Source organism: Perca fluviatilis, chromosome 16 (genome assembly GCF_010015445.1).
Source record: "Perca fluviatilis chromosome 16, GENO_Pfluv_1.0, whole genome shotgun sequence".
In the NCBI taxonomy this organism is placed as follows: Eukaryota; Metazoa; Chordata; class Actinopteri; order Perciformes; family Percidae; genus Perca; species Perca fluviatilis.
The window spans coordinates 27,603,718-27,746,268 of NC_053127.1; the positions used below are offsets into that span (position 1 = coordinate 27,603,718).

Below are 142,551 nucleotides of genomic sequence, written 5' to 3' on the forward strand. Positions count from 1 at the left end.
TCAGACCAAAACAAGCCTCAAGCCTTGTGTTTATTCACAGAAAATAAAGACAATGGTGTGACTAGGATAACTTTGTAACAGTCCGTGGCAAAATAAAACTAAAACATTTAAAAAGGTGCTGTAGGTAGGATTGGGAAGATCCAGGACTTAGCCCAAAAAAATCTGAACATCAACAACTTCTCAGTCCCTCCCCCCTTTCTGCTAAAGCCCCAAACGGTCTCCTAAGCCCCTCCCCCCACAAGGGAGAATGAATGCATGTACATGAGCAGTGATTGACACATAGTTAGACACTGCCCGCCTGATTGGTGCATCTGAACAGGGAGCGGTGGATTTTTGCAAATCGCACTACAGGCTGGAGGTGGTGCCAGAGGAGCCGGATTTTTTTCTAAATGACCTGCTTCATGTAGTTCTACTGGAACATAGGGTCAGCTTCAGCAAATATGACAGAAAGTTAGTTTTATTTAAGTCTTACCTACTGCACCTTTAAGTTCACATATTCTGTAAGTGGTTAATGATAATTCATGATGTGACATGATGGTTGGATGATGTGGCTCATTCACTAACTCAACATGGGTTGGATCTATGTGCTGATACTGCCATCTGGAGGTTGAAACTTGTTTCAACACTGGGTCTTGCTCACTACACTCACTTCTTGCCACAAGTGATGATGCAACATAAACCATCACTATGGACATTTGTCATCTGGCTTTCAACGCTTAAATGATTGTAACAGTCAACGTGTATAAATTAGAGTAACCTAAATCAACAAGAGCAACAAATAACAAAAAAAGAAGAGAGTATCCTTCTCTTTGATTTACATGCTGCAGCAGAAAAAGTCATTGGTCCAACAGCTCGACATTAAATCTACCAAACTTAGGAGCCCTCACACAAACACCACGCTCAGTGTTTACAACATGATCACACTCTTATCTTCCAACTTAACGAAGTACGGGCCGACTGATTGGAACACTAAACTTGCTTTGTCATCACAGATTGAGTGTGGTCAGATAAGCAACACAGTGGCAACTTTCAACCCGCAGAGGTGAGGGGTGACTCTTTAAATTTACAAAATGTGTATACAGTCTGCAAAAGTGAACATTACAAAACGATATCCCAGAAACACGTTACCACATCTGCATATGAGGAGGAATATAACAGTTCATCTCAGGAGGAGGAACCAAAATGAATCAAAGCTCAGACCCTGACCGTCTACCACGTGCTACTCGAGTAATAAAGAAATATTCAGGGTATCTTTTAAGGCTAATCTCCTCCGAGTATGGCTTTGGGTTATGCGTTTGCTTAGCGTTTTATATCTGCCTGTGCACGCGACAAAAGTGAAGCGTAAACACCGTTGTTAGTATAAGCAGAGGTTATGAGAACAGGGAACAATACTAAAAAAAATCATCCATCTATAAACACAGTGATATACTGACATAAATCCAACTAAAGCCAAAACGACCGTCCTAAGGTTTGGGCACTTGAGTGGTAAACAGGCACTGCACATCAGAACGAGAAGATAGGCAACATGACAGTATACCGCGAGGTAAGAATTATCATACAAGTGATTCAAATGTTACTGATATTGTAATATAGTGGAACTTTTACAATCACAGTGGGTTAAGATCTGGTCAGCCTTAAGTTTGGTAATCCATAAAATGTTCTCTGAGTTAGAGTTAATTCATCTATAAAAAAAAAAATGTATAAAGAGTTTTAAAAGCAATGAGGAAATAAAAGCTGCCCATTTCACACCGGGCTCAGTCTACTGCAAGTTACTTCACTAACTGGGCTCTGTTTGAGGGTGAAGAGGCAGAGGCTGGACACTCTGCCCCCAAGGTGAATAAAGGCCAGAACACCTGACAGGGAAGTGGTGCACCCCAAATTTGAGGCAGACCCTTTAACAGCTCTGGAGCAGAGAACAATATTCAGAATTGGCCTTAATTTTTTGTACTCTTTCCAGCTCCAACTATTGAAGACTGAGGTGTTTTTCCTTCTAAAATAAATTTTAACACCACCAGATTCAAAGTGGACCAACTCTGATTGGACAGGATGGCAGCATATAATCCTGGCTAACTAGTGCAGTGTGATGAGGATTCAATGTGTCTAAAACTAAATCCATCAGAAGATACATATAGTCTGGTCCTTTAGAAATAAGGCCCCAGCTTGTTTTTCCCTTAGAAAATTAAAAACCTCTTAAAAATATAAAAAAAAAAAAAACTCTTGTTTGGTGTCAAGTGTTTCTGGTCAAAGGCAGTCGCATAAGGGGCCAGAGGCTGAAAAAACTATTTTCATGCTTGAGGCAGATAAATGTTGAAGGATTTAGAGTCTCTGGCCTGGTTCATCAGACGGTTGCTTGGCACTGTGTGCCGACCATCCTCTGGAGCAGAGGGATCTGTGGGATCAGAGGGCAGGAGCATTAGCTGGTTTTAACAGAGAGTAATACATGTAAGGGCCTAGCTTACACTACGGTCACACATTCAGAAACTACAGCTGTAGATCATATTTCTCCATCACAGCAATATTCCACTTTGGAATGAAATATGCAAATATGAAATATTAAGCCAATTTGACATAGCAGCCAAACCGTTGAATTACACCTTCAATGCCCATCATGACAAGACAAGACGTTTTGGGAGAATATATAAATCAAATTATGGCCACTTATGTGTGAGTGTGATGAAAAAAAAAAAAATGGTTTTACAAAAGAAAATTAGAAAACTAGCCAATTACAATGCATTGTTCCCGCTTCCTCTTAAAGCTCCTAAAGCATTCATTGAGATGTTTAGGCACTTGAGGGCAGCTGAACAAACTACATAGAAATACATGGATATTGTTATAGGTGACCGTGTTGGCAAACAGTTTTCTATTTACACAATAAGACTTTCAGTTTTTAGTCAGAAATATTAAACCTTGTTCATGTGTGGGTGGCAAAATTCTCCATGTGGCTTCCCAGGCTGCTCCCAAACTGCTATGCATTGCTATTTTGTTAGAAAAATCCCCAAAGACGTGAATGATTAACAAACTAACAGCATGGAACTACAGCCTGGCAAGATGGAGAATCTTGGAGCGTCGGTGGGTGTTTGTGCCTAAATTAAATGCCCTCTGGTCATCTCACGTAAATGTTTTATTCCACTGAAAATCTCATTTCTAGCAGATACATGGATCAACAACAGTATTATGAGCTGCTTTGTGTTCTATTTTTTTTTTTTGGTCCATGAAGTTCAAACACAATCATGAGCCAAGCATGCAAGCTTACAGTGCGTGTGATGAAAAATATGAACTCCTGTGGAGAACGGTGCCACTCTCACCTTAGTCAGATCCACCCCGGTGAGGGCGTTGACGGACACGGGAGTTCAGCTAATAGACGGTTCACCTCTCCAGACACGCGGCTGCCGTCTCCACTCAGCATGACGATCTCGCCGGTCCGGGACAGGGGTGCAGCCACCTTACTGGCAATCTGATCAAACACAAGGCAGCATTGGTTTGTTAGTTCGCTGACAAAAACACTCCCCGTACCGTCTTTACCGGACAGGTTTATTGACATGAACATATTCCATATGAAGCTCAGCGTCAATTCTTTCAGGAAGACTTCTATACTTCATCCACCTCTCTCTTCCTAAAACTGATCGAGGCGTTCACTTTTCAGTTAAACCAACCAGAATTGGCCATGAATTTCACGAGCCAATCACAGCATTGCATCCCTGCTTTGAAATCTGTTTCTCTCCCTGCTGCGGTCAGCTGTCATTTCAGGCAAAGCGTGCAACCCTCCTCCTCCCCTTCCTCCTCCAGTCTTCGCCACCCACGGCACCCTGGGGTCCTCCTCCGGCAGACCGCTCCTGTCGGCTCCTTCGGTGCGGTCTTCGGGGCTCCTTCACCACCACCGCACCAGTCTAGACTCCATCGGGGATATGCCTTGGCTTCTCTACCCCTTTAAAATTATTTTTTATAACGATAGAGTCTAATCTCCAAAGACTCTGTCCATTTCATATTATGCATATGCACACATAAACCTTTGCATATTTGCAACAGTCAGTTGCAAGTCTGTCCTAATTGAAATATTCTGTTGGCCACTTCTTGGGGGTTTTGTCCCTTTGTTCTCCTTACCAAGATGTGACTAAAATATTGGCACCAAAATCATCTGTCCCTGACTAGTGTATGGATGCTTTAAAAAGGTCCCATGGCATGACAATTTCACTTCATGAGGTTTTTTAACATAATATGCGTTCCCCCAGCCTGCCTATGGTCCCCCAGTGGCTAGAAATGGTGTCAGGTGTAAAGCGAGCCCTGGGTATCCTGCTCTGCCTTTGAGAAAATGAAAGCTCAGATGGGCCGATCTGGAATCTTCTCCTTATGAGGTCATAAGGAGCAAGGTTACCTCCCCTTTCTCTGCTTTGCCCCCCAGAGAATTTGGCCCACCCATGAGAGAGAGAGACACCATGGCTTTCAAACATACATATAAAAACAAAAAAAAAAAAAAAAAAAAAATAGGGGACCACTAAGGCCTATATAAAAGAGACTTCAGATACAGTATTAGGGGACCACTAAGGCCTATATAAAAGAGACTTCAGATACAGTATTAGGGGACCACTAAGGTCTATATAAAAGAGACTTCAGATACAGTATTAGGGGACCACTAAGGCCTATATAAAAGAGACTTCAGATACAGTATTAGGGGACCACTAAGGCCTATATAAAAGAGACTTCAGATACAGTATTAGGGGACCACTAAGGCCTATATAAAAGAGACTTCAGATACAGTAGTGGGGGGCCACTAAGGTCTATGTAAAAGAGACTTCAGATACAGTATTAGGGGACCACTAAGGTCTATATAAAAGCCTCCAAAGAGCACCATGTCATGAGACCTTTAACAAACACCACGTTGAGGAGGATTGGTTCATTTTTAAAGAGCCACATGTAAACCTGCCGGGCGTGTTAAAGAAACATAAGAAAAGGCCCTCTTTGGAGGTATTGACAATGGCAGATTGTTTCTCTTCGACACATGCGCTATGTTTTAACGCGGTTGATTTATAATAGACTTATGTGATGGTGAAGACTAGTTTGCGGATAATAAAATAGAAATGCCAACTAGTGATGGCCAAATGAAGCTCCGTGAACCATTTTCTTTATTTTCTGAGCTCACTAGATGGCGCTCTCTGTTCAAAGAAAAAGGTTAAAGGAATGGCAATTCAGTGTGTTTTCAACCCTTTGTTGAACAGAGAGCGCCATCTAGTGGGCTCAGAAAAAAAGCTAGCGCCAACCCTCTAGCGGTGAAGACATTGGGGTAATCAGACCAATAAACCAAACTTCCCAAATGTCGGTGAATGCTTTTAAAACCAGTGGTGTATAAATGAATAGCACAGACCAAGGGCAGAGCCTCCAGGACCAGAGCTGTCTTGGCAGCCTCGCCGTACTGCTGGTAGGCCTCAGCTTTCAGCCTCATCTTCTCAGCCTCGGCCTTCCCCACCGCTTTAATGGACGAGGCCTCCGCCTCACCGATCAGGCGGATTTTGTCGGCCGCCGCCTGCGCCGTCAGCACCGTCTTTATCCTGGGGTTGGGGTAGAGAAGCATCAAAAGGACTGTTTAGTGTTTACTGTCATTAGCAATCAGTCATGTACTGTTCTACAAATCATTTTTGATTATTTAAGCTTGATTTCCAGGTAAAAAAAAAAAAAGCAGGTTGTAAATTGAAAATAGAGTTTAGCCCGCTTTACTGTGTTTATTGTGCTGATGTAAATAAACTTTAACAGCATAATACAACATTATTAACTTAAACAAGACTAGGTCAAAACCTAGTATATGGCTGGACGTGTATTGTCAATAGGCCATAATGTTACAAGGATAACAAACGCATTGCAAAAGACTGCCTGAAATGCAATGAGTAAGGAAAATCTTAAATTTTATTTATGGATGGGTACCGAAACGCTGTATTAAAAAACGGGCCCTGGGCCTAAAACTGTATTATGTATCATCACACTGCAGCCTCTCCCCTGTCTGGGTCCTGTGTCTGGGCTGAGCTCCTACACACATGCATGCACATACACATGTAGCTTTATGGGACTCATTTCCATTTTAGTGCATCATTCAATCCAAACAGGGTCTCCAGATGAGTAGGCATCTTGAATTATGACACAGGGGATGTTAAGTAACATTATATCCAGTATTGGTTGTTGCCGCATAGTTGCCGTTTCAGGAATTGTGGTAATATAAATGTAGACAACTTAAAATAAAAAGGACAGTGACACTTGAATGAATGAATATTTGCAAAATGGAAACAAGTGAAATGAGCCCTCAGTATGGAGACATTGGGCCCTATCTTGCACTCCGCGCAATTGCCTTTGTACACAGACGCATGTATCATTCCTATTTTGCACCCGACGCACAGCGGACTTTTCCCTCCACAGACGCACGTCGGTAAATTAGGGAATGTATTTGCGCTCCCGGGGGCGGTTCAGCGAAAAGAGGAGGCGTGTTCCGGCGCAAGCGTTACGTGGTCCTATTTTGCAGTTTCAGAAAACAATTCCGCCACTGACCAGGAAAAACCTGGTCTAAAGTCAGTGGCGCTAGTCTAAAGTCAGTAGCGCGTTATTCAGATGCTATTTTAGGGACGAATGCTTGGCCATAATGTAGCGTGTGCACAACGCGCATACACTTCTCTCATCTACAGCAGTTCCCATTTTTGAAAACCATACATAATTACAAAAGAAAAATATTACTGAAAATGCGCTTCAGGTGTTTGGATAGGTCAGGAGGCACTTTACAGTACAGTCTTCAAAAAGTCGCAGCATTCTTTGTGGCTTGTTGTGTTTTACACATTTCCATGAATCATGGATGTGTTGATGACATAAATGAGGAAATATTAGAGGACTTAAGGAGACGTGATGTTGAACTACGGTGGGATTGGACACTCCGGCGGAATCTGGTGAATCTGGAGTAATGCGGCGACGCGCCCCTGGTGGAGCCGGGTGGACGGAGATGGAGTTGGGGAGGAGGAAGGGCGCAACAGGTGCAGGTGGTGCGTTTGGAGGTCCAAGCTCCTTGGCTGCAGCAATCCTTTTCCAGACTTGAGGAGCCGAGGCCGCAGCAACATCGCCACTTTCGGCCAAGACGGGCATTTATTGCTTTGCCGCATCCCGGACAGCTCCGGCGGCGGGCGCGGCGCGGCAAATCCACCCGCCATAATAGCAATCGGCGCGCCCGAACAATACGTCGCTCTTAAAGGGAATGTGAGATGACGCTCTGATTGGTTATTTTCACGTTACGCCCAAACCACACCTAGCTACTTCAGACCAACCCATTTAAGATTTGCGTCGGGCGCAAGACTCATTTATCCTGCCGGTATAATAGCAACAGCCCCAGAGATCCGCCCACAAAGCTACTAGCGTTTGGCGTTTCATACTTGCGTTTCAGATCGTTAAAATAGGGCCCATTAAGACTTAAACGGTGATTAGAGAATGTTTGCACTGTGCACTGAAGGGGGATGTGCGTGGGAGCCACTCACTTCTGACCCTCAGCCAGCTGCTGCATCCTGTAGGCTTCGGCCTCGGCCGGCCTCTTCACGGTGGCCACCAGCTCCTTCTCAGTGCGGTCGATCTCCTTCTCCTCAATAGTGATCTGCTTCTTCCTCTGCACCACCTCGATCTCGATCTCCTCCAGGCAGATCTTCTGCTGCTCTTTGGCCGCCTGCAGCTCGTACGCCAGCTGAGCCTCTGCTTTCTAGAGAGGCAGGTAGTTTTTAAAGTAAATACTTCACTCTCATCTTCCACCGTTGACAATATTCTGCTCAAAATGCAATCTAAACCATACAAACGGAATACCTTTGTGTTCACTTCCTGATTAAAGGAAGCTTTCTGCATTTCCAGCTCTCGTTTGGAGTCAGCCATTTTTGTGTCAGCTAAGAACTTAACATCCATCATTTCTCTCTTACACTCAGCTTCCTGTAAAAGACGATGTGCAGAGGATAACGACAGGGGGATAGATTAGGAGCAGTTTGTTGGTTTCCTAAGGTGACAGCTATTGACAATCAAGAGAACGGATGCTTTTTTCAGTTGCTCTTTTGAAGTTTTAATTTCCTCTTGAAGCTCCTCTTACCCTGATGCCAGCGTCTCTCTCTGCCTCTGCCACTCCGATGTCTGCATCCCTCTGTACTGCAGCGGTCTGCGTTTTGCCCAGTGAGCTCAGGTACTCCACTTTATCATATACATCCTGTCAGAGGGATACATTAATATAAAAAAAAAGGTATGTCAAATATCCTGATATTTTTGACCAAATATCTATGAGATTTGTGATAAATAATCATCAGTTATGTTGATTTAATATAACTATGTGGGTAAAGGCAAATAATAGAACAGTTAGAACAGTCTGGTGTGTTCAGAAAATGACATCACTCTACTGTAATGCAGCCTTTAAAACCAGGAAAAGACAACACTTGTGTCATATCAAGATCTTACGATATCCAAAATTTAAGATGATATTTAGCCTCATATATCGATATAATATCAATATATTGCCCAACCCTAATGGCAAGTAATTCAATTATTCTAATTTCTAATTTAGAAAACAGATGTTCAAAAGATGAGTGCGGAATGAAGTCAACTTGATGTCTCACACCTTGATGGTGAAGCTGAGGATCTCGATGCCCATGCGGCCGACGTCCGGTGATGCCACCTCTCGCACCAGAGTGGCAAATCGGTCTCGGTCTTGGTAAATCTGCTCAACGGTTAGGGTGCCTGAAAGGAAGGTAGCGCTGGTTAGTGCCTTGCCTTTCACACTGTAACTTCTACGGACGTTATTTAACTAAAGTCGGACACACTGACAAAGATGGGCAACATGTCAAGAGACACAATGGAAGATTATCTGTGACATTATCAGATATATACATGCTCATTGTTACCCTCTACACCTGCTCAATTTGTTCAATATATTCTGTCTTTAGTGTCAGTCGGTCTCATTCTGCTCACTTTGATCAAACTGACCTTTTACTCGTTCTTGTTTGATCATTGTGCTGTTGTGCATGCGGATAGCTGCTCTATAATATCACACTGATCTGCTGACACGCGTTGTGCGTTTAAGTCAAACACATTTTACCAGCATGGAAATTAAACTGGGGCGAGCCGAGTCAGCAACTAAGCTGGCACATTTTAATGCACAAAAACATGTCCGGTAAAACTACTTCACACTTGTGACTCAGTCCAAATCATTGGGAGATTCTTATCTCATCCTGAGCAAAACAGACTTCAACTCGTGAAATAATAATACAATAGCCATAAAATGTATCTACATTTAGAAGAAACCAGCATCATGATAATTACAGCCATTTACAATCTTCTGGTACCAAAGAATGGTCATGTTGGGTTCATGTCTTTCACTGGTGGCTTATCTTGCTACGCGTTTTGATTCAAAGAGGTTTCTATAATAAAAAATTAAATAAAAAGTTAATGTAAGAAAAGATAAGTAAAAAAGGATCTGTTGGAGCTATCATTCTGTCTCCCCTAATCACTCTCCTTCTCTACTTTCCTAGAATATAAGCCAAACGACATGGACTGTACACACTGGTTGGAAATACTAAAAAGAAACGGTGACAATGCAGTTTGGAGAGACCACCCACCAAGGATGGCGCGCAGGTGACCCTCAAGGGTCTGCAGGATGACACTCTTGATCTCCACGACTGACTTCCCCAGGAACTGCTCGCAGGCGTAACCCAGCAGTTCATTCTCTGTCATCACCTTCACCTGGTGCCAATGTGGACAAAGATCGTCAGCTGAACACACATCCACAAACACGGGAACAAATACAAACACAGGCACACAGGTGGGTGTGGTAACCATGAAAACATGACACACACACTAGCTTTTGTGGCATCAGCCGACAATCATTTTCTGTCTTTTCAGTTGCCACGCATCACTGTTGTCACATTTACACCATCAGGAATGCATAGAAAACAAGTCCAAAATAAAAGCATAACATTTAGAATGGGAAATGAACACAAGAAAAATTTAACTCAAGAAAAAACTTGCAAGGTCTGCAATGTAATTCTTTTGGGTACATCAAACTTATAGTCCTGCATCATTGCTATTGATTTGTCTGTGTAGTGATGAACTGCTTCAATTCTTAGTTATACGGAAAAATAGGACTATAAACACAGCCTGGGGGATGCAAGGCCGCATACCAGTCCCTCCAGAAAAACGTGATTATGCGATCGCATAATTCAATGCATAATCAGCCAAAGTCTGCATATTTATGCAGAGGCCGCATTTTTTCAAATACGCCGCACTTTCGCCGCATAAATTGCCGATTTCAATGCGGTGCTTGCATGATTTCATAATCCCCGCATTTTCGTTGCAAAAAAGTCACATATATCTTAGCAGAAAGTTGAAAAATGTTGCGTTTACTTCACAAAAGAGCAGCCATTTCCCCCTGTTGCCATGGGAACGTTATGAAGTTACATAATTATGCGAAGTGAACATCATCAAAAAGCAGGGTGTTGGGGGAATCACTTTTTTTCCCTCTTTTTCATCAAACTGCAGTTTTTGCAAGTTCCCGCAATTTCATCACATAAAATTGCATAAATATCCCGCATATTGTATCACATTTCTTAAGAAAACATGCCGCATAATCATGTATTTTTGAGGGTTTGGAACATATTGGCCAATACTGACATCGAGCACATTCTATATATGGGCAGATTTTTTATGATAAATTAACAGTTCATGTTCAAGTGTTTGTGTTCTCAAAAGCCAAAACTACATGTGCAAAATTTCAAACGCTTCTTCGTTGTTATATTTCAATACACCATACTAGCTGTGCATGTACGGAGCATCATTTATCATAACATAGTGACCGTAGCCACACTGTATGTGTGCCTGGACTTTAGAAGTGCAGACTGATCCATGGCCTTCACGTCAAACTACGGTCAAAAATCAGCCATTATATGCTTTACACCTGTGATCAATAGCAGAAGACGCAGACAATTTGACTTCAAACCTGTTCCCTTTGGGCTTATGATGACAAGCAAAGCACGTACTTATAATTAAAACTCCACTACAAAACTTCATGATACACAAGGATACTGTATATCCCCTGTTAATGAAGTTCTGCTTCGCGTGATAATAACACGGAAGAAAATCCCAACATCTAAAGTAGCTTCATGGTAATGCAGTGCCAGCAATCAACTGTATGCTCCTGTTACAAGGTAAAAAAAAAAACAATGAACGGGATAATTTACAGCTGGGGATAATTATACAATAAAATGAAACAAAAGGACAATCAATGGCAATGACCTGAGGTTTATAAGATAAACAGAAGGGCAGTCATTCATAGTAAGAGAGGTCACTTATACAGTCAGGATATCAAAAGGGTTTTGGGTGATATTGTACTCCACAGGAGCTGTAAGAAAAGAGAGAGTGAGCTGGGTCCTTAGGCGAGAGGTCTGCACATGGTTTTGTTTTGCGGCATGCACTCATAACCGGGAATGAGGGCAACACAAAGTCAGGGAAGATAGACGTCATTCCAAGGAAACCAGTCTGAAAACAGAAAAGGCTGCAAGCCAGCCACACAACCACACTCAGGCCAGCTCAGACAGACAGCAGGGGGAGCCGTGCCGCGGCTGACACTGGAATAAAGTGTGCAATGGTAGTCTCTACCACTTGACTCCTAACCTACTACTCCAACCCCCGCATTCCCCTCAGGACTTCCTCCTGCCTCCTCCAAACCCACAGCTCCCTCGTGACACAAAACTGAAAGCACAAGTACAGGAAATGTGATCAAATGGCGTCTAAACTTCCAAGATAGTTTTTTTTTTTTTTTTTTTTAAGGTGATGGATTTGTTGGATCTGTCAATTGATGTTGTTTTACTGATAACTGACCAGTAGGCTGACAAAGTAGACAAAAATACTCTCAACTGAATGTTGCGTGGCAAACTGTGACTGAAATGGAAGAGTGCGATTGATATCCACCTGACATTAATAAAAAAAATACCCCAGATTAACATTCTGCTCTGGTTTCCTTTACATTATTTCTGCTGGGGGGGCCTACCTCTATATGGGTCTCTTTAATTTAACAAGGACACACTACTCCTGTTGTCATGGGACACACGGTCCACAATGGCTTTGGTTTAGGCTGGACCAATCAAACAGTGGCATGATGAGCCTCTCTGTGAAGTGAACTGTGTGAGAGTGAGGGGCTGTTCAGCTCCACACAGTGGGCTCATTGTCAGCATGCATGTAGCAAAAACACAGAGGAGAGGAGCACTGGCATGACTGTGGTCAAAATACAGAACTGATAATGAGCCATCTTCTTTCAAACCCAAAAAGTAATACCGGCATGCCGACAAAAAAGGGGAAATGAATATGAGCAGAATATCGTTTGAAAACAGAAATGCAGAAAATAGTGGTATATGGTGTAACAGATTCTATTAAGAGAAAATCCACCATAAAAAAAACAGATTTCCCTTTTTATTAAGGGTAGGGAGGTAGGGATACAGTTTGTTGCTCAAAGACACTTAGACTGGATTTATAAGGGACAGTCCTGCCACACATAATTACAGTGTAGATTTTGTACTTTAGCAACTTTGGGATTAACAGAACCACTGCAACACTAGATAGATGTGTTGCACAGGATCAGGCCATATCATGCTTGATTATATTCCCCACCGTATAGCGTTTACTTTCTTTCATTCACCCTGTTATAGTGAGCGGCTAAAGAAAGGTTTGCTTTGTCTAATTACTGAATGAATTAGGAGACTATTCCCATGCAATCACAGTGTTTACCTTGTGTCATTCACTGTGATAGAGAGTGACAACAGCAGAGAGCCAAATGTTTGCAGTGGAGATAGCTTTGCTCTGTGTGTTACTGCACAACAGCGTAATACTGAGCCCTTCTTCATCTTGCCTAATGGTTTTCACACACACACACACACACACACACACAAACACACACACACACACACACACACACACACACACACACACACACACACACACACACACACACACACACACACACACACACACACACACACACACACACACACACACACACACACACACACACACACACACACACACACACACACACACATCTAGTGTCCATGTCTTGTTGATGCTGCTAACTTTTAAGGTGTACACACAGTAGATGTTTAGTGAGTTTTATTTTAAGGTGGATTTTCTCTTTAACAACTTAAAGTCGTCAACCTAAAAAAAAAAAAAAAAAATAGTTATAGTTGGCACTGAACAGGATCAAACAACTTAATAGCAGACACAATGGAGAAAAAAAACAAACACTGAGATTGACTACAATCTGACTCAACATTATTGTATGTACATCTAACTTAAGCTCCTCCCACACAACAACGTTTCCATTTTAAAAAACTTAAAATTTAATTTATTTTTTTAATTTTACACCCCTAGTCCACACTATTCCGGCATTTCAGAGTGTTTATCGTGTTTTAAGCCCCCAACGTCACCTTCCAGGCAGCACTGCCTGGGAGGCACTAGGATTAGGCAATGGTTATGGTTAGGGTTAAGGTAAGGTGTGTCCAGGTGCTGCCTGGAAGGAGACGTTGGGGGCTTAAAACACCATCGAGCTTTCAGAGTCCCTAAAACGGAGACATTTGAAAACGCTGCTGATCTTGTTTTAGTTTGAAATAGCGGGGTTGCTTTGAAGCCGGGAAGGGGCAGAAACAGAGACCTTTGGAAAAGACGATGCAGACGCCCACGTACGCTATCAGTAAAGTTAATTTTTTAGGCTACAACATTTTTCGTCACATAAAGCAAACATCTCCTCACTATCCGCCAGCTGCCTTTCCAAAAAATGTTGTAGCCTAAAAAACGCGTCACATCACTTAGAGCACCTTATCAAAAATACAGGTGCGTGCAACTTGAGCTCTCTGTTTGACATACCACCTCTGCTGTTATTATGGGGTGAAGCCAAAGAAAAGCAGGAGGGGGGAGAGTGGGGAATGTGTGTGGGTTAGTAGAGTCTGAACTGGCATTCCCAGAAAAGTGTGGTGATTTACCTGAGCCACCCCAGTGACAGTAATAGCTACACCCTCCGCTGTCTCTACATCATCACACTTGGGCTGCAGGGTCATAATCTCAAGCGTTATCCTGTTGAAGAATGTGGAAAATATAAAATAAAAAATATACATGTTCGGAGGGAAAGCAAATGAAGGGAGGGGCCAGAACACAAGGAAAAAAAACAGGACAAAGTGAAACCATTCACCCAAGGACTCCAGATCACTAACAACGGGGCAAAATGAAATGCTATCCGCAATTCAAACTTCGTAGGATTTCGATTTTTGCCGTAATTGTTTTCAAATGAATTTGTATTTAAAAATTGGGTTCCTCAAATCCTATTTTTTAGCCATTTCGATAGCCTTCATTTATTGACCCCGTTGCCAAAAGTGACTCAGAGTTCCGCTTTATTGGCGAAGCCCAAGTTAGCGACAGCTGACTGTCTCCCCTCCACTGCAGAAGAAAAAAAAGCCATGAAGATGAGAAAAGCAAACAAACGGACAACGTTAGCTCGTTAGTTGAACCATTTTCCTGAGTCTTCCTTTGGTCGCGAGCACCAGCCACTGGTTTTTTTTTGTTGGTCTTGTGAAATGCATTACCTGAGCCACCCCTGTCACATCCAGGGGAACACCCTCCGAAGTTTCGATATTCTCACACCGACAGAGGATGGTCATAACCTCCAGAGACATTCTACGCAGGCAGGCAGGCAGGCAGGCAGGCGGGAATAGCAGAGGCAAAACAGTAAGTTGGACAACAGCTGTTAGGAATGTCAGTTACCATGGTCATGGGAAAGAGGGAAAAGGGAGGGGGTGAAAGACAGGACCTCCTGCGTTGCCAGTTTTAGCGCTGAAGGCTGTTTCATGTATGACGCGGTGCTGCTGACACCTCGCACCTATCCAGGATCGTCACAACTACAACACAGCTTCTGTTGTCTCTGTCTGTTAATAAAGGTTTCAATAAACTGGGGAAAAAAAAAGAGCAAGATCCATAGATGGAAACTAAAGTCAGTTTTGAAAAGGACTCTTGAGCCAAGCGCCTCTCCAAGATTACATTTTGTATTGAGATTGCGCAAGAATGTCCTCACAAACAATCGTTATCCTCCACTTCAATACTGTCTTGTTTAAAGTGCTGATATTATGCTCAGGTTGCACCAGAATAGGTTTATGTGATTTAATAAAAAAAAAACACACCATATTTTTGTTGTACTGCACATTGCTGCAGCTCCTCTTTTCACCCTGTGTGTTGAGCTCTCTGTTTTAGCTACAGAGTGAGGCATCTCACTTCTGTTCCATCTTTGTTGGGAGTCACACATGCACAGTAGCTAGGTAAGGACTGCTAGCTAATCAGAAGCAGAGTATGAGGGCGTGCCACGCTAGCAGCTAGGTGAGCATTATAACATGTGTTACAAAGTGACGCACGTTTGTCTCTGAAGTAAAGGCAGGACTACAGTAGAGCTGTTTGGAGCAGTTTGTGAACAGTGATTTCTGTTGGAGATGGTAAGTCCCTTTGGGGTGGACTTTGGGCTTTTTCACGTTGTACACCTATAACGTGCACAAAAAGATATAAACTCAGCAAAAAAAGAAACGTCCTCTCACTTTCAACTGCTTTTATTTTCACCCAACTGAACATGAGTAAAACTTTGTATGAACATAAAAAAATTCAACTACTAAGAAATAAACTGAACAATGTTACACAGACATGTGACTATCAGAAATGGAAAAATGTGTCCCTGAACAAAGGATGGTCAAAATCTAAAGTTACAGGGAAGACCTCCTCCTCCCTCATGTGGTACCCTTACTGCAGGCTCATCCTGACACGACCCTCCAGCATTTTAATGCCCCCAGCCATACCACTCGTCCTGTGCAAGACAGGAAAGTTAGTGTTCTGCCATGGCCAGCGAAGAGCCCGGATCTCAATCCCATTGAGCACGTGTGGGACCTGTTGGATCGGAGGGTAAGGGCGAGAACCATGCCACCCCAGAAATGTCCAGGATCTTGCAGGTGCCTTGGTAGAAGAGTGGGGTAACATCTCACAACAAGAACTGGCAAACCTGGTGCAGTCCATGAGGAGGAGATGCACTGCAGTACTTAATGCAGCTGGGGGCCACACCAGATACTGACCGTGACTTTTGATTTTTGACCATTCTTTGTTCAGGGACACATTTTTCCATTTCTGTTAGTCACATGTCTGTGTAATATTGTTGAGTTTATTTCTTAGTAGTTGGGGTTTTTTTATGTTCATTTATGCATGTTAAGTTGGCTGAAAATAAAAGCTGTTGAAAGTGAGAGGATGTTTCTTTTTTTGCTGAGTATATAACACAATAAAGGAAAGGGGGAAAGTTAAAAAGCATAATATGAGCACTTTAAGTGGGATTATGTTTCAGAGCTGAAAAAAAAAAAAGAACAGTCATAGCTGTTCTTTTACAATAAATACTGACTTAAATTCACTGGTTTTCTGAGTCAAAGACATGAGAAGCTGCAGCAACGGATAGAAGAGAAGACAGCTCCACCTGCCACTTCTTTCCAGAAGAATTGGATCAATGAGTCACAGGCCTGGAGGTTAACATGATTACTGCATCATGAGCGGGAAGCTCTCCCCCCACCCGTTCTAATATTGCTGTCCTTATACACACACACAGGGATTTTAGATGAAGGGGCCACTACTCTCTCCTGTTTTTAATCATCCAAGAAAGCATCTGAAATGTTGCCCAAACTGCACATGACCAAAATGCACAATAAAAATAGGCGAGAAAGGATGCCTGGGACAGCCGGTCTCTAAATGGGGATTTATAAATCCAGCCATGCATCAACTTTATGTTATTGTCGAGGTCTACCATTACGTCTCCCAGCAACTAAAGACAAAGAGCAGCACTTAATGGGAAATGGGTAACTGGAAGGATACACATCAGGGCTTAGACAGGGTAAGATAGACAACAGACAAAGCAAAGCAGGTTAGCAAAGTAGAAACAAAGAGGCATGCAAACCCCAAAAATAATACATCTAAACTAAACCCAGGAGCTCCAAAAAACAAGGAATGATATCACACGTTAGTTCATGTCCATCAGAATTAATGTATGCTGTCTTTTACAGATGGTACAGCTAGATTGGGGGGCAGCTATTCAGTCTTAAGTCGTGATTACTCAGAGATATAAAAAAAAAAAAAAAAGAAAAAGTCTCACCGAAAGCTGGCCACATGACAGCCCTGACTGTAGTTTCATTGCAAACAAAAGCTACTTCATTGACATTAAATCAGGGACTTTGATCCCAGTGCCACAACTGTGAGATTTTACAGTCATATAAAAGAATATTTTTGACATATTTCTGCATATTGTACTTCAGGCCCAGTGTACCATGCGTGTTATGTGGAAGAGCCTGTTCACTCTTTAGGCATGACTTCTAACATGTGGATGGACAACATTGTTTAGACCTGTGAACATGTTGCAGAAATACTGTTCTTAAATGCTTCCTGACTGTCTAAGTCTGTGAGCACACTGTGCCATTCAAAAAGGTTTTGACGCACCAAGCAGACGGCAAATAACTAGTGGCGCGAAGGCCGACTGTGGTGTCTCCTCACATCGCCTGTGTCTTGGCCAAAAAGTTGCACTCGATCACACCGCAAGGACTACAGCCGCCCTTTTTTTGTGTGCCCTCTTGACTTGAGTCGTTTGCTTGCTTTCCTCACTAACATTTCACTTCTTGTGCACTAAATCGCCATCTTGGGAACAAAATTCACGGTCAGACGAACCACGAACGCGGTGCAACCAGTAACCAGTAACATAGCTCAGGCATGGCGTTCATCGTTCGACTGATTGTGACCGTCTTCCCAAGATGGGGATTGCCTGTATACCCCAAGGTAATGCCTTTACAAACTATCTTTGTCGGTACACTTACAAAGTTCTCAATGTGTCGGTTCACATGTAGGGACCCTCATTATGCTACTGTGGAAGTGTGGTGCTATTTTGAGCCTTGTTAGTGGTATAGAAATAGCAATTTATTTTTACTCTACCAGTGCCCCGAATGCCTAGCGTTAAGATAATCAGCGGTTCGCGCTAGCTTGTTTCGAGCTACATACACATTCGACTACCATGAAAACATGTCCCAGAGAAAGGTTGACTCGGTACACGTGTTATTAACCCCTAGGTTCATTTTGCGCCGGAATTGTCCTTTAAGTTAAACAGAGTGATCCCTCCCACCGACGCCGATTCAACATGTTGAATAGACAGAGTTAACATGTTAAATTGGCGGGGCACGACAGCGCTGGACACACCACAAAATAAAAAAATAAAAAATCTCCTTGGTGTTCCAGCACCTTAAGACTGAATGGCTCTTAAAGGACATTTGAACATTTTCTTTGGTTTGGAGCCAGAGCGAGAGAGAGAGAGAGCTCTTACCTCTGGATGTCAGAGATGAGCCACCAGGCCCAAGCCCAGCCTCCCACAATATACGTCTTCTGATCAGAGCCACAGCAACCACCTTAGCAACACAGATGAAATGGACATCACACGGTTATAAATCAACACAGAAACAAATTGTAGCAGCATCAGTATATAACAGTCGAAAAAAAAAGTGACCAGCCCAAATGCAACAAGCCAGAAATGTAATATAGATTGTTCAGAACTTCAAACTTAAAAGTGATATATGTCAATGCTGTGTTCACAATGTGTTTCCGCTGCTAGCTAGTGGCCAAAAAACTCAGTTATTGCAGATTTAATATCACTAATTAACAATAATAAAAAAAAATTTAAAAAACACCTTAACTGACTACTTTTGTGGAATGTGATAATATTCTGTGTGCAATTTATTTAACACACTCACACATGATTCAAGACTTTATTGCAATATTTGGAATTTGGTTCATTGTGCTCATCACAAAAAAAACTAAGCATTCATAGCACGACTTACACACACACGCACGCACAAGAGCACCCTACACATGAGTGCAGTATAGAGGTGTCAGTGCTTTGTGTCCGTGAGGTGCTGTTGTAGTGTTTAATAGATTGTAGTCCTTTCCCTGAGAGGAGAGTGACCAGTGAGGGGTTAGCAGGTTTACATACATCTCTGACTGCTAGAAGTGATTTCACAATTAATTATTATTGAGGCAGTGCGTACAATTTTGTACAGCTGCTTTCTCTGCCAAGCTGCGGAGTTTCCAAACCACAGCTATAGAAAAAGTCAGCGCGCTCTCTATGTAGCGGCTCTGTAAAATTGCAGAAACTCCAAACATTTTGAGTTGGCGTAAGAAAAGTTGTCTCTGATGGGCTTCTTTTTAAAATGATTCAGAGCAGGCTGTCATCCCATTTCAGAGTGGAGGATATTGTTGTACCTAAAACTTGAAGTTATCCACTCTTTCGATCTCTACTCCCATTTATGGTCAGTGGCGGGAGAGCCTCTCTGTTCGAAAGTCCAACACCAGCTCCTTCTTTTTAGAGATGTTCAGTTTGAGATTATGGGGATGACACCAGTCCACCAGAGACATTACCTCTTTTCTGTAGGCTGATTCATTGTCTGATGAGTATACTGTACATGTTGACAGAGTTACAGTCATTTGTATACAAAGACTACAGAAAAGGTGAAAGTACACACCCCAGGGGGGGCGCCAGTGTTTATATGCCGCTTTTTAGAGAGCATGTGTTTGATTTTAGAGATTTGAGAAAGATCTATCAGACAGTGACCCCGTTTTCATATTCAAGTGCTTTCTTAGGAAGAGGATCATGTGTTGTTCAGAAAGTCATAAAAGCAAGCGCTACTCTGTCTTCCAACCACAGCACCCACAACGTTTGCTCCAGTAACACTAGGTGCATGCACTTCCTCTCTGCTATCCGGTGACACTTTTAATCTTTTAATTTGATGTCATGTGCCATCATCCTTTCAACACAGCCCTGTAGAATGTATAGGAACAATAGCTTGTTAGGGAATGCGAGACATTTGCAGATGCAAGATAAGTGTGGGGTAACACATATTAGTCCCAGTCAATGGCCTCAGTCTGATAACTTCATCTGGGTTTCCATAACACCAACCTAACATTCCCAGCTGTCACATGTTAACTGACAGACAGGGGGGAGGGTGGGGGTGGACTATCTTTACTGAAACATATCCCCCTCAACAACCAAACATTATAGCATGGCATATTGACCCACATCTCACACACACTGTTGATGGTGATGATGATGATGATGTCTTTTAACATTTCCATCAACAGGTTAACTATTAAAAGATTTATTTTAGGGTCATATTATGAAATGTCAACTCTATAAGGAGAAATCTCACTCTGACACAGTGGCCTATTGCGTTTAATTTTTTTTTTTCTTCCATTATACAAATAATGTACTTTCCTGGTGTGAACTGAACAATATCCCACAGGAAACGGTAGCATTACGATGTGCGGCGCAGGAAAAGGACACAGACTACTTGGGGAAACTGAGCAATACTCTCAACTTGAGTTAATAATGATGACGTACTGAGCTATAGTCTGTCTTGTGAGTCTTTATATTGCCACATTTCCCTTGCCTCAAAACAATTCAATAGCTGAGAAAATGTAACCTGTAGTACTTAGAGAAAATGGTATTGGCTTTTCAACATGATCAACTCTTATCTTCAATATTTCCTTTTCATTTTTGCGTTCTTGAAACTTTAAACCAGAGGTAGAATGTCTATGAAAATACATTTTTGGACGTGCTCTGTCGAAACATAATCTAGGCTAATTCATAAAGATTAGAAGTGCAGATTTAATTAAGGAATGTGGGCGAGACAGGCTTTTACTATTTAAAACCCATCGCCAACTAAAGTGGTAACAGGCGGAGAGGACCTATAGAAATGCTTGGAGCTCCACCACATAACCCCAGTGGTTCCAGCCTACCACCGCCATAGCTGAGATTCCTGATTCACTCCACCGTGGAGGGAGGAGGAGCTCCATGTGAATGAATGAGAAGCAAAACAAGCTAAAAAATAAATTAAAAAATCCTTTCATCAATTTAAGTTTCCTCGATGCAGGGTTTTATTCTTAATTAATGAAAGCCTTTACTCATAACATGCAGATAAGGAGGCGTTGTGTCAGGTTTTGCCTTTGGCCAAAAAAGTAGGCGAATGTGCTTTGGCACCCAACCTCTTTCAAAAACAGAGTCATTTCTTCTTTAGACATTTCTGGAATTCATCGGTCTTTGAATCAGGATGTGCAACTCACGCCAACTCACCTCCGTTCGTTCCTCTATGTGGTGACTGACACGCTCTTTCAATTTTGACCCCGAGATTGAAAAACGTCATGTGTGTTTTTTATTTATTTATTTTTTTAGGTCTGAGAAACATAAGCTGATGGTGTGCGGATCCAGGAGCTCTTTCCCTGCGATTTAATTATTTGTTCTGCGTCAGAGAGCCACCATATCCTACCACCACAGTTCAAGTAAAATATGCATAACATATCCTAATTAGCTCAGCAGCTTTCCCACAGCTAGTCCAATAAATGCTGATTTATCATAACAAAACAAAACGTTGCACAAAAAATAAGGTGCGGAACCACAACCAATCTAATTTACCCTCAGATGGATCGTTAGCTAGAGAGAACACTTGAACACGCCTTACGGCGAAGACTTAATACAATTTAGAAGATTAAGCAGAGAAAACAGGTGGATGTATTATGAGACAAGATATATTTCTGAGGAGAAACGCATAAACGTTAGGAGTACTATATGGCGGATATCACGAAGCCAAAAGACGACAAATTTTCCCAGATACATAAACACTTCAGATTTAAGGGGACATGATTTTTTTCCCTTTCTGGGATGGTGTGCGGACCTATCGACCGCTAACATTACAGTACATCGAATGGTTAACGAATTTTTGGCTCGCAGTATAGCTACGTATTGTTAGTTTGTGACACAACGCTACGGTCTACATATTGGTTAATTACAGGTTCGTCAAGTGTTTTCATTGTTTTACAGGCTTAAGCATTTAGCAATTCGTCGAGCCTTGCGACGATCCAGGAAGGACCCCAAGGAGCTAACTTAAGCGTTAGTAACGTTAACTAGCTACGCATCGTCCAAAAAGCGCTAACGTACCTGAAACCACAAGGGCCTCGTTCGGTCCAACGGTGTGGCAGTTCCCCATTTTACCTACAGAAAAAAAACGTATACAAACCAACTCGACGCTTACAAAACAAATTTCACTTATAAACACACTGTTTTCCTGTCTTTTTCCACCTCAGTTATCGATGAGTCCAACCAAGCTCGATAGTCGAGCAACGAGTAGCGCTTCCGCTTATGACTTTCAAAATAGAAGTAATGTTGAAGAACACGTGCTTTAAATACGCGTTGTGGTTTTATTTTGAAGGTCACACTGCCATACTTCTTTACTTATTTTACTCTGATTTTACTACCACTTGACATGATCAGATACCCCTCCCCTCGATTCTGCCCCTCCTCCACCGTCGAGGTATATAATAAAATAGGCGTGGTTGTTTAAATGTCCTCTCACAAAAAATAACCTAAACAAGAATCTCTGTAGTGTGTGTGTGTGTGTGTGTGTGTGTGTGTGTGTGTGTGTGTGTGTGTGTGTGTGTGTGTGTGTGTGTGTGTGTGTGTGCGTGCGTGCGTGCGTGCGTGCGTGCGTGCGTGTGTGGTACTCAGCCATGTCATGTAGTGTTATGTCAAATATTGTTGTGATAGCTACAGCTTTAGTACTTTAGAGTTGTGCTATAATGTGTGCACATAAAATTCACAGTGTTTCATAGTATTATAATTTCTCTCTATTCTCTCTATTTATTTCTATACTAGGCTACTATAAAGTCCCCATGACAAGCAGCTTAAGATTCTCTGTTTGTATTTTCACAACAAGTTATAATAATAATAATCCATTACATTTATATAGCGCTTTATTATACACACTGAAAGTGCTTGGGGGTTTACCACCACTCAGGGCAGCCTTATGACGCCAGGCAGTCCCCACACATCACCTCAGTTGGTTTCAAGCACAATTCAGTCGAAAGCCACTCATTCCTAGGGCAAGGATATTCAACTAATATTTATATATAGTATATATTTGTACTCTCCTAATCAAATGAATGCATTCACTCTGCACAATTACACTCTTTGACCTTCATTACCAAAATATTTGGTGGGCAATACTGCAGAAAAGAAGCGGCCCAACCTGTAACTTTCAAACTAAGACTTTGTCAACACTGTAATCAGGAAAGATCATGACTACTTTCCGGAGAATTCCAAAACTTCAGAGAATGACACTAATTGAATGTTAGCAGTTGCCTCTGTATGCACGATTAAACTCCTGGGTAGGGTGGCGGATCCACAGAAATCACAAACCTGGTCCACATTTAGACCCCTGACCCCGGCAGAGTCAGAGTACAGGACTGGCTTTTATCAGTCAGTTGATGCTTGATGATTTCTACTCATTTGTGGCTGTTGGCAAATATCTTTACCCACTATAACCCAAACAATGTCCTCTTAGATACCTCTGTGAGATTACACATGATAGGGCTACTTTAATGTTTCATAATCACATATATATTGATGATGAGAACATCATCACCATGCCATCATATCTTATTTTCTAGTTCTCTAAGCTTCATTGAGTTTATGATGGCCTTTGTTGGTGCATATAGTTTTGTCAGCTATTCCACATCTGTGCCATTGTGACGTTGTCATGTTTTCCATGTGGCTGACAGATGGAGTGAGTGTGATTGCTTCTGCTGCATTACATTACAAGGATTGCAGCACAAGGGCAGGAATAGACTGGGGCTAGACCTGGACCACAGCCCATACTGGCTCTCTACAACCAGCATGTAAATATCCCACACCACCACCACCAATACCTAAGGGCTGCATTCACAAACATTCCTGAGCGGAAGTAGCATCAAATCCAGCTGCACTCTACAGTGCTGCCTGTGTACTGTTGAAGTCCTGATCTCTCATAAGCTCAGGAAATTTGGCCTAACGAAAGGCACCGTCTCCTCACAATTTCTAAGTGCACTTAGTGCGTAGTTTCTGCCACCCCCATGATGAATTCTGGGCTTTTTTATTTTTTTGACAGGACAGCTGAAGAAATAAAAGGGGAGAGAGAAGGGGAATGACATGCAGCAAAGGGCCACTGCGTCGAGGAGTAAACCTTTATATATGGGCACCCGCTCTACCAACTGAGCTATCTGGGCGCCCCCGTGATGAATTCTAAGTAGTGACAACAAAACTGTAACCCTGACTGCGCACCCCCGGCCCCCACGCCCTCCTTCACGCAGTTGCTAGAAGCCAAGGAGGACACGGAGGATTAAAAAAACATGATGGACTCTTCCAAAGAGGTAATTACCTTCATTCGAATTTCTGCGTGGGAAAGTCACCGGACTGCACAATCTTCTGAACATAGCCATACTGAGAAATCCAGAGAGAGTTGTGTGGAGCTGATCTGTCTCAATCAGTTTTGTAGCAACTCATTTGGCAATGGCTTGAAAGTAACAGGCGTTTATTAATATAAAAAAAGTTAATTACTAACCCCTCCCTCCCAGGTGCCAAGCAGTAGTCTGATGTACCCACTGTATCCAGCAGGTGGCCCACAGACACAAATCAAGTGCCACGATGACCAGTATAACAGATTCTCTACTGTATAACAAATGCATTTTTATTTTCTGCTTTTCCTTGTATTGTACATATGTTCAAATCAATCTGCTCCATTAAACCCAGTTCATCTCTACTGCTGTTGATATCCTACTGTCTCCCGATTTGGTCCCTCGCCACAGAGGAAACCATTGAACCAATAGTAATATTATACAATTGACCTAATATGATCCATGGAAACCTCCCCCCTTGGACTAACCACTGCACTGCACTTTTACATTCTAACGCCCTGACTTTACAAAACTACATTAATGATCTATCTTGATCTAATGAGTTTTATTTTTACATTGACTGTAAAAATAATGGATGTAGCATCAGTGACGTCACACATTGGTTTGTGGACTGCCGTTTTTTTTTTGTTTTTTTTTAAGAATATTTTTTGAGGCTTTTCCGCCTTTAAAGGTGCCCTGCCATACAAAACCGTTTTTACTTGCATTTTTTGAAATATGTTAGGTCCATATGTGTTTGTGTTATGTTGTGAATGTGAAAATGAACTGCTACCTCCCCTGTCAGCTCTAGCCACTGAAAAGAAATAAGCAGAGAAATCAGGCCAATCACAAAAGCTATTCAGTCTGACATCATATTGCCTGAGCTCATTACTATTCATTAGCTTGCCTAGTTGGGCTGGGTAAAGGATTCTGACAGCCAGGCTGTCATTGGCTAGCTGTTAGCCAATCAGATTCAAACAGCTTAGCTTGTTGAATATTAGAACTGGCTTGAAACAAAGTAACCAAGGCATTTTTTTCCACAAAGAATGTTACAGAGTCCATGGTAGAACTTCAGACATTACCACAAAGTAATGAAATATGTGTGGCAGGGCACCTTTAATCAACAGGACAGCTAGGTGAGAAAGGGGAGAGAGAGGGGGAAGACATGCAGGAAATCATCACAGGTCGGACTCGAGCACTGGACCTCTGCGTCAAGGCATAAGCCTCAAAGTATATGTGCGCCTGCTCTACCCACTGACCAACCCGGGCCACAGAAGTTTGCATTTTGACTGTTGCCATTGGAGCCTGAAGTGACCATGTTTGGACAAGAGGGCGGAGCTGGGGAAGACAGGTTTATCATTTTAGAGAAAACATTAACATTACTTGGCCAGTGGGGAAATAAACATTAACCATTTTGATCTCTAATGAGTGATATGGGACAATAAAGGAAATAAATAAATATCCAGCTGGGACGTGAGCCTAATTGCAAAGACAAGTGCAAGCAAAGAAGGCTGATTGATAAGGTCTTTAGAAAGCTGCTGCATGGTTTTGCTTGTTGTATATCCTCAATGGTTACATATCTAAAAAAAAAAAACACTGGCCGTATCTCTGCTTATCACAAAGTTATAGCTACAGCCATGTGTTTGTTATACAGCGATGACCCCACCTGAAATCTGTGTTACAGCACGTTTCGCTAACAACGATCATTTCCTGTGTGGCATAATACACATAGTTATAGAAGACATATGAGATATCTCTGTCTCCTTTTGTCTTTACTGGGGAGCCCAAGATTTACATTGATGTGAAGATATTGGTGTAACAGAGGCAGAGCTTGTGGAATCCATGAAATGTTATATAATATATATTCAAATATTCAAATTAATAAATTATGATAAAAGCGATTTAATAGTTAAGTTTTGTCTCTTTTCTTTGACTGAGCTTCTTAACTATATAGATAATAATTGCTGACCCTGTTAATCAAGAATAAGTTGTCAATGCAAGCATTTCCACTTAAAAAAAACGTAACTTTAACCTTTGTGCACTTGCTATTCAAAATCACAAATCGGATTAGTTTATGACACCCATTACTAAGACAACATGTGTGACCTATGTGAGCCTCGGAGCTGCGGCAAGCTGGGGTGTTTCTGCTAAGCTAATCATTAAGCATCATAAAAAAACAAAAGTTATATCACCCAGAGTCCCTTAAATTGCAGCCAACCTTTCCATGGAGTTTGGGCCCAGGCGAGCGACAGTAGCGACACAGGGAGCAGACATGGAGCAACAGCTAGACAGGCCAACGTGGAGCAGGCAGATAGAGTTCACCCTGGCTGGCATTGGCTGTGCTGTGGGTCTGGGCAACGTTTGGAGGTTCCCTTATCTCTGCTACAGGAGTGGAGGAGGTGAGACACGAAGCTGACATATCATCCTCAAACAGAATTATAAAACTAGACTGCCCTCTGTACTTATGTACATATACACATCGGTATACATAGGTATAGAATCTGGGTCCAAAGCTTAGCAAATTGTGCTATCAGTGAGCCCTTTACATTCAAACACTTTTTCATGTCGTGATGCTGATTGTGTTGAAAAATGTTCAAATTGTTCTGAATTTACCATAGTGTGTATTTCATGAAAAAATATGTGTTACAAGCCCATAATGTTCTGCGAAATCCTGCATGTACAGTTGGAAGAAACATTGGTTTACAGATATTTTATTCCATTATAAATGACTTACTTTTACTGAAGTTAAATATTACAGGATACCATAAAACTGGGACAGTGGAAACCTCCTTTGCCAGCAAAATGTGAGTGACAGTTGACTTGCCCTAACTTCCTGTCAGGTGCCTTTCTGGTGCCCTATCTGCTCATGCTGGTGGTGCTGGGGATCCCTCTGCTCTACATGGAGCTGATTGTGGGCCAGTACACGAGGAGAGGGCCTGTCCATGCTCTGGCTACTGTCTGCCCACTGTTAAAAGGTACTCCGTGGCATGAAATATATTTTTTCCCCCAGTCACTGAAAGGCATCCAAACTGTTTTTTTTTGTCTGTCCTCAGGAGTGGGCATAGCATCAGTGGCTATCTCCTTCATCATGTGCACCTACTACAATGTCGTCATCACCTGGGCCCTCTTTTACCTCTTCAGCTCCTTCCAGGCAGTGCTACCCTGGCAGAACTGCAACAACACCTGGAACACCCCGAACTGTACCAATCATGCCACCAACAGCAGCTACACCTCCACAGCTAGCCAGGAGTTCTTCAAGTATGTTGCACTGTGTGGGAGAAACCAGCGCTGGTTCTCAGAATTGTAAAAACAGACTAGATTAGTAGAATCAGAATCAGCCTTAATGGCCAAGTAAGTGTGACCACAGGTACAGGGAATGTGACTCCTTTGTTGCTCTGAAAGTACACAGAAATAGACATAAGGCTAAAAACTGGGGCAACAAAGCTGAACAAAGTAAATGTTTGACTATGTACAGGTGTAAGTATGTATTTAAAAAAGGGTGTATATACACATATGCATATGCACATACACATAGGCACATACATAAACACACAGCTCTATGAGGATTGTAAACAGTAAGACAATAGGGCAATGCAAAAGTGCAAATGGTTCAGTTAATCTGGCTGATTAGAAATCTTCCCTGGGTGTGTTCAGACCGATTGATTGACATCTTTCTGTTAGCTTTGTTGCACCTGTTAGTGCAAATGTCACCTTTATCATTTTTATTGGTGGACAAAGATTTGTGACCTAATGAATTCCCATCTAAACTCTGGCCCACCTCCAACCTGAGCAGATGTCTAATCAGCCAGAATAACTGAAATCCCCTGTGTGGGTGTTCAGAGGCTTTACTATAACAGGTTGCTTTTATATCTATATATTTAGCATTATTAAATATATAATTTACTTGAAAGGTGGCTGCTTGGTGTTTCAGGGTTATTGCACAGGGACTGATCCTGAAACAGTGGACTGGGTTTAAGTGTTCATTGTGTAATAATTAGATCATAGCAGTATTACAAAATTCCTGTAGCGTCACAACAGGCTGTGCTGCTCACCTGCTGACCTCTGACTCTGGTGATTATAAAGTGATTGTTTTAGTGCACAACCTAAAATCAATTAGTCATGTTAGGGAAATCAGTCCAAGTGAAGGCTAGTGATAAGAGTTTGGCAAACAGATCAAATATCTTTAGGAAGTTTGGGAAAGGTAAAGTCATTGAACTTTTTCTCTAGTCTAATGTAAAATGTTTATATCTATAAATATTCGTAGCTTTCTTCTGCAGCAGTTTCAAACATATTTTGGGTCTTTGGGGTTTTAATGTGGATAAACTGGGGAAGTATTGGGATTAGCTTTCAATATGCAGTGATATGCTTAAGATTTCAAAAAGAAGCTACATTTTTCATTGTGGATATCTTTCTGTTTAGACAGTGGAGTGAAACATCACATTTTGGTTTACTCATTAACTTGTTTAGTTAGTGGATACATGTGGGAATGCATTGTACGTTTTGGTTAAACATTAGTTGGGAGTCGGGATGTGCCAGACAAGCAACTGTTTTTACTGAATTACAGTGAATGCCACAACTGCACAGTGATTGCTTGGGAAATTATTAATTTTTTCAAAATTCAGGGAGGACAGCTTGTTTGGTCAGCAGTTACAGGGCGACTCTTGATAGACAAACACATCAGGTTCCTACTCACACATGATTTAAAGCCTACGAAGTCTTTGATTGTGGACGAAACCCTATGAACATAAATTTTTTGTTGTTGGAAAGCATTAGCTTTAACCACTGACCTGCTCCACCAACCAGAGGAAAACAATGCTAGCGGCCCAGTTAAGCTGTAATGCTATTTGTAAAGAAAACCAATTTGTTAAAATCTCCCTTGTGATTTTATGATATCACATGCAGTGTTGGGCAGGCAGAGATGTAAAAATTAGATGAAAAAAATACAGCCTTTTTATTTAAATATGTGAACATGAACTGTTTATAATATGTATGGTACTGGTAGTCATCTCTACAGTGTAAACCTCGACCAGGTTTTTATTAATGCAAAGTACAATTCGACCGACTGACCAACACTTCCACCCCTAAAACAGCAAATATATATTGAAATAAGGACTTTATATAACTTTAGGTCACAATAAAATAACATGAAATAACATTTCATCATGTGAAATATAAACTGGAGTAGTAGAGAAATACTGACAGGGCACAAATATAATATTTGGTTGATAAAAATGGTCAATGATCAGTGGTGGTCAGATGATGATGACAGAACAATCAGTATGGATCAGAAACATTAAAATCACCAAAATGGACCCCTGAGGGACACCACATGTAAGTGTTTCCCTGCCAATTGTCCACCAATCGCAAACGGAGGAACCGTGTGTTTTTCGAAAGGTTCAGTTTTAAAGGAATAATGTCAGAATAAATGTAGAATGTAATCGTCTTATAGTATTAATTACTACTTTTTCTCGTCTTTGGCTTCTTTGAAGATATAAGATGCTGGAGCAGACTAGTGGAGTAGATGAAACAGGAGTGGTCCGGTGGGAGCTTTTACTCCTTCTCTTTCTGGCTTGGATCCTCATTTACTTTTGCATCTTTAAGGGGGTGAAATCAACAGGCAAGGTGTGTGAAAAGAGAGTGAAATTAAGACAGACAAAAAGGCAGACAGTGGATAACAACCATTGTTTGTCTCTGTTTGTAGGTGGTGTACTTTACGGCTCTATTCCCGTATGTGATCCTGATTGCACTGCTGATCAATAATGCACAGCTTCCCGGAGCATTAGATGGAATAACCTTCTTCATTGTGCCGGAATGGGGCAAGCTGCTCTCAGTGGAGGTAAGAAGGAAGAAACGTAGGAGAGGAGGAACTGGAAATAGCTTCTGTCTGACATACGAGAGCAGTTAACTAGTAGATTTATACTAGTATTCATATTGGCATGGGTATTGAAACTTGGTACTGGCAGTGATCAATGGTTTTGGATGATCATCCCTCTGTGTTGCAGGTGTGGGTGAACGCTGCAGCTCAGATCTTTAACTCCATCGGGATTGGTTTCGGCTCCTTGATGGCCATGTCCAGCTACAACTCCTTTAACAACAACGTTTTAAAGTAATAAGCCAAAATACTCATCCACTCAGTTTCCCCCCCTTTCCTTATTGTTAAGGATCACTGGGCAGTAAGAAAGTGATATTAAATAAACATCTTCTTTCTCCGGCAGGGACACCCTGACTATATCCATCATCAACTCCCTCACCAGCATCCTGGCAGGTTTTGTCATTTTCTCTGCTTTTGGATACATGTCTCACCTGCAGGGCATCCCTGTCAGCGATCTGGCTGTGGATGGTAAGAAAACAAAGTAAACAAACTAATATCTTCAGCTCCAGGGGGATTAGTTTGATTTTATTTTGGTTTGTTGTCCTTTTTCCAATGATACTGTTAGTATGACTGGGTAATTACTCATATAAATGATTTTAATAAAAACAATATTTTGCCTTTGTGAGGGTTTGTAGGGTTATAAATCAGTATCCTCATATATATAAACAAATGGTGTGTTTATACACAACATCAGTATGCTTCTTTCAAATGCATGTCTAGCAATGAACTTCCCACTATTTATTTTTTTAATAAAGATACATTTTGATTTAAAACTTTTATATATTTGCAGTCAAGTCTCACTGAGAGGTTGTGCTAGAGATGTTGATACATTCTTCATATATTGCTCTTTTTCCATGACAATTTTCATAATTTTACATCAGTTTTACTACGTTGAAGGGTCATAAAAAAAAATGTTTTCAATCAGCACTGCTATAAACTGACATCTTGTGTGTTTGTGTATCCAGGTCCAGGACTTGTTTTTGTTCTTTACCCACAAGCCTTTGCCAACATGCCAGTGGCTCAGCTCTGGGCTGTGATGTTCTTCTTCATGCTGCTTTGCCTTGGACTGGACAGTGAGGTAGTTAACGGGGAATTACAACTTCAGTAATGATTGCTGCAATCCTACAGACCTACAGTGACTCAGGATTTTTTTCTTTCTTTTTTTTTTTTTTTTTTGCCAGTTTGCAATGGTTGAAGTGATGGTAACCAGTCTTATGGATGAGTTCTATCAACATCTGATTCAAATTTTCAAGCGGAAGGAGCTGTTTGTTCTTGCAGTTTGTGGTGCAGCGTGCCTTCTAGGAATTCCTTGCGTCATGCAGGTATAGACTGTAATTTAATGGAGGCACTTTAGAGAAAGTATAACCAGATTGTAAAATCATTAGTCTCACTTACCTGCCGTTCTAAAGAGTGTGTCTCTTTTCAGGTGGGTATCTATGTGTTCCAGCTCATGGACCATTACACTGCCATAGTGTCCATCATGTTTCTGGCAGTCTTTGAGGTTATAGCCATCTGTTGGTGTTATGGTGAGCAAATGTGTTCAGTTGTCTCTCTTTTTTCAGTGGCCAGTTAATGTAATTTACTCCCAAAGTAGACACATCTTAACACTTCTAGGGCTATATGTATATAACTTTCATTCTTCTTGCCAAATGCTACAAAAGTCTGTCAACATGCAAATGAAATAAGCATGGCTGTTTACTGAAGTTTCCATGCACAGGAGTAAATCGACTTTCAGACAACCTAGAGGAGATGACTGGAAAAAGAGCAAACATCTTCTTCAGACTGTGTTGGCTAATAGTTGCTCCTGTGCTGATCACTGTAAGTCGACAGGCTTTTTTCATCAACATGATTTTGATGATTTTTTTCCCCCAAAAGCCAAACTGGGATCCATCTAATAGCGTCACAACTAAACGTTTACGCGTTTCTTCTTGCGGCAGGTTATCCTGATTTTCTCCATCATCCAGTTCAAACCAGCCCGCTATGGGGACTATGTCTTCCCTCCCTGGGCTCAGGCGGTCGGCTGGGTCATTGCCATGGGCTCCATCATTTGGATTCCTTTGGGTGCCGTTCACACATTGTGGGTGCTACCTGGCTCATTCATGCAGGTGACACACATTAACCATTTCCTTTTTATTTTTTCACCCCAACCAAGATATTGCAGGTAGTAACTTCGTGCAAATGTTCATGTTCATGTGTTAATATTATCGGTACATTTCTCCTACAGAAACTGAAGCTGTCTGTCACGCCACGCGCCTCGGATGGAATGTCAAAAATGGCGTATTATGAGAGGGGAGGAGGAGACGCATGTCCGGGCATAGCGGTCATCAGCTCCAACATCCATCTAGCTGAAAAACCTCCTATTCAGACAAACCTGTAATACCTCTGTGCTTTGCACAATCCTAGCCACCAAGAGTGGCAGCTCAAGTTAATCACAAATTATTGTTTGCAATAGTTTTACTTCTGGTAAGTCAAACAGAAGTATACTACAAAAAAGCGTCGCTGCATATCTGCCATGCAGATATATTAAAATGGCCATTTTTGTGAGCCTACAAATTCATTTTGTTGTCGTAGCTTTAAGAAACGTCTTACAGTTTTTCGCGGAATTTTAATGTGACGAGATGTTGTGGAAAGACAGCGTTTGGAATCCGTTATGGTTGTGTACATCTGAAATATCCAGGCCAACACTTCCTCTGTTGTGACAGAAATGACAAAGGAGTGGCACTCAGGACTTCACACACACATTTCCCGCCCCTAATTTGTGGACTTTACTTTGCTAAGGGTGCCATCTTTTGGCCATGTCTGGTGATGCAAGTATGAGTGTTGATAAATCTCAGGTCAGGTACTGTATACTCCGATTTAGTACTTACGTCTAAGCCAATAAAATGACATAGTAATGCCACTATTTAACATTTACAGTTCATACAGCTGAACTTTTTTTGTTGAACCTCTTCCCTTTAAAATATAAACCACTGTGGACTAATTCATTGTGGCTGACTCATTTATTAGGTCAAATGAAACAGGGCACTGCTGATAAAAAATGATAAATGCTGGTGGTAAACAGAGGAGTACATGGGTCATGCAAGTCATGTAATGTGTAATAAAAACCTGTCACAAAGTCCACAGCTTGTGTCTTATTTCTGCACTGACAGGTTGACCGTAACAGTCCGTCTGGTGAACATACAAACAAAAGACCATAACTTACTTCTGGGCAATTGTTTTTATTTATTCATTTAAAAGGAGAAACTTCCACTGAAAAGGTACACATTTCTAGGGTATGTACACAGAGTTAGTTTCTTCTCCTATATAAGTTGCCAGTGTTTCCTTCTTATAATTCCTCATAAATGAATCCAAAAGTGCAGGACGACTGAAATTACACAGGCAAAAAAGGTGGATAGCAGAAACCCATGTGCTTAACAAACAAGGGCCCCTCCCTGTACTTTTCCTGATTCCTACAATTGGGGTTGAAACCTGGATGGATCCAAACAAGGGTAACTGGATGTGTTTGTGAGAACATACAGTGAGTAAAGGTGTCAGGATGGACAGACTGCTGATGGTTAGTTACAGTCGGTAGCACATAGCATTGTCTATGGTTAGTGAGTATGAGACCACTTCTATCTACAATCAAAAGTTTAAATAGTTATAAAACAAAAATTAAACAAGAAAAGGTCATTCTTACAAACAGCAATTAATCCTTCCATTCAAATTTCAAAAAGATATGTCATATGACCTACAAAAACAAAACAAAGAAAACATGTGCAATCAATGGCATACTCTTCCATCTGAAGTGATGGCCGTGGAGATGACCACATAGCACAGCAGCAACTCTCTCCTTTGTTATTTGTTCCTACTGTAGTTTTGGAGTCAGCTCAGTTCAGGACTGGGCTCAACAATTCACAAATACCAGGTGGCTGCATTCAGTAGTATTTTTGTAGTGGTTCACAAAGTCCACGCCCTTCATTTCCTCGCATAGCCTCCTTAAGGCTCCAGCCCTCTTCGACCACGTCCTTGCAGAGCCAACACAGCTGTAGTTGATTTGTTTTACCCCCCCCAACCCTTACCCAGCAGAGGTCGCTAAGGAGTCACCATGGCTGCTGTCTGTCTGCTCCTCCTGCAGCTTCCTGTCTCACTGCTATGAAACCTGCTCTACTGGCCTCATCTGCACATCTCCAATCTGATGACACAAATACAAAAAGGAGATTAATAAAGAAACCAATCACCACTCGACGCTGATGCATTTATGGGGACGAAAGCTTGAGAGAGGCACCTGGACATGAGGAGGGGCACTGAGGACAAATGTGACCGCGCTGGCTATGTCTTCTGCTTTCAAACACTGAACAGTGGAGAAAAATTAGGCATTATTGATGCAACAGCACTGTGATGATTTTGCTTTGTGAAATGCATCTTGTGACGCTCAGTCAAACGTGCACTCGTACCTTCATACTCTCATACACTGCAGCGGCTTTCTCTGGATCACTGTTGTGGTGCCGGAAGGCAAACTCAGTCTCCACTATTCCAGGAGATATACACTGCAGGGCAGGCAAATGCATTAGACATGTACTGCTTGCACACTGACAGAGCACTTTAAAATGAGATCGGGAAAGCCTAAGGGCATACTGTATGTAGAGTCGTTTATGTGGTCCGATATGCGAGCAGTAGCACAGGTCAAAGAAAAAGCTGCACGCTCCGATGATGACGACTAACTTACTGTTGCTCTGATGTGGGTGTTTGCTTCTCGAAGTTCTTGCCGTATCCCCTCAGTCAAAGCAGTCACAGCGTATTTAGTGGCACAGTAGAAATGCTCATCAGCACTAGGCACCATTCTATGCCCACCCATACTGTGACAGGTAGGAGGAGGAGAGAGAGATGCATGAGCTAGTGACCACATTTAGTAGCTTCAACCTTGATCCAAACCCAAATTATGGTATTAAATTACTAATCTTACACTCTCCGACTTGTGTTATTTTAAATGCCTCTACTTGCTCGCTTATACAGCAAGTCATGTTTATTTGTTGGATTTAATATCATATACAGTGTCTCAATGGGCTTTACAGACCCAGAACAGTTCCCAAAAATAAACCAATTAATAGGATTAGAGTCCAATAGTTCTTCACAGGTTCAGCAAGGGCCAGGTGGGGCTCACAATGGGCTTTACTTAATGCCTGGCAGATTAAAATCACCTTGAACAAACTGGCTGAGGTATTTTCAGATTAATCTATACATTTGTGCTTAGATTCAAAGGGTCGTCTTTATATCTTACCTATTAATATTGATGATGTGGCCATCGTCCACATTCCTCTCCTTCATTGACTTGTACGCCTCACGGGTGCAGATAGACAAGGCTAAGACATTCACCTGCAGGGGAAGTGAGGACAACGATCAATGTTGTTTCCATCTATATATGCACTGCATTTAAATAAGACATATAGCCATGCTGTGTGGAAAAAAAAGTTGATATAATTTGCAGAACTTAAATGTGATTTTACAATATTTAAAATGCCATATGATGAAATCGGTTTCAGCTGACTGATGTTCAAAGGCTCACTGTGCTGGACCAGCTGAACCTGCTGTTCCTGTCCAGCTTGTGGCCTCTAAGCCGCTCCCATAGTGACACTGATAGACGGCAGGTTAAAGCCAACACAGTGGCAAGATAGGGGGAAGTGGCCAAACAAGGTCAGCATACAGATTAAACACAGGCTAAAAATACACTGCTGTACACATTCGTGTGGGCTGCCATGACAACAGATGGACGAGCGTTACGAATGCAGGACTCTGGAGACAGAGACTTTGTGGAGGGGGGGGGCCTTCAGTGGTCAAGAGCTCAATGAATCAGAATGTAAGGTCCAAACAAGAGAAATAGTGCTGGCTTTCATCAGTGGGCCTCTACTGTGCCAAGGCTTCTCCTCAGAGCCAATGAAGCAGCCTCTGTGAGTGGAGGGGGTCTCTGTGTGTGTGTGTGAGTGTGGGTGTGTGTGCGCAGACCCATGTGTCCACACGACAACACAAGCTCTACAAACACAAGAAGACTTTCACTCGCACCGGGCAACTATTTCAGCTCCTCCTTCTGCTTTTTTGTTTTGTTTGAGAGGAACAACCATAAAATCCATATCATTTCAATAAGGGGATAAACGTGAGGGAATAATTCAAGCCGTCCCAATTCTAAATGAAGTACAATGTTTCTCTCTCGCTTGTTGCAGCATAAGCATTTATATTTGCGTGTCTGTGATCCACCCACGTCGATCATGTTCCTCCAGCCCTCTGTCTTTCCGCTGAGCAAGGGCTCATTGTGGGCCAGCCCGGCATTGTTGATGCATACGTCCACGCCCTTGTGCAGCGTCTTGATTGCTGAAAACATGGACAGGATCTCCTCCTCGTTGGACAGGTCACACTTGTAAGGGATCAGTGTGCCACTGTAGCCTGCACTCTGACATTCTGCTGCCAGCTTCTGAAAAACACAAATCAGACCCAATTTAACAAACATTCAGATTTGTTAAGAGGATATTAATCACAAAAATGTAAACACTTTAAGTTGCCATAAACTGATTACCAGAAGTGCGGCACTGCTGCTTAAGAGCTAGAAATGATCAACCTGTAGTACCCCATAATTAAGACAGAGTGCCATGATACGCACCCTACCCACTCAGACACGGAGAGAGCAGTGAGAACATGCAGCCATAAAATCAACACCGCATCAGTTGAGGCCAAGAGGTAACCTGACAGCACCTCGGTAGCCTAACCCACTCCAGTGTGACTATGTATTTTACAGATTCATTTTAAATTAAAATTTCTACCAAAATCCAAATCATGTCCCTGGATTGTGGCTGTATAAGAAAAGAAGCGAGCTTTGCACTGATGGAATGCCTCTTCCTTTCGGGATACAGCTGGGCAGAGCCTGCTGCAGGCTGAGCCGGATACGCTCCAACCAGGTCAGCTGGCTGTCCACCACTGTGGGGTAAATACAAAGTGACACCGATCCCCCTGCCAGGCACAGCTGCACCAGTTATCTGATGTCTCGCTCTGGGTGCCAGTCAGACAGGAGTGGGCGTGGGTGTTAAGGGTGGGGCTGGTGGTAGACCGAGATGATGAGCAACAACGTTTTGTGACGGCATATTTTAGTGTGTTGGTCTTATTCGATACCTGATAGCGTGTGGGTTCCCCCCCCCAGTGATCTCAACCAGTGGTTCCCAAGCCTTTTTGTCTGATGGACCCCCACATCCCCCTGAGATGAGCTCAAGTACCCCATCATAGACACCACCTGTCATGTTCCAAATGTGTTCTTATGAATGGATTATAAGCTGGTCATTTAACACTAATAATTATTATAATCAAGTGGATATTGTTATAATATTTTTACCATACAATTCAAGTTTGCATATGTACTACTACCACTTGTGGCAGAAGCTGGATATTACAACCTTTTATCTAACTTTCATCTGTTTATTCTTTACTGTGAGACAACTATTTTATCTGTTTAGTCATTAATTTTAGTTCACTATTTGATCAGTTTATTTGTTACTTTTAGTTAACTATTGCCTCTGTTTATTTGTTACTTTTAGTTAACTATTTGATCGGTTTATTTGTTCCCCTGGTTGGGAATCACTAACAATATCAACAATCAGCATTACATGTTGGTTTTGGTCTCAGTCCCACAGAAAGAAACAGCGAAGGCTCATTCCAGATGTTTCCATCAGAGCACTGGCAGACACACCAACCTCTGCACAACGTGTGTAACAGACCAGAATTTAATTTAGCTAAACATAAAAAGGTCAGGATGTATGTACATATGCCTATGAAGTCCCCCAAAAAAAAAGTAGACACAACTTGGCATGTAATTACATTATAATTGATGATATCTACCTGGGCAAGAGTATCTGAGATGGGTTGGGCTGGTCTTTTCATTCCTAGCCAGGCACACAGTTAATAGACGTGCACAAAGCCCAAAACTTTCCAACCATTTCTTACAGGCAGAGCAAAGCATGGTGTAAAGATAGTGAGTATATACTGTATGTTCATGTCGAGCATTTTTTTTTTGTGGTGAAACTAATCCCAGAGAAGAGGCAGCACCTGGAATTTGATAGTGACAGTTTACAGCCAGAATATGGATTATGAAAGCAGCAGCAGAAAGTTGCATATGACACGACTACATGTGATGAAAGGTAATCATCAGATGTAGTGGTGCAGATCAATGGGACTGTGTTGTGGGATATTCTGTTAAATGTCTGACATCTGGACACAAGTATTGCACTACAGTATATCTGCTTATTGTGGTAGCTGCTCCTAAAGGAAACCAAGTACACATGTGAAGCCTGCTTTTTAGAATCAGGATGAAATTGGATTGAGGGATCATTTTGGTTTTTTTCTAACAAAACCCGTAATAGAGTAAATGCATCCTATCTCACATTTGAAGTGTGCAGATTTCACTCTCTTTCTCTAAGCTGTTTAACTGGGATTATCCAGAGAGAAGGAATTACCCGAATAAAGCTGTCAAAATGCTAAAAAACTGAAAACCCTTGTCTTATCTGAAAAGAGTAAACCAGCTCTTTTGCCCGTTGTTATACACAGGTGAACCATTCCCTCTTGTCCATTACTTTCAATGTGAAGCTGTAATCGCTGGTCTGTTCAGCTGTCCCTGGAGGGACAGGCTCAGACATAGAAGTGTGGATGTAGCCTGGAGCAGGCAAACAGACTGGTGGAGAGGCTCTTCTTTATTCAGAAAGGAGGTTAACATAAAGAGGAAGCTACGCTGGTCTTTTGTTAGAGGGGGAGAATTAGGTGTGTTACTGAGATTTAAGTGGGAGCAGCAGAGCAAACAGGCTGTGATCTTGGTCCAACTACAGGAAGTCTCAGGCTGTGAATCTCTACGTGTGTGTGTGTGTGTGTGTGTGTGTGTGTGTGTGTGTGTGTGTGTGTGTGTGTGTGTGTGTGTGTGTGTGTGTGTGTGTGTGTGTGTGTGTGTGTGTGTGTGTGAGTGAGAGAGAGAGTTCTGGCACCAGCTGTACTGCCTTGGCCAGAACCAGCCTTTATACTGGCCGCGCCAACAGCTAATTTAGCCGACTATGAAACTGACTTTTCTAAATTTCGCTTTCGAAATGGGAGTTCAATATGCTTGATTTTTAGTTCCTTTTCACTTTTTCTCCTTTTATATTTTTTTGTTGTTGTCTGTAACTGTGCAGATTCTTTGTGTCGCATTACGTTTTTCTTTTTTTGCAAACAGTAGTTTTCTTTACAACATTGGTGATGCGGAGCATAAAGCCACTGTATAGCAAAGTGTGACTCCCTCTGAAACATGTTTTAAACATTTGTGGAGGGTTCCCTGGACACAAACCAGTAAGAGACATTAAAAAGAAATAAATTATTGTAAATCATAATTCTGTTAATGATGGTGCTGCAGCCTCAGAATGGGATTAGTAGTAAGCCTAGTTTACTTTTTCGCCCGCAGGATTGCACCTAAATGAAATTATAGGTGTAGTACCATTCCAGTTTTCACCAGTAATATATATATATTTTTATTTATTTCAGGACAATGCACATTTGATGGACATGTACAACAGTACACCTAAAAAATGCCAGATTGTAGCCCAAGGGCTAATTTCCATCTGTAGTCCATATATTATTATAGGTTACCTGTGATTAAATATGAAATTAATACACTATATTAGAGCTTACGCATTGACTCGAGTAGCAATTTTCTCCCACACCAATTGTCGCTATTTTGCTGTGTTGCTTCTTTTTAACAAAATACATGTTCAAACTCGTTGTTTGCGCGCAGTATTTCCGCTGACCAGTTTGTTTGTGGTTGTTACCATGGTGAATCGAAGTATCATGGCTCCATTCATGCTGCCTTTTTATTGTGGTGGTGCACGCGCTTAACCCTGAGTGAACCTACTCCGAGTTCATTGAAACAACTGTTCAGAATCAGCTGTTCTGGAACCGAAAACTCAGAGTTTCCCCACCTCAGGGTAAATCAACTCAGACATCAGGGTTAGACTCAGAGTTTGTTAAACCTCCTTCCTGGAACGGGCCCCTGGTTAAATAAAATGTTAAATAAAGAAAACCGCACTAGAGCACGCTGTCCCACAAATAAGCAACCAGGCGTGAAAATGCAGCAACAACATGGCCGGCAAATGCACTGTACACACAATTCATTCATCACAATCCAAATTGAAACTGGATATCTGCAGGTAACGCGTGTTTGGTGTCACACCTTTTAAGATAGGGATAGAAAATGTGGGTGAGAAAACCACTAAACACATCTCGATGGCAGACACGCACACACAGCGGTGCTGCTAAATGAGCCCTGGGGGAATACAAAATAGAACTGAAGATAAGTATGTTTGAGGGCAAGGTGTAGTGGAGGTGTACAGGACGCGCCCAAATCAAATGCAGCATCAGAATCCAGTCAACCAAAATGTAAACAACACCTTATGTTATTATTGTTCTCTCAAAGTAGCATTCACGTTCTGAACTACTTGGTGTACTTTATTTGATTCGCCATCTTGCTTTTCTTTGAAAAAATATTTACAAAAAACGCTTTACATGTACAAACCTATTTTAATATCACTTGTATTATCGGTTACTTGTATATGGTTATGTTCTTGGGTTCTTGGTTATGGAAGACTGCACACGTGTACACAGAGCTCTGAAACTCAGATAAAAATTACTATTTGCTATTACCCAGACAGTCTTGATAAGACCAACACTGAAAGATAAAAAAAAAAATAAATAAAATTAAAAAAAAAAAATAAATCGTACAATTCAAAAGACAAATGATGTTAAAACAGGTCATAAAGCCTTTCCACGTTACAGTAATGGGTGTACATACACCCACGCAGCACTCTCATGTGTACATCTCTACATAGTCCCATTTATGGCCAGTAACCCCTGCAGGGGGCGGTTATATAAGCTCTACAATGCATTGTCCCACACTATGTTCATCAATCATTCACCCACTCACGTGGAACTGGTATAAATGGACCGACAAAACAACTTGCTACAGAAGAACGAAAGAGATAAAAATAAAGATCCCAAAGCGCTAAAGGCAGACAAGCCTTAAGTGGTGAGCCAGATCAATAGCACAGAAGGCAGCAGCCATGAGCAGAGAGAGCTGAGAAATTTGATTTGTCTCAGGTTGACTCGGGAGGTCTCACAGACAAAAGATGGATTGTGTTATTGGCCACTGTGCCTCATCTTATTCTCTGAAAAGACTTGGTAGGCGGTTAAAAAAGAAAAAAAAAAAAAAAAAAAAAATCTAAAAGATGTTATGCAGCCATAATTCAGCCAACAAAACCCTTCCCTCGTAATCCTTTCTGTCCCATCTCTTAAGTACCTGTGACACACAAAACTATTTTGCCTGTCGTAACGCATTTTCATCCTCATTACTGAGACTGTTGTCCAGTGATCACAAAAAGTGTGCAGAGGGAGGGAGGGAAGGAGGGAGGAGTAGAGCGAGGGTTGGCAGCCAGAAAGTGAAACACAAGAAGAGTGAGAAAACAAAACCTGAAGCATGCCGCATTATAGCTGATCAAAATGCATTTAGGTTTCAGTAGATTTGACTCTATAGGGGAGAACAGCAGCACAGGATGGCTCATGCAGGCACCGCTTCAAGGGAGAATCCACCCAATAGAGTAATATAAGACTAATTTAGTGTGATTATCTATCACTGAAATGTAAGTAACGCTACGCCCTACAACCGCAAACCGGTGAGTCAAAACTGTTTAGAGATACCATGAAATGTCACTAGGAGCTACCCCACAAAATAAATAAGGGGAAGGGAAATTCATTTTTTCGTAGCGATTGGCGACTGAAGCTGAAGGGGCTTTCTTTCGATTTGTGCCAAAAAAAAAGATTCGTAGCTTTGGGGCAAAAACAGGGACATCTGGTGGTTTGCAAAACATATAGCAGCCCTTTAAGATGGGCCCCAAGAACTACAACACCTATCTGATTTGAATAGTTTGTCTCATATGTGTGCAATAAAAAGGTCAACATGCCTGCGTGTTATTATTAAATCTGTAATACTTTTGATCAGAAGTGCTGCATTAAATGTAGACTGCAGTAAATCAATTCATGCACTGTCTAAAGAGCCTACACTTTTTGCTGACACATAACCTTCTTATTGGCTCAGTGTCACTGTGGGCTCGCATGCTTTCACTTCATGGTTGATATTTATCTAACATTTCAAATGAATCGCACAGGTCATTGGAGAATGATATTTATCAAATTAGCCTATTCATTTTTATTATCTTATGGTATCAGGTTGTCATACTTATGATTATGTATTTAGTGTGCGTCGCCATCTTTCTCAGTTATTTTAGCATAGTAACAGTTTAGCAGAAAGCGCTTTCCGAAGCACCGGTGACGTTTTAATCTTCATCAGTCACGTGGTATTCCTCATTTGAAACAAGCTCCACACTGTATTGAAATGGCCCATATCTACTGGTTTCTAAAGAACACATCTAGTTGAGACACTTTATTCTGCTAAGCCCTCACTCATTATCCATCTGAACTAGCACAAACTATTAACAATAGACTCTCTCAAGTTTAGCCCGAGCACAATTATACCGTGTGTGGGGTCAAAGGTGATATTAGGCTGTATAATAGCATTGCTGCAGGCTAGAGGGGATGGTTGAGTGATTATTTCTTCTTCACAAACCAAAAGGTCTAAAGGTCGGAAAGGGCTGTTTTACAGCACTTCCTTCATCTAGACAAACAGATAAGAAAAATACTCTTTATTAGTAACTACACTCATTAACAAACTTCCTCCAATCAAGGAGGTAAACGTAAATAACTTTAAACCTAAACACTAGGGCTGGGTTAAAATAAAGGATTCTCCAATTAAACTTTAAAACTTTGTTTGAGTAATCTGATATGAATTAATAAAATCGATTTTTTAATGTATGCCTTTTTCCCCATGGATGGGCTATACTGTGTTGATGACTGCTGTAGTTTGTCAATGACTGACATGTTAGTCCTGTTAAGTAAAAACTTTTTTTTTGGGGGGGGGGGTAATTCTTAATGTAAACATTAACCTGGGGCATTATAAAAAATAGGTGGTTGCTTCTTGCTTGTACAATTTACAGCATCATTTCTCTGAGAATCTCTTTTATAGCCAAGCAAAAGTGTTATTGTAAGAGAAATGTCACTAACCTAACTGATGTTGAATCGGAATTAAATCGACTTGGGAAATCATTGGCGATACCCAGCCCCACTAAACATGGTGCCTGTTGATAAGTAAATACCTACTCAGTTGTCATGTAGTTGTCACTTTGTAATCTGCAATAAAAAACAACATGACAACGGAGTATGTGGCCCAAATGAAAAAGGCTTTTATAACCGTGATAGACTGGGTAGACCGAGCCGGCAGCCAGGTGTTGTGTAACAGACAGGTGCAGCCAATGTGGTGGCATTTTATTTTCCCAAACAAAGTGAATACAAATCAGGAAGAGGCAGCAGCACATCTTTATTTCAAATAGGACATAAAACCGTATGAGGATGGCATTTCTGTCAGCGATACTTCAATACTGGATTAACTACAAAGAGAGCGAGAGCAGCCTTTCGTCACATATTCACAAGGGCATCATATGATAAAAAAAAAAAAAAAATGGCTCTCCAGTGCTCTTGTTTGTAGTTGAAACATGCTGAGGGGTGAAGCTTTCCTCTAGTGAACCAGCATGCATCATGTGTCTCCTCTATCTCATGTGAGGAGTTATTCCTGCACCTGATGCCGGCCATCGGTACAACTACTTTTCTCTCTCATCACAGGCCATTGCTGGTTCTAGCAATGAGCAAAGTCATTATGCATGCTAAGTTTATGATAACTTGAGCCCAGAGTAGACAACAAAAACAGACAGACATAGGAGAGTCTCATGGAGACGGTGTTGATCAGACGCATCCAAAATGAAAACCTTTCAAACTGGGCCAGCCTGAGCTGGGTCTATTCAGCATGTTCAGCTTTTTAGAGTAGCCATAAAATGTTTCCAAAATCAAAACAAACACCCAGCAACAAATCCAATTTTGCTGCTGTCGAAGCCAAAACAATCCAATTTGCATTCTTTCTCATCAACTCCTCCAGTAACCCCATTTACCCCCCTCTCCCCCCCATTTTTGGAAATACTGAACTTAGCAAACTCAAGTTGCCTCTGTGTTGTCGATTTAAAAAAGGTTTCCTTCTTTCGCACCCTGCCACAAAAATATACATAACAATAACAAGTGCTGGCCTGCTTCTGCAGTTGCACTTAGTGTTTACGGGATGTCTTCCTCCCTTGCACATCAGGCCTCCTCATACACACAATCTCATAGACTGTACAAAAGTAAAAGAGCTTTCCAGCAAGTCTTCAACAGCACAGGACAGGACAGGACAGGAAGCCCCCCCCCACCTATCAGAGCAGGAGGCCCGGGGAGGGAATGTCAATGCCAGTAAACCTTCCACCTTGAAAGAGGACAAGCACAGAGAGGACAGCACAGCGGTGGTACAGGGGAAACGGCTCATAGGGGTCACTGAGCTGTCTAGACCAATCCAGTCTGGATCATCGACAGCACATTTCCAAGATAACTGGCTCACATCCGGCGCTGCCAGATGTTCCGCCGATGCCGTTTCAGTCCAGTGTGTAACCTTTTTAGTTGTTCATTCTCAAAATCGGTGTTGCCCATTCACAAACTTGTCCTTTTTCATGAGTATTTACCTCCACCATCAATTCCAAGTATTCCTATTGGCTTGAAATTTTACATTTGCGTTTGCATGAACTGGGGTAGACGCTCCATATTCATGCGCCCATCTTGAAATACGTTAGCCGGTGAGGGACATACAGGACATACTGCTCCGCCTTTCGCGTTTCCGCTGTCACATGATAAACTCACAGGTGCTGCTAATGCTGCTAATGGGTATGGTCGCTTCCCGGCCCCGGCAACTTTGAAGAAGGAAACATGGAGGACCACACGTATTCAAAATCCAAATTTCAGGAACAGGAGTCTTCTTCTTCGCCCAATACAAGAAAAAAGGAGATTGAAAAGAGCAAGAGCCCTGCGTCACCAGAAAAAAGCGTGAAGACTACCGTAACTGTAATACGTACTTTGAACTGTGTGGCGCGAGAGAGTTGATTGCGATATATGATCTCGATGCTTGATGGGAGAAATTCCCACACACACTGGACCTTTAAACTCTGTTCGCTTTGGGAAACAACAACCTTCGAACCAGCAAGCTACAGGCTGAAAATGACAAATTTTGAAGAAAATTGGGATCGTGCAACAAGGCAGCCTTGCTTGGTTCTTAGGGGGAATGATTGTAAAGATGTACAAAGAATGTGTTTAACGTTATGGCATTTACTATCTAACTGGGACGTTTCGGGACTGATTGTGGCAGGATCGCTATGGACGAAGTAGCGTTACACGCTGCAATACACTGTTATTACATTTAACCATGTATCTAGCTAATTTAAATACATTACTGTATTGTGTGAACAGTAAACTTCGTTTAATATTGTATGTGGCGTTTTCTTTTGCATGGTGCCACCAAAGCAGTTCCTTCCCAAGGCCATTTTGCAAAGCCACCGCCTCTGCGTCCGGAGCTTTGCGCCGCCCAACAGGATTGTGATTGGTTTAAAGAAATGCAAACAACCCCGAGAGTTCTTTTCTCCTATCCTGGAATGTATGTGTGGTAGAGCCAGACCTTACTGCACAGCGCTGTGGAGTAAGGTCTGGCGATGTAGAGACCCAAGTGATTTAGTATGTCATTAAAAACACTCCTGACATAAGCGATGAGAAGAAATTTAAGTATTGCGGTAATACAGGTCTGAGAAAACTCCTTTGCTAGTCAATTACGGACAAAGTCGCGGTTATATATACATATATATATATATATACATACATATAAAATATTATATATAGACAAGACATGACAAATGACAACGATGATAAATTGAGGTCTTAATATCAGATTCCACCTCCTCTTGAGGGGGTAACAATGAATGAAATCAATTTTTGCATGCAAATGCCTTGCACAGAATGCATGTACGCCGGTCAACTTGGAATAGATGGTAAGGGTTGTAACTAATTTCAATGTGAAAATAGTACTGAGGTCAGTAGTGTTTGCACACTTGGGTGTGATACAGCAAAAACCACAATGTTAGAACATGACTGGATTATTCATACTGTATTTAATGTTCATAGGCTAAATGGGGTTTTACGATACTGAACAACTATCTAATCCTCCATTTTGCACATCACACATATCACTAAAATTACAAAACATGAAGACCAAATAAGAAACTATAAAAAGAAGAATCAGGACACAGACTAAAAGGGATAGAAAAACAAAGTGAGGCAGAGGGCATGAGACAAAGAGAGTAAAGCTGTCTGACCTGACCCACTTCAAATCCTTTTCGGGAGTGAAATCTATTCACTGTGAACTAACAGGACGGGCTGTCTAGACACAACCTACTGGAGGTGGTTGAGACAGCGTCAGATATGCAGACAGACAGAGACACTGACTGACTTTCATTGTGTCACCTCAGCTTTTGAAGCATGACTGAGCACCTTTTACCTCCTTCAGAACGGGCAACAAATCGAAGTTGGTCAGCCAAGGTCTTAAATTAACCTCCTGGCTCACCTGCCAAGGGCTTTGAGTTCTAAGTGTAGTGTTTTAGTGTAGAGGCTACTGCTTTGTGCAGAGCTGCATTAACAGGCAGCCAATCAGGAGTCTGTTTGATACAAGCCCACAGAAAAAAAAAAAAAAAAATAGTCTTAAAACCTTAAAACAGGCAAAGACCAGAAACTGAATATAAGCAATGTATTCAAATGTTCATATCTCAAAAGGCCATCAGCATTGAATGTCCAGATTTGGGGAAATAAATCATCTGTCTGTTACTTGTGGTCCTGGTTTGAGTTTTCTTATTCCATGTTTTTCCTTTATTGCTGAGGACAATACTTTAACATAAATGGTCTTCTCTGGACAGATCTTACGCAGAATCTCTTCTCAATCTCTTGCTAACACAGGCTCTCTGCACGATTAATCGTTATAAAATTGCGATCTCGATTTACCCCTGTTCGCAATATCATTTTTATTTTTATTTTTACTTGTTTTGGGGGGGGGGGGCATTTTCGGCCTTTATTTTGATAGGACAGCTGAAGACATGAAAGGCAAGCAGTTAAAGAGTGTGCTACGAAATCATTCTGTTTTTGATACTGTACTTAAATTGGCACTTGACAAACTCCATTTCTCTAGAGACTGACGCTGTAGCTGCAGCATGTTGATTGACATGTTTTAATTATGTAAAGACATGTTCAAGGAGTTCAGATAGAGCCTGTATCAGGGCCATATTTAGTTCAATGTGTTATAAGTCACTATTTTTGGTAGACTAATGGCCAGTATGTACTTTATTTTCTTTTTTCAATGAAGCCTCTATGTTTACAGGCTTGTGGTGATGCGCAATGTGCCATAAAAAATATCTGTTTGGTACTGCCAATTTGTTTTGTTTTGTCATGGTTTATGTGTGCAATAAACATTACACTTCGTGTGAAAAAAATCGTGGAAGAGAATCGTGATATCAATTCTAAGCTAAAAAATCGTGATTCATACTTCCCCCCCCCCGAATGGTGCAGGCCTACTCTCTGCATGCCAACAAATCTGTCTCGCACTAAAAACCCACAAACTGTTTGCTAAATTTATCTGATCTAAAATTGCAGCAGCCAAAGCTTTGGATTTTGACAGTTGCCTCTATTGTGGGAAGCCTCAAAGCACCCAGGAAATGTCAGTTTTACTTTAGCAGTTTTAAATAGATTTACAATATAAATAGATGTATTTATAAAGCAGATGTTCTTTCTGCATTTAGCCTGGGTTAAAACAAACGTGACTACTTGCATGCAGCAAGTTTAGAAAAGAAATTTGGACATGTAAAAAGCACATTTTAAATGAATGCCATTAAAGCACTGAATCTTTCAGAGACACGCTGACCAGAGACACTGACCACTGACCAGAGAAGAATGAAGAATTAGGTATTGATGTTTCTTGTCAGCCTGTATACAGTACGACAAACTATACTTTCCAGGAATCATTGAACGTATAGGCGACCATTGAATACTTGATAAACCCCACCCCATACCAACCTCTGCCTCTCCTCCCCCAGAGCAACAGCAGCACTGACACTAATCTCCTCTACATGCCCCTGACCTGCATATAATGCAAAAACATTAAAGTGCAACTTATGGATATCTTACATTGAAAATGTGTCGGCATGCACGTAATGGCAGTCATATTAGCAAACAGGTTATGTGAGATTTAGATAGCAGACTACATTTAATTTACAACTAAACACGTTTCATTTGTGAAATCAAGTTTCGCAAATGCATTTAAAATCACTGTCATCTACGGAAAACAACATCAACAAACTTCGAGCTAGCAAGCCACATGCTATAAATGCCACGTTTTGAATAAAATGTGGATCGTGCCTCAGGGCAGGCCTGCTTGGTTGTTTCGGAGAATGATTGCACAAAGAATATGTTTACAGCATTTACTATCTAATTGGGACATTTTGGGACCGACGGGCGGGGATTGCTACAGATTAAGTAACGTCACACACGGCAATGCACTGGTAAGAGCAAATTACGTTTAACTACGTATCCAGCTAAATAGCTCGCGTTACTGTATTGTGTCAGACTGATCTCATTAAGTGGCGTATGTATGACATGCCAATTCGTATGCCATTTCTGGCGTGTTATCAAGACGCATACTCGCTTTTTAGCGTGTTTATCAACGCCATTTGGCCTCCTTTGACTTACATTACCTTGCAATTGTGTGTGAATTTACGCCGTAGCGAGTAGAATGAAAGGGCGAAAATCTGCTTAGGGAGGTTGGTCGGGGTGGATAGGTCAAACACAGGACTTTCACCCAGGAGACCGGGGATCATGTCCCACGTGTCACGTTTCCTAAGCTCAACCGTCACTGTTCTTTTCCTAAACCCAACCGGTTCTTCTTTTCCTAAACCCAACCGGTTCTTCTTTTCCTAAACCCAACCAGTTATTATTTTCCTAAACCCAACCAGTTATTATTTTCCTAAACCCAACCGGTTCTTCTTTTCCTAAACCCAACCGGTTCTTCTTTTCCTAAACCCAACCGGTTCTTCTTTTCCTAAACCCAACCGGTTCTTCTTTTCCTAAACCCAACCAGTTATTATTTTCCTAAACCCAACCGGTTATTCTTTTCCTAAACCCAACCAGTTATTCTTTTCCTAAACCCAACCAGTTATTCTTTTCCTAAACCCCACCAGTTATTCTTATTCTTTTCCTAAACCCAACCAGTTATTCTTTTCCTAAACCCAACCCGTCCGGTGCTCAAAAAGCGTACAGATAACACGCCACTTGGCTTTAGAAAGTGGCGCGTATGTTTATGCAAAGTCACAATATCACGTTGATTGTGTGAAGAATTAACTACTCCCATAACTGTGTTTACTACTGCATCACCTTGTGCTCGGTACGCATAACAAACCCAACATATGGGCTATGTGGGCCGGAGTGCTTTAGAGGACTGAGAGAAAGAAAAAACAAAAAAAACCTAATCACCAGTAACTGGATGCCCTCTTCTTCTGAGTCAGACTCGGATGTGAGCTCAGACTTAAAATCCTTCTAATGTGGCAGAATTCTTACAAACAGCATGCATACAGTTATAATAAACCTTCCTCTGTTTGATGGTGATCTCACTGCTGAAATTCAATTCTTTAGCGCTTGGTTGTAATGAAAATGTGCACTATCCTATGCAGAGGCCACTTTTAAACCTTTTATAACTGTAAAGAATACATTGTGTGAAGAGAATTCTCCTACAGCGAAATAAAAGCTTTTTCCACTGGGCCTTAAGGGTTTCACAAGAGTTAATGAAAAGCTGTACTGCTGCTCCTTGGATGTGTCCCTGTTGTCTCCATTCCTGCACAGAGCCCATGGTGACCACACGTCTCCCGTCAGCTCGCTTCTCCCCCACTGCCAACTCTATAGTCTCACAGACAACAAAACAATACGGCAGCCACAAAGCTCCACCCCCGCATTCTCCATGTTTTGCTTAAACAGAAATCTATCAAATTTGAGTACACGTCTTCCTTTCGTTATCGTTTTATCTGGTCTACTATGATACTAAGTGTGAATATCGCTGTTGGTCAAAGACTGACCGTAAAAGCTTTAAAAAAAAGGGACAGGGGTTGCCCAGGGACAGGGGTTGCAAATTAGTCATGGCTATAAACCTGTATGCATGGCATCTACTTTGTATTTTTCATAAAGCAATGTTCTATGCATTTGTCCCTGTCAAATAAACATTAAATAAATAAATATGTCCCTGAGTAAAGAAATAAACACCAAAAGGGAAGTCAAGAACAATTACTTAGTGATAGACACTTAGCAGCATGCCAGGTTTGGTGCAACTGCAGCAAGAACCCAGTTTACACGGCAGAGATTACAATACTGGCTTTGTCCCTCAACTCACACAGACAACTCTCTGGTCTTGTACATGTGATGACATCCGTCACAGAATGAGAGAGATGGAAACCGGTCACTCTACACAACCTGATATTAATCTCCAGTTTGGCCAAATATTTAGTTAGTTGAGGCTGAGCTTGGGTTTCATACATCATAACAAAAAAGAATTAAACAAGACATGTTCATACCTGTATTTTGGGTTTTTACTAGAACACGTTTACATGCTTTAATGTTAAAAAAAACAACATTATTGTCTTATACGGTCTGAATATACACCTGTATTCACCCTCTCTGAAACGCTCCGTTTTAGTGCCCGTCTCTTTAAGCCCCCCTCCTGAAAAACCCAGTCTGCTCGGATTGGCTTGCGAGAAAAATATGGCAGCAAAGGTAGTGCTCAAGCCGTGGGTGGAGATCAGGCCCCCATGAACAGCGCTCAGCCTTTCCGCTGATTTTGTCCAGTGGCAACTGCAACGGGAAATCCCCCTGCGACCCAGAAAAGATTTTCCCATAGGCCACCATTGAAAGAAAAAAAAAAGAGAGAACTGTAAACAAGATCGGTTATGACTCTTTCTATTCTGAATTGTTATTCCATGGACTTCCCTCGAGCCGAGAAAAGCAATTTAAAAACCTGTGATGTCATCACAATGTTAAGTCTCTGGGCCGAGTGGGAACTCGCCGGCGGGGCCAGCGCATATTCAGTGGCCGGAAGTAAACTTTTTTTGCCGGACGCGCCACTGAGCAACTCTCATATGAACGGGGCTCTGCCATGAACGCTGTATCCAGGTGTTAGAATACATCCATGTTGGAGATACTCAGATGGGGGTGCTGTATATTCCAATTATCCTGCATGTGACAAAGGAAGGGGAACCAAATCTAAATGGCTCGTTGAATCCAACGTTTTCTGATCTTGGCAAGGCAGCCCACAAAAAACTGACTGTGTGGTCTTATTTCACAGTTTGTGGGTTGGTCGGCACGCCAGATACATTATGTGCACATGCACTGGAAAGTTTTTCATGATATGTCCTCTTTAAGAATGCTCTGGCTGTGATGTAGTCAGCTCTTTCATGCTGACTGACATTTCTATTATGTAAAAGTACTATAAAGATTTTAAATGTTGTGACCTTGTTTTCGTCTTCCACAAGTCATAAAAGGGGGCTGAACCAAGCTGCTGCCGTTAACTATTGAAAGGAAGGCCCATGTGACCAAAGTATGAATGGAGAAAGGATATCACACTCACTGTATGCATGTATGGGCATGGGCATGGGCATGGGCATGGGCATGGGCATGGGCGTGGTCGTGGTCGTGGTCGTTGGCGCATGGTCAAGGTGGGGAAAATGCTTGCATGTAAATAAGATCTAATTGAAATATGGAACTTTTTTTTTTACTCCAGAAAGAAAAATAACTTTAATATCGACGTACACGCCTGCTTGTAAATCATGCTTTCATCACACCATCATCAGCAGAGTTCCCTAAACTGATGTTGGTCTAATGCTCTCGCCAAACTATGTTATTGCAAACTGTAAACAGTATAGCCGTAGTACTGTACGGCATCATGAAGTTTGATGTAAGAAAAAGTACGAATTCTCATGACTGCTACCACAAAATGTAACCTGTGATGTATTATTCACAGTAGTGCATGCACACGTGGATGTACTTAGGTGACATTTTACAGTAAAACACCAAAGCATTCAAATGTGACAGGCCAAGCTACAGTTATCTGCTTTAAGAAATCACAGTCTAAAAGGTGGCTGCATGTAGGCCTTCTGCAGCCCAGTGCTGGAAGCTGGGACAAGTGTGGGGTGAGGCCTAATTATTGACAAGATAAGCAAGGTGCAGTGCCTTATTGCTTATGATTAGGCAAGAGTTAGTGGGGTGGGGTCACTAACACCTGCCCTAGAGGAGGCCTTTGTCTTCCAGTCGATACTTCAAAAATGTATTATTTTTGTAATTACAGCCACGCGTAGGAGGAAATGTCTACAGGCAAGAGAAGAGAGGATTCAGTACACTGTGCTTTGACTTGCAACAAACGTTAATAAAGAAATATTAATAAAGTTTACTGCAAGTATAAGGACAGTGTGTGGGAATTCTCTCTTTCCTTAATTACAGCCATAAATTCACTGGTTCAATATGCAGAAGACAAATTCACTTGCAGTTCAAACATAATCACCACAGGCACTAATTACTTTCATAGTCATGATTAGAGCAGACAGTACTCAAATAACGACAGGACTTGTCTGTATTATCATAGTGGGTGTGATTTAAGCTCTACAGCTAACTGAGCACTGACCTCAAAAATGTGATGTGTATCGGATAATGTTTGTTCCAAACCACATTAGAAATTAATATTGCTCTACAAAGTCTAGCTGGGACAAATGAAATAAAAAAAGAATATAAATACAACGGTTTGTAAACTGAGATTTATATGGGTTTGGTTGTTGTAAATTGATTTTCTAAAATATAACAATGGTTATATAAGGTAGAAATTTGGGTCATTTTAATCAGGATTTTTTATTTTTTTGGTAAGCCTATTGGTTGTGAATCAATAAATAGCCTGAAACCTATGACCCAGAAAGACATCCTTATACACATCTAGTCAACACTTTATTTACAGTGTCCCAAAAGACTGGGTACGCACTGGCACTCCTGAAAGACCCATTGGCATCCACTGGCACCTCTTTGGAAAGGATGGTGAGGTAATTTGACTGCACCTAAACAGACAGTTTATTACTGTAACACTGGCAGTAGGCCTACATGAAGGATGTCAGGGTGACCCACAGGCTACTGTCCCACATAATGTTGTTAGCAGGTATCTCCCTCGCTGAAGTGTCATGTGGCAAGACATACTGAATCCCTGACAGCTCTGTAAATGCTGGCCTGCTGCTGCTGACCCTGTCCTCTGACTTAACTGGAGAAGGTCGACCAGAAGAAAGTTAATTTTTCAGCAAGGCTTAATAATAGAGATTATTACAGGTTTGGGGTGTAGTGGGATATGTAGAGTGATGCTGGTGTAGGAGCATCACATTTGCCTCATTTGGTGGGTGGTCCTGTATCCTGTGGAAATCCAGGGTACAATAATATCCCTGTAATTTAACATGGGACATCAGTAACAAAAGCTAGTCGGGATTTGGGTCTGGTTTATACCTATTATGAAGCCACAATTCCTATAACGTTAGTCTATCATTTTGGATTTAATATTAGTCAAATATATTATAAATTGTTTAATTATTAGGTTAAATGGGGTACTCTTTCTTTAATTAAATTGTTTAACGTTGCCTAACGTTGACAGAACATCATACCTGACTTATCAAAAGGCAGTGTACACATACCGTTAGCTGTAACGTTGGGGCTAAAGGTTTCTAGCTGAAGTTGTAAAGCTAATGTTAGCTAACAGTTAACGGTAGTTAGCTAGTTTGTTGTTGCTCTAACAGAGCTAGCTTCTTATATGAGTCAGGCAGACTATTTCCCAACTGTTAATGATAATAAATTAAATGCCCACCTCTATTTTGTCGACACTCCTGGCACAGCCGACAACCCTCATGCCTTGCTGGACCAGTGCCCGGGCTACAGCCGCTCCAATCCCCACCGAGGCTCCGGTCACCAGGGCCACTCTGCCTTTCCACCGCTCCATCTCCACCGTACTGTCTACACCGGTACTGTACACGAAACAACAGCTCCTGCGCTGTTCCTCTGTCTGCTTAGTTCAAGCTGTCACAGTTGCAGCTATCAGTATTATGTGCGATTATTATGTTCAGATTGAGGGACAGCCTCCTTATTCAGTCTGTGCAGCATCCAGGACAGCGGCGGGCAGTGTGCCTGAGCCCGAATCCATGCGCTCCTCTGGATGAAATATGAAGAGCCCTGTCGTGAGTAAATGTTTGGTTCACATCACCTCCCACTTTCTTTTTTAACAATGGTGCCTGGAGTGCTCTCCGTATGTTGGTTATCTACCTCCGCCTACTGGAAAAAACTAAAATAACACAATAAGTGTTTGACGTGATACCTCCACGTATTACCCGTAATCAAAAGCTTTTGGTCGGGAATGTTCCAAAATAACAGCAGTAAAATAGTAATAGTTTGATGTTTTCAGGTTATATTGTAAATCAAAACTTACTGAGATACTCCTTACTATAGGGCGCAACAATACCACTAACTTCTTAATAACAAAAAACCGTGACAATTTAGGATTAAAATAGAAACAGAAACATATACCGATGACATTTCCACATACTAGGTCATTTAAGTCAGTATATCAGAGATTTCACTGTAGCAGAGATATATACATATATAGGTTTAATTAAAACATTCCTATAGTGCAGTGTAGATAGGTCTGGCAATGGAAGACTAGTTTATCTGAGAAGACATTTCCGATATGAAGGTAGCAATAATATATATCTATACTTGCGAAACCATTCACTTACATTTTAAAAGTAAACTACACAAAGGATTATGAATAAATTAATTACGGATTATCCAATGATACCCTGACCTATATTCCTCCTAACTCCAGTTATATAAAGCCTACATTTGAATCCAGAAATTAGATGCTCCAGCAGTTTTTTTAATATTGTTACTACATTACTAACTGAAAGTTCACCCAAAATGTTCCGGTTTCCTTTTGCAAGGCCAAAAACTTATCCCAGGCTGTCAAAATTCAATGAATATATTCATTGAACAACGTTCTAAATTTAGGACTAGGCTTACTACCAGTCCTACTGGCCCTGTGTTTGTAGTGTTGAACAGTAAAGACCAGGACAAATTGGATCACAGAATAACTAGTATTTATCCATCTTCTAAGACGAAAATGTACATGAACTTGTAAGGTCAAGAAAAAAACAAATTTGTAATGCATATTAATAAATACTCTTTATTTAGTAAATTTTGCACAGTGCGCCCTTAACATCACACCCAGATCCTTGTTACAAATGGATGTTTATTCTCTGTAAAATCTTTATATTTAGAATTTCTGTACACATTTAATGGTACAACCTTTACCACTACACCAAAGTGTCACCGAATAAAAAAAAAAAAAAAAATAGACAAACATAAGACTACTAAGATGTTTTCCTAATGACACAGCTTGCAAAGCTTGATTACTGATTCCACTGTGCTCTTACCAAACAACCCTACAGAAGACCAACAACAAATAGCTAGACTTGGTCAAAGAGAACACTTACGGGTGAGAAAGTGGCCAAAAAAATGATAGAAAAGTGTTGGTGTAAGTGTGAAAGAGAGCGATGATCAACAGAAAGTAAGAATCAAATTTACTTTAACGATGAAAAGACTGAATAAGACATCAAATGTACTTCAGGATTGTATCTTTCCTAAAGATGTTGCAGCAGTGGTAACGAGTGTTTTTTCCCCAGGGAAGATACCATTAGTGCAGTTAGTTGACACTGGTGGTGGTAAACCACTTTCCGCAGACTGGCTTACTCCGCTCAGTGGTGCGGCAGTAGTTGGTGAACTTCTCTTTCAGGAGCTGTCGGTACTGATGGCGGTTGTTGTAGAAGGACTGGTTTCTTTCCAAAAACGCTTGGATTTCATCCTGTGTCAGATAATTCTCTTCATCTGAAATCACTTCCGAGTCATCCTGTATCAAGAACACGAACGGAGTGCAGGAGGTCACATAAGAGCCAGAATCAAAGCAGTGTATTAATTCATTCTTATAAAGGAAAAGGTGAAATGTAATTAAATATAAAGAATACAAGCCAAAAAAAACAAAACAAAAAACATATATACATACACACACACATACATACACATATACACACACACACACACACACACACACATATATACACACATATATATACACATACACATTCATATATATCTTTCATACAGCAGACATTTATACTTGGGTTTGTCAATTCCAGGGCCTTGCCATTGTGCATAATGGCTCAGTAGCATGGCAGAGCCATCATATAGGTTATCAGTTACAACTGTGCTTGTCCTACTATAACAAGTCAAATCATCTCCTGTGACAAAGATCTACTGACCAGAAGTTCCATGAGACTTGTGTTTGCCTCTGGAGGCCTCGCTTCAAGGTTGAGGTTATTATTATTTACTGTCCATGGTAACTGTAGTGCAATCCTGGCAAATGTATCGCCACATAAGGAGGAAAAGATTTCTTTGGTTCGGCAAGTGTGCAATGATGCGGATGACTGAAAGAAAAAAAAACAAAAAAACAAAAAAGGTATAACAGCGATGATTAATAATTAAAAGCAAAAATTAACGGTGTTAAACATTCTGCATAGAGCATGTTAATTCTACAATCTGTTCTCTCACCTGATCATTGCATAACCCCTTGCCCTTCCTTTTCTTCTTTTTACTCTTGCATTGAGTGTTTTCCACAGAGTGTGGCCAGCAGTCCACACAACTGTCTATTCCATCCTCCTCCTTGTCCTCAGCACAGCGATGGGCGTTTGAGTCATCTCCTGCAGAAGGAGCAAAAGAACAAAGATAAACCGTGAGAAAAAAATAAAAAAAATAAAAAAAAAATAAAAAAAATGACCCTGAAATGGTTTCTGTTGTATATCATCAGCATCATAGAGCTGCTCAAACCAGACCTGCATCGTCATGGTTGCATATTCCCTCAGAGCAGGCAATATCAGAACCTTCCCGCGATCCTGTCTCACTGCCCTCCATACTTGAGGAGTAGCCACAGTCACTACCATTGCTGTGAGGAGACAAATCTGGAGAAACACGTGGAAAAACATGTATGAACAGTTTCAAATATACAGTCTATAATACACCTTTCACACCATGGCTCAATACAGGTTATACCCAGGTCGAATGTGTAGCAGGGTTTTACAGGCAAAAAATATACAGCGTTAGAATGTAATTGTATGAAAATAAGTTGTGTTTAATATCACTCTGCACCGCTATGCTTACTCCCTCTCTCTGGCACAAGACACCCGCTGCAGATTGCAGTTCAGTACAAATCTCTTTTTTCTCGCTGTCTTTTTAAAAATGGAGTCATGAAGCCCAACTTTACTTTCAATGAAAATCAAACAAAGAGAAATGTTCTCCCCTCATCTTAATAGTCAAAAATCAATACTAGAGTATTACTACTAGAGTAGTAAAAAAATATGTAGAGCTGAGAAATCACTCTGCACAAAATCAGAGAAGTGTTTGATGGTTATTTAGTTGTGCTTTAGAACGTTATCACTGCGAAACAATCATAAAGTAAGCTTTATTTCTCTCCATACTGTACAATGACAGATTCAAGTCGCTACAAAACATTAGTTCTGCTGGTATACAGATGGACTGGAGTATGCGATGTTAGCTGTTCACTGAATATGACGTGAAAAGCCCCAGAGGACACTAGCAAGCAAAGCTGTGCTGATCACCGAAGGATCTGTGAAGCTGTGCGTGGAACTAGTTTGGGTTCTACGAGTGGCGCAACATCAACTGTAAAACCTTGTCCGACTGGTTCGCCTGTTATTTCCTTCTTCCAAAACAGTGGTAATAACACCAGGAGCAAATGCCAGGAGTTGAGTCTTTATTAAAACACAATTGTGAAGGGTGTGTTAACTGCATGCAAAATTTTAATCAGAGCACACAAGGCCACAGTGCCTTAATTCAAACAATGTACGTCTAATTTTGTTCAAACTTGACAGCCTGGTCAGCCTGTGTGCATTTTTACCCTGTTTCATGTCGTCTCGGCAGCTACAGGACGTGCTTCCATTGGTGACGACGCTCTGAACACATCTGGCCTCCTCCTCCTCCTCTTCCTCCTCATCATGGCTACCACAGACCTTGCAAGTGCCCTCCACAGACTCAAGAGAACCCTGCAACACACCAAATGGGATAGACTTATATCAATAGATTAATAGCAGCAGATGAACACAGATGTCTTCAATGATGTGCAAGGAGAGCCTTATGTCCCTCACGGTTGATGGAGGATTACCTCATCCAGATTTTTCTCCTTGTCCTCTCCCTCCTGTTCAGATACGTCAAAGCCACACTTGTTTTTGCGACGATTTTTGCGCTTTTGCCTCTTTTTCTCCTGCTTCAGCTCTTTGGCCCTCTCCTCCTCAGACAGCTCCTCAACAAACTGCTCTAGCCGACTGATCCCCTGCATTTTCTCCACGGCCATCTAGGGGCATTGTAATAAATACATTATCCCGGAGCCATAACTCATTTATTTTCTGACAAATATCTGAAATTATACCATACACACAAAGTGTACCTCAAAACTTTTGCGTAGTGCATCAATTCCCAAATGGAACAGTATCTGCCAGGTCTGCTCCTCTGCTCGTAGTTTCTGCCAGATCCTGTGCAGCCGCTCATACAGGTGAATACCCAGACAGGTCAGGACTTCTTCTTGTGCAATGTCAATGGTCTTGGCATGTCGCTCTCTGCGTCTTCAAAAAAAACAGTCATCAACTGAATGTATAAATACAACGAAAGGAGCATGGCATGACAGACTTCATCAATAGTAAGAGATAGCTCTGTGGTATTCATCGTTTAACCTTTACTTACTCATAGCCTCCTGCAAACTCAGGCTCTGCCCGGCCGAGGAGATGAGCAATGAAGTCAGTCTCACAGCACACATGGATGTGGCGTTCGTGGGGGCAACAGCATAGTCCCTCATACAAGGCAGCACAATACCCCTTCTCTTTACTGCAGTCCAACTCCCCCACCAGGATGTTGTATGCCCTCAGCACTTTATTCTTACAGTCAGTGCAAAACCTGATGACAAGAAAGTACAGCACTACGCAGTTATCGAGTTCTTTCTAAAGCTCTGACACAGCGTTTAAGAGGGGAGAAAATAGTCACACATTACCTGTGTTTACGCAAGTATGTCTCCAGTGTCTCTAAGAGACAAGCATTATCAATGAGGACCACCTCATCCCTGCACTCCTGAGACATCAGCTCCCACACATCCATCCAGCTTCCACTGTAAGCAAACATACAATCTTTATAGTTCACATCTTTAACCTGCAACTACAGTTTTTTTTGCCAACTTGGGGGCAGCGGAGATAAGCTGTACACACAACACTCACATACCTTTTAAGCAGATATGATAAAATTGTTTGATAATAAACTACAGTATTTATACATGCAGCAAAAATGGAGCAACATTAGTATTCCTTAAGAGTCGAGTTTCTGACTACCTGGCAAAAGTCTAATAGTCACTCTTTTTATGTCTGGTTTTGGTCTCCAAAAACTCTTGGAGGAGATATCCGGCTCATGCTCTAATATTTTACGTTTGTCCGTCAAAGTTCTCACCATTTTTCGAAACTAAGGCTTAGGTTTGTATACATCAAATATCCAGGGGAAAAAACAGCGACGACTGGTCTAAAACGGAGGGCTTCTGAAGGCTGGAGAAAGAGTTTAACTCCGTCTTTTGTCTATGTGAAAGGGGGACACCAACTGTCCAAAGGGAAAGAAGACGCTGCATATGCCGTCTTCTAGTGCGATTCTTAAAACCTGCCACTCTTTGTGCCCACTTCACTACGGTTGGACAGAAGACAACTTAAAACACACTGGCCCTGCCTGCTGGGAAAAGCTACTATTCAAGTCTCTTAACACCAACATCCTGAATGTTGTTTGGAGAAAGAAACAACTGATACAAAAATTTGAAGAGAAAAACTGATAAAATGGTGATATTACTCACCCCAAAGGTTTAGGTTTGTGTGTGTCTAAGGAGTGTAACTGGCAGCGTTTGTTCTTTTTGCTTTTTGGAATGGCATCAATCATGTCATTCAACTTTGACCTGTAAAGAAAAATATATATTTAATTATTTTTTCATAATAACTCTTCTATATATAGAAAATGGCACTGTGTCAGTTTAAGATAACTCTGTATGTGTATAGTTTGCAGTTAATTTAGTTTAACCCCTTGTCACATCCTTGTCTCTAAGGACTTAACATAAATAAATAAAAATTCAGTACAGATGAAGCGTACTAAAGAGTGGTGGTCTACTATCAGCTTGGTATAGCAGTATCCTTACAGAGTATTCAAACCATAGAAATAAAATGTTATTTCTACGATTCCAACAAACCCAGAGAGCTTCTTTTTTTTTTTTTATGTCACATATTGGAGTTTTGGTTCTCTCCGTTTTTCACTAACAAAAGCACTTGCTCATAATTCATGAAAATTTTGGCTGTTCTCTTTTGATTTGGCAGTGAAAATGAGAGAAACACACTTCCTTGTATCTTACCCGTGGATGTAGAAAAGGTTGTAGAGCTTCTTTACATCTGCTAAACAGGCTTTGGTGACAGAGAGCATGCCTGTGGGTTTGAGTGTGAGGGGCTCCAGGGCTGGGTTCCCCGATTCCACCAAATGTGAGAAGAGGCGCTCCACACTTCGTCTGCAGCCCACACATGGCACCAGCTGAGATAATGCACTGTACACCTCTCTGGAGGTCACCATCAGGGCAATATTCAAGTCCTGTTGCTTCAACTTGGAGTGATACTAAAAGGCCAAGGAATCATATATATGTTACCACTTTGTTGACAAACTACACACTTATCAGCTCCTGTGTGGAAAATTTAAACTACTCACCTCAGAAAATTGTTTCCAATGAGACGTGCTTATTTCTTGGCTGTCAACACCCATGACACCATCAGAAAATTCCATCACCATCTGACAAGAGATAATATACAACAGTTAATGTATATTTTAGAAATTCTTATTGCCTTGTGACTTATATTTGCCATGCTGATAATTGTCACAAGGCAAGATTGTCCTTTTGGTTTTTAAAGTTTTACTATTGCCACAAAACACTTTTGACACCAATTGGCTGGCAGGCGTTCCTTTTTTTCTTGAAACATACACCATGATCATACACCTTTAACTCAGGTTTGTACAATTCTAAATTCTTGTGCCAATTTTACTGTAACTATGTCGCTATCGCAAAAGTAAGGCTTCAGTGGCTTTGTTTAGCCAGAAAGATTTGTATAAGAACAATAACATTTAAGGTGAACAATGAGGTGAACACTGTATTCTGTCATAAAGAAACATTATTTTACTTTACTAGTATTCAATATAAATCTACATCACCACAATATTTTAAGAAAGCCAAACTGGTTGAACACTTTGTGAAGACATTGTGACATCTTGCATCCCTACACAGACAGTTTTGTCTAAACCCTAAGCCTTCTTTATTCAGTTTGTTTAACAGATCGTGCAACAAGATTAGCAAACTTGATCTTGGTAATAGGAGCTTGATAATAACTGAGCCTTTACTTCTGGACATTAAATCACTATCCCAAATTGATGTGGAATGCCAACACCTGACCCAAACAGGTTTATTGGGATCTTAAAAGACATTTTCCTTGTGGTCATATATATGGGAATGCTTACTAACCGTGAGAGTATCATCAATACACAGGGGGATCTGTCTGGCGAGAAATGGGTAGTCCTCTTCCCCTTCCCTGCAAACTGCTACCAGACGTGCCATGACCTCTTCCAGTTTGGCTGGGGTGCAGCTCGCCTGCAGGTGACACACAAAAGACCGACTGACCACATTTGAAATCAGCACAGGCTACACCAAGCTAATGCTAATCTATTGCGGGCTAAATGCAACATCACCTTGTCACTATAACCTATTAGGCAATAAAACACGGTACAAAATGCCAAACATTTACTGACGTTGTAGTACAAACAGATATGTCTTGACCCAGATTTAACCAGCTAACGTTAAGTTAGCAAAACAACCTGGGAAACGAAAGCTTGGAGGTAGAAAAGGGTATGACGTTAATTGTTTGTAAAATCATTTTGTAGCCGTTTTGGCTTAGATTATTTAAGTGACGACAGGTTTAATTACGCTAACGCCTAGGTTAGCTAGCTACAAGTTGGGCAGAATAAAGCAGTAACCGGCGGTTGGCCAGTTAACGTTAGCCTATTAGCTAATTTCATTTGCCAATAAGATATTAGAGATTAAAGGAAGCCGGTCAGTGTCTTTATGCACAATATTTTCAAGCGACTAATATATACTGGAGTTAATAATACCTTAACCAATAACAGATATACTGCAGTGTTGCTATCCTTTGTCTACGCCCTGTCAATGCCAGCAAACTTGGCTAACTTACTAGTTAGCATCGCTATCCTACAAAGCTAACGTTAGCCAGCTTCAATACGGCTAATATAAAGTAGAACTGGCTACTTAGCAACTGTCACTTAAAGCAGCTTCTCCTACCAACGTTTAAAATATAGACCATAATCTGCCACCTTGACAAAATAAATATATATCTGACTAAAAACAATTATTCACTTACCCGTTTCTGTGAGCTCCCCTTAAAATAATAAACAAGTGCGACAGTAAGTGAGGCTGCTACGGTGGCGGAATCTTCATTGCTGATTTGACCTTTGCCCTCCGCACATTACGTAGCTGACGTTGTAATGCACGTGGCCTCCAGGGGGCGCATTATTGATAGTCTCGCATTGCATGTCCACAGTGCTGCGGATGAATATACACTCATCTAAAGGATTATTAGAAACACCTGTAAGATTTCTCGATAATGCAATTATCTAATCAACCAATCACATTGTAGCTGCTTCAATGTGTCGTCCAGGTCTAGACAATCTCCTGAACTTCAAACTGAATGTCAGAATGGGAAAGAAAGGTGATCTAAACAACTTTGAGCGTGGCGTGGTTGTTGGTGCCAGACAGGCTGGTTTGAGTATTTCACAATCTGCTCAGTTACTGGGATTTTCACACACAACCATTTCTAAGGTTTAAGAATGGTCTGAAAAAGGAAAAACATCCAGTAGGTGGCAGTCCTGTGGGTGAAAATGCCTTGTTGATGCTAGAGGTCAGAGGAGAATGGACCGACTGATTCCAGCTAATAGAAGATCAACTTTGACTCAAATAACCTCGTTACAACCGGGGTATGCTGCAAAGCATTTGTGAAGCCACGACATGAACAACCTTGAGGTGGATGGGCTACACCAGCAGAAGACCCCACCGGGTACCACTCATCTCCACTAAAAATGGGAAAATGATGCTACAATTTGCACAAGCTCACCAAAATTGGACAGTTGAAGACTGTAAAAATGTTACCTAGGCTGAGGAGTCTGGATTTCTGTTGAGACATTCAGATGGTAGAGTCAGAATTTGGCGTAAATAGAGAATAGAGAGAGAAAATTGATCCGTCATGCCTTGTTACCACTGTGCAGGCTGGTGGTGGTGGAGGTGTAATGGTGTGGGGAATGTTTTCTTGGCACACTTTAGGCCCCTTAGTACCAATTGGGAATTGTTTAAATGCCACAGCCTACCTGAGCATTGTTACTGACCATGTCCATCCTTTTATTACCACCATGTACCCATCCTCTGATGGCTATTTCCAGCAGGATAATTCATCATGTCACAAAGCTCGAATCATTTCAAATTGGTTTCTTGAACATGACAATGAGTTCACTGTACTGAAATGGCCCCCACAGTCACCAGATCTCAACCCAATAGAACATCTTTGGGATGTGGTGGACGGGAGCTTCATGCCCTGGATGTGCATCCCACAAATCTCCATCAACTGCAAGATGCTATCTATCAACATGGGCCAACATTTCTAAAGAATGCTTCCAGCACCTTGTTGAATAAATGCCATGAAGAATTAAGGCAGTTCTGAAGGCGAAAGGGGATCAAACGCAATATTTGTAGGGTGTTCCTAATAATCCTTTAGGTGAGTGTATATTTTGAGAAAGTGAAAATGTACATTCATACAGGTCAAGCTGCTTTAAATCCAGTTTGTTTGAAAATAACTGAGCCCTAAGAATGTCCACTTCCTAATGTTTGTATAATTCTTTGTTTGTTATATTTGTATATAATATAAATGTTACTGTATTAGAGCAGGGAAGTAACAAATAAGATTAAGAAAAGACAACGGATGTGTGCATATAAAGGTATAATATATGTATACTTTTTTAATCCTGCAAGGGGAAATGAAATTGTTTCACTTTGTTTTTTATATATATTTATTTATTTTTTTTCTTTTTCCTCTCGCATACCCAAAAGCACAAACAGGACCTATACACATTCATTATGTATGGAGAGATGTCAGCGCTAGGGGGCTGCCTCACAGGATGGCACCCTGAGAAGTTGTGGGTTCGGTGCCTTGCTCAAGGCCACCTCGGCAGCACCCAGGAGGCGAACTGGCACCTCTCCAGCTACCAGCTAGGTCCGTATGGGGACTTGAACCGGCTGGTTCCCAAGCCAAGTCCCCACTGACTGAGCTACTGCCGCCCCTAAATATACAGAAAAGTAAAAGCGCTACAGCTGTTCAATTGCTGCATCATTTTAAATGACAATTTCCCTTTTATGAAAAGCTCAGATGCTGACTTGATCCAGTCTTAATATACTAGTAAGCTGATGTCAGTCCGATATAGGCCAGTCCAATATAAGCAGAATGCATTATTTAGCAGCAACAAATCAACTGTTAAAAAAAACAACAGACAAAAGCAAATCATTTAAGAACACTGTGTGTTTGGTTTCACAGTATATTTCCTCACTTATTTGGAGACACATTTTATCAACACACGCATTTATAAACATATCATGTACAATAGTATCATCAGTTTTACAGATCATATCTTCTTATGACATTTAATTTCCCCAGTGTTTCCCTGAATGTCTGTCACTCCAATCCCACAAAAACCTTCAAACTACACAAATGAACCTTGTAGTTTTATGAATGCAATTTTACCAGAATTTCAATGTAATTCCACAAAGATGTAAAACATGTATTACAAAGCAATTTGTGAACATGTACGACAGCAAAACACACACTGAAAATGAGCTGCTGCAACTAAGTGTGTCCACTATCGAGTTGGTCAATCCTGTCATGACATTTGCGAGCAAGAAAAATAACAACTGATTCCTGCTGACAGCTTGGACAAGACAGTTTCTTTCTATCTCACCTGTCTTTTTGTCAGACACTGAGTCTGATTGTTTTTTACACAAATTCCATGATGAGGGTACAGAGTGACAGCCTGATGTTCTTTTGGAAAACAGTAAAACCATATCCGCTATTCCTAGACAGGACATAAAAAACAAAGACTGAGCAACACTCCATAGGCAGAAAGGTAAATTAGCTAAGCGGCGAGACACTGGCTCCACGAACGTCTGACATGTGTACAAAGCAGAGTACAGGACAAAACTTCCCAAAAAGAGGTTAAAAAGTGCTTTGAGCCACTGTCTAACGTGGGATCTTGGTTGCATCACATAGAGTCCAACCTGAACTCCTGCCATGTAGATGGCTACATAGCCCACTACAGAAAATATGCCCTCCTTGTTAGCATGCAGATAGTCCTTTTCTCTGTCATTGTTATGGATAATGAAAGCCTTCAGCCCTGATGTCTCCAAAGTGAACTGATAAAATCCACTGATCAGAAGGGCAATGACCCATGACTGACGGGCGGGTAAAATGGCCAAAAGCACAGAAGCAACAACTCTGACAATGGCTAGTGTGAAGAAAAAATTCCAGTGGACGCCATATTCTGACACATGCTCATGGTAGCCGGACATTTTGAGGCTCACTAGCCTTCCCATACCAAGAACAACCAGGGGCCAGACGGACAAGAGCTGCTTTGCGATGTGATTCATCTTGGATCCTGAGATGTTCTTCCCCCGTGCCTCTGGACAGACAAGGGCATTTGCAAAGACATACGCTCCAACGCCAAAGTCCATAACCCCTGTCCCATAGGTTTCAGATTTAGCATATCGCCTTGGGAAGACACTGAAGTCCACGGCAAGAATGCTGATGGCTGTTTTGACGTTCACAAACACTCGAAAGATAGTCACAAAGGGAACCTGGTTGAATTGAACGTGACTCTGAAGGAAGGTGCTGACCGTGTTCTGTGGGTGCCGAGCAGAACTGTTGACACGATAGATATAGCAAAACACACAAGCCGAAACAAAGGCTAGGCTGAAGATGACCTGGTGAAGAACACTGCTCAAAACGGTACATGATAGGACCAGGGGAAGGATAAGCACACAGAAGTCTAGAAGCAGATGAGAAACCATTGGAAGTGGAAGCGGAAGAGTCCCTTTGGCCTGATGGTAGAGGGTCAAAATCAGCCCTCTGCTGATGAGACATAGTGGGGTGAGAAATGAGCCCAGTGCCACCTCCTGCAGACTGGTCCCATTGAGATTGCTGATAAACGCTTCCTTCAGGTCCCTCTGAGACATGGCCTGCAAACATTAAAATTCATGTTTGACTACATCAGAGAAAACAGGACTGTATTTAGAGACAAATGAATATGAACGTGTTCAATAGACACTTGAAAATTGAACATTTAGGACGCTATGGCAGCACCATTGGTGAATTTACAGGCCTATGGGTACATTTTCTGATTTAGCATATATTTAGAGGTATAAAAAGTGTTAGCAGCCTTAGTTTGTTGGCGTAACTATACAAAAGAACATTGTAAACAGTATTCATTTCCATTAGCACCTAACACGAGTCATTCTTAAGTCATCATTATTACATTATCTAATCTATACTAAAACGTTTAATACGTTACCAAGGTAGTTGTGTGTCTATTTATCAGTACTTACCACGGATTTGTCTGTTAGGAGTCGGAAATGCAGGTTCACGATTACCTGTTTCACAGCATACTAGTTAGCATACTAGTTACTGTCGCGCCACCGGGAAGCCTGAAGTAAAAAGAGAGCTTCCGTATTTTCCCCCATGAAGCATTCAAGACAACTCGGATTTCTGGAAACTTCCAGCCAAACCGGGATTTGAGTTTCCAGCATAAGCATATCTGAAAAAAAAATATGGTCAAAAAGCTCTGGTTTTGTATCTATTTCAGGCAACTGATAAATAAATGCAGAGAAGCCATTCATTTTAGAGTCTCGACGTTTGGATACACAAAAGGAAAACTAGATAGAATTTGGAAAACATGGTCTAGTCCTAAATCCTAAATCCATACGTGGCATTAAAAACGTATGTCCTAAAGATATAAGATTCTAGAAAACCTTACCCGCTTAATTTTTAGCCACTGGTGGACAGCTGGGCCCCTGAAGCGAAGCCAAGGAAGAGGGCGGGAATAAGTGTGTAGTTTTGGGAGTTAGGGAGGCAGTCGGACAGTCAGGCAGCAGACAGCAGACACGGGAAGTTGTCCTGAAGGAATTTTCTGACAGTAATGGAAAATATTGAGGGTCAGGACTGCAGTGTACTGTAGAATAACCACAACTCATCCTCATTAGAATATAGAAGTAGTCCCTATCAAACCTTGAATTTTAAGACACGAAGGTAACGTTAACGGTAAAATCAATGAGTTCTGCGGACACCAGACGTAACGTTAAGGCAGGACACAGAAATGGAGGGGGAATGGTAAGTTAGCACACGGGGAAGACCCGTCCACAATTTCTCAACTGTTGGTCTAGAGGTGTTCCTTTTCGGTTTTAAATGTAAAAGTGAATGATAAGTTAACTTGACCTGGAGTACCTTTATCAATAATATGTAATCTAACCGGTTCTCGGCTTTGATTGGTTGATTCGTGTTCATACGCGTTGTAGAATGTTTTATGAACCAGTGACCGAATAACAATACCGTAATCCAACGTTTAATGCGCCAGATGAAAATAGTCCCTACAATGCGGGGGGAGTAAATGAAGCCAAATGTAGTGGCTTAATTTGACAACGTATTTCTACTTTTTGACAACGTATTTCAGGTGTCACTTTGTTAATGTGTTGTTCATCATCTACCTAAATACGATTTTTGTAATATGTATGTTCTTCAGCCACTTACTGTTTCATTATATAACATACTACTATAACATGGTACTTGTGTACAGTACTAGTGTAACTGCTTGTGTTAGATATGTCAATTGAATGCATTGTGCACTTGGATATTATTCATGTAGCATTAGGTATGACAATAAGACTGTTCACATGGTTTAAAATGGCCTTACAGAATGATGGGATGTAAGCTACCTGCTGTTGGATTAAATCTGTCTGCACAAATGTAATACGTTGTCAGGTGGGCTGCAGGTCCAGGCCATGTGATCTTGGCAGGATAAAGCTGACTTCCATTTGTCAGTCTGAATTGATTGTGACTGAATGAATTACACATGACACATTGACCAAATTGTTTCTGAGCAAATACATGTAGCATTGCCCATGTAGCACTACTAGCTTTTTTAGGCCTCTAAAGTAAGTGTCAATAAAACTAGCATGTAATGTAAGAATTCATATTTAATTTACTTTTTTATCTATTATGTTTGACACATCTCTCTAAGCCAAGAATAAAATCTTGAACATGTAATTGCATAGAGATGGGATATTTGGAGTGCGTCATAGCTCGGGAACGTTTGACAGATTGTATGAAAACCAAATTATGTTTGATATTTTGATGCCCAAAACAAGATCTATTTTTGCTGTACCTTTATGAGTATGGAGCTCGGAAATGTATCCATATTTAGAAAATACTACCTTTGCGATCAGACTTGACGTAATGATGACATCAGAGGTTTGGGCACAGGTGTTTGATTTCTGGTTTTATTTTTAACAAATTGCTTCATTTGCTATTGTTTGCCATGTGCAATTACTTGGCATGACTTACAAGGTGTCAGTTCATATTTTAAACACAATATCACACTTTTTCTAATTCATATAGGAGAAAGGATTCGTCCAGAAGGTCCATTCTCCTCACCCGTGCCTAAATGATTCATCGGAGGGAGATATTCAGGCCTTCCTCATTGATGAAGACCAACTCCACACTTATGACGACCTCACCAAAGTTAACCCAGTGACCCCAACAACAGGTAACCAATGGGGCTATATAATGTCACTTGGCCCTCTAGAGTCTCTAAATCACTTGATAAACATGGTGTATCATGACGCTTGCTGTTTCAGCGAAGTGGTATGTAAGAAGTCATTTCACCTATTATACATCAAGGGTGGTTTTGATCAACAAAGTACCCCATCCACTGAAATTTGATGGCATACATCTTGAAATCTCTACCGCTGCATGTCAGTGAGTGCTGCTGCGTGTTTGATATGTTGCATAAACTTTGTCTTTATTTACAAAAGCACAGCCAGTGTGAAACAATGTTTTCCAGCTCATGTCACCTTGGATTGCGGCATTTGCTGTGTATTGTTTAACCGCAGCAAGATAAAATCTGCAGGGATGATAAAAAAATAAATAAAAAAAAACAGAAAGGTGAATGCATGAATGACTGCTGTGCAACCCAAATGCTGCAGTGTACACAATGAGAGGGAAAAAGTTTCACTCAAGTGTGAACCAAGGGCATGGCTTACTTTGCTGGCGGACACGTGCATCACCAGAAACAGTAACTCCTGTATTCCTTATACATTTGTAATACAGTAGGGCCAACGTGAAGCATCCATATCTTAAAGTGTCTATGTGCAACATTCTTTTCATTATCAATCATTTGTACATTTGTAAGAAAAGATTAGCGTTTAGTTTACTTTTCCAGGTGGTGTTAGTTTCAGCTCAAGGTAGACAACATAACAGCACAGCTTATTAACAGCAGGGGTCAGGTTAACGTAGGGCTGGGCGATATGGAGAAAATCAAATATCACAATATTTTTGACCAAATACCTCAATATCGATACCGCAACGATATTGTAGTGTTGACTATTGGTGCGTTCACAAAATATTTACACAATGAGATTTTTGATAAATAATCCTCAGTAATGTGGATATAATGACTAAGTGGGTAAAGGCAAATAATAGAACAGTTACAACAGTCTGGTAAGTTCAGAAAATGACATCACTTTACTGTAATGCAGCCTTTAAAATCAGCAACACTTATGCCATATTACGATATCCCAAATCTAAGACGATATCTAATCTCATATCACGATATCGATATAATATCGATTTATTGCCCAGCTCTAGGTTAACGGCATGGAATTGCTGTAGGAGGTTTTCTTTCAGAGTTCTTGGACTGAATATGTATCTGAAATATGGATCATGTTATTTTGTATATATTACAGAGAAACATATTTTTGCACATTTTAATGCTGCTGGTGTTCTCTTGTTATTGCCTTAGGTGGTTGTATTCTGTAAAATATTGACTTGTGTGGTTTTTTCCCCCTGTTAATGATACTTAATATTTTCTTCTGGTAGTGCTGAAATGCCTGCAGGCCAGGTACCGTGTGAAGGTGTTTTACACCCATGCTGGCTGCACCTTGGTGGCTCTTAACCCCTTCCAGCCATTCCCAGACCTCTACTCTCTGGATGTGATGAAGGAGTATCACTGCGCTCCTCAGCCCCAGGTATGTATTTACAGAGACACGACTGTCGTTCACTGTAATTCAGCTTACTTGTGTACCTGTTTATTTCTCTATAGACGTTTTTTAAAATGATGTTGGGGAAAGATGGATAGTGGTTCAAGCAGGGGTGTAGATGTTGAGGGTGGGTGGTAGGTGCGGTGGGTGCATTGTAAGAGTTCGGCTTATTCAGGGGGGTTGTGGTCAAACATAAATCCTCGGGTTCCTCGTCTGCCTCGTGCTTTTATCCGAAACAGCTTCAAAGTCAAACTCATAAAAGTCTGGAAGCTCCTTGAAGGAACCGGCGGCTCTCCCTGCAGTCTAAAAATGACCAGCATCTTAATAAGTCTGTATTTTTTGCCAACAGGAGTTCAAACCACACATCTTTATTGTGGCAGAAGAAGCCTACAGGAATGTTCAGGGCCAGCTGGAGCCAGTGAACCAATCGTTGGTGGTCAGCGGTGAGAGCGGTGCAGGAAAGGTAAACCAGGACATAGTGTGTTAAGCTTACAGAATAAACGTAACCTACTACATCAGTCAGGGTTTCAAACTATCAGTTGCTCTTTTAATTACAGTGCCACAGATTGTGGTATTTTCCCATTTGCAGTATATCGACTAAATTACGCATTTATAAAGCTGGCTGGGTTTAAGAATAAAAAAAAAAACCTCCACTCAAAAATTTATTTTTCTTAAGTCTATGTCCCTTAAAATGTCAGACCTATATACTGACTTGTATCTGTGCAGTTTGTCACTAGAGAGGTGTTCATCATTTGTCACAGATTTGAAAGCCAACCGCTGTTTAATATGCAAACGCCAGAAAAGAAATTGAAACCTTCAGTGCAGAGCGGACTTGTCTGTACAGAGAGACCCACCCACATAACCCACATATCATATAATATCATCCTAGCTGTGTCAGACGCTGCCAGTTAAAAGCTAACAAGCCAACAACAATGCGAACAAATAAAAGATGCTAACTACACTTACCATTCTGATGTGTCGCCGATTTCTGGCTGAGGGAACTCCGGCGAGAAGCCTCTTAAAGAAATACAAGAAAAATCTGTAAGGAAGACAGTTTGCATGAACAGCGATCGTCAGAATAGGGACTGGCAGTTGATCACCGATCAACAAATAAATAAGTGGTTAATGGATTCAGTTAAATCGGTAGTTGAAGCCCTAAACAGAGAACAGAGGTGGTGGCTGTAAATTGGGTCCCAGGGTCTTTTTTAGATACTTTTTTGGGCTTTTCCGCCTTTAATTTGACAGGACAGCTAAGTGTGAAAGGGGAGAGAGAGGGGGAAGACATGCAGGAAATCGTCACAGGTCGGATTCGATCCCTGGACCTCTGCGTCGAGGCATTAACCTCTAAATATATGTGTGCCTGCTCTACCCACTGACCCAACCAGGCCACCGTAGAACCAATCTTTAGTGGCCCTGTGGTTTGTTTCTGTATAGACGTGGACGTCTCGTTGCCTGATGAAATACTACGCTACTGTGGCGGCCTCCTCCTCAGTGTTGAAGAGTCAGGACACAGTGGAGAGGATAGAGAGGAGGGTGCTGGACTCCAACCCCATCATGGAAGCTTTCGGTGAGATAACTGATCGCCGGTGCCTCGTTAATGTGAAAATAACCACTGTGCACTGTCACTCAGTCAGCACTCTACTCTCCATGTAGGCAATGCCTGTACGCTGCGGAACAACAACAGCAGTCGCTTTGGAAAGTACATCCAGCTCCAGCTAGACAGGTAATTATAAATCATCCTGCTGCACTTTCGTCTTCATCACGTGCAGGCCCAGATCTTGGCACAGGCATTCTAGGGACATGTCTAAGGCCCATTTGACACTAGGGGGCCCAGTATAAGGGAAAAGTCCCAAAAAATGTTTTGTATCCAGCAATTAATCTAAATTTGTAAATTTTCTCAAGTGTATATATTATTATTAAATTGTTTTAATAAAAAGTACATTAAAGTAAAAACTCCAATTGCGTGAAAATGTGTTTTAACAGTACACTGGCACCACTTTTTCTGGGATGCTTTTGGGCGCAACAAAGTGTGTGTGTGTGGGGTGGGGGGAGATAAATGAAGAACAAAGAAAAGATCAAACAGAGGGTTTACAAAAGTTTTTTTCTCAGGCCCTTCAAATAAGCCTAAATCAGATGCATTAAAATACCTAAATAAATAAAACAGCATAATAATCATGTGGCAGTTAAAAGTTATCTTGTTTATTCACCAAATAACAAAGTGTGCCGTATGCGTAGTGTAATCTTTCCATTGAATCCGGCTCTTCACGTGAGAAACGTATCATCAGTGTACAGTTCGGTCTAATCAGTTCAACATGTTATTTTTACACGAAGATGTCAGCTGTTAGTGGGGGCGTCTGTGCAAACATATTTGCTCGAGAAGACCAGGGTGGCTTGCCAACTGGCTAATGAGAGGAACTTCCACATATTTTACCAGGTGAGTTAACGGCCGCACAAAACCTTATGTGTGTATATTAGTTTAATATTGACCCATTCATATGTAAAGCAGATGTAAATGCTGAGAGCATATTGTTTTTCCAGATGATGAAAGGGGCCACGGATGAGCAGAGTAAGGAGTGGAAGATGCCACGTGGCCAACACTTTGTGTGGCTGCCAAATTCAGAAAAAACAGTGGAGGGTTGGTCTTTATTTTTCATGTATATTTAGGCATGTTTTTTGTCTTTTATTCTATAGGGATTTGGGATTCTCACAAGTTCTTTTCATGTAATGTTTTATAGAGGATTGCTTTCATGAGACTGTCACGGCAATGGTTCATCTGGGCATTAATGCAGAAAGTCAGAGACAAATATTTAAGGTAAGGTACTCCTCTGACTTAGATTTAACCCCCTCTAGTTAACATTTTTAAACACTATAGAAACATTAAATGACTAGTTTCTAAAACACTAGAATGTAGTTGTAAGCAGATGTATTAATATACAGTATTTGTCATCAATTATAACTTCTCCTATGAAGATTACAACTGTGTTTTATGCCATAGTCATTATCTGTTTATACACCAGCATCCAGTTATGTGTGCCCGCAGGAAGAGCAATATTTATGGGCACAATAGATGAATAAACACTTACACTACCGGTCCAAAGTTTGGGGTCACTTAGAAATTTCCATTCCACTCCATTAGAGACAGAATATCAGCTGAGATCAGTTGCATTGTTTTTTTTTTCAACCAGTGCAGCAGTTTTCAGATTACATTATGTGCTTACATAATTGCAAAAGGGTTCTCCAATGTTTTCTTAGTTAGCCTTTTAAAATGATATCAGATTAGTAAACAGAATGTGATTTTGGAACATTGGATGAATGGTTGCTGATAATGGGCAATGTAGATATTGCATTAAAGATCAGCCACCCACTCAGATCAGCTGGTATTCTGTCTATAATGGAGTAGAATGGAAATTTGTAAGTGACCCCCAAACTTTTGACCGGTAGTGTACATCTGCTTACAACTACATTGTGGTGTAGTTTCATACATACAGTGTTATAAACTATTTATTAAATGTTTATATACTGCTTAGGAATGCTGAAAATATATATTTTTTCATTGTCTTTCTTTTTCTGTTAGCATATAATTGAATTTCTCTGTTTGTTGCAACGCATTACAGATATTAGCAGGGATTCTGCAGTTGGGGAATTTGAATTTCTCCTCTTCAACGGATGAATCACAACCTTGTAACCTAGATGAACAGTCCAAAGGTATTGGATATGATATTTAAACAACTCTTATCACCTCCAGTTATTAAGTTTATTTAGTCATTTAACGCTGACATAAATACAGAATGATGCTCAAGGGATTTCTTTTAAAAGATACATGCAGGTTGCACGATCATGTGTCATGCTGCTGGATTCCAGAATACATTCCCTGACACCCCGCTCCCTGACAATAACTCTCAACAAACATGAGCTACGTCAGGGTTTCCCCCAGTGTATTGCAAGCCTGGTGGCAGTACACCTAAGTTGTGTCCTCCCCCCCCACCAGGCCTAAGCCACTGGGAGAAAAAAATGTGAATGTATTTTTAAGACGTTTTTTAAACTAGTTACAGTTGGGGGTTGGAAACCTAGCTGTAGTCATATTTTCAAATCTCCAGTTAGCTTTTAGCACTGACTTAATGCAGGGCCATATGGAATCTGTCTTATAGCTTTTTTTAAATTCTCAATTTCGTAATTCCATCCATGATTCTGTTATCACAGAAACTATTGGGCTCTACGTTAATGCTGCTATCAGTCTGTGACTGGCCCCAGACGGGCCCCTTGTCAAAAAAAGACACTTTCCACAGGGCTAAACAGCTTATGTGGGGGAAACCCTGTACATAGATAACAGCTTCCACTCGTGCCTGTGTTAGACTTCCTGCAGAGGGCCGCGGAGCTGCTGTGTGTCCCTGCTGAGGAGCTTCAGATGTGTTTAAGAGTGAGGACGTTGAAGGCGGGGAAGCAGAGCGTTTTCAAGCCCTGTTCCCAGGCAGAGTGCAGCATGAGGAGAGACTGCCTGGCCAAGGCCATCTACGCCCAGTAAGAATGAGGATGTGATCATCAAATACACATCTGATAATATTATGTGAAAAAGGACTGGTCATTCAGGAACTTGTTTTTGTCCTGTGACTTAGACTCGGTTGTCATCAAACACTGCATAAAACGCTGCATATTATATCGTTTTTTTAATCGTCATCGCGATATCAACTGGCGCAGTAAACACATTATGAAAGTCTGTGACACATCGCGGAAGACACTCCGAGATTTTTTGTGTTTAGTTGAAAAAATAAATCAGTAGAAAACTGTACTTTTTCATTCTTTTTTTGTTTTTTTGTTTTGCGGTGCCTTTTATATTCAATTCAATGATCAATTTGTTTAATGTTAGAATGTTGGAAATGATTTCCTTTCATTTGTTTTGAATTCAACACGCAATTTGTTGGACTTTAGCAGAATACTGAAAGCAGCAGAAAGGCAGAACTGAGTACACTTTAATATCTGTTTATTTATCGCAAGTAATATCGTTATCGCAAATATTCAACCACGTTATTGCATATTTTCCTCATATCGTGCAGCCCTACTTTCCAGGAAACACTGAAACGTGAAACCATCATGCCCCTTTGTTTACAGTAAACAGTGATGAAGATATGTGTGCTAATCACTCTTTATATTCACAAGCCATTTATCTTTTGGAGTGAGAGTTTGTCTTTTTTTTCCAACAGATTATTTGAGTGGCTGGTTACATTCATCAACAACAGCATATGTGCAGGCCCATCCACATGGTGCAACTTCATAGGTAAAAGCATTGTTGTCTTTTACTTCACGGAATATCAGTACATATCTATTTGTATATTTTTTCCCTCCGTTTCTTTTCGTAAGCTCACGCAGTCCTCTCCACTCTGTGATCTCCAGGAGTTCTAGATGTGTACGGGTTCGAGTGTTTCCAGATCAACAACCTGGAACAGCTGTGCATCAACTACGCCAATGAGAAACTGCAGCAGCACTTTGTGGCTCATTATCTCCGAGCTCAGCAGGTACAGCTCAACTTTCAGCTTTGTTATCCCGAAGGCAACAAAATCACGTCAAGGACCATGACAACCATGACAAATACAGAACCATTCTACACCACAAATGAAAACAAGGTGCACCTGCCACCCGCAAGGTGGAGGGTGGGGGTGGGGCCTTGACCAACTGCCACTTTGCTCGTTTGAAAGCCATGATGTCTCTCTCTCTTTTTTTTTTTTTAAACAAACAGCGTCGGTGTTGAGTTCAAAACATAATGTATTATCAATAATGGTTTCCAAGTATTTATGAGAAACAATCTCAACATCCTTTTACTGAATGACAGTATGTGTAACGCTGGGCTGGAGCCTCCCAAAAATGGATAATCCCGTACATCTACCAGTTCTCCATGTGCAGATCTCACGAGAGGCGCATGTTTCTCTGCTTGTTGTGTGGACGTGCAGCCTCAGACATTCAGGAGGCTTCTTCAGTCTTTATGAAATCTCTGTTGATCGTTAACAGAACAACTTGTCGTACCTTTTGTAATGTGAAGAAATGTGTTTTGTACTTGAATCCTCCGGTTTTTATCTCTGCTTTTCCCAGGAGGAATATGTGTCAGAGGGGTTGAAGTGGTCCTTTGTCAAATACCAAGACAACCAGAGCTGTCTGGATCTTCTAGAGGGAAGCCCTGTCAGTGTGTTTTCTCTACTTAATGAGGTATGCTGGTCATTTTCTTGCATTTATTATTATTGTTGTTTAATTATCTGATAAAAATAACTTGGATAACCCATTCACTCAAAAGCAAACGCAACCGCACATACTAATAATGGCAAAACAAACAAAAAAATCTGAATACAGAAACTTGGACAATTCCATAACTTCTCTGGCCCATTTGCCGTTACGCCCGCCAAAATAAAATAGTGCTAACAAGCGTACGTAAAGCAACAGAAGTCAAACTTTCCTTCTTCTTCAAATTTAACATGAATTTAATTTGATTTCGTTTTAATGTATGATTAAATCGCCAAGTATAATTGTTTGTACGGGATATAGAGTGCGGATCGGGCTGCATTTTTCAGTCCGACAGAGCAGTAACCGAGCCCGGCCCGAGCCCGACAGGCATTAAGATATTTATGTCTGAGCCCGACCCGACATATGTACGTTTGTTTGTGTGGAAAGCCCGCTTTATTAAGCAACTGTAAGAAGGCGTTCGGGAAATGTCAACAGATGAGTGCATCAGCGCACACAGGGCAACAAGCGCACGTTAATAAGCTGTTTGATTTAAAATGTTCAATGCCTTATCGCGCTGATGTGACCGAGCCCGACCCGAACCCGAACATCATTTCTAAATATCTGTCCGAACGGGCCGGGCCAGGCATCCATCCTCTAACGGGATACATACTCAAGGCAATATAATACAAACCTAATAACAGGGACAAAAACATGTATCGACACACAAACGTAAAATCAATCTATATACCTGTCTCCAAGGAAGTGCTTCATCAAACATTTCTTCCCATTAGAGAGAACAGTCATACCGAATTTCATTTAAATCATATTCTTTTGAAAAAAGTAATACAATTTATGGATTTGTCTTTTTACAGTGTCATTTTTAATAGAACGGCATACAAGTAATTATCCTCCAGGCCTTTTGACCCTTTGTTTCCATGCAGTCATTTTCTTGGTTAATCCGTACATTCATTTATCATTACATATATGTATTCTGTACTACGTGGCGGTTGAAAAGTTTTTACGTACCCGTCCTATAGGAGAGTCGTCTTAATCGAGCCTCGGACCCAAAGACGTTCAGGGTTCGTTTGGAGAAGGAGCTCGGTGATAATGCCAACATCAGCTGGGACAAGTTCAGCAAGGAGCCACACTTCACCGTGGCCCATTACGCTGGCAAAGTCAACTACCAGATGGAGGGGATGGTGGAGAAAAACAAGGTGTGTGTAAAAAAAAAAAAAAAAAACTTTTGAATTGTGTTCAGAAGGTTGACCCGCCGGCATCCACTCATCTCCTGCTGGATTCTGTGTTTTAGGACCCAGTGCCACCAGAGCTTATTAACCTGCTGCAGAAGTCTGACAACCCCCTGCTTCACCAGATCTTCACCGACAACGAAACTGAGAATCCAACTACCAAGGGGCTCAGTAAAGTCACTGTGGTCTCCAAGTTCAAGGTGGGAGACAACTAGGGCTGCACAGTTAATCGCAATTTTATCCAAATCGCCATATGGACTAAGTTCATATCCAAATAGCAGGGGGGGGGGGTGGAGGAGGCGCAATATATGTTAAAGGCAAACAAGGTGTCAAACCATTCTGAATGAAGTATTGTGGTGCTGCAAAGACTTCCCGGCCTACAAATCCTGTCCTACAGACTAAAGTTTGGTACAGATCATTTACATTTTTTTCATTTTAATAGTTTTCAATGAGAATAATGATAGAAAAATTATCATTCCAGGTGCCTGGATAGCTCAATTGTTAGAGCAGGTGCCCATATATAGAGGTTTACTCCTCGACGCAGCGGGCACGGGTTCGACTCCGACCTGCGGCCCTTTGCTGCATGTCATTCCCCCTCTCTCTCCCCTTTCATTTCTTCAGCTGTCCTGTAAAAATAAAGGCCGAAAATGCCCAAATAATAATAATAAAAAAAAGATCATTCCCTCCAATATCCTGAATCATATCGCAATATCAGTCAAACTTATCGCAATTAGATATTTTCCTCATATCGTGCAGCTCTACAGCCAACGAAGGCCTTTATCATCAGGGCTGTATTAGCGTGTTGAGGCCTGTAGAGTTCCTCCTGGGACGCTTTATTAATGATCCTGATGATGTTAATGTCTGATCGTAGAACTCTCTGGAGAGCCTGATGAGGATCCTCCACAGCACAACTCCTCACTACACTCGCTGCATCAAACCCAACCCAGAGTGCAATCCACTGAGCTTCAAAAAGGAGGAGGTAGATGTTCTCTTTTTTTTTTTTCCAGCAGTATCACCAGCACTACAACAATGAGATGCGATGCTTTCTTCTTTTTTTTTTCACAAAAAGGGAAAGCTTTTAATGGTTATTCCCCATCTGCTGTCAGGTTATCATGCAGCTGGAGGCCTGCGGGATTGTGGAGACTATTCATATCAGTGCTGCTGGCTTTCCCATAAGGTGAACAACAACTCTCTATCAACTCTTAAAGTGCCCATATTATGAAAAAAAAACACTTTTTCTGGGATTTGGGGTGTTACTTGTGTGTCTCTGGTGCTTCCACAAGCATATGGTAGCAAACCATTGTAAAGCAGTGCTACAACACACACAAGTTCACCATAATCTACAAAAGAACTACTTACATGTGCGCCCTCGTTTAGAAGTCTCCCGGCTAATCCTGCCTTGTAACTGACCGAATTTGGAGAAACAGCCTGTCTTTTACTGTCTATGGAGCTAGCTGACATCTACGATCTGAGCTACTGCGCATGTGCGAGTGCAGTCAAAGATAGTACAGAAGAAAAGATGTCTCACTTTCACACAAGGTGAAAAGACGATCTGCAGCAGTGAGAGAGAGCTGTGCAGTACAACAAAATATGGTGTTTTTTGAAAATTAAACCATGTAAACCTATTCTGGTACAACCTTAAAATACAGTTATGAACCTGAAAATGAGCATAATATGGGCGCTTTTATCTTAATGTATTGCTTTGTTTCTCTTGAATTTTGGCTGACTTGTCATTTCTGTTGTACAGAATTCCTTTCCAAGGCTTCATGCAACGCTACGGACTGATAGCAAAATATTCACATTTCAAGTCGGGGAGTCATTGTGTTGGTAAGTTCAGATTTAAGGTCAATTTTGGCATGTTTACTGTGGACAAAGAGTGATTGTATTTCCTCTCTTTAGGTCTGTTATTCACCTTTTCCTTCATTTGCCCTCTTAGTATGTGATCCTCAGTTCTCTACTTTCCTGGGGACTTTTGTCCACTTGGTGTATACAAACAGGACTTTCTAACAAAATGTGCAACTTCTTATGACCTTTCCAGGTAAATGCATGCACCTCTGTCTATCCGAGCTTGCTTTGCATGTTGTTTCATGTTTCTTTACTCATTCCTGATTTAGTGTGTGCTTGAACTGTATTCATCTTAACACACTGCTCAATATGTCAACAACTATTGGATGGATTGCTATCACAATTTGTACAGACATTCGTTGTCCACAGAGGATGTATCTTACTGACTTTGGTGATGCCCTGACTTTTCCTGTCGTGCCACCAGGAGGTCAAAATTGTAATTTGTCAGGCGCCCTGGTAGCTGACCTGGTTAAGCGTGCACCCCATGTACTAAGGCTCTGTCCTTACCGCAGCGGCCCCGGGTTCAAGTCCGACCCGCAGGCCTTTCAGTGCGTGTCGTTCCCCGTCTCTCTACCCGGTTTCCGGTCTTCATCTGTCTTATCAGTAAAAGGCCAAAAAGCCCCCAAAAAATCTTTAAAATTGTAATTTGTCCAATACTTTGGTTTATGACCCAATACCTGCAAAACTAATGACATTTCCATCAGCCTCAGCTATACTTTGTGTTTAGTGCTAATTAGCAAATGTTAGCATGCTACTGCACACTGAACTAAGATAATGAACATGGTGGGGCTGTGCAATTAATCAAAATGTCATCGCGACTACGATTTCAGCTCCTGATGATCAACAAAAACAAAGTAATCGAGAAAAACGATTATTTTCTTCTTTTGTCTTGTGTTCTGAATTATTATTTTTCTCTTTCAAACAGTAAAAGTATGGAGGGAAATTTCACAGTTCAAGGTGTTTTCACTGTTGATTTGTTAAACTGTTTTTAAAGTTCAATACTTGCTGCTAAACATCAGCATGTTAACATTGCCATTAGCATTTAGCTCAAGTACAGGCTCACAGTGCCAGCATGGCTGTAGACTCGAGACTTGAGTTTTGTTGTGTGAATGTTGAAGTCAGCTGCTCACTAATCCTGAATGCTGCCAAATATGATCAGCTTTGAAAGGTTCACTGAATGCAGTGTAATCATTCAGTGTCTGCTGAAGCTGTGCTGTTGATTCGGATGGATTTCTCTGTGCTCAAACGCTTACCCTGTTTTTACCTCACTGACTGGCATACTGTCAGACAAATTACAAGTATGTGGTAAAATGGGAATCTCTTGACAGCTGCATTGCTGCTCTGCCCTTACCTGAATGATGTCTCCAGGGCTTCACTCTAATTCCAATTCCTCCCTGTCTCAGATGTGGAGGCTGATGGCAACGACAGTCTTCGGCGAGAGGTGGAGAAGCTCCTCAGGGTCGTGTTACAGCACAAGGCGTTCGAGCCCTCGCGCAAACATGACAGTGAAAAACCCAATTCATGGGTGCACTGCGGAAGGACTAAAGTTTTTCTTACCCAATCGATGGTCAGTAATTATATACTGTACATACGTAGGTATCCTCACTGGGGCTGCACAATATATCTTTTTTATCGTCATCTTGATATCAACTGACGCAATAAACACATCGCGAAAGACACTCAGAGATTTTTTTGTGTCAGTTAAAGTAAAATATCAGGGGGCGACCCCTAGCTCACCCAGTGAGAGCGTGCGTCCCATGTAGGCTGAGTCCTTTGCAGCGGCCCGGGTTTGAATCCGACCTGCGGCCCTTTGCTGCGTGTCATCCCCTCTCTCTCTCCCCCCTTTCCTGTCTATCCGCTGTCACTGTCGATTAAAGGGAAAAGCCCCCAAAAAATAATCTTAAAAATATATATATCAGTAGAAAACTGCATTTTAAAATGTAACTGTCATTCTTTTTTTCTTGTTTATTTGTTAAACATTCAATTAAACATTCATTATTTCCTTTTTTTTGTTTTAAATTCAACACGCAATTTGTTGTATTTATGAATATCTGAAAGCAGCAGAAATTCAGAACTGAGTACACTATCTGTTTATTTATCGCAAGTAATATCATTATCGTGATATTCAACAACGTTATCGCATATTTTCCTCATATCGTGCAGCCCTACTCCTCACATACCATTTGTATGTATAACTTGGAAGCCTGGGAAGTCATTTGCAGACGTACTATGTATTTCTTTTCCAATCTGGTAATATTGTCCTCATTGCGTGCTTTAGTTCAGGGCTGCACGATATGAGGAAGATATGTGATAATGTTGAATATTGCGATAACCGTATAACTTGCAAAGATATTAAAGTGTACTCAGTTCTGCAATTTTGCTGCTTTCAGTATTCTGCTAAAATACATCAAATTGCGTGTTGAATTTAAAACAAACGAAAGGAAATCATTTATTTTATTGAACAAATTGATCATTGAATTGAACATTAAAGGCACCACTAAAAAAAGGATGACAGTTACATTTTACAGTGCAGTTTTCTACCAATATTTTCTTTCAACTAACACAAAAAAAACCTTTCGCAGTATTTTGCAGCCTATCGCGATGTGTTTATTGCGCCAGTTGATATCACGATGACGATAAAATAACGATATGTTGTGCAGCCCTACTTTAGTTACTTACCAGGCCTGTAAAGCAAATAAGGGCTCTCTGGTCTTTTTTGGGAGTACTGACCTGTCTTGGCTGTTGTGTCACAGCTAGATTTGCTGGAGGATCAGAGGAAGAAGATCCTGTCTCAGTGTGCCTTCTCCATTCAGTGCTGCTGGCAGCGGTACCAGCGCCGCAGACGTCACGCCCGCCAGCAGTCTGCTACTCTGATCCAAGCAGGTAAACTCCTAATGCCCTGGCCAGCTACCACGTAGTGGAATCAGTAGAGCTCTGTGACCTCACTTGCACTGAGTCTGTACACCATGTTTGCAGGCTGACACGGTTTATCCTTTTAACGGCATCATAAGCCATCACAACAGCTCATTTGATTAACTGTTAGGGTGTAAGGATGCACTCAACTCACGATTCCATACGATTCACGAGTTTAAGTTCACGATACGCTTTTCTCAAATGACTGAAAACTATTCCTTTATTTATATAAACAGCAGATGTGTCCTCTCATCGCAAAAAAAGAAATTGTATTTTATCTTAAATAAAAATTAAATAAAAAATGGATAAGATTTTTAAAACCAGACATCAAAATAAAAAAAATAAAAATCTCTTCAAATAAATAACTCGGAACACGTATTGACGTCTGAAGTCAAACAAGTGAAATCAGTAGTAGATCAAGCCCTAGGCCTTGCATCAGAATTATTTTTTTTTATTTTTTTTTATCTCGACCGGTTGTAATCTTTACACATTTCTATTGATTTTTAACCGATCTAAGAGCATCGTTCCAGTCCTATTAAATGTTAATGACAGGGGGTTGTTCTGATACTCTGAATGGGAGTGCATACACATTTGTCCCCACAATGCACAGATTCCACCTGCAGAATGAATGGCTTGCTAATGGAATGAATGTGTTTTGTGCCTGCTGCAGCGCTGCGGTCCTGGCTGGTCAGGAGGCGGGTCCAGAGATGGAACAGAGCAGCTGCAGTCATCCAGAATACCTGGAGGAAGTGGAGGGTGAGATTTGGAAACAATACATATCATATCTTGTGTTTTCTTGCTCATTCTTCATGGCTCAAACTACAGTGCCTTGCGAAAGTATTCGGCCCCCTTGAACGTTTCGACCTTTTGCCACATTTCAGGCCTCAAACATAAAGATATAAAACTGTAATTTTTTGTGAAGAATCAACAACAAGTGGGTCCCAATTATGAAGTGGAACGAAATTCATTGGCTATTTCAAACTTTTTTAACAAATAAAAAACTGAAAAAGTGGGCGTGCAAAATTATTCAGCCCCTTTACTTTCAGTGCAGCAAACTCTCCGAAGTTCAGTGAGGATCTCTGAATGATCCAATGTTGACCTAAATGACTAATGATGATAAATAGAATCCAGCTGTGTGTAATCAAGTCTCCGTATAAATGCACCTGCTCTGTGATAGTCTCAGAGGTCCGTTTAAAGCGCAGAGCATCATGAAGAACAAGGAACACACCAGGCAGGTCCGAGATACTGGTGTGGAGAAGTTTAAAGCCGGATTTGGATACAAAAACATTTCCCAAGCTTTAAACATCCCAAGGAGCACTGTGCAAGCGATAATATTGAAATGGAAGGAGTATCAGACCACTACAAATCTACGAAGACCCGGCGTCCCCTCTAAACTTTCAGCTCATACAATGAGAAGACTGATCAGAGATGCAGTCAAGAGGCCCATGATCACTCTGGATGAACTGCAGAGATCTACAGCTGAGGTGGGAGACTCTGTCCATAGGACAACAATCAGTCGTATACTGCACAAATCTGGCCTTTATGGAAGAGTGGCAAGAAGAAAGCCATTTCTTAAAGATATCCATAAAAGTGTCGTTTTAAAGTTTGCCAAAAGCCACCTGGGAGACACACCAAACATGTGGAAGAAGGTGCTGTGGTCAGATGAAACCAAAATCGAACTTTTTGGCAACAATGCAAAACGTTATGTTTGGCGTAAAAGCAACACTGCTCATCACCCTGAACGCACCATCCCCACTGTCAAACATGGTGGTGGCAGCATCATGGTTTGGGCCTGCTTTTCTTCAGCAGGGACAGGGAAGATGGTTAAAATTGATGGGAAGATGGATGGAGCCAAATACAGGACCATTCTGGAAGAAAACCTGATGGAGTCTGCAAAAGACCTGAGACTGGGACGGAGATTTGTCTTCCAACAAGACAATGATCCAAAACATAAAGCAAAATCTACAATGGAATGGTTCACAAATAAACATATCCAGGTGTTAGAATGGCCAAGTCAAAGTCCAGACCTGAATCCAATCGAGAATCTGTGGAAAGAACTGAAAACTGCTGTTCACAAACGCTCTCCATCCAACCTCACTGAGCTCGAGCTGTTTTGCAAGGAGGAATGGGCAAAAATGTCAGTCTCTCGATGTGCAAAACTGATAGAGACATACCCCAAGCGACTTACAGCTGTAATCGCAGCAAAAGGTGGCGCTACAAAGTATTAACTTAAGGGGGCTGAATAATTTTGCACGCCCAATATTTCAGTTTTTTATTTGTTTAAAAGGTTTGAAATATCCAATGAATTTCGTTCCACTTCATGATTGTGTCCCACTTGTTGTTGATTCTTCACAAAAAATTACAGTTTTATATCTTTATGTTTGAGGCCTGAAATGTGGCAAAAGGTCGAAAAGTTCAAGGGGGCCGAATACTTTCGCAAGGCACTGTATACTCTGTGGCTCCGGTGCGAGCTGCACGAAATCTGATAAATATCCTCAAGTGATGTCACTTGAGTCAGCGTCAGTTGGGGCTGAAGACTACAAGTCTGAAAATACACTCCTCATCTCTGCCTGAGGCTACATTGCTGCTAATAGAGCTCAACAGTGACCGCCCACTTTTTTTAAAGGCTCTGGTTTCGGAAGTGTTTTTCCCCGTTCAATATCTCCATTGACGTTTCATTAAATGCTTATATAAAGAGTTTGAAGCCCAGAACCAAGCCAACCAGCTACGAGATGAATCATGAACATAAAACATTTGATTTGGCCCAAAATAAAGTTTTGAAAACGGCAAAAAAGGCAAAGGTACAAGACTGTGTACAGAAACGATCATAGACTTCAGCAGTAGAAGCTCGCTCTAGCCGTTTGCTGGTTCAGTAAACATTTCCATGGTAACCGCGAGTTCCACCTATCAGAGACGTGGCTGTTACACTTAGGATTGTGGGTAGTGTAGTATTTCTCCATAAGATTGCGAATTAAACATGTTTTTCTGAAAACAAGGTTGATTTCATTAAGACTTCTGGCTTCTACAGGAGCAAAACACTTTCGTTTCACAAGCTGGGAGCTCGTGGTCACTCTACCTTGGATGGTCTGGACATTATAGCTAATTATCAAAATCCTTATGGAGAAAATCAATGGGATTTTTACTTCCTGAACCACACTGTTGAGCTCCATTTATATCATAACACATTCAAATCTTTTGACGGTTGAGTTGCATCATATGTAACGTAGGGCCAGTTTTGACAAGGAATCAGAATGTGTGGAATAAAAGGGTTCTGCTGCATTGACTTTTTTTAACTGTCCTTCTTGAGTCTGAGGATGTTATAGGAGAACAATGCTAATTAATCATCTAATTAATGTCTTGTGGCACTAAATTAACACATGAATAAATGTGGAGTTATGGATAATATGTAAATTAAGTTTTGTTTTTGTGGCAGGCACTATTGAAATCCTTGGCTGAGGCAGAACTGGATGATGCAAAGGACTTTGTGGGGGCGGACGATGCGCCAGCATTGGACCCTGTTATCAGGGAGCGGGGCTTGGTGCAGCTCTCCTCCATCCAGGAGCCTGTCCCAGTGCGAGGGTGGCCCATGGGCCTGGCTCTGGCCTCGGCCCCGTCCATCACCATGTCTCTGACCGCCACAGGCTTCCAGAAGATGATGTCTGTGATGGCCTCCCTCAGCCTGCCCTCCACCAGAGGGGGGTATAAGGTGCAGCCCAACCAGTACTCCCAGGAACTAGCCACCATACGGGCTCAACCCAAGGTAAGGGCACATTAAATCTCCATAAGTTTTTATCATCTGGATGATTTTTATGATTGGGTATTTGCAGTGGTGGATGAAGTATTAAGGTCCTTTTAGTACTAAGTACTAACACCACACTGTAAAAATACTCTGTTACAAGTAAAAGTCTGGCATTGAAAATGTTACTTAAGTAAAAGTAATTAAGTATCATCAGGAAAATGTACTTAAAATATTAAAAGTAAAAGTACTCGGGGCAGCCTCTAGCTCACCCAGTAAGAGCGTTCGCCCCATGTAGGCTGAGTCCTTTGCAGCAGCGTGGGTTCGAATCCGACCTGCTGCCCTTTGCTGCGTGTCATCCCCCATCTCTCTCCCCCTTTCCTGTCTATCCACTGTCACTCTATAATAAAAGGGAAGAAGCCCCCAAAAAAGTTTTTAAAAAGTACTCAACACAGAAAAATCCTTGGATTTTAGAAACTGGAAACGGAAGCGTCAAAACAAGCTTCATAAGCGCCAAAAATTGCGTTAAAGGTGCTGTAGGTAGGATTGTGAAGATCCAGGACTTAGCCAAAACATTTGAACATCAACAACTTCTCAGTCCCTCCCCTCCTTTCCGGTAAAGCCCAAAACGGTCTCCTAAGCCCCTCTTCCCACAAGGGGGAATGAATGCGTGTGCATGAGCAGTGATTGACATGCAGTTAGACACCCCCCCCCTCCAGGCCTTGATTGGTGCATCTGAACAGGGAGCAGTGGATTTTTGCAAATCACACTACAGGTGGTGCCAGAGGAGCCAGATTTTTTTTATTTTTATTACCTGCTTCATGTAGTTGTACTGGAACATAGGGTCAGTTTCAGCAAATATGACAGAAAGTTAGTTTTATAATTCTGTGTTTAATTGTCTATATATATCATTTCAGCTGGACTTGTAGGCCGTTATATTGTTGGGTATTTTATAAACTACATGTGTTTAGTGTGCAATTGTAATGCTTAATTTGTATAGTAACTAAAGCTGTGAGATTAATGTTGTGGAGTAAAAAAGTAGAATATTTCTCTCTGAAATGTGGTGGAGTAGAAGTACAAAGTGGAATGAAAAGAAAAGACCCATGTAAAGTACAGGTACCTCAACATTTGTACTTCAGTACAGTACTTGAGTAAATGTACTTAGTTACATTCCACCGCTGGTCATATGAGATTCTTTTTCCTTTTTTTCCTCAGAGGTCTGTAAAGCTGCACTATCGGCGATCTCCACTTCTCTATGCTGACCGGCAACCAGACATGAAGAGTGACGTCACGGGGTTCAACGCCATCCTCCTAGAGAACACTTTGTAAGAGTTCCCCCCAAAAAGGCTGATGTCATGGACACAGATTAAAGGACGATCTGGCACCCAGCTGTTTTTGCAGGGAAGCATCTGCTATTCCATAATCTGACACAAAGGGAACAAACCTGGTATTTTATGATGTCATTTTGTTAAATGTGTTTAAAGTTTTTATTGACAACTCCAACTTTTTTTTAATTAAGAATGCCAAACTTTCATTTTGCATCTCAATTTGTGTATTACAAGGGTGTGAAACCTGCCACCTGGCATAATAATATTTGAACTCACCAGGAGGTCAGGTAAGATAATGCGCTGTGGCTGTGGCATGAACCTGATTTACTTATCATAAATAATTTTTAGTTGCATTCAGGCTCTAGGGACTTAAAAAAAAACAAAAAAACATCTCTAATTCAAAATCTCAGACAGTAGACTGTCCAGAAACACTGACCTGCCACATCTGAGATAAGAAATATAGAAAACCGTGAATGGGGTGTAAGTTGTGGTGATGTTACTGCAGGACGAGACAGACTCCGAATAATTTTTACGAGCCTTTGTCTGGAGAACTGAAATGACATGGCACAACCTTAGCGCCTCTAAAAACAGAGGGCTGCGGGGTTTTTTCGCATTGCTGCCTCTTTGGAACATCTTGACTGATGATCAAAGTATTGGACTTTTGACGAGTGCCTTTCTTAAAATCTACACTCAAATGGGCTGCTAGTGTATTTATGTAAGGGTGATTATTTATGTGTGATTTTATAGATTTATTATGGGTCAGATGCAGATATGATTACATCCAGCATTATTTTGAGTGAGATTTATGCTGGGAGGAGTGGGTGGGTGGGGGGTAATTAAGCAAGTTTTGCACATGTAAAGCACATATTGCACATTAAAACCACACACATACAGCAACACACAGACATGAACAAGCTGACACATTACTTATGTGAAACAGGGAAAGGATGAACCCAGGTTTATTTAAATTGCTGCTTTTTTGTCTGATAAAGGGTCTTTCTTATATGCGCATGTGTAAAATGTTTGACCAAACCACTTCCTGTGTGGATTTTAATCTGCTGCAGCCCAAAGCATTAATGCAAGCACTGTATAACCTACCAAAGTCTTTTTACACTAGTGTTTCATGAGGGATAACAAATGGGTCATTATGGCCATCAAGTTTTATTATATATTCATTTTTTATTTTTCAAAACCTCTTTTTGCTATATGGTTACAAAATAAATGACTAATGTAACTTTAACACCGATGCTTGTCATCCTAGCTTTTGATCCCACACATAACCTTCCGGGACAGCTCTGTTGATTCTTTCATATCTTCCGTTTGCCCGTTAAATAAGTTTTTCATTTATTCACTGAAATGTCAGAGTCATTATGGCAGTTTGTAATTTGAAATCTGTTGTTTTGCTAGCGGTACCGAGGGATCAATGTTATTTAAAGGACTGTTTTGTTGAAATAAACGTCAGTTATAGAATGTTTCATGTACGCGTTTTTTTTTAACTACACTGTAAAGCCTTTAGTATTGACTCAGCAATTTATATCGTTTTTAAACATTTCAGTGTTTATTGGAACATGATACTGTTGCATGACAAGGCGCAGGACAGGAAGTTGGATCAACAAAAAAATACAGGGACTACACAACTTGCTTATTCCAAGACTTTATACATAAATATAATCAAAAGTGATCAGATAGAAAAACCAATGCAGGCACTATTTTACAAATAGTCAGCTTTATTGGCTGTTGATGATTTTGCTTAATTATCGACAATTTTCGAACACTGATCGGAAAATTCTACAAACAGAGGCTCCTGCATGGCAGCCTTCATCGCATCGTCTTTGCTGTCTGCGCTGTCAATGGAGCGCAGCAACTGTCTCAGATGGGGGTTGCACAGAAGATCTCTTAGCTCTTTGGACTGACCTGCAGGGAAATAAGAAAACATGAATTACCCACACCTGACTTTTTTTTTTTTTTTTTTTAAATACTTAATTGATGTGGTCATTAGCGTGTTAGATGAAGGAACATGTGGTGGTGGTGGTGATGCTGCTGCGTGAAGAGCAGCTGAAAGGTACCGTCAGATTAATACCTAACAGCTGGAGCCTCTGCAGAGGCACTTTGTCAACAATGTCCTCCTCTTCCTGCAGAAGATCCTCAACAGTCCACGTCTCTGCAAAGACAAGGAAAGCAAAAAGTGCCTTTCACACAGGGCGTTGGAAAATTGTGAAGGTTGAACGGTGGCATTTCAGTCACTTCATCTCACAGCCTCTCTTTGCTGTCACTTAAGTGGGATTTATGCTTCTACGAGGGCTCTACGCAGAGCTTATGCCGTAGCCTAAAGTAAGTGGCCTGAAGTTTATACTTGTGCGCTGGTGTCTGCTTCGCTCTAGCGTATCCCTTTAAGAGCATAGCTGTGTGTGTGTGTGTGTGTGTGTGTGTGGTAGAGCGAGTACCGACTCTAGAGTCATAGTGAGTGAAACAAAGTGTCTCCCCTGTGCTTTCTGACCACGGTGGGAAATCTGTAGCAGGAAAAGTTAACCCTCTCCGACTCCCTGATTTCATGTTGTTTATGGAGAAGGAGAACCCGGAAATGAGGAGGAAAGCAACGCTACCGAGCCACGACCGAGCGGACCAATTACAGTTGTTACGATCTGTGTCGCCGCGACGTGTAGCTAAATTTTTTTGAGACCTACGTACCTACGGCGTTCATTGAACACAGGACCTTAAACTGTGCTTTAATCTACTAAAGGGACAATTAGATCAAAATTGACAACTTTGGAAGAAGAAACTATTATTTGTCCAATACAATCATACAATACAATGTAGTGGAATTCAATCTCTGCATTTAACCCATCCTAAGCATTAGGAGCAGTGGACAGCCACATTCAGCGTCCGGGGAGCAACTAGGTTTCCATTAAAGTCAGCGTGTGTATTTCCACAGACTGCGGAACGTCTGCGTCCCTACTCCGTCCGCAGCAGATACGCAGAGCTTCTATTTTTGACGGACGCCGGAGAGCTCCGCAGCAATTCAGCACACGGCAGATAGTGCGGGACAGGAAGTCGAGCACAGAAACGAAATAAATATCCGGTTAATTTTCAAAATAAAATACACCGTGCTCACAGCGGATCATATTTCCCTGCTACTACACCTTGAAAACACAGCACAGAGTCGTTTCCCCTCTACTCCTCTGGATGGAAACTAACTGCTGGTGGTTTTGTGGTTCTATTCTACCTGAATTCGCGAGAACTTGTGGGTCCTCGTGACTACAGCTGTCAGTCACGGCCGCAGCCGTTCCGCAACAAATCCGGACCCGGTGGGTATTGACGGACGGCGGAGCACGCAGCAGACACGCAGCGGAGCTGGTCCGCAGCGGTTACGCATCCAGTGGAAATCCCCGGTATGAGTCTGATGCTGCTAAATTTGGCTGTGATTATGGGGGCGCGTTTCAACCCGAACCAGGAAAGAAAATGCCTCTGCACTCAACTGGATAGACCTCCAACCAATCAGAGCAACGGAGACAGACGTCACAGAAGCTGCAAGTCGAAGGCAGGCTTCATGCTCGTTCGAGATGAGCCAGATCTGCGCAGAATCGATCACCGGCGATCGGCGCCCAATGCATGCCGGTTAGATTTGTGTCCGACTTGATCCCGACTTGCTCTGACGTCATGCACACGTGGGCAACGATAATCTCACGAGACCAAGGCGTCCGCAGTTCTGAGACGCAGGTAGCGCAGTTGCTTTTCACCGACTGCAAGAGCCAGGCGGACGCAGGTGGACCCAGTGCATGCTGGGAAACGCCGGCCTCTCAGCTGATCGAACAGCTGATTGGTTCAGAATCGACTCAACATGATGACGTTTTATATAAACTTTTTATTGATTTTCAATTTTTATTGATTTTAACTGCTATTTGTCTGATTTAAAGGCTTATTCTGTATAGAACACATGTTGTGTGGCTGATAGTTATGTTTAGAAGTCAGAGAGACTAAATCTGTTCAGATTACGGATCACCTACAGTCTGTTGTTTATTAAAATCAGCAACAGATCACATGTAGAGAATTTTGACAGCTACTCTGTCATAATAAAACCAACTGGAGACTGTGTAGGAGCTGATATATGGGTCTGATAACATTTTATTAAATCGGAATCGGACCCGACCGGACCACAGTGTTTGTGTCATTTCCTGTTCAGCCTGAAGGCTGCTGGAGTCAGCTGGAAAACTGTCCGACTTGAGAGCGGACTTTTGTCCCCGCCCCCGGCTGCTGCCGCCTGCTCTCGTCTACTTTACAGGCGAGGCGCAGTTCATCTCAAACGAGCCTTTCGACAGAGCAAAGGCAGAGGCGGCAGTTTCCGTGTCGTGCGGACGGGTGTGGCAATGTGTCTACATACGTGATCGCGGTTCTCTGTTGCTCTTTTAAAACGAATGCGCTGTCGATATCTCCTATAACCGACGCGATGGAGGAATCTACACATCTCAATTCTCCAGTGGCAGCCATCTTTGTTGTAAACAAATTCAACCCAAGCGCTCTTTGGTGACGTGGTTGATTACGTTACTGTCCATCATCGTATAAAGCCCGCCCTGACAATGTGATTGGTCCGAACAGCTCTGGTTCGAGCATCGTTGCTCCACAACGGATCAAGTCCAGACCGAACTTCCCAACCTCAAATGTTGTCAGCGCGGCTAAGTTCGGCTGGCATCCGGGCTAGGGTGCAGCTAAAGGAAACTTTGAAATGTGGGCGCAGGAGTCTGGGATCGAACCGCCAATTTTGTGGTTGAGGGCCGACCAGCTCTACCGCTGAGCCACAGGAACACAAATATTTCCCACCACATACCCACTCTCTAGCTCAGTGAAATGAATTTGACTTCTTGAATGTTTTTTATTACTTTGTCCATGTTAACCCACCTATTATAATATATTTGATTCGCGCTCTTGCTGGCTGATATGGACACACTATACAAAAAAAATATATATAATCACAGGAATGATCAGAGAAATAATACCATACCAGTGTTGAAAGAATCCTTCACTTTAGGCTCAATAGGTGCAGGCTGCTCAACAGGAAGGCAAGTGTCTGTGGGCAAACAAAGAATTTTGATTATGGATCAGTGGATGATGAGCAGCGTCCTCTTATTATGATCGCAGCTTGTCTAAACAGCATATTACTACATCACTTAAATACTGAGATCAAGCTAATTTACCTTTATGCCTCTTGTAACAGCCAAGTGAACAACTGTAAGAGAAAGAACACAATTATAAAAACAAATTAGCTGCCAGATCATAACAATGATCTCTGTGCAACACTGAAACAAGGTAATACACTGTATATATACATATTGTATGTCAACGTAGGGCTGGGCGATAGGGAGAAAATCAAATATCACGATATTTTTGACGAAATATCTCGATATCGAAACAGAGACGATATTGTAGTGTTGGCTATTGGTGCTTTCACAAAATATTTACACAATGAGATTTTTGATAAATAATCCTCAGTAATGTGGATATAATGACTATGTAGGTAAAGGCAAATAATAGAACAGTTACAACAGTTCAGAAAATGACATCACTTTACGGTAATGCAGCCTTTAAAATCAGGAAAAGACAACACTTATGCCATATTACGATATCCAAAATCTAAGACGGTATCTAGTCTAATATCACGATATTGATATAATATCGATATATTGCCCAGCTCTATGTTAACATGTTTAAATATGATTATTCTAAAAAGGGGTATTTCCATCTATTAATAGTAAGTGTTTCCTAAGTTTAAATCAGAGTGAATTAAATGAATGGATGAGTTAATTAATGAACCAATCAAAACAATTCATGGCATGATTCGTTCTTTTTTTATTATTAATAATAATAATAATAATAATAATACATTTAATTTGTAATGCACTTTATATTTCCACAAAATCCCAAAGTGCTACATGATAGTGCTAATAAAAAACACATGGAGAGCATAAGAACAAAAGTAAATAAATAGAATGAAATGAAACAAAAACATTAAGGAAAAGGGCACGAGTTCACTCAAAAGCTCTCCTAAAAAGGTGGCTGTTAAGGCCACGTTTAAAAGCAATATATTATTCTATATTATACATTGTGAACAGACATTCAGCAGGTCATGGACATTCTAATCCTACAATTAAAGACTCCAGTGTGTAAAAAAAACCAATACATATCAAATGATACATGAAGAAAAGGAAATTAAATGTAAATCATAAGGACGTCAAAACGCGAATGGTTTTGACCTACGCAGGTTGCCGTCCCATGTGGTGTTGATGTCCAAATTTGTTTTCACGCGTTCTCCTAATACATCCATTGTAACTTTAAGGACATTACTTTAAGTCAGTGGCGTAGTCTGTAAATATGCGCATATTTATCGATTCTGAATGTTTAGTTACAGGCGTCCCCCATGTGTTGAAATGAACCAGTGTCATGATCGCAAACGTAACGTTACGTTAAAGTTAAAGCACTGTAACTAAATCGTAATTTAGCTTTAACGTTAGCTGTTAGTACTGTAGATAAGGCTGCTATTTGTACATTTTTTTAATAGGCCTACTCTTTTAAGTCAGGTTCTACAGACTTAATGTTACTGATGTGCCAGAACACCAGAGAATATATTACTCTCCATTCTCAAATAACCGTTTCCATTTCTTACTTTAGCCAAACAACTCGGAAGCTAACGTTAAGGCTAGCTAGATAGCAAGCTCACAGGCTTATTTAAAGTTACTTACTATCTTATTTTGCAGGCTGGGCATCTGTATTTCGGTGTGTGTTCGCTGCACACACTGCATATCTGCATCCTGGCCAACAGAAAAAAATAAATGACGAACAAATTGGTCAATACTAGGCTAGCAGCTCATACATGTGTGAAGACCCCGGAACCTATGATATGATATATCGATTCCGGTTGGGAAATTCTTCCTTCAAAATAAAAGCATATGACTTCACCCACAACAATAAAAACCCAAACACTGGTATGTATTGGCGAGCATCTGGGCTCAGATGAAGAACACTTGCTTAACCGTGTCATTCATCATTTATTTATGTAATTTTTTTTCGATCACTGCAGTGTACTTTCCACAACCTGTAGATCCAGATATTTATTGTCACTGGTTAGTAGGCTACTAATCATCCGGTAAAAGGAGATTTAGGAGGCTTGGCTAGGGTAAAGGTGGTTTGCAGTCAGTTTCTACAATTAAGTCAAGTGACACCCCAAATAGCTTATATCAGTAAAAATGATCATACAATTTAAAATGCACAAAGGGATGGAGGAATACATTCTGCTTTTAGATAAACTAAAAACATAAAACTGTAACAAACCTGTAATGCAGCCTACTTAACAGAACAAAACCAGTTTTATATATATATATATATATATACCCAAATGCACAAACGGGACCTATACACATTCATTATGTATGGAGAGATGTCAGCGCTAGGGGGCTGCCTCACAGGATGGCACCCTGAGAAGTTGTGGGTTCGGTGCCTTGCTCAAGGCCACCTCGGCAGCACCCAGGAGGCGAACTGGCATCTCTCCAGCTACCAGCTAGGTCCGTATGGGGACTTGAACCGGCTGGTTCCCAAGCCAAGTCCCCACTGACTGAGCTACTGCTGCCCCTAAATATACAGAAAAGTAAAAGCGCTACAGCTGTTCAATTGCTGCATCATTTTAAATGACAATTTCCCTTTTATGAAAAGCTCAGATGCTGACTTGATCCAGTCTTAATATACTAGTAAGCTGATGTCAGTCCGATATAGGCCAGTCCAATATAAGCAGAATGCATTATTTAGCGGCAACAAAGCAACTGTTAAAAACAAACAAACAAAAGCAAATCATTTAAGAACACTGTGTGTTTGGTTTCACAGTATATTTCCTCACTTATTTGGAGACACATTTTATCAACACACATTTATAAACATATCATGTACAATAGTATCGTCAGCATTACAGATCATATTTTCTTATAACATTTAATTTCCCCAGTGTTTCCCTGAATGTCTGTCACTCCAACCCCACAAAAACCTTCAAACTGCACAAATGAACCTTGTAGTTTTATGAATGCAATTTTACCAGAATTTCACTGTAATTCCACAAAGATGTAAAACATGTATTACAAAGCAATTTGTGAACATTGACGGCACTTAAAATGAGCTGCTGCAACTAAGTGTGTCCACTATCGAATGATTTATATTAATTTATGAGTAATATAAATAAAACAATCCAAGCTGGTTTAGTTAACATCATTTTTATTGAATCAAAATATAATATCTTCTGCCCCTGCAGAAATGACTACATCTATCTCTATACGTTTATCAAGCACACACCACTGGCCTATATAGCCCAACACAAACTATTCTTGCAAAGCTGTAACTTGAGAGTAGCAGGTCTTGTTACGGAATATGGAATGGAGAGCTGTCTCATGACTGATTACTGGGCATGTGCCCGGTGTCACAGAGCTCCATTCTCTGGGTCAGGGAAGGCGGAGAACCTTGGCCTTAGTAAATAGTCAACATCAGGAATCCAACTTTGAATTCGGATCTGTGTGGAAATAAGAATGAAATGGTCATCACAAATCATATCCTGCAATTCTTTTTTATTATTTATTACTCTGCAGATTATTTTCGCAATAATGCCTAATCATTTGGACTATAAATAAAATTTAAGAAAATACTTAAATAGGTTTATCACCATTTCCCAAAACCTATGTTGACACACTTGTTTTATCTGACCAACAGTCTAACAGCCAAAGAAAAACAACAACAAATTCTCACATTTCAAAAGCTGCAAATAAAGCGGTTTTGCCTATATAAAAATGACTCAATTGAGTAATCAATTATCTAAATTATTGCCGGTTAACTATGTCGATTGACTATAATTGATTAATCGTTTCAGATATTTTTGTTGTCGTTTTACGATGCTGTTATGTTGACAGTTAATCCAATTATATCAAAAGTTTCAGATCAGTCTATGTTGCACCTGTATAAAAATGGAGCATAATTGAATTTTATGATGGTGCAAACAAAATCATGCAAAAAAAAGGGAAATGCTTGACGCAACTGTGTATGGCTCCACCTATAAGAGTGACCTCATAGGTGGAAAACAAAGCAAACTTGAATTTTCAAGCATAGCTTACAGCTATCCTCCTGACTGTGATCACAAAAGCAGACGTTGTTCACCTTATAATAATAATAATAATAATAATAATAATAATAATAATAATAATAATAATAATAATAATAATAATAATAATATGTATGGGAGTAATCTGCTCAGTTATGTAAATACCCAAGTAGGAGGTCGTTTTTTTTCCATCACAAAGGCAGATTGTTGAACTATGAATAAACCTTATTTTCAGACTAAAAAGGCACCTTTGTTACCTGTAAACATCGAGGAAAGCCATCAAGTCGACGAGCTCTTTGTTCTCCTGCGTTTAATTTCGCTGTTGTGATATTTTTCTGCTATCTTCCTCTCGTGTCCGGCGGGGGAATGGCGGTTTGTGTTCAGCTCGATTTCTTTCTTGGATCTCCCTTTGCCACAAGCATGGCACGAGTACTCGAGCATATTATAATAGTCATATTGATCGTAATGTGCCTCCTCGAAAGAAACAAATCTTTCCATGTCTGTTATGGTCGCCATTTGGACACGGAATGCAGCCGTTTTTACCAGACGAGTCTGAGAGCGAGTAAACAGATGAAGTCACCAGCTGTGTTTATATACATGGAGTCACGTGATCATGGCTGTGCTACTTTTTCACTGTAGGCTAAATATGTATGAACTATGCTTTCATACATATATATTGTGCTGGTTATATTTAGCTATTTATTGTTAGTTCGATCGATGTTATTTCACTATGTAAGCATTTTTGTCCCCATGTTCAAATGTTAGATTGAATGTTTGTGTGTGTGTGTGTGTGTGTGTGTGGGGTGTTAAGTGTGTTAATTTAGAATATAAAGTGTGTTATGTGTGGCAGACTAAACAATAATAAATATCAAGTCAACGTTGGACATCAACATTGAACACTGTATTAACAATGTTGCTAAAGTGCAAGTAGCCTACGTTTAAGGATCCTATAGTGATTGAAATGTGTTTTGGGTATGGAAATAAATGTCTAACAAAGTTATGGTAACTGTATACATACCAGGGTATGTGTAGGCATATAGACAGCAATGCAGAGAACATAAAGAACATACACTCAACTGTTATAACTCTTATATGATATAAATAATTTAACCAATGTATGGCCCGACGAATTGCTTGCATGATTAAAATGTGTCCGCATAGAAAGCCGTGTTCAGCGTTCATCTGTAGCCTACTGTTGTTCCTTAGCTCGGTGGCCCGCCCCTGACGGTGTGGCACGTCCTGACGCTTTTCCACGTCGCAGTCCTGTCTCAGGCGAACTCGCTGCGTATGTATGCGTGTCTCCAGCTAGGCCAGAGAGTGATGGCGGCGCCCGTCCTGAGAGTGTCCACCCCTCGGTGGGAAAGAATAGCTAGGCTTCTTGTTTGTTTGTTAGGCATACTGTTGTCTCTATATGCCTTTCACGTCGAGAGGGAAAAGGCTCGGGATGCGAGTTATAAGGCTATGTGCGACGTCAGCAGCTCCATCAGCTGTTCAAAAGTGTTCAGCTCAAGGTAATTTGAATTCAGCAAAGAGCGCTCAATGAAGCTGCCTGCTATTGTGGTAGCTAATCTGGGAAGGGCTGCAAGGTTCCAACTGTCAAATGCTCTCAGCTAGCATGTGCCGGCTGCCCGCTACCGCTAAGGCTAACTGCACAATATAACTGCCGGCTTTCTGCAAGCTGGCTGCTAGTTACTTAACCTTTGTGGAATAAGTTAACTTTTAGCTTATCATTTAATAGGCACATCATTAGCTGTCTAGCTCGATGAAGCTAACTTTGCTAACTGTTAGCTAACGCAACCCATCCATTTGTTAACGTTATACTTCTTAGCCAGTTAGCTATCAACAGTGAGCCGTCAGCATTGTTAAATTCAATCAATCGATAAATTGGTGATAGCTGACGCTAATGTTTACTGGTCGCGCTGATGCTCTCTATGTATGAAAGGCTAACACATCTGTAACACCAACTTTAGCACAAAAGTTCACGGTCGCTTATTCAGACTAACGTTATTGTTGCATGTGTGTTGTTGCTGGATGAGTCCATTCATTCCGCCTATCAAAACTAGGACTTTTAGTGGTTAACTGACTTAATGTTGATACGTTCGGGTAACTTTTTAACCTACTACCTACTGTCACGCTGCTGTCATTAGCTGCCATGCTAATGTCACCGGGCAGCTATCAGTCAGTCCAAGGGGTTAAATCCTACACCCTAGCCATCTAAAGGGACAGTACAGTGCTCAGAACTGTTCCAGAGGTCAGTGGAGGGGACTGGAACAACGTTACCATAAAGTTTCAGTCACACCTTGTATCACTGTTACACAGATAGCTAACCGATAAAGCTGCTGCTAGAGTTTTATTTTGCTGTCCATCGGAAATAAATCCAAGTTGGTTTAATTCACAAAGAACAGTTTGCAAAAAGTCAGTCAATTAGAAGAACACCCCTTTACAGTCTTTAGATCACAGTTGTTATGCAAAACCAATTCTGTCACGTTGCCATACCAGCTTGACTGTGGGCTACTTCAAATGACTCAAGTGGACCCCACCTATTGAATCCCATTGATTGAGATCTTTGCAGGCCTTGAGCAAATTGCTCACAACATGACTGGAATGCAGCCTGTCTAGGACCAATTACATATTTGTAAGATGAGTGAGTGAATTCACTGTCTGAGAGTATTAGACACAGAATTGTGTCTTTGAGGAGTACCCAAGTAAACAGGATCACATTCACCACTTTGCACGTTTGACTCATCCTGTTTGTAGACAGACAGTTTCAGACTACGTGAAAAAGAGTAATAGGTTAACTGAACATGTTGAACATTCCCACTGGCTAAAACTTACTGTTTTTAACTAAGCATAATGACTGCACACCTATCCTATCTTTTATTGTGCTGGATGTTGTGGTTTTCTGTGAAACAAATCCATCAGCACATAAATAATGTGACAAACATAAAGTGCTCATATTATGCTTTTTGGCTTTTCCCCTTTCCTTTATTGTGTTATATATCTTTTTTGTGCACGTTATAGGTTTACAAAGTGAAAAAGCACAAAGTCCACCCCAAAGGGACTTACCATCTCCAACAGAAAACACTGTTCACAAACTGCTCCAAACAGCTCTACTGTAGTCCAGGCTTTACTTCAGAGACAAACGTGCGTCACTTTGAAACACACGTTATAATGCACGTTATAACACGTTATAATGGGATTGTTAGGTCTCTGTAAATTATAGAGTGTGGTCTAGACCTACTCTATCTGTAAAGTGTCCTCAGAGAGCTTCTGTTGTGATTTGACACCTATAAATACAATTTAATTGAATTAAATAAATGCTTTTTGTTTTGCAACACTTGTTTTCTCATCTTAAAAAGTCCAGAAGTGTTTAGTCAATTAATTGATAACTTGATCAATACAAAATTAATCTCAACTATTGTTTTTAAGGATGGGATTTATGGCTCTTTGAAGGAAACCAGAGGCCTGTACTACGACTAAAGATCAACATGTCCTGGATTTATTTCAGTTACCCGGCTTCACCTAACCCTAACAACCGCGGTCAATAAGCTGTATCACGACGCCGGTTAACAACTAGTTCAATCAACCCAGGGTTTGCCAATCCAGCGATGCGCGCGTTCACATAAAAGAGGCGGTGTTTGACCAATCGTAAACATCTACCAGAGCCGCATATTTTACATAGAAGGGCAAACTACAATTCTACATAAATATGAAGAACACAGACACGGTTTTGCAGGTAAAACGCAATACAGTCGCTGCTTCCTAAAACGGGAAGGAAAGCTGGCAACAAAATAGCCGACACTGTAAATCACAACTCTTAACAATATCACTTATCGATACCGAAAACCCTGGGTTGAACCTGAAGTTACCTCGTTAACGCTAAATCTTGCTTCGTAGTACAGGCCTCTGATCTTATGGCTCTGTTCGGCTTATTGTTCTATTTTTTATTTTTATTTTTTAGGGGGCGGTTACTAGGTTTATCTGCAAAATAATCACTAGGATAATAATAGGGTGAGATTTGGATCAGACTCAAACTTAGACATCCCACCAATATACTGTAATTTCATTTTGCATGTGTGTTAGGTATAGAACCTTACATAATCAAACACTCCTAAATGTGACTTTCTGATCACTGCCTAAGTTACACTCTTATTTGTTGAAAGTTTGTTGATTCTACATCTGCAATACATTGAAATATTCAGTCCTATTAATGGTTAAAAAGTTTGATATTTCAAGAATAGCTGTCCTCGTTGTAGAGCTGGGCAATATATCTATCGTGATATGAGACTAGATATCATCTTAGATTTTGGATATCGTTATATCGTAATATGGCATATATGTTGTCTTTTCCTGGTTTTAAAGGCTGCGTTACAGTAAAGTTTTGTACTTTTCTTAACTTACCAGACTGTTGTAACTGTTCTATTATTTGCCTTTACACACTTAGTCATATCTACATTACTGATGATTATTTATCAAAAATCTCATTGTGTAAATATTTAGTGAAAGCACCGATAGTCAACACTACAATATCGTTGCAGTATCGATAGACGTATTTGGTCAAAAATATTGTGATGTTTGATTTTCTCCATATAGCCCAGACCTACCTCGTTGTATGACAAAATAACACGCTCACTACTAATTAAATATTATGGACTAATAATCACACAGCACTATACAGAAACATATATTTCAATTGAATGTGTGTGCTATTTCTGCTTTGTTTAAAAATGTTTGTTTGTCGTCATGCTTTTCTTTTTTTTGCGATTTTAAACGTGTTGAATGGACTTGTTTGTGACCGTCACATCACTCGTTGTTTTGGACTGTTGGTCGGACAAAACGACATTAGAAAGCGTCATCTCAGACGTTTATTTTTAATTTTTTTACTGTTTTGTGACTTTCTGTAGACCAAACAAAATCTGCAGATTAATCGCTAATGTAAATAATCCTTCGTTGCAGCTGTTGTTCACCAAACGCTTAAATAGTTTTCTGTAAATTATAATTTGCCTGTACTTTTGCCGATACTTTAGGTTCCAGGAAAATCAACATTTTCAAAGACCCTGGGTTTAATTGCTGTATACGGTTTTTCTTTTCATCCCATCTGGACTCCTTTTAGTTTGACTCTTTTGGTTTGGCTAGTCCTCAGCTGTGATCCAGCGTGTTGGTTGGTTAGTTTCTGTACTCCTGAAGTAAAGTTGTAACTGCCTTGTTTGCTGATGTTTTTGTGTGGTCTAGGTGGGGTCGAGGATTTGGACTCTTAGGCTCAATCTTTGGAAATGACAGTGCACTGAACCAACCCAACAGTGTCTACGGGATTGTCTTTTATGCCTCTCAGCTCCTACTAGGTAAGATGTTCTTGTATTCCGAGTAATCTGTTGGTATTGCAAATTCAGGTGTCAAATCTCCCTAGCCATTAAACCAATAACTGATACCGACTCAAGACTTTGCCTTCCTCTGTCATTGCTGTATTTGCCAAAACCTGACTCACCTGACACTGACGTCATATTTAGTGGCCATGTAGGAGTATAATTGTATAGTTAAACGGGAGGCTCTTGTACTTTTTGAAGCTCACCTGACTGAACTGGAATCAGTATTTTATGTTTTTTGGGCTTTATTCCAATTCATTTCTACTAATACCTCTTTCACGCCAATGACCCCGGATTGGACCATCAAAACACTCATCAGGCTCTGTTTCTCCTCCGTTGCATTTCATCCATTGCAGGTGCAGCAGTAAACAAGGACGTATACTCTAGTATTGATTTATGAGTTACTAGGTTTATCTGCCAAATAATCACTTCACACATATTGATTTCGCATGTGTGTTTGATTTAAACATCAAACACTCCCAAAAATGTGTCTTTCTGATCACTACCTAAGTTACTTTCTAATTTGTTGCAAGAAATAAATATGCAAGATTCTTCATGTGCAAAATAATGCAAACTATTAATTTCTACTAATACCTCTTTCAGAATTTGTCCCGCCCACCCCAGGTTGTTAGCAGCCTTTTTAAGATTTCTTTTTTTTAGGCATGTTAGGCCTTCATTTGTGACACGGCAGCTTAGACGTGAAAGGGGGGGGGAGAGAGAGAGGGAATGACATGAAGCGAAGGGCCGCAGGTTGGAATCGAACCCGCGTCAAGGACTGGGTCTCTGTATATGGGTGCGCGCTCTACCAGGTGAGCTACCCAGGCGCCCGTGAAAGAGGTTTTAGTGTAACCGTTAGAATAAGCGCGGTGATCAGTAGACTGATGGCTGTTCTACAGATAGTGGCTTCATTCTTTTATCCCAATGTAATATGCCACTGACTAGAGCTGGGCAATATATCGATATTATATCGATATCGTGATATGAGACTAGATATCGTCTTAGATTTTGGATATTGTAATATCCTAATATGACACAAGTGTTGTCTTTTCCTGGTTTTAAAGGCTGCATTACAGTAAAGTGATGTCATTTCCTGAACTTACCAGACTGTTGTAACTGTTCTATTATTTGCCTTTACCCACTTAGTCAGTCATTCTATCCACATTACTGATGATTATTTATCAAAACTCTCATTGTGTAAATATTTTGTGAAAGCACCAATAGTCAACACTACAATTATCGTTGTGGTATCGATATCGAGGTATTTGGTCAAAAATATTGTGAGATTTGATTTTCTCCATATCGCCCAGTCCTACCACTAACAGTTGAGTTTTCCTTATGTGTCTTGTTTTAATTTTTAAGTTTTTGGTGACATTCAGTCACATTCTCCCCCTCAGTACATTGATGGCGTTGCTGACCCAGTCGTGCTGGTTTGACATGCTGGCCTGACATGAGTGGCCAATAGGCTTGCCTGGCCACCTGGCGCTGGCACAGAACAAGAGGTCCTTTTAGCCACAGCAGTTTCCACTTATTTCACTAACAAAATGGCAGCCAAACTGCTACTGCGGTTCAAGATTTCCATATTAAAGGCAATGCCACTAAGTTTCAGAGGTTTCATTGTTCTTACCGCCTTGGCCTTGTTAGAAGGGATGATTCCATAATCTGCATATTCAAGGTCTAACCTCTGATTAATGCCAGTGTACAGTGTACTGCATGAGCCTACTGTCAAAAAGGACTACACTCAACTGTTAAAATTAAACCTAAAATGAATGCTTTAGTTGCGACTTTTCCCATTATATTTTCCTTCATTGTGAGTGTTATGAAGAGAATAGGGGTGGGCAATATGTATAGAATCCTCTCACAATATATCATTTTGTATCGCAATATGTAAAAATATCATGTTAAAGTACATTTTCTGGCAAATCAATTGAGAAACTGTAAATGGATAAAATAACCAGAATAACGACCAATAATATTTGATTTGTCGGATATTTCATTTGCTGGGTTATTCGAAAAGTACCTCATCACATTCATGGCAAAATCATAGAAATACAATACGTCCATTAAGCTCATTGATTTGCGCCATCGCCCACACTGGTCTAATATACCCATTGATATTACTAGTTAGACGGCATACGCATCATGGAAAAATCTATATCACCTCATGGTATGTATAGTCTACAGTGTAGAAATACTGCTACAAGCATTCAACCTGTTACTTGACTAAATGTACAAAAGAAAAAGTACTCATCATAATGCAGAATGGCTCATTTCAGAATAATGTATATTGGAGTATAATCATTGATGCATTAATGTATGTATCACTTTAATGTTGCAGCTGGTAAAGGTGAGACTAATTTTAATGACTTTTTATACTGCTGGCTAGTTTGATCCAAAATAATAAACCACAATTTACTCATGGGTTCTATTTTGTTTTAATAATCTGGTTCTGCAAAGGAACTAGTGGTAAAAGTTTAAAATAAATGTAGTGAACTAAAAAGAACAATATTTTTCAAAAAAAAAAAGTTTTAAAAAAAAAAAAAAAAAAAAAATTTTTTTTTTTTTTTTTTTTTTTTTTTTTTTTTTTTTTTTTTTTTTTTTTTTTTTTTTCTAAAAAATTTTTTTTTTTTTTTTTTTTTTTTAAAAAAAAAAAAAAAAAAAAATTAAAAAAAAAAAAAAATAAAAAAATTTTAAAAATATAAAAAAAAAAAAAAAAAAAAAAAAAATTAAAATATAAAATAAAAAAAATTATTAAACTTTTTTTTTTTCTTTTTTTTTTTTTTTTTTTTTTTTTTTTTTTTTTTTTTTTATATTTTTTTTTTTTTTTTCTTTTTATCTAACACTATAAAATAGAATTACCCAATTAAAGGTGCAGTAGGTAAGCCTTATAAAACTAACTTTCTGTCATATTTGCTGAAACTGACCCTATGTTCCAGTAGAACTACATGAAGCAGGTCATTAAAAACAAATCTGGCACCACCTCCAGCCTGTAGTGCGATTTGCAAAAATCCACGGCTCCCTGTTCAGATTCACCAATCAGGTCCGGGGGGGGGGTTGTCTAACTGCGTGTCAATCACTGCTCATGCACACGCATTCATTCTCCCTTGTGGGGGGAGGGGCTTAGGAGACCGTTTGGGGCTTTAGCGGAAAGGGGGGAGGGACTGAGAAGTTGTCGATGTTCAAATTGTTTGGCTAAGTCCTGGATCTTCACAATCCTACCTACAGCACCTTTTAAGGTACTTAAAGTGCAGTACTTGAGTAAATATACTTAGTTACTATCAAACACTGCATTGTATTTATGTCAGGATTTTCTATCATTAATAATAATTGAAATTGACAAAGAAAAACAGATTCTAGTTAAACACTCATCATATTAAATCAAGCACACCCATTACGCCTCTCTGTGGTTTCACAATGAGTCATTACAGCCCCCCAGAGAACAGTTGATCTTGCCCTTTAGAGCTGTCAGTCTGTGTGCAGACATACCAGAAACTGTTAAGCTGGGTATTTTGCCAGTAAGAGAAACTAGGAACATAAGATTTCATCCTAGGTGTGGAACAGCCAAATTGTTGCAAACCCTGATAAAATATCGCAAGCCCAAACACTGAAGAAACTGCTAGAACTATGACTGCAACACATGTGACAACAGGATCATATGAGCAGTCTCTTCAGTGTTTAAGAGACTGTTGTTTACGTGTCATCACAAGGAGGCTGGTTACATAAATAGAGAACTGTCTGAGGCTGAACCATCGGAGGAAACTCATAAAGTTACTTGTGTTCTAAGCAGTGGTGGAATGTGTATAGAAAGTGCATTTACTCAAGTACTGTTGAGGTACTTTATTTTAATCTTTTCTTTTCATGCAACTTTAGAGAGAAATATTGTATTTTTAACTCCGCTACATTAATCTGACGGCTTTAGTTACTTTACAAGTTAAGATTTTTGCACACAAAACGCATGGGGCCCTATTTTAGCGATCTAAGCGCACGGCGTGAAGCGCCTGGCGCGGGTGCGTTCAGGGCGTGTACGAATCCACTTTTGCTAGTTTGACGGCGGAAAAAAGGGTCCGTGTGCCAGGCTCATGGTTCAAAAGGGTTGTACATGGCGTCTTCATTAATTACCAGGTGTGTTTTGGGCGCAACATGCAATGAACCAATCGGAGCGTCATCTCCCATTCCCTTTTAAAAGCCAGGCGCGTATGCGTATGCTATTACGATGGCGGATTTGCTAAGCAGGAAGGAGATTTTCAGGAGAAGAAACTGATCAGTGAAAGCGCGCGAGCAGATCATGTACGAGCACTATGCCACCAAAACTCCACGAGGTGAAGCAGGCGTTAAAATAACAATGAAATGCGGCGTTACTGACTTTAGACCAGGTTTTTGTTGGCCAATGGCGCGACCACTTTCCGCTAGTGACGGTCAAATGTAGCTTCGCGAACCACTGTCTTTATTTTCTGAGCTCACTAGATGGCGCTCTCTGTTCAAAGAAAAAGGTTAAAGGAATGGCAGTTCAGTGTGTTTTCAACCCTTTGTTGAACAGGGAGCGCCATCTAGTGGGCTCAGAAAATAAAGACAGTGGTTCGCGATCACTACTTTCCGCTGGCTACTATTGGCTAGGCGTCCATGCTTACGCAAGGTAACGTAACCTGATTTGTTCAGGTCCTATCCCCTGACCAATCGGCTATCGTAACCTTAACCACTCGAGGTCAAATTCCTAACCCCAACCAATCGACCACTATGGCCACGCCAAGTGGGTCTGGCCGTGGCCATAGTGGGATTCGTAATTTTGCTTTCCGCTGCCTCAAGAGGCAATACGTCAAGAATGCACCTGAACACACCTGCCTGTAAGACCAGCACGCCCATGGGCGCAGGTGCATTTGCTATTTAAACGACGTGGGCGCTGGACGGGAAACTGACAATTGCCGTCGGTCTTAAACTAGCAAAGACGCTTGCGTCGGGCTTTGCGCTGCGCCGGGTGCAAGATAGGGCCCGTGTAGTTTTATAAAACACAATGTTTTATCATAAATTAAACTACCCAACAATATATAGGCCTACAAGCAGGGTCCAAAATTAGCACCACCTACTAGCCAAATGCTGGTAAAATATGCAAGTGGCTGCTAAATTTGCTTCACTCACAAGCCAAAGAACAATGGTAATCTAATAAGTGGCTGGTAAAATTTGAACATTCACTAGCCATTTGGCTTGTGGACAAAAGGGTTAATTTTGGACCCTGCTTTCAAGTCCAGCTGAAATGATGAGCCGATTAATCACTCAGTTGATTGACAGAACTGTTTAGATCGTTTCCAGTTTCTAAAATGTGGGCATTGTTTTTGCATTGAGGACTTTTGCTTTTAATACTGTTAAGTACATTTTCCTGATGATACTTAAATACTTACAGGACTTTGACATTTGACGCTGCAGAATGGACAGAGTCCAAAACAAATTTCCCTTCGGGGACAATAAAGTATATCTTATCTTATCTTATTTAACAGAGTATTTTTTACAGGGTGGTATTAGTACTTAAGTAAAGGATCTTAATACTTCTTTCACCACTAGTTCTAAGGTTGTCTTGTTTTTCTTTTGTTGCAGTTGTTTGCCTAAGCTTTAGTTTGTGTTTCTCGCCATAGGAATGACTGTCAGTGCAATGGCCGCCCTTATTCTCATGACGACATCCATCTTGTCGGTGGTGGGCTCGCTCTACCTGGGCTACATCCTCTACTTTGTCCTAAAGGACTTCTGCATCATCTGCATCACCACATATGCGCTGAACTTCATTCTCTTTATTCTCAACTACAAGCGACTGGTTTACTTGAACGAGGCCTGGAAGCAGCAGCTTCAGGCCAAGCAGGACTAAGCTGTCGAGAGCGGCAAGAAAAATACCACAAACAAACAAACGAAAGAAAAAAAGAAATGTGACCTCTGAACATTTGACTTGCCACCAGGAGACCTTGCTTCCAAACAATGTTTATTCTGCTGTGTGTTAAAAAAAAAAAAAGAAATTTAACTTAAATGTTGGGCCTGACATCTCAATGTTGCAAACACGGAAGGATTTGTAAGAGAAAGATGATTTCCTTTTTTAATTTCTTTTTCCATGTTTAACATTGTACTCACTTAAGGTGTGTGTGTGTGTGTGTGTGTGTGTGTGTGTGTGTGTGTGTGTGTGTGTGTGTGTGTGTGTGTGTGTGTGTGTGTGTGTGTGTGTGTGTGTGTGTCCGAGCAAACAGAAGCCCACAATACAGAACGATGGAGGACAGCTCTCTTTTGAACAAAAAGGATCACAGAATGGAAGAAAAACGGGACATTTAAAAGGGGGTTTACTTGAAACGGTTAGTAAGGTCCTATTACTGCACAGCGGATCTGCACTAAAACTCGGAACCGAATAATGGGTCCCAAAATTAAAAAAACAACACTCATTAGGTTATCGTACAGTTTGCAGATAAGGTTCTATGGCATGGTGGGGGGAGAGGGGGGGAGGGAGGGGGGGGTGTTAATGTATAGATTAACATTTATACAGAATAGTTTCTTTTCATGTTTACACTTTGTAGTACGTTTCTTTTATGAAGAGGACCACTAAAAATAAACACAGGACAATGTGAGATATTGTGTGTGGATTCGTCAGATTGTTTGTTTTGCAATTCTGTAAATAGCTGCTGAGCAATATTCCAGGCTAGATTGTGATTTAGTGTTGACAAAAAGACCTTTTTTTTTTTTTTTTTTTTTTTTTTTATATAAAGTAAGAAACCAAAACCCCACCAACAAAAACTGGGGTGAAAACATCCGCAAATCTGGAAACAAAAAGCGCTTAACGGTCACGGTTAGGTGGATGAGTCTGAAGATGTGCTCGCCCTGCCATCTTCCGTCCTGTAATCCTGGTCGGGCGTGCAGTTCAGAGTTGTGTGGATTTCTCTGTTGGAAGTGGTGATTGTTTCATCCGAAGCCACCGACACAAGTCTTTTAAACAGAACTATGGGTTCTTTTCACCAAGTTTGCATAAAGGCACCCTCACTTTTCTTTCTCGTTTCTGTTGGGTTATTGTATGAAAAGCATTCCTGACCACCACACAAGTGGGATCCATAAAGACTTATGTGCCTAAAGGAGTGTTAAGGTGAATTACCTTTCTTTTCTTTTCATGTTTTGGGTGGGGTGGGAGAGTAATGTTAACACCAGTTCATATTGTTTTATTGTCACAGGTCCAAGGCTTTATTTTTATGATCACATTTATTTTTATTTTTTTTGTAAATTTAAGCTACCAGTGAAGTGTTTCTCCCTCCCTGATAGTCTCACGAGGTAGCAAAGGCTGCTACACTGTGGTTGTCTGCTGAAGTGTAGAGTGGTCTGGTGGCAGAGGTAGTCTCTTCTCTTGCTGTTTGAATGCGTTAATGCTCATCTGGCTTTTGTTCACTGAACGGCCTGTATACTATTTGATGTCAACTGAACAGTAACGGTGATCTCGCCAAGCTGAGTTACAGTTCATGGTTTTGTTCGAACGGAAGCGATGTGGAAAACAGGAGAATCGTGGTTTCAAGGTTTGGCGTTGAGCGCAAACGTAACTGTAAAACAATTAGTATAAGCGGAATGTTATGTTTGGGAAAGATGAATTTCCAGGTCGCTGGTGTTTTTTTTTTTTTTATTTATTTTTAAGATCGAACAGCTGCAGACACTGAAGCTTTTCATGAAGTGGTTGATCTGACATAGCAAGGTCTGTATAGAGCTAGATCACAGTAAAGGGAAAAAGCAACTGCAGCTGCTGGTTAGCGGCCTTGCTAGAAATCCACAGTATTGTCAGTTCAGCACCAACTGACAGAGTAGGACCATTGTTCTCTTTTCCATCCAGAATCCAATGATTAAAGTATTCAGATGCATGGTAAACCACCTCCTGGCTTTAAGCATATGTTGGCCATCGGACAATCTTATACACACACTGTCAAAGATCCAGAACAGTCGTAATAATGTGATTCATCTGTGGTGTAAAACCAGCTTTTATAACAGTTTTCATCACTGTCTTCTAGTCTCCATGCCCCCTTCACTTTAATATAATTCAAGTTCTCCCTGACAGATTTTTTTTTTTTTTTTGTGCGTGACGGTTGTTAAAGTATTGATGATAGCAACTGCCAGGAAAGTAATCTCAGTGACGTGTGCTCCCTGTGATGACGTATGAAGTCATCACTTGTCTGTTAAAATGGAAATTGAGGTGATATTGGTTCCCCCCCCAGGAGATTGTCAGAGTGAAAATGTTGTCTGTTGTAACCCATTTACTACTTGTGTATATAGGCTGTTACATTATTGTTACCCATTTTCCAAAGCATAATGTGTGCTCTATATTCAAGATAAATTTCATCAGGCAGACAATGGTTTCCATTGATTTCACTTTGTGATGAGATGCTTCCTGCATTTAATCCTTCACAGTGAAGATCACATGTACTGTTCACTATGTCAGTGTTTGTCCTTTGGGTTTCAGTAGAACTGATAACATGTGATGCAGTTTGGCAGCCTAGTAGCCAAGTCTAGACTTCACTTTCGCTCTGATGGTTAACCAAACGTAAAAGATTGCCCGCCAACAGTTCGGCCGGAGGTTCGGGGGGTACTATGGAGTACCACAGGGGGTTACGTTAGATGTTTTTTCTTTTTAAATTCATAATCCTTAAATAATACTGTAACAAATGAATTTGATGGATCCTAAACATTTGAAATCTAGGCTAGCATTACAAGGTTGATGTTTAGCCTAACAGGCGCAGCGTTGTACCTCTTTATGTAGTTTATTTATTTTTTTTCTACCCAAAAATGTTGAGCGCTGCTCAGAGGGTACGGGGCTGAAAAAAATATTTAAAAAGAGGTACATTATTGAAAAAAGTTTGAGAACCACTGGGCTAAGAGTGGCTAATATAGCTTCTAACCGCCTGCTTCAGACGGAGATGAGAAGTGGGTTACAGAGGTCTGGTGAGCTCACTTCTTTCTAACGCCACAGAAGGTTTGATACAACTTTGTTCACATGTAGAGTAGTGCTCCACAACACCTGTACACACAATTCGGATGTGTAAAATCTGTGGAGTTCCCCCCCCCCCTTAACACATTTCAAATCTTTGCGAGTTGATTTTCATGCCATACAGAAAAGAATGGGAACCAATGGCTGCCTGGAAGAGACTCATTTGAACGCTATGGTTTGCTTTGGAAAATGGTTGGCAGTTACGATATATAACACGATTGGTAGTAAACTGGCAACAACACGCAAGCACCAACACAGTCCTTTTTAACAAACTGTATGGTCATCCAGAGGAGGATTTAAATGTTTGCCTCATTTCTTAGCAAGTCATCTTTAAAGATCTTCCTTATACAGTGTTGCCTTGTCGGGCTCCCATCAGGTTCGGTTTCATCTCCACTCAGAAGATTTAACAACCACGCTGTTTGGTCTTTGTCGGGGAAAGCCTGTGCACTCACAAATAAGACAAGTCTCCTATGGATTCACTTGCACAACTCAAACTCACATAACTTGCGAGTTTTCTGTGGCAACAACTATAGATCCTGCGAGTATCGATTATAGAACTGACAAGTGTACTGTAGGTAGTTTATCATGATGTTCCATTCCAGTCATATGCAAGCCTATTACACTAGTGGTGTGTAGTTACTTTAAAGAAATGGCTAAGGAATTTGGATGTTGAGTCAACAGTTTGAAATCTTTGGCTGGTAACACGTGTGATGATTTAATGTCTAAACAGAGGTCAAAACGATCGCTACTGCATTCTCATGAATATTCATTTAGGCCCTGAGGTATAACTGCCATGTTAGTTGCATCACCAATGCCAACAAAAGTGCCTTCTGTTTGATCACTAGGCCTTGAGCCAAAGACGAGCAACAGTAATAGCCTTGTAAAATGAAGAATGGTAAATGTTAACGGGCACTTCTGTTTGCCTTTCTTAAAATGTAATCTGATAAATTGGTAAGTCCCAAAGATTTGGTATCCAGTATCAGTGCAAAAGTCCATTTAGAATGCCAGACAAATTGCCCCATCAAATTAAGTCATTCCCTTTTTTTTTCTTCAACTTCACTATATAATTATCTTTATTTTGTCTAGCTAGGACGTTTGTTAGCCAAGAATACGCTCGGTTTAAACTACATGATTGTAATGTTATTTTTCATCATTAATTATGCCCTTTAGCTGTATAGACTGTTAACATGCGGGGTTATTTTAGTAAAAACGTTGAGGGGTTGGAGGGCTAGGAATCCATGTGTCAGCATAAAGTGTTTATTACATTTATTTGTGGAGGAAAACTTACCGGGTTTGCTTCTGTATTGCCAAATATGTTTTAAAATGCTGTATTTTCTTACATGGAAAAGTGTTACATGAATGGTAAGAGGGTGCAAAAATAATCTGTTTAAATCCAGCTTACTTTAAGGGAAAACTGTGGAAAAGGTTGACATGAAAACATTTATAATTGTGTCATTGTCATGTGGAAATGATCTACCATTAAAACATTCCCTCTGAAACTACCTGTCATTTTAGCTCATTTGAATGAAATGAAATGCTGTTAAACGTACAATAAGAGTGACTGAACTAAATGGGGATCACTGCTAAATGTAATACTTTTGTTACTGTGACATTAAAGGATTGGTGCACACCTCGTCTGTCTGTCTCAGAACAATAGTCAGTGTTTGTAAGAAAGGCTCACATCAGGTCTAGCTTGATACAGATTCATGTTATTGGCTAGGTTGAAATGTTTGGTAACACTTTACTTGAAGGTATCGACATAATTGTGACATGACACTGTCATGAACGGGTCATAAATGTTATAAACGCTTGACTTGTGTCATTCGCTTTTTGTCATAAGTTGACATTGTTTGGGTTGTCTTGATTATGACAAGTTGACATTAACCAGGATGACATTATCAGAGGAGGTCTTTGTTGTGACAAATTGACTGTCATCCTGTTTAATGTCAAGTTGTCATTACAAAGACATCCCAAACAAATTTAATGTCAACTTGTCATGACAAAAACCGAATGACACTTAATGACAGAAGTCAAATGTTTAGATTTGTTTATAACTTTTACGACACGTTCACGTCAATGTCCTGTCAGTTATGACTGTGTCATGTCACGATTATATTGATACCTTCAAGTAAAGGGTTACCAAATGTTTGAAGGCAACTGTTGAAAGCAAGGTGTCTGCAATCTTTAGTTGTGCAACAATTGTGTAAATGGCAAATTGCAGCTTTTCCATAAATCTGGCAATTTTGTTTTTTTAGTACTTTGAATATTATTCTTTACATTTTACATTTCAAATAACTGTTAGAATAAACTACTAGTTCTTATTTTAACATTTACTTACATTGTTAAATGTTTCTGAATCCCAAGCCATGTAGATTTAATAAGGGATTAAAGCATTCAGATTCAATAACCAAAAACAACACTGGACACAGATGCCATGAAATGCTATTGAAAGCCAACCTTATGTGACGTAGGATATTAAAAATCAGTTATGTGAGCATATACAGTATTGCTCTAGCTGCTAAGCCAACCACGGGTCTGAACCGCTATGTCACCGTGACTAAGAAAAGTCTGTTTAATTATCAGTGCTGATACAGATTGAGTTTATTTGATAGGTTTAAATGTTAAAAGAGCAGTGTGTTTAATGACAATCTCCAGTTGTGCAACATCCATCCATCCATCCATCCACATCCACTTATCCAGTGTCGGGTCGCGGGGGGAGCAGCTCCTGCAGGGGACCCCAAACTTCCCTTTCCCGAGCCACATTAACCAGCTCCGACTGGGGGATCCCGAGGCGTTCCCAGGCCATTAAGTACACTGTCATGGTAGCTACTGAATGTTTGAAAGAAATCCAAAACTAAGTTTACATATTCAGTGTTCGTCCAGCTGGAACATGAAGGTCAATCGTGTGATGCAGAGTCACGGATAGTATTTGTTTTTACTCCGATCGCAGTCATACCACCATGAGTCTGGTGCAACGGAAGTACAATGCCAGAATAAAGCCTGACATCCGGTGCATCAGGCTATGCCCCTCCCCTTTCGCTATCTGTGTGTAAGCGTTCTCAAAATCCCTTTGCTACAGGAAACAACAACCTCCAAGCTACAGACAGACAGACAGACCTGTTTGGTTCTTTTGGTAAATGATTGTAAATATTTACAAATAATATGTTTACGCCATTAGCTTTCTAACAGATGTGCTAGCATGTTTGCCCACCTGTTATGGAAAAACCTTTTTACGCAGGGCAAGATTTAAAAAAAAAAAAAAAAAAGGAAGAAATTGCTGCCGTCCAGTTCTGCATCCATCATAAACCTATCACCAGAAACAGTCATTTATCAACCATCCTGAAATGTCAACGTTTCGGGAATGATTGGTGGGGATTGCTGTGGACGCAGTTACACATACAATTACATACAGCAATGCACTGGTAGGAGCAAATTTAACAATCATGTATCCAGCTAATTTAAATAGCTCACATTATTGTATTGTGTAAACAGTTAATTTAATAGTTTATGCTTTTTTTGCGGGAATTAGCCATTCCATTGCTCGCCTGTGTTGTAGCCAGACCTATTTTCGCTGTGGATGCGAGACTATTATTTTAAGTTTTTGACAGTGACTTACGCAAAGACTGCAAAGTACTATAATGTTCACTACAAAACTGTGGGTGGGAAATGCTTTGGGAAGAAAATACAGCTTGCATATTGAGTACATATTTTGTCTTTAATAGCATGATTCATATCAAAATTGATTCTTTCTCTTGTAATATATAAAAATAAAACAATTTTATGATTAGATTCAGCATTGCAATTCACATTAACAGTACATGTTTTAAGTACTTTTTAAAAGCTAAAAACACGCTCACACCAAATGCTCAGAAATGACAACTGCTTCCAACACAGTTGTTTAATTAAACTGCTAAAACACTATTTTGTTGCATTAATTTGAGAAAATGTGTCCCCAAACACATGGAGGAAAAGAAAATAGAGGAGATGATGTGGTAACCCCCTTCTTTTACAGTGTCTATGTAATGTTATGTGCTTTGTCTGCCAGGTGGACTCCTATCACCGGACTGCAGGAAAGGTCAGAGCTAGTCACCGATGAAGGATTTTGATTGGTTGTTGACCTTTTTATGATAGCAGCATAGACCGTTAATTTTACAATCAATGAATAGCAGTGGAAAGCACTGCCTCACATATGTGTATCAGAATATCCTGTAACAACTAAATAAAGTGTTACCCCTTCATTCTTCTGATCCTAATACTATCCCCACAATTATTATAAAATGTAACTTTCACTATTGATGAGGCACTTAAAACCAATTTTTTTGTCAGCATCAAAAAAAATTATTTGCTGAAATAAAAAAAAAAAATTCTAGGTGCGCTCAACTGCCCCTACAAACTGACAGAATGTTACCGGCATTTTTTTCCCATGAGGCAAAGTGTTTACTTGGAGTCGAGCCTGTCCTGGAATTTGCACCAACTGGCGGGTATCAGAATGAGCAGGGGTACTTGGTCCAAACCGGTAGTCTGCCAGTTTCATTTGCCAGTCTCCAGTACCTCTCTTTCAGGATGAATGCTGCTGCTTTGGGCTGCCTTTCCCTGGTGAAAATACCCTTCTTGTTCCCCACCACTCGTGTGATCCCTGCAGACACAAGAGGGATCAACAAGAAACCGCATGATGCACAGGACACAAAATCAAGGGAACCTTTGGAATTGTTATGGAACATAAGAAACCTGGTTACTAATATCCCTGCATGATTCGAGGGTTTTAAGGTTATGGATCATCTGTGCAGGATTGTCTTAGACTCGTGTGGTCTGTTTTACGGACGAACAACCTGCTGGTGTCCTGTAAACTGCAACTTGACTGGTCGGCAGAGGCGTACAAACGCAAGGCAGTAATTCTAGTTTTAACAATGTGATCTGTGCATTGGACGTCACTGTAACAGACTTTTTAAAAGTAGATTTCATCTACTTTGATGCCCCTCTAGCTGGTGGCGCTCTAGGCGACTGCCCAAAAACAGCCCTATCTATATTTTTAACAGAACCCTCAATATATTGTAGAAATGGAGGGAAATAAAAGCACTTCTGGTTCTACAGGTTGTGATCTCCAGCTGCAGTACCTTGTACAGTCATGAAGTCGGCAAAGTTCCAGATGAGTTCACCAATGACATACTGCTTCCTCTTCTGGTCCAGCACGTTGTGGTAGCTCTGCAGGACTGCCTTCTGGTACTCCTCAGAAAACATCACGGGTGGATCCTGGAGAGTGAAAAGACAGCTTCTTACCCCCGGCATTACCATGTTTCTGGGAAAGTCAAGTCAAGCAGAACGTTATTTGTCCCTAGAGGGGCAATTGGCTTCGCAGCAGTGACAACTACACAAGATCAATACAAATACAACAATTAATATCAAAAATGTGAACTTAAAGCAACGCTATGTAACTTTTCCCGCTTCGGTCCCCCTACGGGTTGTCTCATTGGAACTACAGCTGCAGCTAAAAGTTACAGTGTTGCTTTAATTAAAAAAAGCCATATTTATCAAGCGTGGTTGGTCAAGCTGATATTACCTTATCCTATTTGAGTTTAACAGTGAGATGGCTGAGGGTATGAATGAGTGTATGTATCTTGTTGGTTTTGACTAGTGGGTATTTGAAGCGGGAACCAGAAGACAGGGTCTGAAACTCTAGGTGCTGTCAGACAGAATGGATTCAGCTTTCTTTAACAAGAGTTTTTATTTATTTATTTATTTATTTTTTTATATAAATACAGTTGTTAAAGAAAGCAGAATCCATGCAAATGCATGCAACGCAAATGTGTTGCGATCAGAATCTCTGAGACAGATGTGGGGAGGCGGAGGTTTAGAAAAATCTGAATTGCAGCCTTAGGATGCTACAAAAAGTTATATAAATATAATTGCTGGTGCACTAGTGTCAGGTAAGTGGATGTGTATATGTATGAATCCTTACACTGTGAATCCCTGCCACTGCATCTGCTCCATATTCACTCTGGATGATGGGTTTCTGGTACTTTCCATACCAGTTCTCAAACTGACTTTTGAGCTGGATGGGGATGACCTCCAGATGGCCTGGATCATGGTACCAGGAGAAGTAACTGTTTACGCAGATTACATCCACATAGGGAGCCTAGAGAGGAGATAAAATACTAAATATGACACATCCATGACATTCCTGTTGTTAAACACAGTTTGATCAGTTTGTAACCTGGTTAACATGGGATAGGAAGTTAGGAACGATAGGGTCAAGGGTAATTCTGAGGTGGTGGATCTGGGTGGAGGGGTGACTAAGGAAGGTCCGGGTGGTGCAGGTGAGAAAATTTGGGCCAATAATGAGGATTTCTGGAGGAGGCTGCAGGTAGTCAGGGACTGCAAACTAATCAGTATCTTTAAGCTACGAAGACCGCCCTGAAAGATACTCCTCACAGCACAGGAATGTGAGTCATGCCAACAACTTAGTTTGACATTAGGTCAACAACATCTGAAGCGCGGCAGCATACCTTGACAATCTGACCTTTGCACTTTAGTGCAGACCTGCCAACATGTACACATTTTGCGTACTCTGCACGCATTTTGACCCTTAAGTACGCTTGTACGATTCGCTGCTCTCTAGGTACGCATTTTGTTGCATCTCGCATTTCTCCGGTTTCAGTTTCTATGCAATCTACATCTAGCCAAATGCTTCGCGCGTGTAATTCAAGTCAGTGCCTCAGCAAGCCAGGCTGTCCGGATAACCGTAGGCTTGCATGCCATGGCTGAACCACCTCAAAAAAGGTTTGGAACATAGACCGTATATATCGGAACGATTTCTTAACGGGAGAGATGGCCTTTCCTCCACATGTCCAGGCTACCTCACATAGACAGTATAATAGAACATCATCACGCGTTCTGCACCGTGTGCAAGATCAACATCAGTCACCAAGGGGCAACAGGTAACAAACAGTCCCAAAAACAAATACTCCCCACCCCCTGAAACATAATGATATTAAAAATAAATGGATGATAAGAAAAAAACGTTCATATTGTCCATCAGTGATGGCAGTAACTCGTTACAATTCAGTGGTTGAACTGACTGCAGAGATACATTTGCGACACGGACGTTATTTTCCGGAGTTGTTAACGCTGCGTTGAAGCGAGCTGTCTCGTCACTGTTCCCGTGGTCAGAGCCAGAACCAGAGACGGTAACTGACAACATCTGTGTCCTGTCAGTGGAGACAGCAATGTGACAGATAACATGTCAAGAATTAATGTTTAGTCTCGCTACACGTAATATTACATTTCATCAGCGGTGGAAAGTAACTATAGCCGTCGGTATACTACCGTCGGCTACTTTGATTCAATTTTAATTGGGTATTTTTCATTTAATCCTACTTATTAGGCTACTTATAGTCCACCACAATTCAGAGTCAAGTAGGCTATTGAACGTTTTACTCAACTATTTATTTTATAGCTTTAGTTACTTTGCAGCGTCAGATTAATAATACAAAATAATATGAATAAATTATGATTATTAAAGTGGATAAAGATGAGACTTTGTTGACCCAAATACTTCTGCTTCTATTTTGGTGAAAGTAACTCAAAAGTAACGCAAAAGTAGTGTAAGCATTACAATTCAGAGACAGTAATATTGTAATATAACTAATTACTCTCAAAGCTAGTAACTAGTAATCAATAATGTATTAAATTTTGGAATTAACTTGCCCGACACTGGTGTCAATAGGCTAGCCTATCACACCTGCCATCCTTCCCATTAGTTGGGGGCAGTTAGAAAAGTGGTGGAATAGCTAGAAAACTAAAAGGTTTTTAGAAAGGCCAGGTGCTGATTAACGTAAGATAAAGGTAACAGTTAGGCTATTTATGTGATGTGATGGCAACTGACATAATGCAAGGTCACCCATGTCAAATATTTGAAAGTGTATCTGAAAATATCTGACCCATGTTATTTATTAGCCTATAATTGTGTCTCTGTCAGGCTTCAATCTTGTGCTTTTAGTAGTTGCTTTAGGCCTATTTAAAGTTGCTTTATGAGTAAATCATTACTTAAACTACTTAATTTCCCTTCAGTAATCAGAAGAAGGCTACGTGTTAACCTGGTCTAACTCTCATCTTTAACACAGAAGTACTTAGGCATATTTATTAGCTCTCTCTGCCTCCTGTTGGTTAGATTAACAACTATGGGCACAAAATATTGGACAGACTATAAGAAAACATTTGTATAGTAGTTTCACTACGCGTACAGCCATTCATCCACTCCTCTACACAGTAATAATTTATTGTAATCTAGAAGGTAGTGATGAGCCAAACAATGTATTTTCAGGTGGAAGAAGTTTCCATGGGCTATGCCTCCTGTATAATAGTTTGTTTTCAATTCAATGTTCGGAGTGATAGCAGTAATTGTATAACATTTATGGTCTACTTGTATATGGTTATGGAGTAACTAAAAAATCTTGATTGGTGAAATTATATTATGTAGTATGGTGTTAGGTATCTCATAGTTTTCTCATTGGTGAGTGCAACGGTGGAACGTATATTGGCGGTGGGCTGTCGGTGATTGGTGCGCGCGGGGGGGGGGGTTTGTACTCCTAAAATTTCTTCAAGGTTGGCAGGTCTGTTAGTGTCATGCTCTGACTTGCAGCACAGAGACACAATTTTGCCCTTCTTTTCGGCAAATGTCTTTCCTAACCAGTGATCATCACTCTACATAGTGTGTACAATAACGAGACTGATAACATCAGTATCTGCCCTTAAAAGGCCCTAAAAACACATCTTCACTATTAACTTTTAACCCTTCTGTTGTCTTCCATTCGACCATGCATTGTCTCTTTTTTCGACACTTTTGGTGCTTTATTTAATGTTTTTTGGCGCTTTTTTGACATTTAACACTTCTTTTCACTAACATGTATAAACACCTAGCCTGACAAGTCAGACCCACATCAAGATGTTGGGTCTGGGAACTCACCATTGACAGGGCTCAATCCAAGGGGCGGGATAAACGGTTGTCTGTCAAATTCCCTCTGCACGCAATTGGATAGCGCTACAACCAGGCAGAGCAACGAAGAAGGTAGGGGAGCTAGTTGATAGATTAAACTTTTGCCGTACCCGGTCGGTAAAACTCTGAACACATCTTCCTTTTTTAAGAATGATTTCTGTGCCGTTCTTTGTTGTTTTCTCAAAGAAAAGCTGAACTTCAAGTCTTCCAGAAGACCGTGGTTCCCAGCAGCAGCAACCATAAGCCCGCCCACCGACTCTATACACGATGTGATTGGCCTGACCAAAATTTGTTTTTTCCAGGTTGCAAGCCAACGGAGAGTGCCTAGACTGACCCTGGCTGCAAAATAAATTTGCTGCCACTAGGGTGAGTCTAGATTTCTAGGCTAATAAACCCCACCAACACCAACAACTCATAACTAGTTTTACACTTATTACTTATTTTTGGAATGCATGGTCAATAAAAAAAACTAATTTATAAGAAATTATACCTAATTATTGAGTTAAAAAAGTGTGAATTATTTAGACTAATAATAAAAGGATAATCACAGAAGGAACGTCCAGTCGGTTTCAAAACATTTCAGTTTTTTTCCTGATTATGTAGATTATTTCAGTTCAAGTGAATAAATAAATCACAGTAAATAACAAATGTTTTTTTTCTTCTTAAGTTAAAATTTGATTGTTGCTTATTTAATCAGGAATATTTAATGTTTTTAAAAGACAGACTATGAACATCAAAGCATGTAAAGATGTTCTAGTAGAAACCCTGAATACAAATATGAATGTGAACATAAAAATAGGACCTTTAAATAATAAACAAATTATTAATGTACTGTGCAGGTTTTTACTTTGACAAACTATTGATATTAAAGTGAGTACTGTTAAAGACTCACCCCCCTGTCCCTGGCATAGTTACTGTCTGTAATAAAAGTGACAGGCCGGGTTGGATCCAGAGCTTTGGTATGTTTTATCAAGGTCCTGTAAGAAGAACAAAAATCACCCGTAGGTGTTTACATTGACAGTTTTTTTTATGATAACAGTGTTATATAATCACTATAATGTCACATATCACTAAAACTACTTTAGTCCGTTACAACTTCAGAGTGAAGGTCTCTCTCTCACTCACTGGGGTTAGGAAAAAGAGTCAATGACTACGTTTACATGCAGCCAATAACCCGTTCAAAACCGGAATATTAGCAATAACCCGGTCGTGCACGGCCATGTAAACACCGGCAAAAACCCGAATATGCTCATATTCCGGTTTTTAAAAACCCGAAAATGATCCCTGGGTTACCCCTTTTCTAACCCGAAATTTTGGTCATGTAAACGCGTATCAGCATATCCCCATCAAAAGGAACATTGATTTGTGTTCTGCGCATGTTCTATTCGCAAGAAATCTTTGTCTTTTGAGTAGAGGAACTTCTTGTATGCGCCAGAAAACCTGCGCGCAGTATACCGGAAGTAAACAAGAAGTAGAGGTAAACGTGGCGAGACGCAGCAAAGCACCACGCTTTTGGAGCGAGGAGGAAACCAATTTCTTCATTAGTGTGGTGAAAACCATGAATATAATGTCTTTTGTTGACGGCAGAAAGTACCGAGATAGCGAGATTTATAAGAAGGTGACCAAAAAGTTACGTGAAGCAGGGTTTGTCCGTACATCCAGATGCTAACCGTGCGTCGCCGTTTACATCGGGATATTGCCAATTGATTATAAATGCCACGTATACAGGAGTAACTCTCTCTGCTCACGCATGTAAACGGGTTATTCCGAATGTTTCAGAGACCCAAATAGTGACCTTAACCCGACCATAACCCGAAAATTGACAGCTTGTAAACGTAGTCAATGATCTTGCATCCGACCGGGGCAGCAGATAAGTCAGTTTGTGTATGAATGAATATTTCATCCATTCAGTGCTTCACATCTAAACAAAACAACCAGTACTCACTTGAAATAGAAGTCAGCAGGGGGCATCTCTGCAGCCGGCTCATTGGCTACTGACCACATGACCACAGAGGCATGGTTCTTGTCCCGACTTACAAGCTCGTCCATGACAGCCAGGTGATGGGTCAGGGAGGAGTTTCCAAAACTGCGACTACATCAGCAAGGCACCAAAGACACATCACACACTGAGTTGACATCTTATTGAAAAACTAAACTAAAACACCAGATGTGAGCAGTGACACTCACATGTCTTTGATGCCCACCCCCGGGCACTCATCTATCACCACGATGCCGTGGCGGTCACACATCTGCAGGATCTCCTCAGCATAGGGGTAGTGGCTGGTGCGGAATGAGTTGGCCCCCAACCACTTCAATAGGTTAAAGTCCTTGACAATCAGGGGCCAGTCGAAGCCTTTACCTCGAATCTACAGCACAAGGTAAACAGAGGAAGGGAGGAATGGATTATTCAACTTTTTCTACCAAATGTTCTGTCGGTTATCAGAATTGAATGTCCATGTGACTGATTTAGAGTCAAAACGGTCTGTAGATGTTAGCTCATGTTACAACAGATATGTTGCCTCAAAGCTAAATGAGAGTCTTTTGCTAGAAGTCTTGCTTCCCTCTAGTGGTACTCACATCAGAGTCCTCATGTTTATTGACTCCATGGAAATAGAAGGGCTTGTTGTTGATGAGGAACTGTGTGCTGGTAACGTTGACTGTGCGGATGCCGACTGGTAGAGTATACACATCCTCATACGTGGATCGGCCATCGGTTGCCATTAAGCGAACCTACATGTTAAAATGCAAATGTCAGAAACATCTCTTTTAGCGTTGTAAAATAGAAGAGGTTGTGCTAAATACTCAACACTACATCGAGTTGGAGAGCCCACTCTTAATCAAAATAACTCACACCTCAAAGCTGTGCAAAACATAGCAGATGAAGAAGAAAAGTGAAGAGTAATTAAAAACTATAAATATATTGTTTAATTCAGTCAGCAAAAGATTAACTTATTTTCATCTCATTTAGATATTATACTCTATTATTTTTATTTATTTAATTTCTATTATTGCATTTTTAAAGCAAGGGTGAGAGAGAGAGCCATCTCCTAAGCTAGGTGGTAGAATTGGGTCATTTTACATTATTGTATTAGAAAAGCTTGAACACAAGGTGGAGGAAGTAGTCTTGTGATCTTCCTGGAGGTAAGTATGCTGTTGAGTGGATTAAACACGTTTACCCTACAACTATAATTGATTAAAAGATTACTTTGGCATGTACGTTAACAGTGTTGTCATACCTCCATAGAGTAAAGGTAAGCTGGATTCTCATGCATCAAGTACGGCCACCACAGATTGACATCTACTACTTTGAGCACTCCAGATGGCCCGCTGGAGGAAACCACGCAGTGGCCATTTTTGTCCATCAAAGTGGCCTTCAGGGTGGCTGTGGCAGCACCTTGGACTGACACCTTGTAGTAGACTAGACCTGAAACAAATGGAAAACAACACACTGAACAATGTCACATAACTACTCATGGAGCTCCTTTAAAAATACTTTTGTACTAAAAAATGATGATTTTAAATGAACTAAATTAGTAGTTTCATTGTAATCACATGTATTCATTTACCAGTGTTATCCAAGAAGTCAGTCACCACAGTGATGTCATCCACATAAGCCTTAGGAGTAGTATACAGCAACACAGAACGATGTATGCCAGCATAGTTGAAGAAATCAAAGTAGATGTTTTGCACAAAAAAACCATCAGGATACCTGTTGAGCAATTAGGTTTTCTTATTATCTGAATACAGGTACACATTTCACTCAAATACATCAAACTAGAAAAGGCTAGATTCTCCAAATAAAGGAAAAGCTCTGGTCAAATCACTGAAAAAAGCAAATTGAGCTTTCCACATGTATTTTGTATGACAGTCAGTAAAAGTTAGTGTCACTGCTGAGTGTCATCTGTATGTAAAGAATAAAAACAGTTCACATTTTACATAAAAGTGCTCCACAGTAGTTAAATAATCTTACAATTTGTCACAGTTGAAGTCAAAGTAAAACTGATAAAAGCTGTCGGCAGTTTATGAATAATGATGTAACCAGTCTAACCCAGCGCAATGCACACCAATGTCGGAATCTGTAACTGGCAGGAAAAAAAAACATAACATTAACTGCAATTTACATCAAGAAACTGAAAATATGTTTTAAAGTGAAAGTGCTGTGATCTGTTTAGAGTTCAAATTACTTGTCTAGCATGAACAACGTTGAGGTTAGAACATTCTACCCATTGAGTCCCTTTATAAAAAAAGAATATTTAAAAAAAGTATGACTTGAAACATGTTAATCGGAGCAAATCAAAAATAGTTTGCCTCAGTGAAGTGAGCACAAATTAAATAAGGAATTTGTTTCACAAAGTTACTTGGTGCGGTCGTCCATGTGCTGGATATTTCCTGGAGGAAGAGTGTCCAGAGTCAGAGTGTTGTTGACAGCGATGGTGATCCTGCATGGCTGAGTTGGGTCCTTGCGGATTAAGCTGCCGATTTCAGCCTCAAAAGGAAGATGGCCACCGTTATGCTCTGTCACTTTCACCCCGTTCACCCACTGCAAAGGGTAAAGACAATGAATCCAAGTATAAGCATAATAATTACAAGAGGTGGTAGATAAATTTGGTGTTTTTTAAACTCAGTGAAGTAGATTACTTTTAATTTCTCCAACTCTGACTGAAGGGGACTGGGAAGGCATATATGTGATACTCACCACTACTGAATAATAGTGAGCACTTCCCACTCTGAGAACCACTCTTGTTCCTTCATCGGCGATCCAGCGGGCAGGCACCACCACCTCTCGCTCATACCACACCCAGCCAATGAAATCTCTCAGCGTGGGGTCCTGGGTGATGTCATTGTAGCTGGCAGGAACTGGCATGTCAATCACTGGGCCTGTCTAGGCAAAATGAAACAGATTTTATTAAAAAAAAAAAAAAAAAAGTATTTCAGTGGACTGTACTTAGTGTGGGGGGGGGGGGGGATATTTATAGGGATTATTATGATTAACAATAATGCCACCATGTTAATAAGAGGGAGTTAATAAAAGACTATTTTACTTAATCTTCATTTAGTTTGTGAGAACGGTTGGATCCCAAACTGGGGTCAGGAGCCCACAAAATAAATCTGAGGAGTCACAAGATAATTAAAAGCAGGGTGCAACTTTGTTTGTCCACCAGCCAAATGGTTAGTACAATTTCAAATTTCACAAGCCACGTAATTGTTTTTTTGTCAGGTAAAGTGAAGTAAATCTACCAGCCACTTGCATATTTTACCAGCATTTGGATGGTGGATGGTGCTAACGTCATTTCTACCCAGATTAAAAGGACAAAGAACATATATATTTCTGTGACAATTATGTATAGTTTTTCGGTCTTTTCTCTATGTTTTTCTTGTATTCTTGCAAAATACTATTACTTTGTCTTATGGCTTCTAAAAAAAAAAAAAAAAAACACAATCAGAGAAAAAAGAAAAGAAATCATATACGTCATACAAAGTCATTGTAACTGGCATACGAACAAAGCGAGCTGCTATATTTCGTCAGAGCTGCTGTTAGCTACTGTCCTGCTCACCTCTGCCAGGCGACTTTTGTACCAAGCCTTCTCGAAGCCCTGGTTCCTGTTTGGGGACTTGTCAGCCCTGAAGTCCCACCGCCCGTTCAGCTCCTTCACCTCTCTGGAGGAAGACTCCCGGGGGAAGAGCATGCCGGTGTCCAGCAGACATACCGCTTCAAACACAGTAAAGAGGCACAAAACACGAAACGCACCGAGCCTTGCAGGTATGACCATCCTGTACCAAAGGAACAAATCTCCGCGGTTCTCTCGTGAGTTTTCTTTGCCGTGTCCCTCACGTGAATTTTTTTTGTAGTCACGTGACAGAGCTGCGTTCGGTGACTGTCGAAGATTTCTCGTTTAAGAGTAGAGCTGAACATATCAAATGAAAAAAAAACGTTATAATGCCCGAGTCCGACCCAATCGTTAATATATTATGAGATGATGGGTTGTGTTTTTTTTTTTTTAATTATTAAATATTGTTAATGTTTTGGGAAGATCAGTAGTACGGATCTGATCACTGCTGCTATTGAAAAAGATAGCTACATTTTTAGTACGGATCTTAAAATGAAACATGAACGTAGCGTCGTATCCTGGTCGTATCTTCCTTTCCTCACCAAATTAAAAGCACTGGCCTAGTTGCTAGAAAATAAGGTCATCAAAAGAAAAAAAACAAAAAACAGAATACATTTATAATCTACGCGTAACGTTACTATTTTTTAAATCCACATACCGTAAATTTCTCTGCACTGGTCCTAAAATTATTCACGGATACAACACTAGATGGCGCCAGACACCGGTACATCAAAGTCAAAGTCAGAGCACGACAGCACAGAAGCGTCAGTTCACTCATTTTGTAAAAGTGTACAATAGAGAAACAGAAAAACTCCAAATCCCCTAATTTTCTTACAGCACATGGGCAGATTAATCTAGGGATCCCCAGGGTAGAAGAAGTAGGGGAGGGGTTAAAGAATGGCAACTGTAATGGGCAGTTCTGTTTGCCCTCCTGGAAATGTAATCTGATAAATTGATAATTCCCAAAGATTTTATCTCAATTATTGGTGTAAAAAAAAAATCCATTCAGAAATTGCTAGACAAAATGTCCTCTCAAAACAATTTTTTTTATCTTACTGAATTTATATAGCTTTATTTTGTCTAGCTAGGATGTTTGTTAGCTTAAAAATACCCTAGAAGTAGTAGAAGTAGCACACCTTGTGATGAGTAGATTGAACTTCATGTGTGGTGTGCCCCTCTAAGCTCATTAAAACAAGTCTCCTATCAGATTTTTTTTTCTTCTTCTCTTAATCTTGTTTAGCAAAGTAGGCCTTCAAACAGAGTAGTAATTTAGTTAGTTATTTCCCTTAATCTGGCATAGTTTTTAGTACGTTGAATATCATTCTTTAGGTTTTAAATTCTTAACATTTACTTACTTTGTTAATTGTTTTTCTGAAATCCACGCCATATAGATTTAATAAGGGATTAAAGCATTCAGATTCAATAAGTGAAAACAATACTGGCTGCATGCTATTAAGCGCCAACCTTATGTGACATAGGATTTTAAAAATCATTATGTGAGCGTAAACAGTATCCCTCCAGGCGGCTGCCAAGTGAACCACAGGTCTGAACCTCTATTTCACCGTGACTAAGGAAAAGTCTGTTTAATTATCAATGCTGATACAGTTTCAGTTTATTTGATCGGTTTAAATGTTGAAAGAGCAGTGTGTTTAATGGCACATTAATCTCCAGTTGTGCAACATGTATTGTGTAAATAGCAATTACAGCTGGATCCAATCCCAAAAAAACATCACAAAAGACAAAAAAAAAGTCCCTAAAAAGGCTTTTAATATGTCTACAAAATCTTGTAAGTAAGTATACTGTTATTGTAGCTACTGAATGTTTGAAAGAAATCTAAAGCAGAGTCTAAATAATCAGTATTTGTCCAGCTTTTTTTCTTACAGTCTGATTGCAGTCATGCCACCATCAACACGTCACTTATTATTTGAGTTTTTTTGAGTGTTTGAGTGACTTCGAGAACCAGCAAAGACTACAAAGTACACTTGCTCTACAAAACTGAATGCTTTGGAAAAAAAATAAAAAATATATATATATATACAAACAGCTCGCATATTGAGTACATACAGTATTTTGTCTTTAATAGCTTGATTCATATCAAAATTGATTCTCTTGATTTTCACATTGAAAAATAAAACACTTCTGATTAGATTCAGCATTGCAATTCACATTAACAGTACAGTAGTGTGAATTAATTAAATGGTCTAAACTGTATGTGCTTAACTATACTGCCTCCAGAAACTGACAGAATGTTACCAGCATTTTTTCCAATGAGGCATAGTGTTTACATGGGGTCAAGGCTGTCCTGAAATGCGTGCACCAATTGGCGGGTGTCAGAATGAGCAGAGGTATTTAGTCCAAGCCGGTTCTGTTCATTTGCCAGTCTCCAGTACCTCTCTTTCAGGATGAATGCTGCTGCTTTGGGCTGCCTTTCCCTGGTGAAAATACCCTTCTTGTTCCCTAACACACGGAAGATCCCTGCAGACACAAGAGGGATCAACAAGAGCCGCGTCATGCACAGGACACAAAATCAAGAGAACCTTTGGAATTGTTATGGAACATAAGAAACCTGGTTACTAATATCCCTGTACACAACATTATCAGGTTACTGATCATCTGTGTCTCTGACTTGTGTTTATGTTTTACAGATGAACAACCTGCTGGTGTCCTGTAATATTCTATATACTGTCCTATAGTATTGTCTACAACAGTCGATTGGTGGCATGGGAGCCACATACAGCACACCAAAGATTTCCATCCGGCCCACAGAATATTAACCTTTAGAAACCCACCGGACCGCCGGCGATCTCAGCCCACTTTAATCGTTTTAGAGGCTGTAGTGGGCTCCATTTTAAAGCTAGAGTGAATTGGTATCATGTTAAACTGGCTGACCTAAGGCTTTTTTTTTTTTTTTTTTTTTTTTTTTTTTTTTTTTAAAACAAGTCCAGTCCCCACCATGTCCGTTTAGAAAGATTCTGGCCATTGAACAATTATAGTTTATGATCCCTGTTCTGCAATATCCATAGAGAGAGGATGCCAGTGTGAATCTGTTGTAGGAAGGTCTGTGCTAGATTTATCAAGACGTTGGCGCCCGTTTCCAGGCGTTAATTGTTCGCAAAGACTGACTTAACCGATGCGGGCTGTTTACACACAGGGCGCACTTGGGTAAAAATCGCAGATTGCCTGCCACATGAGGAGGAAGAGACAAGTTGCACTTTCAATATGCGTTTGTGTGAGGGTCATGGGGAAAGTGGGAGTTCCACCCAAAAAGGTAGGAGGATACGCGTAAAGTGCGCCTAATTATACAGTATATTCCGCGGTATTTACAAAGACTGCCAGTAAGAGCGCGCCTCTATTCTGCGGGGGAAATTGTCCGCCTCTTAAAAGCAGGTCTAAACTAGGATGCACGTTTTCCTGTGTGTAAAAATGTATCTTTTTCAATAGCAGCAGTGATCAGAGCAAGGCGAAGGCATAGGACAAGACGGCGAGCAGACAGGATTTATGCCACGAGAATCACTCTTTTCCAATTAAGCAAACCAGAAATCATCCAACGTTAGAGATTAAGCAGCCATGCAATAATTCAATTACTGAAAGGATAATTATTTTTTTTTTTTAATCTCCTCCACTTCTCTCCGTGTAGATAACAAGTTGATTTTATTTGTTATGGCAATCCAAATCGATTTTTTTTCCGAGGGTGTGGATGTTCTGCCCTGTATAGGTTTGTTGTTACTTCATGCACTAAAAGGTCAATTTCATCACTAAATTTAAGCTTGCGCTCTTTTTCCCCTAGGAAGATACATGATAGATACATGTGGGCCCATTCTTTGCTCTTTTAGAGGCGTGCTAATTACACTAGAGGACGGAATATGCCCCGATTGCCTGATGGGTGTCAGGTTTGATAAATACTACTAAAATGAGGAAGCATAGCCGAATGCTTATTAGCATATTACCGAACTCGCATAAACAGAGGCAGCGTAAACTGCGCTAGTGTTGGTAAATCTACCCCAAAGTCTCTTCAATCTCATTAACATAAACAAAATACTGAAGTTTAGAGATGTGGTTCAGTGTGTCATTCACTGCTGCTCACTGTTATATATGAACGGAGACTGCTGTTACAGATTTATATACAGGAACAATCCCCTGAACGTATGGCCCATAGCTTATTACAAAAATATCTGATCTAGATCTTGTGGATCACCTCGAGACTAGTGCTACAACTGAGAATTATTTTTATTAATGATTTTTTTTTTTCTTCTCTCAATTAAAATCAATGAAATATTCACATTTGAGAAGCTGGAACTGGTGAATGTTGGCATTTATTCTTAAACAAGACTAGGTCAAAACCCTAGTGTATGGCTGGACCGTGTATGGTCAATATGCTTATTTGTGGCCAAATTGTTACATGAATAGTCAGTGGTGAAGTCTATAATGTGAATAAAGATATTAAATGTCCATATTTCGTAGTGCTGACCAAGTTTTCTCATTGCCATCACGATACTTACATTATGTATTAACATGCGCACATCGCAAAAGACTGTCTGGAATGCGATAAATATTTCATTTTATTTTGGGATGGTTACCAATACCCGGTATTAAAAGGGTCATTTTGGTATTTTTCATCCTTGACCCTATTTTCGTATGCATTTGTGTCTAAGTGATTAATGTGAACAAAAATCTTTAAAATTAGTCCAGTATTGAGCGAGAACGCTGTAACCAGCATCCGTGAATTGGGCTGCAATGTCCGTACATCCACCAAAAGTGGTCGTTTGTCACTGATAGACTCAGATTGTTGTAGACTTTTATAAGTTAATTTCATCTACTTTGATGCCATTACCAGAACCCTCAATATAGTACAGTACTGTAGACAAAGACGGAAATAAATAGCAGAATTCAATCTGCATACTAACAGGAGCTGTGTATAAACTGGGAGAAATTACAGAAATTCTGGTTCTACAGGCTGTGATCTCCAGCTCTAGTACCTTGTACGGTCATGAAGTCGGCAAAGTTCCAGATGAGTTCACCAATGACATACTGCTTCCTCTTCTGGTCCAGCACGTTGTGGTAGCTCTGCAGGACTGCCTTCTGGTACTCCTCAGAAAACATCACGGGTGGATCCTGGAGAGTGAAAAGACAGCTTCTTACCCCCGGCATTACCATCTTTCTGGGAAAATGTGTTCTCTAAAGACAGATGTGGGGATGCTGAGGTTTAGCAAAATCTGAATTGCAGCCTTAGAAAACAGTTTTTCAGGGGTGTTTAAAACACTAATTACTACTAATGTAATAAATAATCTACACGACAAATTATCAATGTACTGTGCAGGTTTTCACTTTAACAAACTCTTGATATTGAATTGCAGCCTTAGGATACTACAAAAAAAAAAAAAAAAGTTATACAAATATAATTTCTGGTGCACCAGAGTCAGGTAAGTGGATGTATGAATCCTTACACTGTGAAGCCCTGCCACTGCATCTGCTCCATATTCACTCTGGATGATGGGTTTCTGGTACTTTCCATACCAGTTCTCAAACTGAGTTTTAAGCTGGATGGGGATGACCTCCAGATGGCCTGGATCATAGTACCAGGAGAAGTAACTGTTTACGCAGATTACATCCACATAGGGAGCCTAGAGAGGAGATAAAATACTAAATATGACACGTCCGTGACGTTCCTGTTAAACACAGTTTGATCAGTTCTATGAGCATCAATTACAAATAAAGGCTGTGATGATGACCCTTTTTGTAGAATTTATTAATTCATAACATAAAACAGATGTTCTTGTATGAGGCAAAATACAAACCATTATTCCCATTACACTAAAGTGAATGTTTCTGCCATTTTCCAATTATATACACACACACACATTATATTAGTGCTGGCCTCGTATCTGGCACTTTCTACCTGACCTCAACAGAGAGAAAAGGCTGTGTGTGTGTGTGTGTGTGTGTGTGTGTGTGTGTGTGTATGTATATGAGTTGTTAGTATCTCACATGTTCTGCTTGTAGGTAGCTAAACTTTTTGTCGTTAAATGACAAAAGAGTAACTAAGAACCAGATTGTAAAGCAGTGTTCTGCTACACTCTCTTGGTTGAAAGTAATCAACATGACAAATTATCAATGTACTGTGCAGGTTTTCACTTTAACAAACTCTTGATATTGAAGTGAGTACTGTTAAAACTCACCCCTCTGTCACTGGCATAGTCAGTTCTTGTGGCAAAAGTGACAGGCCGGGTTGGATCCAGAACTTTGGTATGTGTTATCAAGGTCCTGACACACACACACACACACACACACACACACACACACACACACACACACACACACACACACACACACACACACACACACACACACACACACACACACACACACACACACACACACACACACACACACACACACACACACACACACACACACACACACACACACACACACACACACACACACACACACACACACACACAGAATCTTAAGGCAAAAGACATACTGGGGGATAGGAAAACAAGTCAATGATGATTTATGAATATATATTTGATCCATTTAGTGCTTCACATTTACGGTAAACAAAACAACCAGTACTCACTTGAAATAGAAGTCCGCAGGGGGCATCTCTGTAGCCGGCTCATTGGCTACTGACCACATGACCACAGAGGCATGGTTCTTGTCCCGATGTACAAGCTCGTCCATGACAGCTAGGTGATGGGCCAGGGAGGAGTTTCCAAAACTGCGACTACATCAGCAAGGCACAAAAGACACATCACACACTGAGTTGACATTTTTATGGAAAAACTAGACTAACACACCAGCTCCACCATTAGTTCAGATTAACCACTACATGTGTATGCAAAAACAGTGAGGACTGGTCAAATTGTAATTTTGACATTTGATTTCTGCTAACCAGTCCCTAATAGCGTTAAGACAATCAAGAAGCCTAGCTAACCTAAAACCCTCACTGGGTTTAAATGTGAAATAAAGCTGGATCATTTGCATATAACTGGTAAACAATATTATCTGTGTATGATCTGTCCCAAGAGCATCAAACATAGAGAGAATAGCAGGGGCCCCAGAATCGAGCCCTGTGGGACACCACAGGACAGTGGAGAGGAATCTGACACAAAATTTACCATACAGACAGTGAAGCTTCTGCCATTAAGATATGATGGAAAACAGTTCAGAGCTATGCCTGATATGCCCACCCAATCATGTAACCTCTTAATAAGGATATGATAATGATCTACTGTGTCTAATGTTGAGCTGAGGTACCAAGAAGTACCAACTCAGAACAATCACCCACATCAGAGGTCATTAAAATATCATTAGAAAGCCTGCAGTAGAGTGTCGTTTCTGAAACTCTGATTAAAACTTATAAATATTGTGCGTCTCCAACACAGCAGTTAAACACACAACCTTCTCTAAACAATTGACAAAAATGGGAGTTTAGATATAGGCCTATAATTGTTACGCAAAACAATACCAAGGTTAGTTTTCTTTAATATGGGCTGGATAGAAGCATGCTAAAATAGCAAGAGACACATCCTGTCAACAAAGAGGAATTTACAATCACTGAAACAGCAGGGCCAATATAGGGCTAGAAGATGGGTTCATTTTTCTAATCATATATAAAAAAACAAAAACAATTAGGAAATACTTTTTCAATACGCTGTTGAGACTATGCATACTTATTCTGATGCATTTCCCTAGTTATTTTCCAAATTCAAGTCCAAATTTGGCACTTCTTAGAGAATCCTAACTTAGACAGGGGTGAGGTTTATGTACAGTATATTTTGTTGCTCTAATTTAACAACAGTCCGGAGGTTTTCAAGACTAGTGGTAATGGACACCACACTCTCCTCCGTCTCTGTCCTCATACACTGTGACCAACAGTAAGATGTCCATGCTGTTGCCCACTCTGAAACCTCTAACACATAAAGATCACAGTGATGTGAGCAGTGACACTTGCCTATCTGCGATGCCCACCCCCGGGCACTCATCTATCACCACAATGCCATGGCGGTCACACATCTGCAGGATCTCCTCAGCATAGGGGTAGTGGCTGGTGCGGAATGAGTTGGCCCCCAACCACTTCAATAGGTTAAAGTCCTTGACAATCAGGGGCCAGTCGAAGCCTTTACCTCGAATCTACAGCACAAGGTAAACAGAGGAAGGGAGGAATGGATTATTCAACTTTTTCTACCAAATGTTCTATCTGTTATCAGAATTGAATGTCCATGTGGCTGACTTAGAGTCAAGACGGTCTGTAATTGAAATTGTTTATTTAAGAGGATAACCACTTGAGATGAAATGAAGCATCTCGTTTTCGAGGGGGTCGAGATGTTAGCTCATGTTACAACAGATATGTTGCCTCAAAGCTAAATGACATTGAGTATTTTGCTAGAAGTCTTGCTTCCCTCTAGTGGTACTCACATCAGAGTCCTCATGTTTATTGACTCCATGGAAATAGAAGGGCTTGTTGTTGATGAGGAACTGTGTGCTGGTAACGTTGACTGTGCGGATGCCGACTGGTAGAGTATACACATCCTCATACGTGGATCGGCCATCGGTTGCCATTAAGCGAACCTATGCAAATGCCAGAAACGTCTTTTAGACATTGTAAAATAGAAGAGGTTGACCACTCTAACACAAGATAACACACCTCAAAGTGGTCGAAAAAAATTCTCAGGTGAATGGGTCATTAAAACTTTCAATATATTGTTAAATTCGGCCAGCAATGTTTTTTCCCCCGTCACATTTAGCCATTTTCTTTTATTTTTTTGATTTATAGAATAATCATTACATTTTCAAGCAAGGGTGCAAAAACGGAGCATAACAATTGGCATTTCATTTTATAGGCCAAATAAATGCGACAGCTTCCTGGTTTTGGAGACGGCTGCTGTTCTCCAAAATTACATCCCATAAAGCATAACTCTACTGAACATGCAGAGCACTACAACAGGTACAAGAAAGAGGAGACCGAAAGACTAGCTGCTTACCTACACAGTGTATGGTGGTAGAATTTGGTCATTTTACATTATTATTATTATTATTATTATTATTATTATCTTTAGCTTGAACACAAGTTGGATGATGCAAACACGTGATCTTCCTAGAGGTAAATATGCTGTTGAGTGCATCAAACAACATTTACACTACAACTGTAACTAATTCAAAGATAAGTAAGTACACAAGTAAAATTTATTTATACAGCGCTTTTCACAGATAGGGTCACAGTGCTTTACAACGTGCATAGACTATAAAATATAGTAGAAAAATAGTCTAGGAATAGAATAAAGTACAAATACAATAGATACAATCATCAATAAATAAAAGACATAGGTTACCCAAAAGCTAGCCTGAACAAGTGAGTCTTCACTTGTCCCTTAAAACAGTCCACATTCTCAGCAAACCTAATGCTGATTGGCAGAGCATTCCAGAGTCTGGGTGCCATAGCGGCAAAGGCTCTATCCCCACGTCTTCAGACGAGTGCGTGGCGTGGATAGCAGATTTTGGTTGATAGACCTGAGAGACCGGGATGGGGGGGTGTAGGTTAATTATATTGGCAAGATAAGCAGGGGCCTGACCATGTAGAGCCCTATAGGTTATGGTGAGAATTTTGAATTGGATCCTGTAGGTTACACAAAGCCAGTGAAGGGAGCAGAGTACAGGGGTGATATGGGTGCGCCTGTTAGGATTTGTCAAATGTCACCCCAAGGTTCCTTAGAGAAGGAAAAAAAAAAAATGCTCATGGGACCATGGCACCTGAAAGTCACTTTGGCATGTACTTGTATGTAAACATGTTGTCATACCTCCATAGAGTAAAGGTAAGCTGGATTCTCATGCATCAAGTACGGCCACCACAGATTGACATCTACTACTTTGAGCACTCCAGATGGCCCGCTGGAGGAAGCCACGCAGCGGGCATTTTGGTCCATCAAAGTGGCCTTCATGGTGGCTGTGGCAGCACCTTGGACTGACACCTTGTAGTAGACTAGACCTGAAACGAAGGGAAAACAACACTCCGTGTCACCTAACTACTATTTGGTAGTTTACTAAAGTCCCATGTAGCTTTATGGAGCAGTTTACGCCCTTACAAATACTTTAGTGCTTTAGTGTAAGCCATTTATTAATTTACCAGTGTTATCCAAGAAGTCAGTCACCACAGTGATGTCATCCACATAAGCCTTAGGAGTAGTATACAGCAACACAGAACGATGTATGCCAGCATAGTTGAAGAAATCAAAGTAGGTGTTTTGCACAAAATAACCATCAGGATACCTGTTGAGCGATTACATTTGTCATTTTTTAACTAGCCACTGATGGGTACACATTTCACTCAAATACATCATCAAAATAAAGGAAAAGCTCTGTAATTATTTGTATGACACTAAGATTTGAAGTGTCACTGCTAAGTGTCATCTGTATTTTTTGTTAAGATTTTTTGGGGCTTTTCCCTTTATTATAGTGACAGTGGATAAACATGAAAGGGGGAGAGATATGGGGGATGACACACAGCAAAAGGGCCGCAGGTTGGATTCAAACCCCTGGGCTGCTGCAGGACTCAGCCAACATGGGGCGAACGCTCTTACTGGGTGAGCTTGAGGCCGCCCCAAGTGTCATCTGTATTGTAAGAGGAAAAAAAATAAAAAAAATAATAAAGGTTTGAGTTTTAAGCAGAATATAATGAAATCTGTTGGCAGTTTAGCAATAATGATATCGCCATTCTAACCCAGCGCGATGTACAGCAATGTTGAAATCTGTAACTAGGTGAACAAACTAAGAATTAACTGTAATTTATAAAAAACAGCAAAATACATCAAGAAACTGAAGTGATCACACAAATTAATGTAGGCATTCGTTTTACAAATCAATGTTTTAATTAAAATAATAAAGAGGTTACTGTGTGCGGTCGTCCATGTGCTGGATATTTCCTGGAGGAAGAGTGTCCAGAGTCAGAGTGTTGTTGACAGCGATGGTGATCCTACATGGCTGAGTTGGGTCCTTGCGGATTAAACTGCCTATCTCAGCCTCAAAAGGAAGATGGCCACCGTTATGCTCTGTCACTTTCACCCCATTCATCCACTGCAAAGGGTAAAGACAATGAATCCAAGTATAGCGTAATCACATAATTACAAGAGGTGGAGATAAAGGTTTGGTGTCATATTTTAAAACTGCATTAAGTGAAGCAGATTACTTTTATTTTGCCAACTCTGATTGGAGGGGACTGGGAAGGCATATATGTGATACTCACCACTACTGAATAATAGTGAGCACTTCCCACTCTGAGAACCACTCTTGTTCCTTCATCGGCGATCCAGCGGGCAGGCACCACCACCTCTCGCTCATACCACACCCAGCCAATGAAATCTCTCAGCGTGGCGTCCTGGGTGATGTCATTGTAGCTGGCAGGAACTGGCATGTCAATCACTGGGCCTGTCTAGGCAAAATGAAACTTTGGATCAGTGGAACAGTGGATCTGCTGAACTTAGTGGCGAGTTTACAGTAAAAGGAATAATCAGCACTAATAATACCACCATGTTAATAATAGGGAGTTAATAATTTGACTTAATCTTCAATTTTGCTTCCATCTCAATGGTTAGATCCCAAACTAGGACCCCACAAGATGAATGGGATGGGAGAAAAACGTGCTCCGATTTATTGACATTTCTTTAAATCAATCACAATTGCGCTGCTGCAAAATAGCCTCTGGAAGGAACTTGTTTTGGTGGAACGTGTGTACGTTCAAAAGTTGTTTTAGTCGTGCAACAGAAAACTCAGTCATAGTGGACAGATAGTCTAGCTAGCTGTCTGGATTTACCCTACAGAGATCTGAGGAGCAGTTAGCCATAGTCTTCATAAAGCCACCGGAGTTTAAAAATAACAAAGAAAGCGGAAGGTAACGGATATCTGGCCAAAAATAATAATAAAAGTTTATTTGATACAGCCCCTTTCACAGACAGAGTCACAAAGTGCTTCACATGATAAACATTTGTACAAAACATAGTAAGTTATACAACTAAAAAGACTAAACAATCAATAAAAAGACAAAATTTTACATACATGTGTCTTCAGCTGCTTTTTAAAAGCTTCAACAGAGACTGCAGAATGTAAAACAATAGAAAGAGCATTCCACATGTTTGGAGCCACCGCTTCAAAGGAACGATCACCTCTATTTAAAAAAAAAAAAAAAAAGTGAAATCCGACGGAATTTCCAGCGGCAACGGAGCAATCCCGGAAGTGGAACGACGTAGATATAGACTATAGGATGATTAAAAGGAACACGAAGTAATCAGATATTTCTGTTACAATTATTTATGTTTTTTTGGACTTAAGTTTCTTTTCTTGGGTAATACTAGATACTTTATATCTTATAGCTTCTAAAAAAAAGAATCTGTGAAGAACAAAATAAGTCTTTCGTTTTCGTCGGGAAGTAAACTCCTCCACCACCGAATTGAAGTTCATAAATAAATGTTTTGGCATGCTTAGCCAAATGGCACCATCCATGATATTGGAAGGGGGATTTAATTCTTGCATGTTTTGTTGTGCATGATCAAAAAACCTCCCCAATACATTTGTATATTCATTCATTTCTTTTAATTGTGATGATTATAACTGACAACTAATGAAAATCCCAAATTCAGTATCTCTGAAATTTTGAATATTACTTATACAAATTATAAATACAAAAAAGGATTTTTAGAAATGTTGGCCAACTGAAAAGTACGGAAACATGAAAAGTATGAGCACGTACAACACTCAATACTCAGTTGGGGCTCCTTTTGCCTCAATTACTGCAGCAATGCGGCGTGGCATGGAGTCGATCAGTCCGTGGCACTGCTCAAGTGTTATGAGAGCCCAGGTTGCTCCGATAGTGGCCTTCAGCTCTTCTGCATTGTTGGGTCTGGCATATCGCATCTTCCTCTTCACAATACCCCATAGATTTTCTATAGGGTTAAGGTCAGGCGAGTTTGCTGGCCAATTAAGAACAACGATACCATGGTCCTTAAAGGGGTGATAGAATGCAAAACCGATTTTACCCTGTCATAGTTGAATAACGACAAATAGGTAAATAGGACATACATAGAAGCTCAAAGTCCCACGGAAACTGCCGCTGAAAACAGGCGAATCCCAACAAAGCTGAGTTGCTTACGCAAGCGTCTCAAAATCCGGAACCTTAAGAGAACAGTCACGCCCCAACATTTACATAGGCTACACAACTGACCTGAGATCAGGTAGTCTTCTGAATCTAGCTAGGTCACGCAGATCTCTGCTATTCCATTACAAAATTCACTTCTGAAACTTTTTTATGCGAGAAATCAACCATATAAAGCTCAAATATGGGCCGCTTTACGAAAAAGGATGGCTAATTGCAAATTTTCTCCGACTGTGTGTCGGAGTTTAGTGCCGGTGTTTGTGCTGCCTGGGTTGCTACATCGCCGCCCTGACCGCAGTGTCAGTTGTTGTTGTTACGCCCGCAATCTTTTACCGCAGCCCGCAGGTTCCAGTTAATCTTATAATGGGTATGTGTGTTGAGTTATTTAAACAAACAATCGGGGAAATAAAGCCTCTTGTCAGAGTCTCATTGATAGAGCCGCGGTGAGATGGAGTCCATCAATGAGAGCTAGCTAGCCTCCTCCTAACTCTGACATTCACAAAAATACATTCAATTGATATCCGAAATCGGATCGAAAAGTGTTAGCTAAGCTTTGTAAGACCTTGAGGAACCTGTAATATTCATGCCGTGACGAAATTCAAACTGTAAATATACTATACTTATGAGTTAGCAAGCTGCGCGATATTTCCCCATTGTAATGAATGGGACATATAGCAAGCAGCTGCTCGTCCTACAAAGAGCCTTGCGTTCTAAAAATGCCTTAAAATCAAATCGGACAACAAGTTAGCTTTATAAGACATTGGGGAATGATGTAATATAAGTGGCGTGGCGAAATTCAAACTGTAAATATAATTTAGTTATGGAGACAGTGTAGCTAGCAGCTCGCGGTATTTCCCCATTGTAATGAATGGGACATATAGCAAGCAGCTGCTGGTCCTACAAAGACGCCTCACGTTCATAAAAATGCCTTAAAATCAAATCGGACTACGGTTAGCTTTATAAGACATTGGGGAATGATGTTATATAAGTGGCGTGACGAAATTCAAACTGTAAATATAATTTAGTTATGGCGACAGTGTAGCTAGCTAGCTGCGGTATTTCCCCATTGTAATGAATGGGACATATTGCAAGCAGCTGCTCGTCCTACAAAGATGCCTCACGTTCATAAAAATGCCTTAAAATCAAAGTGGCGTGGCGAAATTCAAACCGTAAATATATTATAGTTATGCCGACGGCTGAGCGCGGGCCCGTAGCGCCGTATCCACAAAGGGTGACTTTGCGCTGGGTATGGAGCCCAGCAGGCTGCCCGCTTCGTCAGACTGTGTGGAGCTCTAAAGTCCTACGCGTCTTACCAAATTTGCAATTAGCCATCAGATTTTGTAAACGGCCCATATTTCAGCTTTATATAGTTGATTTCTCGCTTAAAAAGTCTCAGAAGTGAATTTGGTAATGAAACATTGCAGTGTCCGGAATATGAGATTCTGTCGCTTCTCTAATGTATGTGTATTGGGGATTCGCTCAACCAATCAGCGCGTCTCTAATATGTGCGCATGGCAAGTCGCTCAACCAATTGAGCGCGCAGCTCATCTAAATATTCATGACCATACCATATTTGGAAGAAAAGCTCTTGTTACAAATAGGGCCAAAACACAGGGATGCATAAGGGCCAATAAAATATCAACCAGGCCATTTTCAGCCCAACCAATGTTACATACCCCATTAGGAGACCATAAGGAACAGTGTGAAATACCCTATATAATCATTCTATCACCCCTTTAAACCAGGTATTGGTAGCTTTGGCACTGTGTGCAGGTGCCAAGTCCTGTTGGAAAATGAAATCTGCATCCCCATAAAGTTGGTCAGCAGCATGAAGCGCTCTAAAACTTCCTGGTAGACAGCTGCGTTGACCTTGGACCTCAGAAAACACAGTGGACCAACACCAGCAGATGACATGGCACCCCCAAACCATCACTGACTGTGGAAACTTTCCACTGGACTTCAAGCAACATGGATCCTGTGCCTCTCCTCTCTTCCTCCAGACTCTGGGACCTTGATTTCCAAAGGAAATGCAAAATTTACTTTCAGAGAACATAACTTTGGACCACTCAGCAGCAGTCCAGCTCTTTGTCTTTAGCCCAGGCGAGACGCTTCTGACACTGTGTCTCGTTCAAGAGTGGCTTGACACAAGGAATGAGACAGCTGAAAGCCATGTCTTGCATACGTGTGTGCGTGGTGGTTCTTGAAGCACTGACTGCAGCTGCAGTCCACTCTTTGTCAATCGCCCCCACATTTTTGAATGATTTTTGTGTCACAATCCTCTCCAGGGTGTGGTTATCCCTATTGCTTGTACACTTTTCTACCACAACTTTTCCTTCCCTTTGCCTCTCTATTAATGTGCTTGGACAGAGCTCTGTGAACAGCCAGCCTCTTTAGCAATGACCTTTTGTGTCTTGCCCTCCTTGTGCAAGGTGTCAATGGTCGTCTTCCCCATGATTGTGTAGCCTACAGAACTAGACTGAGAGACCATTTAAAGGCCTTTGCAGGCATTTTGAGTTAATTAGCTGATTACAGTGGGACACCAGGGGTCTTCAATATTGAACCTTTTCACAATATTCTAATTTTCTGAGATACTGAATTTGGGGTTTTCATTAGTTGTCAGTTATAATCCTAAAAATTAAAAGAAATAAACACTTGCAATAGATCAGTATGTGTGGAATGAATGTATACATTATACAAGTTTCACTTTTTGAATGGAATTACTGAAATAAATCAACTTTTTCATGATATTCTAATCATCCATCCATCCATCCATCGCGTTGGTTTGCATTTTTATAGTATCCTTTTACATTTAGTAGAAGAACAGGGTTCTTTTGAGACTTTTCCTCGGGACACTTATACTAAATGACATTTTCACACTTAAGATCTCCAAAACTCCCATAATTCATGTTACAATTTAAATAAGCGCAAAAATAGATTAATCTGACATAGGCCTACATTTATATTTTCAAGGAAAAAAAAAAGAATGTTACTCGTCTCGTCTTTGACTATGTACTATGTCACTGTCAGTGGTTATGAGGAACTTAAAAAATAATAAAAAAATAAAAACACGTAAGAAACTATAGCTGCTATATTTCGTCAGAGCTGCTGTTAGCTACTGTCCTGCTCACCTCTGCCAGGCGACTTTTGTACCAAGCCTTCTCGAAGCCCTGGTTCCTGTTTGGGGACTTGTCAGCCCTGAAGTCCCACCGCCCGTTCAGC

At 40.7% G+C, this 142,551-nt stretch overlaps 9 protein-coding genes across 16 annotated transcripts in view; 3 read left to right on the top strand and 6 right to left on the bottom strand.

Moving 5' to 3' along the window:
* Nucleotides 1-1,663: 1,663 nt before the first annotated feature.
* Nucleotides 1,664-22,249, bottom strand: LOC120543974 (flotillin-2a-like). Of its 2 annotated transcripts, none has more exons than XM_039777428.1 (11): nt 22,058-22,249; nt 18,398-18,479; nt 14,607-14,697; nt 9,603-9,726; nt 8,606-8,724; nt 8,087-8,200; nt 7,813-7,932; nt 7,497-7,711; nt 5,360-5,543; nt 3,306-3,454; nt 1,664-2,389 (listed from the first exon to the last, which is right to left on the bottom strand). In XM_039777428.1, the coding sequence occupies exons 1-10, from the start codon at nt 22,104-22,106 to the stop codon at nt 3,311-3,313; spliced, it is 1,242 nt and encodes a 413-aa protein (XP_039633362.1). In that variant the 5' UTR covers nt 22,107-22,249; the 3' UTR covers nt 1,664-2,389; nt 3,306-3,310. The 2 variants fall into 2 exon arrangements, with proteins under 2 accessions (XP_039633362.1, XP_039633361.1); XM_039777427.1 differs by lacking the exon at nt 14,607-14,697 and adding an exon at nt 14,010-14,100 and having other exon boundaries at nt 22,058-22,106.
* Nucleotides 22,250-26,548: 4,299 nt separating this feature from the next.
* On the top strand, nt 26,549-33,316 carry si:ch211-283g2.1 (sodium-dependent dopamine transporter). Its single transcript, XM_039778280.1, has 13 exons — nt 26,549-26,723; nt 27,165-27,299; nt 27,378-27,582; nt 29,814-29,946; nt 30,026-30,160; nt 30,327-30,430; nt 30,540-30,664; nt 31,162-31,274; nt 31,378-31,518; nt 31,623-31,722; nt 31,914-32,014; nt 32,134-32,301; nt 32,421-33,316. The coding sequence occupies exons 1-13, from the start codon at nt 26,549-26,551 to the stop codon at nt 32,571-32,573; spliced, it is 1,788 nt and encodes a 595-aa protein (XP_039634214.1). The 3' UTR covers nt 32,574-33,316.
* Nucleotides 33,317-34,237: 921 nt separating this feature from the next.
* On the bottom strand, nt 34,238-54,520 carry dhrs11a (dehydrogenase/reductase 11a). The gene is made up of 7 exons (XM_039778281.1): nt 54,138-54,520; nt 36,429-36,638; nt 35,454-35,548; nt 34,902-35,031; nt 34,630-34,722; nt 34,461-34,526; nt 34,238-34,367 (listed from the first exon to the last, which is right to left on the bottom strand). The coding sequence occupies exons 1-7, from the start codon at nt 54,267-54,269 to the stop codon at nt 34,326-34,328; spliced, it is 768 nt and encodes a 255-aa protein (XP_039634215.1). The 5' UTR covers nt 54,270-54,520; the 3' UTR covers nt 34,238-34,325.
* A 958-nt stretch (nt 54,521-55,478) lies between these two features.
* On the bottom strand, nt 55,479-63,019 carry ggnbp2 (gametogenetin binding protein 2). The gene is made up of 14 exons (XM_039778151.1): nt 62,869-63,019; nt 61,959-62,084; nt 61,154-61,234; nt 60,810-61,063; nt 60,264-60,362; nt 59,430-59,543; nt 59,126-59,335; nt 58,833-59,007; nt 58,551-58,739; nt 58,287-58,431; nt 57,208-57,333; nt 56,927-57,075; nt 56,638-56,802; nt 55,479-56,228 (listed from the first exon to the last, which is right to left on the bottom strand). The coding sequence occupies exons 2-14, from the start codon at nt 62,049-62,051 to the stop codon at nt 56,025-56,027; spliced, it is 2,004 nt and encodes a 667-aa protein (XP_039634085.1). The 5' UTR covers nt 62,052-62,084; nt 62,869-63,019; the 3' UTR covers nt 55,479-56,024.
* A 2,033-nt stretch (nt 63,020-65,052) lies between these two features.
* Nucleotides 65,053-67,685, bottom strand: pigw (phosphatidylinositol glycan anchor biosynthesis, class W). Its single transcript, XM_039776772.1, has 3 exons — nt 67,574-67,685; nt 67,146-67,354; nt 65,053-66,779 (listed from the first exon to the last, which is right to left on the bottom strand). Exon 3 carries the CDS (start codon nt 66,774-66,776, stop codon nt 65,289-65,291), a length of 1,488 nt encoding a protein of 495 aa, XP_039632706.1. The 5' UTR covers nt 66,777-66,779; nt 67,146-67,354; nt 67,574-67,685; the 3' UTR covers nt 65,053-65,288.
* Nucleotides 67,686-67,801: 116 nt separating this feature from the next.
* On the top strand, nt 67,802-88,542 carry LOC120543630 (unconventional myosin-XIX). Of its 2 annotated transcripts, XM_039776770.1 has the most exons (24): nt 67,802-67,926; nt 69,211-69,358; nt 70,690-70,838; nt 71,200-71,313; nt 72,285-72,417; nt 72,504-72,573; nt 73,182-73,284; nt 73,389-73,485; nt 73,586-73,662; nt 74,465-74,555; nt 75,203-75,368; nt 76,049-76,122; nt 76,239-76,360; nt 76,932-77,045; nt 78,095-78,271; nt 78,367-78,504; nt 79,176-79,283; nt 79,411-79,481; nt 80,052-80,131; nt 81,553-81,716; nt 82,903-83,032; nt 83,733-83,818; nt 86,496-86,822; nt 88,014-88,542. In XM_039776770.1, exons 1-24 carry the CDS (start codon nt 67,867-67,869, stop codon nt 88,125-88,127), a joined length of 2,913 nt encoding a protein of 970 aa, XP_039632704.1. In that variant the 5' UTR covers nt 67,802-67,866; the 3' UTR covers nt 88,128-88,542. The 2 variants fall into 2 exon arrangements, with proteins under 2 accessions (XP_039632704.1, XP_039632705.1); XM_039776771.1 differs by lacking the exons at nt 82,903-83,032; nt 83,733-83,818; nt 86,496-86,822; nt 88,014-88,542 and adding an exon at nt 80,241-80,342 and having other exon boundaries at nt 81,553-81,660.
* A 1,222-nt stretch (nt 88,543-89,764) lies between these two features.
* Nucleotides 89,765-95,032, bottom strand: znhit3 (zinc finger, HIT-type containing 3). The gene is made up of 5 exons (XM_039776774.1): nt 94,858-95,032; nt 93,316-93,347; nt 93,123-93,188; nt 90,207-90,287; nt 89,765-90,040 (listed from the first exon to the last, which is right to left on the bottom strand). Exons 1-5 carry the CDS (start codon nt 94,923-94,925, stop codon nt 89,877-89,879), a joined length of 411 nt encoding a protein of 136 aa, XP_039632708.1. The 5' UTR covers nt 94,926-95,032; the 3' UTR covers nt 89,765-89,876.
* A 3,407-nt stretch (nt 95,033-98,439) lies between these two features.
* Nucleotides 98,440-109,338, top strand: vkorc1l1 (vitamin K epoxide reductase complex, subunit 1-like 1). The gene is made up of 3 exons (XM_039776773.1): nt 98,440-98,758; nt 102,480-102,589; nt 108,232-109,338. Exons 1-3 carry the CDS (start codon nt 98,535-98,537, stop codon nt 108,456-108,458), a joined length of 561 nt encoding a protein of 186 aa, XP_039632707.1. The 5' UTR covers nt 98,440-98,534; the 3' UTR covers nt 108,459-109,338.
* Nucleotides 109,339-115,281: 5,943 nt separating this feature from the next.
* The window catches only part of gusb (glucuronidase, beta), a 27,460-nt gene continuing 190 nt past the window's right edge, over nt 115,282-142,551 (bottom strand). The window contains exons 1-13 of one of the 6 annotated variants that reach the window (XM_039777628.1): nt 142,461-142,551; nt 137,431-137,616; nt 137,080-137,261; nt 136,315-136,457; nt 135,989-136,176; nt 134,610-134,762; nt 134,146-134,324; nt 132,769-132,915; nt 132,365-132,449; nt 131,633-131,809; nt 131,165-131,300; nt 128,562-128,663; nt 115,282-116,121 (exon numbers count right to left, since the gene is read on the bottom strand). The exon at nt 142,461-142,551 is cut by the window's right edge and continues 190 nt beyond it. In XM_039777628.1, the coding sequence (XP_039633562.1) occupies nt 116,072-116,121; nt 128,562-128,663; nt 131,165-131,300; nt 131,633-131,809; nt 132,365-132,449; nt 132,769-132,915; nt 134,146-134,324; nt 134,610-134,762; nt 135,989-136,176; nt 136,315-136,457; nt 137,080-137,261; nt 137,431-137,616; nt 142,461-142,551 (1,819 nt within the window). In that variant the 3' untranslated portion in view covers nt 115,282-116,071. Of the gene's footprint in view, nt 116,224-116,701; nt 116,884-117,543; nt 117,721-121,471; nt 121,557-122,524; nt 122,672-122,766; nt 122,946-123,156; nt 123,310-123,815; nt 124,004-124,145; nt 124,289-124,937; nt 125,120-125,275; nt 125,462-126,134; nt 126,432-127,812; nt 128,664-131,164; nt 131,301-131,632; nt 131,810-132,364; nt 132,450-132,768; nt 132,916-134,145; nt 134,325-134,609; nt 134,763-135,988; nt 136,177-136,314; nt 136,458-137,079; nt 137,262-137,430; nt 137,617-142,460 lie in introns of those variants that run through there. The other 5 variants (XM_039777629.1, XM_039777631.1, XR_005636444.1 and 2 more) reach the window with 5 other exon arrangements.

Coding starts and splice junctions, on each gene's coding strand:
- znhit3 (XM_039776774.1), bottom strand. CDS start 94,925: ATGCAGATATGCAGTGTGTGCAGCGAACACACACCGAAATACAGATGC. Junction 90,288..93,122: donor GAAGGATTCTTTCAACACTG/GTATGGTATTAT, acceptor TTGTCTTTGCAG/AGACGTGGACTGTTGAGGAT. Junction 90,041..90,206: donor GCAGAGGCTCCAGCTGTTAG/GTATTAATCTGA, acceptor ATTTCCCTGCAG/GTCAGTCCAAAGAGCTAAGA.
- LOC120543630 (XM_039776770.1), top strand. CDS start 67,867: ATGAGTTCTGCGGACACCAGACGTAACGTTAAGGCAGGACACAGAAAT. Junction 76,361..76,931: donor ATTATCTCCGAGCTCAGCAG/GTACAGCTCAAC, acceptor TGCTTTTCCCAG/GAGGAATATGTGTCAGAGGG. Junction 83,033..83,732: donor TGCTACTCTGATCCAAGCAG/GTAAACTCCTAA, acceptor TGCCTGCTGCAG/CGCTGCGGTCCTGGCTGGTC.
- pigw (XM_039776772.1), bottom strand. CDS start 66,776: ATGTCTCAGAGGGACCTGAAGGAAGCGTTTATCAGCAATCTCAATGGG.
- ggnbp2 (XM_039778151.1), bottom strand. CDS start 62,051: ATGGCACGTCTGGTAGCAGTTTGCAGGGAAGGGGAAGAGGACTACCCA. Junction 58,432..58,550: donor AGGAGAAAAATCTGGATGAG/GTAATCCTCCAT, acceptor GGTGTGTTGCAG/GGTTCTCTTGAGTCTGTGGA. Junction 56,803..56,926: donor AGGGGTTATGCAATGATCAG/GTGAGAGAACAG, acceptor TTTTTCTTTCAG/TCATCCGCATCATTGCACAC.
- si:ch211-283g2.1 (XM_039778280.1), top strand. CDS start 26,549: ATGGAGTTTGGGCCCAGGCGAGCGACAGTAGCGACACAGGGAGCAGAC. Junction 26,724..27,164: donor CTGCTACAGGAGTGGAGGAG/GTGAGACACGAA, acceptor ACTTCCTGTCAG/GTGCCTTTCTGGTGCCCTAT. Junction 31,275..31,377: donor GCCTTGGACTGGACAGTGAG/GTAGTTAACGGG, acceptor TTTTTTTGCCAG/TTTGCAATGGTTGAAGTGAT.
- LOC120543974 (XM_039777428.1), bottom strand. CDS start 22,106: ATGGGGAACTGCCACACCGTTGGACCGAACGAGGCCCTTGTGGTTTCA. Junction 9,727..14,606: donor ATGTGACAGGGGTGGCTCAG/GTAATGCATTTC, acceptor CATTGGCACCAG/GTGAAGGTGATGACAGAGAA. Junction 7,933..8,086: donor AGAGAGACGCTGGCATCAGG/GTAAGAGGAGCT, acceptor CGTCTTTTACAG/GAAGCTGAGTGTAAGAGAGA.
- dhrs11a (XM_039778281.1), bottom strand. CDS start 54,269: ATGGAGCGGTGGAAAGGCAGAGTGGCCCTGGTGACCGGAGCCTCGGTG. Junction 36,639..54,137: donor GGAGTGTCGACAAAATAGAG/GTGGGCATTTAA, acceptor TGTGTTTTTCAG/AAGCTGGCAGCAGAATGTCA. Junction 35,549..36,428: donor GCTGGAGGAACATGATCGAC/GTGGGTGGATCA, acceptor CTTCCCCTGCAG/GTGAATGTCTTAGCCTTGTC.
- vkorc1l1 (XM_039776773.1), top strand. CDS start 98,535: ATGTATGCGTGTCTCCAGCTAGGCCAGAGAGTGATGGCGGCGCCCGTC. Junction 98,759..102,479: donor TCAAAAGTGTTCAGCTCAAG/GTAATTTGAATT, acceptor TGTGTGGTCTAG/GTGGGGTCGAGGATTTGGAC. Junction 102,590..108,231: donor TGCCTCTCAGCTCCTACTAG/GTAAGATGTTCT, acceptor TTCTCGCCATAG/GAATGACTGTCAGTGCAATG.